The sequence below is a fragment of the Trachypithecus francoisi genome, unplaced genomic scaffold, assembly GCF_009764315.1.
Source record: "Trachypithecus francoisi isolate TF-2019V2 unplaced genomic scaffold, Tfra_2.0 Lachesis_group9, whole genome shotgun sequence".
Taxonomy (NCBI): Eukaryota; Metazoa; Chordata; class Mammalia; order Primates; family Cercopithecidae; genus Trachypithecus; species Trachypithecus francoisi.
In genome coordinates, this window is record NW_022681474.1 from 24647835 (window position 1) to 24792013 (window position 144179).

The following is a 144179-nucleotide window of genomic DNA, read 5'->3' on the forward strand; positions in this document are numbered from 1 at the left end:
TGTGGTTGCATACACCTGTAATCCCAGCTACTTGAGAGGCTGAGGCATGAGAATTGCTTGAACCCAGGAGACAAAGGTTGTGTGAGCTGAGATTATGCCATTGCACTCTAGCCGGGGCAATAGAGTAAGACTCTGTCTCAAAAAAAAAAAAAAAAAGAAAAGAAAAAATTTCAGAAAATGTTGTGAGATCTTATATAATAAACTCAATTTCTTAGTAGCATGATAATTTGACCTTTTAAAATTTAGATTTAAAATTTTTAATTTTCCTTATATTTTGAAGTTTTATGTTTTATATTTCCCAGATACAACTTACGAAAATGAAATATTTAAAATGGTACCGGCCGGACGCTGTGGCTCACGCCTGTAATCCCAGCACTTCGGGAGGCAGAGGCGGCCAGATCACCTGAGGTCAGGAGTTTGAGAGCAGCCTGGCCAATATGGCAAAACCCTGTCTCTACTAAAATAAATAAAAAATAAATAAATAAAATAAAATGGTACTAAATGATGACAATATTAAATAGAAATTGTACTATTTACTACTTAATATAAATGTATTCAAAAAAGTTTTAGGGGAAAAATAAAAAACACTTGTGCAAAACCATAAGCATACATACGTTAGCTAACTGTTTTAGAGAACATTGTATCATTAATTTTAATCCCTGTGGTTCCAGTTTATTTAATGTAATTAGTATTTCATTTCCCTCACACATTTTAAAATCCACATATGCAAATTAAGCTATACAATGTGAGAAAAGGTTATATTTGTCCCTATAAATTATTGCAGCAATGACCGTTTAGAAATAATTAGGGATTGGATTACATGTTTAAATTGAAAATAAAAGCTTTGCTGTCCCCTCTGAATACTCAATTTGGTGTTTGACAGTGTGATATAAAATGCAATTTGAGACCACTCAACTCTGTGATCATGAATGTGCAAAAACTTGACCATTCAAATTCCAAGTCACAATCTGTGCCTTGCCAAGTTATTTAATAAAAGAATGTAGATAGGTTTTATAAACTTCACTGAAACAGTTTTTGACTTATACTCTCAAGTGTCATATATAACTCAGTTAAGTACTCCTTCCAACTGTCCATTTGTGGTTAAAATAGCTTTAAAACAGTAAAGCCTATATCATTAACAAATATCTCAAAGTTAAAGTAACCATCAAGCACTGGTGTTAGGGAAAACAGAGAGAATGGTTTCTTATTTATATGTAGTTTTAAAAGCGTTTTAAACTTTCTTCTCTGTAGCATATGAGCAGGCTACAGAGAATAAAACAGATAAAACAGATCTCCACTAGAATATACAATAAATATATAAGCCAGTTAAAACTAGTCTGTGTCTCAATGGCACTTAAACTTATTAAAATTTTTTTTCTCCCCATGGAGTTCCATGAACTCTTCAATCTAAAGGAGTACCTTCCTTCAGCGTTCTCTGCACAAGAGCAAAAAAGTACTTATACAATCTAAAAAAGAAAATATTTAAATTCATAACACTAACAAATGCAGCAATGAGGCCTGTGGGAAAAGGTGACCACATAGATCCTGCAAAAGCCCTAGCCTATTTAATTGTAATCACAATAAAGGGGCCAATATTAAGTTTGTTTCTAAAAAAATTAACCAGTTCAAAGGATACAATGTACTTGAAACTTTAAAACATTGTTTAAAAGGGTCACTTGTAGTTCTTAAAATGGTTTCTAGATTCTCAAAAAGAAAAATAAATTTATCAGCATTGTCTACCTAATATTTGCAGTTTAGAAGGCAAGATATATTGTTCATGTGAAGATGGCTACATCTGTATTTTGTTATTTTCAGTTGCACATAATTGTTCTTTTAAAGAACTTTTTGGGGCCAAATTTAGTTTACTGGCTTTGAGCCTGCAGTTTAGTCAAAGTTCCAATGCTGTTTTCAGTGAGTAAAGCAAAATTTTAAACAGTATTTTTCATATTTTCAGAATATATTCATATGTAGTTTTTCTAATATAAAACGCATTGATTTTTATGGCTGCAACCAAGAGAGTCTACATCTGGGTAGTCATGCCTTTTGATAATCATACTTCCATGTATTTCAATGGCTTGTCAAAGACACACATGTTTGAAACACTCAATCCTGTGCCTCCTTCAAAGGAAGTTTAAATAAATATAACTGTAGTAGGAAAATTCAGTTTTTCTAGCATTAGAACACACTATGGTGAAAATTTTTGTGTGAGCTTAAAATGTGCCCATCACTTAGGCCTAACACATGAATATACTTAGGCCTAAGAGGACAAAACATCCTAAGAGAAAGTACTCATACATGGGCAACAGAATAACATGACAGCTATTATGGAAACAATCCTTGTGAATTTCCTAACTTTTATGCCCACAAATTCACAACCACTTGTACTTATTTTTCTCTTTTAAAATAATATTTTAAAATCCATCCCCATGATTAATACTTTTTTTGACACTAAATTGAGTATTAGAGTTATCAACTCAAATTCTTTAGAGTATTAATAATCAATGTTATACTAGGTCATAAAATACATGTGTAATAACTGTAATAAGCTTGGATGTTGTTAATATTTTTGTTGAACATTTACACAACTCTGTCCTATTTATTCTCTATGTAATCAGATATCATGAAGTTTTTCAACTGACATTTTACTACTGATGAGAAACAAATTAGGAAGAAGATGAGTGATGGGAAGAAAAGATGAACATGATTAATAGGTGTTTGTTTCATAAAGACTCTAGGGAGACTTTTAAATCCTTCACTGCTACTATATTCTCACCGAGTGAACAGCCACTGCACGTGCCTTTTAAAGCTTTCAAAGGAGGGCTGAGTAGAGTTACTCAATTTGTTACTGATGCTGTTACTCCATTTGCATCCTGTTGTGAAATGAGGTACTCTTTACGTATTGGTGCCAAGATAAATGGCGACTGTATCCATCAAAAATTTTTTAAATAGACATCTAAGTTAGAAAAATAAAAGAATGTTTCACTTTGGGTCTAATGTAGCAAATAATCGCTCCTGAAGACTAAAACATCTTTGTTGTTCTGCATCCCTTCCCTCCACCCTTCAAGAACTTGTATTTTTTAACTTTTCAAGTTATTTTGATTAAAAATGCCTAATCTACTTTGCTTCACGGGTTTTTTAAAGAATCATTCTTGTTCTCTAAACCAACTTCGTAGAAATAGAGAGGAAGTTAAACTTTATACAGTATTCGAATCTTTAAAGGTATGAGCATCCTAAACAAGTAATTCACTTCTAATAAAGATCTTGCCATTCCTAACTGTACTTTACTAAGGTAGCTGTTTAATAAAAACATATTTATGCAGATTCTATACAGCAACTAAAACTGGACCCACAGATGTAGTGAGTAGAGTAGCACAAAATGTGTATGGCAGTTGGCATTTATTTGTAGCGGCACATAAAATTGTTAATAATCTTGTCAAATCTGTTCACAATCCGATTGCTGGAGTGCAGTGCATACAGGAACTCTGTGTATGTGTGCATGTGTACACACCCCCCATGCACGAAGGACTCTACTGCCGTATTCCAGAAATGATAAAGAAAAAGTAAAAATAAGCAAGAATCACATAATTAGATGTCTTACAGTCTCATAAAAGGGCAGTGCTGCGAGGTTAAGTTGGTGAGCTAAAAAACAAAACAAACAAAAAAACACAAAAACAAACAATATCCAGTTGCCTGAGACCGGAGCTCCCTGCAGGATTCGCGCAGAGCGAGGAGCGGGCAGGGCGCCGTTTGCGGGAGGCGGGGGCCAGGATCCCGACACCGTCCGCCGTCTCCCCGGGATCTCTCAGGGAACCGAGCTGGTGACCGTCCGAGGTAAGCGCCGAGCCAAGGAGAAAGCGCCCGGCGCGTCCACAAAGCGCCCGAGGCCGCCCTTCTAGCCAAGGCTCGGCAGATCGCGCGGCCTGCGCTGGACAAGGAAAAGCTGGACCGACACAGTGGGAGGCGGCAGGCGGCTGCTGGGGGCGCGGGACCCGCGCGCGGACGCGGAGGCGAGCGGGGACGCCCCGCAGCCCGCGCCGCCGCCAGCCGCCCCGAGCCGCGTGCGCGCGCGGCCGCATCAGCTGAGCGCGCGGCGCGTGTCACGTGGTGTGCGTGTCGAAGGTCACGGCGCGCTCACAATGGAGCTCTCCGAGTCTGTGCAGAAAGGCTTCCAGATGCTGGCGGATCCCGGCTCCTTCGACTCCAACGCCTTCACGCTTCTCCTCCGGGCGGCTTTCCAGAGCCTGCTGGACGCCCAGGCGGACGAGGCCGTGTTAGGTAAGCCGCTCGGCTCGGCTCGGAGCTGGATCCGCCGGGGTGGAGGGCCGCTCGGAGAAGAGGAGCCGGCGGAGCGAGAAGGGGAAAGCCCCGGGAAGAGGAAGTCTCCGGGCTTTGCCCTTCGCTCCGGACGGAGTGTTGGGGACGTGGCTCTGCTAGGACTCGGAGCAGACCCTGAGCATTGTTTTGGCCCCACTTGGCACCTTCATAGAGCCAGCTCCACGTTCCTGGCCCGGTTTCCCTCCCAGTCTCTTTGTTCTTTTGTAAAGCCCGTGTTCAAATCTTGTTTGTGGCCTAAACATCTAAGGTGTTTAGCCTTGTCTGAGGCTGCGGCTATTTTGACAGTTGGACTTCATCTGGGGAGCTCCCTGCAATTCAAGCTTCCAGGGCTAGGCTAGCAAAGGTTTAAAAGGGTCTGTTTCCGAAGTAATTACTAGGTCAGATAGTGTTGACATTTGCCAACTTAGAGCATACCTCAAGTTGCTGTGATCACTCCAGCGCTCTAGTTCAGCATGTTTTACTCAGGTTCTACACCTAGAACCTTAAACTATGATGCACAATACTTTGTTCCGCCCCAGTTACCAGGATGCGAGTGTCTTTTAAGCGATCTGGTCAGTGACTGCGGAGGTGCAGTGTCAGTCTGGATTGAAGACATATTTTAAGACAGATCGCTTTTAGATGATTTTCTTAAATATAAATATCCCAACAATTCAAATTTTTGGTTTTTTTTTTTTTCTGTAGTTTCATGAACTAAACACTTGTACAAAAAGTATGAAAGTGGAAGTTCTTCAAACGAAAATAGTAACCACCACCTGGGTTAATCTCAAAAAAAAAAAAAAAAGATGACTGTCAAACCCTGAAAGTACTACTATAATTTTGAAATTTGTATTTTATATTCTGAACTCATGCCTTACCTTCTACCCCCGTGATGTGTTGTTCATGGAGCCAGTTACCCTAAGCTCGTCATTTTTAGGACGGAAGTTTATTCTAAAATTGACACCATGTAAAATATTTATCTTGTTTTTCCTTTGAATTTACTCCAGTGTTAGAATGACCATTGCATTGTAATATTTTCTTTGGGGGCTATAATATTTTTTAATAGTAAAAATATTAAGGCAAAATAAGTTGATTGAAACCAGTAATAGTAGAGTTCTTGATGTGTTCTTTTTATTGTTTTTCACTTGACCTTGTTGCTCATCTCATTGACTTATAATTATGACTGTCCTTATAGTTGAAATTTTTTAAATCTTATTAAAGGGTTTTTAAACCCAAATTAAAATATTCTTTTTAGGAACATGACTATAAAGAATTTATTATCATAGGCATCACTGGAAGTTAATTTATTTTAGATCATCCAGACTTGAAACATATCGACCCAGTGGTTTTAAAACATTGTCATGCAGCAGCTGCAACTTACATACTAGAGGCAGGAAAGCACCGAGCTGACAAGTCAACTCTAAGGTACAGGATTTATTTAAATATCCATTTATTTTCAAATAGTACCTTTATGATTTCAATTTCAGTTTTAAAAATGGAGACAGAACTTTGGCTTTTTTCTTTTCTTCTAGCACTTATCTAGAAGACTGTAAATTTGACAGAGAGCGAATAGAACTGTTTTGCACGGAATATCAGGTTACTTTAAAATTTTTAATTAACAGTGACTATTTTTCTTTTACTCTATTTGTAAAGATCTGTTTTTTTTCTCTCTTTCTTTTTCCTCTCCAGAATAATAAGAATTCCCTAGAAATCCTACTGGGAAGGTAGGTACTGTGTAAGGTGTCTCAAGCTGAGGCACTTTTCACTTGCAGGTATGAATGGAGAGTGTTGGTGTGAAACAAGATCTTCGGGATCTTGACCCAAAGAAAAAGAGCCAAAGGGCACGTCAAACAATTGAAGTTAAGCTAATATTTTTAAAGATAAAGTTTATTGAGATGATTTTCAAATGCTCTTTTACCATTCAGAATTTAAAAGTAAAGTTTAACAATGGTTTAAATTCAGAATGGATTAAAATGGAGTTGGGGATGGAAAGTAGAGCCATTCTTAGTAAATATAAATAACTGAAAAGTTCTTCTGTAGAGACTATGCACAAAATTATCATTGCATCTTTCAGCATAGGTAGATCTCTCCCTCATATAACGGATGTTTCTTGGCGCTTGGAGTATCAGATAAAGGTAAAGTTTAACCAACTTCTCTAGGGCGGATTCAGGGAACTTCTTAAAACACAGAGTTAAAGGCTGTTTTGTGTTTGTTGTGTTATTTTAGACCAATCAACTTCATAAGATGCACAGACCTGCATATTTGGTGACCTTAAGTATACAGGTATTTATAGATAAGTCTTACCCAATAATGAAATGTGTAATGAAATTTATAATTTCATTGATTTAAATAAACAGCGTTTTTTGTTGCGTGTTTTTTTTCCCTGCCCTAGAACACTGATTCCCCATCCTACCCAGAGATTAGTTTTAGTTGCAGCATGGAACAATTACAGGTACAGTATTAGGATCTATAAATATGCCTGTCTTTTTATAAATGTTTACTTGAGAGTTATACTCTTGGACAGTTCAAAATAAAATTAATCTAACCATCTGTCAGCAGATAATGAAGATTAGTTAAGGATTTAATGGGAAAGGGGCATCAAAAGTAGTATTTTAACATAGGCTTCACTGTTGAAATTAATAGAGAATTGGTCTGTATTTGCTGTTCTTGCTGGTTAAAATAAACTTCTGTAGTGTTAGTGTAAATTTCTTCATGATGAGTTTGGTCCAATAAGATAAAGCAAAATTAAGACATGGCTTTGAAAATGTCTTTGCTTTCAGAAATTGAATTAAACTGTCAAAATTGGATTTTGAAACAGTGGTTTTAATGACTTTTTATAAAGGGGGAAGTATACATAACATTCTAAAACTGTTTTTATTGCCCATTTAAGACTGGGTAAATTCAAAACTACATTGATTAGTGCATATGGCAACGAATTTATTTCATAGCTTTTAAAAAATGAAGATCATTACTGGAAATTTAAGTGAAATTGAATTTTTCAAAGGCATCTTCTGCAGAGCCGTTTTAATGTAACTGTGAATCAAACTTTAAACTTTCAGAAAATGTATATACAGCATAATCTTTGTTAGATAACTTGAGAAAATTCAGATGTACCTGGGCGGTTAAGGATTCGGTTAGAAATCATGTTTCACTGTGAGGGCAAATAACCGATTTGAACATGAGATGTTTCTGAGGAAACGCTTCTTTTGACTGATAGTAGTTTGTCAAAGGTTAAAATCTTGTTGAATTTTAAGCTTGTTTGGAAGGTGTGTCCTGACTTTTTTTCTTGCATCTTTCTTGAACTTGGATACTTCTTTCCTTGTTTTATCCTAAAAACGTGGTATTGTATACACGTCTTTTAGGACTTGGTGGGGAAACTTAAAGATGCTTCGAAAAGCCTGGAAAGAGCAACTCAGTTGTAACTTGGGGAAGTTAACGATCCGCCCGAGTGCAGAGGAAAACCAGAAACGCCTTGCCTTGAGCTGAACCACCGTTTGTGCGAGCTGGATGTTCTTTTCAGTAGAAAAGAATTTTCCTTTTGAATTTATACCATTCATCAATTTTGACACTTTAAAAAACACGTGTGAAAGAGTTAAGAGGGAAAGATACTGCCCAAGTATTGAATCGTTTAGTACTAACTGTCCATTTATCCTATTTTGATCTTTTTCAAGTCTTCTGAAAGGAAGTAGACAGTATTACACCCTGAATAAATAAGGTGTTGTTTTCCACAAAGAGTGATATTTTGTTTGGGTCTGAATTAGTGTGTTAATTATTACTTTGTGTGAAGCTAGATAGGAGTAGTGTGAACTTTTAACGATAGCCTTTTCTCAGGATTAAAGTTAAGGAGGAAAGAATGCGATCCCCCCGGGTCTGTCGCAGAACCCTGCTTCGGGACTCTGGGGGCGGGGGCGGGCGCGGGCGGCTGCGCGGCCCGTTACCTGCGCCCGAGGGCTCGCCCACATCCCGACCCTCGGCCGCCGGGTCCCGGCCCGGCGCGGAGCCCCAGCCCGGAGCCAGCCGTCGCCTGCGCGCGCCCCGCCTCGGCCTCCGGCGGGCGGGGAAGAGGCCGGCGCGGCCGCGGGCGGGCGGGCAGGGGCGGGCGCTGTTGTTTCTGCGAGCCCAACTCGGGCGCAGGTTCCGCGCCGCGGCGCCTGAGCCTGGGCCGCAGCCCGCGGGGCCGGCCGGGGGACGCCCCGGGAGGAGGCGGGCGGCCGGGGAAAGAAAGAACGGGGGGCGGGGTGGACTGCGCGGCGTGCGGGGCCGGAGTGGCGGCCGCGCGGAGCAGGGCGGCGCGTGTGGCGCTGTGGAGAAATGTCTCCACCGCCGCGGCGCGGGGCGAGGGAGGGGGCCGGGCGCGCGGCGCAGAGGGGAGGGGGCGGCCACGGGCCTGACTACACCGACACTAATTCCCAGGCCGCCCTTAAGGAATGAGGGGAGCACGTGACCCGCTGGGGGGGCGGCGGGGGGAGGGGGCGGGCGGACTCCGAGCCATTTTGGAGCCGGTGTCAGTTTCCACTCTGCCTTCAGCGGTGCATTTTTTTCCACCCTCCCCTCCCCCTCCTCCCCTCCCCCCGCTCGCACGCACACACACGGCGCCCCCCGCCCGCCCGCCTCCCCCACAGCAACTATGAAATAATCGTAGTATGAGAGGCAGAGATCCGGGCGAGACAATGGGGATGTGGGCGCGGGAGCCCCGCTCCGGCTTAGCAGCACCTCCCAGCCCCGCAGAATAAAACCGATCGCGCCCCCTCCGCGCGCGCCCTCCCCCGAGTGCGGAGCGGGAGGAGGCGGCGGCGGTCGAGGAGGAGGAGGAGGAGGAGGAGGAGGCGTTGGAGGTCGAGGCGGAGGCGGAGGAGGAGGAGGCCGAGGCGCCGGAGGAGGCCGAGGCGCCGGAGCAGGAGGACGCCGGTCGGAGGCGGCATGAGGCGAGCGCGGCGGCCGCGGCTGCTCGGGGCCGCGCTGGTTGCCCATTGACAGCGGCGTCTGCAGCTCGCTTCAAGATGGCCGCTTGGCTCGCATTCATTTTCTGCTGAACGACTTTTAACTTTCATTGTCTTTTCCGCCCGCTTCGATCGCCTCGCGCCGGCTGCTCTTTCCGGGTACGTAGGAGGCGAGGCGCCCCCGGGACGGGGCTGGGGGCCGGCGGGGGCCGCGCGGGGCTCGGGGCAGCCGCGGGTGGAAGGGGAGCCCCCCCCGCGCCCCGGCCGCGCCGCCGGGAGGGCGCTGACAGCGTGGGCGCCCGGCCCCGCGCCCCGCGCAGCCCGCCCCGCGCCCGCCGGCCCCGCGCGCCGCCCGCCCCGCGCCTGCGAGCGCGCGCCCGCCGCCACCCGCCGACTCCCGCGGCGCCGGGACCGACCCGCAGCCCGCGCCGCGCCGCCGCCGCCAGCAGGGCTCGGCGCCGCTCCAGCCGCCGCCGCCCGCTCAGCCCCGGCGCGCCGCGCGCGGCCCCACGTTTTAGTTCCCCGCTACCCCGGGCGCCCCTCCGCACCCTCGCGACGCACATGGCCCCCAAGAGGAGCAGTCGTATTTCCAGCCTCGGCGGCTCTCCCGGCCGCAGCACCCTTTGTTGAGAGGTAGATTTGGATGAAACGGGGACGGGTTCCTGAAATCGGGAGCTGCTTGGGTCAAGTGGCTTCCCTCCTCTCCCGAAGAAAGGGCTCTGGAGGGGCTCCAGCCCCCAGAGAACGCCCCCATTTTATAGGGACGGGTTGCGTGGGAGGCGGCCAATCCGCCAAGGTGGGTGTTAGGCTGGAGAGAGCCCCGACAAAAATGTTATTAACTTAAGTTGGGGGGACACTTGTGTGAGATTGGATGGCTGGTAAGATGGCGGTTCCTAGTTGTTTCCAAGGTCTCCTGCATTTGTGTTTAAAATGCTAAAGTTTTCAATGTGGTGTGTGTTGGGAGTCTTGGATAAGTGCTCTAAACATCACTTGGGAGGTGCTCCCTGGGAAGTGGGCATTTCAAATTTGGAGCTTTTTGTGGAGTGAAGATGGTGACTGGACGTTAGCCTTGCTGGAGGCTTCCTTTCTCACTACTTCTTTCTCTCCTTTTTCTTTTTTCCCCTTTTGGAGACTGCAACTTTTCTCTCGACTTCCACATAGAAGGGATGCACTCAGCATCATGACTCCAGTCCACTACCTTTTATAGGTTTTGCTAAATGTCAGCATAGGTCATTTGGCAAAGGGATGCTTTAGAAAGGAGCACTAAAAAGTTGATTGCATATGTTTACGCAGCCACTTGGGCTTGACAGCGATATGGCATGATCTTTTTCCCAGAGATTTACAGTTAATAATTGGAAGTAAACAAGTAGAGAGACTTTGATCATTACCAATTGCAGTAAAAGGATTTAGTGGGCTTAGTGGTCACGGTTCAATATATGAAAGAGAAGCATGTATTAACCCCTTCCCTTAATGTGGGCAAAATTCCGAGCATATTTATCCAAATGCAAGTGTAGGTTGGTGGTGTGTACAACATTATGAGTAGTTCAACGTGTATTTTATAGGAACCTTAACTCCCATGTTCTGGAAACACATTATAAGCTCCACGAAAGAGTTGATACTTAAGGATGCAAATTATTGACAGTATATAACAAGTTATGAGACTCTATATGTTAACATTTGAGTTTTAAGTAGACTGATCAGAAATCCCGGGGGTTGATTTTGTAAACAAAATTATAATTTTTTAGATTTGAGTTAATTCCATACATCTACCCCAGAGTGTAGTCAGAAGTGCTTGAAATAACCTACTTGTGTGAGTCTTACGCCTAGTAAATGTTACAAGTCACTGTGTATGCATGTATACACTTAAAGCTTTTGTAAGAAAATTAAGCATTTAACTGTACATGATAAGTCCATTAATACTCTATCATTAATTTCTTGGATGTATGTTAAGTGTGCAGATAGGCAAATTTCTCCCCAGGAGTCAAATTAACCCCAACTTTACCCATGCTTATGTTGGGCTGTGAACCCCAACTGGGGCTATGGAGTTCATTTGCATTTCTTAGGTTGCAGTAGGCAAGTTGATGGTTAACACAAGAACTTGCTTCTGTTTTCCTTCATTTTGACATTCCTGGTATTAGGCCTCCACCTAAAAACTGACAGCCCCAACTGAGTGTGTTACAATGGCAAGTTTTAACGGTTGAGTATTTTTACCATAATATGTTTGGTGCATTTTTCCTTGCTTAACTGGCACTTTCTGGGTTGGAACCTGGAAGGTTTTCACTTCTGTGGTGGAAGAGATTGTTTCTCAAATCTTATCAAGCACGTCAAACACTTTGGAAGTCTTCCTTAGGTTGCCACTACTTTCAAATGGTATAAAAACATAAAGGACTGATTTTTATATAAGTAACAGTGATATTTATTAGCATTATAAATGGTCACAGGATTGTGGCCAAATTTTTCTGAACTGAGGTAGAGGAATTGTGTGAATTAAGACTTAAGATGAATTTGAAAGACTTTTGGTCAAGTACATGTGACTTAAATGCTCAAAGCAAACCGGTAGATAACCCTCCATTGAGGTTTGATTGTTCTCCTTGTTAATACTTGTGTTTGTGTGGCGTTGGTTTTCTGCAAGGCAGAGGAGAAATAAAGGCAGCTATTTTTATTGGAGCCCCTTCATGAACTTTGTGATCAGTGGTTTTTTAGTGCAGTATGCTTTCACAGGCAAACAGAAGTATTACCTCACTATCTTTCTAGGAAAGATCCTGTGGTTTCAAAAGGAGAATTTTCTTTAAGCACCAAGAAGGCTGTTCTTTAATTTACCAAGTACAGTTTGATTTAAATATTGCTACTCTTTAGGGACATTGCTCTACCTGCAACTCCTCTATGCCCCGCTTAGATTTATGTTAACATGTTGACAGTATTCTCCAAAACAAGTAATCCAAAGATAACTGAGGAGTCACACCAGAAGTTTTCTGGTAGAGGTCGCCAGTTGCCACTGTGGTCACTTTCATAAGAGAGGCTTTGTTTTGTTTTTTACCATTTTCTTGAGGTTAGCTCTTAATTTCAGCCATTGAGCTGTGTTGATTGGTGTTTCCCTTTACTGCATTAATACACCTTAGGAATTAAAAACGCAGGTACATCTTACTGCAAGTTTCAAAAGATCCTGGATTTCCATTCAAGGAAGATTTAAGAGTGTACTTCAGTGAGGTCTGAAAGCTTAGTCTTATATCAGGTTCTGAAATGAATGAAGGAGGGGGGTTGAAGTTTATTTTTTAAGAATACTACACGAAGTAATTGACTTCCCTGGCTGTCGGCTGGTGTATTGTTGCTGACAGGTCCCCATTGTGACTTTCCTGTAATAGAGATACCTGTTGGGAATATCATTTCATCGTATGGGGGGTTTTACATTTGTTTTTCTCTTCTGTCGCTGCTCTGGGTTGACAAGCTGTTGATTTAGCGTTGGGAATGGTCTGGTCACAAGGTTCTGTACACGTTGTCACTATCGTACTGATTAAAGTACTTTTTCTTGCCCCCAGCATAGTTTGTTCAAATAAAACACTGGGCTTTGCCCCCTCCTCTTCTTGTAAAACAGATTTCAGTTTTCAGCCTTTCCAAAACTTTGTATCGCTCATTTGATCTACAGGAGAGCGTCACATTAGAGAAAGAAGTTTTAAAGAGGTTCGGTTCAATAAACATCTCTGCAATTTGAGCCCTGACGGTTTCGGGCTAAGTGCACAGTTGGCAATTCTCAAAAAATCCCTTCGTGAAATTTCTGACCTAGTGATTGCAGACAGGACAGACCGAGGGAGTCGAGATCTGAAACCAGCTCTGCGCACCAAGTCGACGTGGAAAGAGGCTCCTGGAGTGTCCGAAATGGCCGGGAGTGCGGTTTGCATTTTCCTTTCGCGGGCGCTGCCGCAGGCTCCCGGGTCCCCGCCGCCCAGGACTTGGTCCCTAGTCCCCGCTCCCCAGCGCCCTGGCCTCGTGGGGCCGCCCCGCCCCCCCGGCGTCGCCGCACCCACCCCGCCCCCGCGCCGGCCCCGCCCCCGCGGCGCGCCGCCCCTCCCCAGCCTGCCGCCCCGCACGCCCGCCGTGGCTCGGGGCTCGGGCCGGGCTCCGCGCGGAGTTGCAGCGGTGGCCGGATGCCAAGTGTAAGTGTAAGTTGCTATGGAAACCCCGACCGAGGCGAGTTCCGAATCCGGAGCGAGACGGAGCCCCGGGCGCCGCCGGATCCGCCCCTCGCATCCCGGCCCCCGGGCGTCCGCCGCGCTCAGGCCCCGGCCCAGGCCGACTGGAGGTGCTCCTCCTGCGGCCCCGGCACCAGGCTCCGGAAATGCCAGGGATGCAGGGAGGGCAGAATTGTTTTCCCTGCGCGTCGCGTAAAAACGTGCCAGGTTCTGCTTGCTGGAACCGTCTAAAACAACCGGAACCCCGGGATTTTCGCTTGCAGATTCTTGAGGAAGTTTTATAATAATTTGGAGAGCTGGAACAAGCCCTAGTGGTTGGTAAATATCCGCGGGGATTGTGTGGCGTCTGCAGCAGCCTTGGGACTGCTGGGCTGGAGGACAAATGGAAGAAAGAGACCCTAATACGCTCAGCTCCCAGCCCCCACCCCAGACCTTTTCTTCTTCCTACAGGATTGATCTCAAAGACCAGAAGTAACGTTAGTTGGATCCTTTTTCATCAGTTTGGTAGAAGTGATTCCGATCTGATGTGTAAATTCCTTCTGTAGAAACGTTGGGACAGCCCAGCTGTGCGGTGTTAAATGGGTTTTCTGAATTCAGTGTTTCAGGGTGTGTGATTACTAGATGATCTCCATTCTTGTTCTGTGAATTATGGCTATTATTTGTGTGTCTTGCAGGATTTTTTATCAAGCAGAAATGCATCGAACAACGAGAATCAAGATCACTGAGCTAAATCCCCACCTGATGTGTGTGCTTTGTGGAGGGTACTTCATTGATGCCACAACCATAATAGAATGTCTACATTCCTGTAAGTACCGAGCTTTAGTTCTCTTTTGTATCATGTGTATTTTACAGTTCGACCTGAAATTTGAAAACTGTTAATGATTCCTGCAATCTGTGGGAATGTTGGTACAAAGTGAAGTCATTTTCTTCTTTTGCATGTAATGACTTTTTGTTAATATGTATTGTATTACAAGCATGCAGTGTATGTGTTTTCAGGGTATGAATTAGTTTATTTAGTTGGAAATGCTTTTTGGCATTTACCACCTTGTTTCTACTAGTTCTCGGTTTCTGACACCAATGCTTTATCCACTCATTTCTAAACATAAAAAAAACTTTACGTGTTCTACTTCTAGTCTGTAAAACGTGTATTGTTCGTTACCTGGAGACCAGCAAGTATTGTCCTATTTGTGATGTCCAAGTTCACAAAACCAGACCACTACTGAATATAAGGTAGGAAACTGTTTAAATTCCTTGTTTGTAGTTGTTATTGAAGTTGTATAATTTACTGAAGGCTACTCTCTTTATTTCTTCACAGAAAATTTACTCTTGAATACATACCTAATATGTGTGTGCTGTGTGGAGGGTAGCCATTTAATTTCTTGCCATGTTAATGGTGACCAAGTTTAGACAAAGTTTAGTAGTAGTTAAGTGATTTTAAGATTTTTTTTTCCTAACTGTCCTTTAAAAACTGAATTAGTTAACCTTTTTTGCATTGCTTTATGGACTTCATGACAGGCAAGAATAAATATTTAAAAGGGCTTCCAGTCTTTCCTCTTCATTCTCTATTCATATTAGCTTAATTTAGTAACTTGGAAGGCACGCTTCTCTTGATTTAGCAAATGTGAAGAATTTATTAGTGAATATAAAATATTTTTCTACTGATTTAAAAAGTGCTATATACAGAGAACTTTTATTCTCTCAGTTAATTTTTACCTTATCAATGTAGTTATAGACAGCATCACAATAAAGTAAAATACTATAGCATGAAAAAAGACTGCAGAAACATATGAACATTTTTAGTTCTTGCCATCTTAATTCATAGTTTTCTATTTTAATTCTTTTTCAGGTCAGATAAAACTCTTCAAGATATTGTATACAAATTAGTTCCAGGGCTTTTCAAAAGTGAGTAACTTGCTTAGAAAATGAATTTAAAGAGATTATTCATTAGTTCTTTGTGTTATGCCAAAGGTTTACATCTTTTTTTCCCCATTCAGATGAAATGAAGAGAAGAAGGGATTTTTATGCAGCTCATCCTTCTGCTGATGGTAAACCTTTTAGGGGAGGGAAGACATTTTATTTGGGGGGAGAGCTTATCTAGGAATTAAAATGTATTGAAATAGACTTAACCACTTCCATCCTCTTATATATAAAATATATTAGGTATCTAATTTTTAAAAATTACATTTCACTATATCATTATAGCTGCCAATGGCTCTAATGAAGATAGAGGAGAGGTTGCAGATGAAGATAAAAGAATTATAACTGATGATGAGATAATAAGCTTATCCATTGAATTCTTTGACCAGAACAGGTAAAATCTTTAGGCAATCTATTTTATGGTAATGTTTTATTAGATTATTTCACTAATAAATTTTCTGTTTCTTAGATTGGATCGGAAAGTAAACAAAGACAAAGAGAAATCTAAGGAGGAGGTATGTTTCATGTTACAAAAACATAGAAGAAACATTGTTTGGATTCCAGATTTTATCAGGGATTGTGTTGCCCTTTAGAATATTCGGCTGTTAAATAGAAGAAAATGGTCATGTTTAATGTTTAAGAAAAGTCAGCCGGGCGCGGTGCCTCAAGCCTGTAATCCCAGCACTTTGGGAGGCCGAGATGGGCGGATCACGAGGTCAGGAGAGATCGAGACCATCCTGGCTAACACGGTGAAACCCTGTCTCTACTGAAAATACAAAAAAACAGGCCGGGCACGGTGGCTCAAGCCTGTAATCCCAGCACTTTGGGAGGCCGAGACGGGCGAATCACGAGGTCAGGAGATCGAGACCATCCTGGCTAACATGGTGAAACCCCGTCTCTACTAAAAAATACAAAAAACTAGCCGGACGAGGTGGCGGGCGCCTATAGTCCCAGCTACTCAGGAGGCTGAGGCAGGAGAATGGCGTAAACCCGGGAGGCGGAGCTTGCAGTGAGCTGAGATCTGGCCACTGCACTCCAGCCTGGGCGACAGAGCGAGACTCCATCTCAAAAAGCGAGGTGGCGGGTGCCTGTAGTCTCAGCTACTCTGGAGGCTGAGCCTGGAGAATGGCGTAAACCCGGGAGGCAGAGCTTGCAGTGAGCTGAGATCCGGGCCATTGCACTCCAGCCCGGGCGACAGAGCAAGACTCCGTCTCAAAAAAAAAAAAGAAAAGTCTACATGTGGTATTTAATAATTAGAATTTATTTTATGTATGATTGTTAGTCTCACAAAATAAATAGTTCACAGTTAATACTTTGGTATATTTGAAGTTTGCTTATTATATTAGGAATCTGTTCATTTAGTATTTATAATGATAGTAAACTCAAAGTAATTAGTTGAGAGGTTGGTCACCTCCAATTTTGTTTGATACTAGTATCTTTTATCATATTAAAGCAATCAAATTGAAACTTCATATCTGAAAGTAACTGAAAAAAGTTACTTTTCTAAATGTACTTTTAGGTGAATGATAAAAGATATTTACGATGCCCAGCAGCAATGACTGTGATGCACTTAAGAAAGTTTCTCAGAAGTAAAATGGACATACCTAATACTTTCCAGGTACCTACTTTTATATTCTTCTTGCATTTTATATAGATTTTACAGTTTTAATTACATTTTTCACTTTGAATTTTGAACCCAAAAAAGCAATAGGAAAAAAATGTTTAGTGCTAAAGTTGAAATTTATCTTAAAACATTTGGTATGTGTTCTCTTTTATGCTATGAAAACAAATCCCTTAACACTCTCTAGCAATATATTTTTCCTCATTTGAAGTTTCAGAAGGAGTCTTTCTTTGTTAAAATGTTTGGAGAATATGCTTTTTAAAGCACTTTTGGATTATATTTAAATGACAAAAAATGTAGATTTACCTTTGTTCTTTTGTTACTTAATAAAAATATTTTTCACTAGATTGATGTCATGTATGAGGAGGAACCTTTAAAAGATTATTATACACTAATGGATATTGCCTACATTTATACCTGGAGAAGGGTAAGTAGCATGTCTGTTGTTAGATTATGATGGTAAACTATATTTAAATAATTAAGAGTAATTTTTTTCCTTTTAACTTTGTAGAATGGTCCACTTCCTTTGAAATACAGAGTTCGACCTACTTGTAAAAGAATGAAGATCAGTCATCAGAGAGATGGACTGACAAATGCTGGAGAACTGGAAAGTGACTCTGGGAGTGACAAGGCCAACAGCCCAGCAGGAGGTATTCCCTCCACCTCTTCTTGTTTGCCTAGCCCCAGTACTCCAGTGCAGTCTCCTCATCCACAGTTTCCTCACATTTCCAGTACTATGAATGGAACCAGCAACAGCCCCAGCGGTAACCACCAATCTTCTTTTGCCAATAGACCTCGAAAATCATCAGTAAATGGGTCATCAGCAACTTCTTCTGGTTGATACCTGAGACTGTTAAGGAAAAAAATTTTAAACCCCTGATTTATATAGATATCTTCATGCCATTACAGCTTTATAGATGCTAATACATGTGACTATCGTCCAATTTGCTTTCTTTTGTAGTGACATTAAATTTGGCTATAAAAGATGGACTACATGTGATACTCCTATGGACGTTAATTGAAAAGAAAGATTGTTGTTACAAAGAATTGGTTTCTTGGAAAGCAGGCAAGACTTTTTCTCTGTGTTAGGAAAGATGGGAAATGGTTTCTGTAACCATTGTTTGGATTTGGAAATACTCTTCAGTGGACATAAGCATTGGGCCATAGTTTGTTAATCTCAACTAACGCTTACATTACATTCTCCTTGATTGTTCTTGTTATTATGCTGTTTTGTGAACCTGTAGAAAACAAGTGCTTTTTATCTTGAAATTCAACCAACGGAAAGAATATGCATAGAATAATGCATTCTATGTAGCCATGTCACTGTGAATAACGATTTCTTGCATATTTAGCCATTTTGATTCCTGTTTGATTTATACTTCTCTGTTGCTACGCAAAACCGATCAAAGAAAAGTAAACTTCAGTTTTACAATCTGTATGCCTAAAAGCGGGTACTACCGTTTATTTTACTGACTTGTTTAAATGATTCGCTTTTGTAAGAATCAGATGGCATTATGCTTGTTGTACAATGCCATATTGGTATATGACATAACAGGAAACAGTATTGTATGATATATTTATAAATGCTATAAAGAAATATTGTGTTTCATGCATTCAGAAATGATTAAAATTCTCCCAACTGGTTCGACCTTTGCAGATACCCATAACCTATGTTTAGCCTTGCTTACCAGCAAAGAATATTTTTAATGTGGATATCTAATTCTAAAGTCTGTTCCATTAGAAGCAATTGGCACATCTTTCTATACTTTCTATACTTTTCTTTATATACTTTTCTCCAATAATACATGTTTACTTTAAAAATTGCAGTAAAGAAAAACCTTTAACTTTAGCGTGTTAATTTTCCATTGGCTATGATGGAATTAATATTGTATTTTAAAAATGCATATTGATCACTGTAATTCTAAAACAATTTTTTAAATAAATCAGCAAGTTGCTGAAAGAAGGCTTTTTATCTTAAAGTTATTTTAATATGTGGTATAGCAGTAATTTCAAATTTAAGAGTTGCTTTTACAGTTAACAATGGAATATGCCTTCTCTGCTATGTCTGGAAATAGAAGCTATTTATTATAAGCTTCTACAGGTATTTTTAAATAGAGCAAGCATGTTGAATTTAAAATATGAATAACCCCACCCAACAATTTTCAATTTGTTTTTTGCTTTGGTCGAACTTGGTGTGTGTTCATCACCCATCAGTTATTTGTGAGGGTGTTTATTCTATATGAATATTGTTTCATGTTTGTATGGGAAAATTGTAGCTAAACATTTCATTGTCCCCAGTCTGCAAAAGAAGCACAATTCTATTGCTTTGTCTTGCTTATAGTCATTAAATCATTACTTTTACATATATTACTGTTACTTCTGCTTTCTTTAAAGATATAGTAAAGGATGTTTTATGAAGTCACAAAATACATATATTTTTATTTTGACCTAAATTTGTACAGTCCCATTGTAAGTGTTGTTTCTAATTATAGATGTAAAATGAAATTTCATTTGTAATTGGAAAAAATCCAATAAAAAGGATATTCATTTAGAAAATAGCTAAGATCTTTAATAAAAATTTGATATGAAAAGCACAATGTGCAGAAGTTTTCAAAACCCTATAGAGGATTACAACAGGTAAACGTTAAAGAGAATACATTGCTGTCTTATAGTGATGTTGCTAAGAAGTACGTGCTTTGTTGTAAAACTGCTTGAAAGCCCATTGAAAGATGTATCTGTTTATTTACAATCTTTGAAGTAAAAGTTACCAATGTTTGCCAATTTTGGTGAATTTAACTCATTTTCTAGGCTTTAAGTTTTTCATGATGTTTAAGACAAAAGTTAATGGAAGTGTCAAGTGATATTTTTACTTTGGATGATCATTTGTATAAAGAATGAAAAAATATTTTTAAAAGGCTAAAAACTTTAAATGCTAGTGGACTGTCATTTGATTTACATAAAACCAAGTTATAAGATCAACATGGAATTCAAACTTTACATCTCAATCGCTTTATGATGGATTTATTTTTGAAATTGCTTATTAATCAGATACTGCAGTTATGGCTTACTTAGCACTATTTAACCATATGTGAAAATGTTATTTAGTTGAAAAGATTTTTTTCTCCTACTCAATTAGAAAATGGCATAAGCTTAAAAGTACATTTCAGCCAAAATTTTTTCTATGAATGGAAGATGTTTTGTATTCTTAAATAAGCAGCTATTACAGTTTGACAATTAAGATGAAAAACGTTTGCTAGGTTACCATGTTAGAAAATTTCAACCTTATGAAAACCCATATCAAAAGCTGCTAACTTTGTAACTTTTAGTAGCCAAAGCAGGGTACAGGAAAAGTCAGCTTTAAGTTTGACTTTTGCTTCTGAAAATATTCTAGAACACAAAGTTAGTGCTAACAAAATATTTCAGAGAAAATGCCTAGATTGATTTTACAGATTTTTAGCTTAAATGCAAAGAGAAAAATGAGGCTGGTTGCTGTTGTGTAAATAGTGATCTATCTTGCTTTACACATGCATACCACTTTACAAGTACTTTTTGCTTTTAAAATTGCCGGCCGTTAATTGCACTGCATTGAAAAAACAACTGCCCTTCAGTTGTCTTAACCTGCCAACCATATTGCTATTTCCATATCCATACCTGATACTATTTGGACCTCTGGAGGGAAAATGCAACTGGCAGAATAAGCTGCTAGGGACTTTCCTTCATACTTTCCTCTTTTCTGAATATTTTGAAGGTACAGTTAATTTGTGAAATCTTGTTGTATGGGCCTATTAAGGTTTTGTTATGAAAACAATAGGAACTTAAATACCCATGTGAAATGCGCCTTGCATTGACCAACACGAAAGGAGGACGTTTGGTATTTTAAAATAGTTTATTTTATGGTATCTTTTGAGGGGATAGGATTTACTTTTAGAAACAATCTGCACATGGAATCCAGTCTCTTAAAATCCTGGGGTGAAGCAATTGTTAATTTTTCCATTTCTCTTTGTATTTTAAAGGTTTGATAAATGTTTGAGATCTTTTTCTTCCTAATGCACGAGGAATGGTAGTTGGAAATTCTGATTTAATTTAACTTAGTTGGAATGGAGGCTCCATAAGATTTTTAAAATACTTTGGCTGTTTTCCCCACACAGTCTTCATTGCGTTTATCCAAAACAAAAGGGTCTTGATCAACTTATATGAAAAACGCCTAGACATCATTTTAGATCTGTGCTGCGTCTAACAGTATACTAATTAAACCCTTTTCAAAAACCATCTATGCCTTTAAGACACTAATGTGGTGCAAAAATCACTGAACCCAGCTCCAACTTAAAGCTCTTGAGATACAGCATTTCACTTGAGGATGTTTCTTCATGTACAAAATGAACACTAACACAGGTAATACTTTGGAAGGTTGCTCTAAAAAAAATTCTGACTCCTCAAAAAAAAAAAGCCCTTGAGGTAAATTAGCACTACAGAATTCAGAGCGAGGAGACGTCTCCAGTTCTCTACAAGGAATAGAAGGAGATACCCACACATTACAGCCTTGCAGCGAATCAGACTTGGAAATACCCACTGCGAAGACCTTGAGCCAGCCGATCTCCCTGCAAATCTCAAGATCGCCCAGTTTTGATTATGAAAGTCTCCGAAAATGTTTACACAGTTGAGTGTTTCCTGTTTCCGCAGTTAATTTTTTTTTTAACGTTTTTTCTTCTTTTGGTTCTTGAAACGGATTTCCTTTATTTGCACCAGTTTCTTTTTCTTAGTGTGCAATTTCTAGAGGTCTCACATGAAGAACTTCACTATCAACTCTGTCTTCATCAAGTCGACGACATCAGAAGTCATGTCATATTTATCACTGGAAAGGCTCCTCTGTAGGACTCTTGTGAGAAGTGTTCTGGAGAAGTTCAAGTGGAAAACTCATTCGGAAGTCGCTTTAGCCCTCCAAATAAATATAAGAGCTTCATAAAAACTTTCAACAAAGGAGTTAAAACTACTCTCATTTTTCAGCCCCTAGCCTTTAACAATGTCCCTTCCGAGACAATTGGAAGTTACTTTCAAAAGTAGCAGGTGTTGTTCCCTACCCTTCAGTAAAATGCTACTTCTTGCTCTAAGTGTCGGGTCATCATGGAATGCAAACTTCACCGTGGACGTGATTTCAACGTTGGTGCGAATTTGGAGATCTCCAACTGTCTGTCCTAAATTATCCAGAACTCAAGTTGAGAGAAGAGGCTGCAGACCCGGGTGATAAGGAAGCGCGTCGGAAAGTGGAATGCCAGGAATGGGATGGTGGCCGAGACGGACACAGAGGTTAGTGCAGGTGGAGAAGTCGGTCCAGGAGCCCAAGTCACAGGTCCGAAGTCCTTAGGAGTGGAAGATCTTTCAACTAAGCCAGAGAGAGGGGCGCACCGCACGGCGTGGACCATAAAGCCCGGGCGAGGGTGATTAGGGTGGGAAACCCCCACGGCATTCCAAAAAAACAGATTTCTTAGGTTCTAGTGCCCGGTGGAAAGGGCACAGTACACTGGCCTGGAGGAAATCACCTGACTTCTTCTCACAGCGCTGCCTCCCTGGTAAGGGGGACCTTTATCAAAAAGACACCTTAAAGAAGCAACTGCCCCTCTCTTTTTCCTTATTTTCTAATTAGCATCTCACGGAGTAGGGGAAAGAGCTACAACCCAGTCCCCTGCTCGGAACTGCGCCACCCCCGTTCAGCCCTGCTGGGCGCGCGAGCCAAGGCCGCGGGGCACCGGGAGGCCATTTTGCGCGTGCGCTGCTCGCCTCGCGCCGCCCTCGGCTCTGCGGACTCGGATCCCGCCAAATTTGAAAGCGAGATTGTCAGGCCCTAAGGGGCTTGAGGGGCGGGGGAACGACGTCGTTCTCCAAAGTTGGACCCCGTGGCGAGCGGCGGCGACAGCCGGGTACGCGCCGCCTCCGGAGGTGCTCCCCCTTCCCGCCGAAGCCCTCCACAGCGGCGGGCCGAGGCGCAGCGACGGGTCCCTGTCCCTCGAGCTCAGCGCGGGCAGGAAAACGACCCGCACTCGGGGAGGCAGCGGCTTCGCGGACAGAGCCCACGGGAGCGCGCCCTACCAGGAGCCAGGCCCGATAATCACCTTTCTTTGCCCTCCTCCGTCTTCGAGTCCAATCAATGCCCTTTCTTCTTAAGGAACGAGGTGTCCTTGGAGTTTGGGGTTTTGTTGGATGATTTTAAATAAAATCATTAAGTTATAAAGTGGCCACCCTGAAGGTTCCCGAAAGCGACTTCATGTCTGCGACTGGAAAGGCCTAGGGGAGAGGGTCCTTCCGCTGGGCTCGTTTAATAGAACGCACTCGAATCCCCTGGGAAAGAGCCTTGACCGGGTGACAGGGCTGAGGAGGGGTGGCTGCGCGGCGGAATCTCAAGATCTGGGCAAAGGCTCTTATCTCGGGACGCGAAGGCGACGCCAAAATGGGTCCCCGGACAAGGCGACCCTGGGAGTGCCGGCTCCCCCGGCCTGGCAGAGGAGCGGGTGGGCCGAGGCTGGGACATCGCCTCCGAAAGCTGCCGGGACGCGGCGGCTTCCTGCAGAGCCAGCGCCTGCCGGATCCCCAGAGCACAGAGGCTTCTCGGATAAGAGAGCTCCCCGTGCGCCCTAAAACCGGGAGAGGAAGGGACGACTTGGGGAAAGGGATTGGGGAATCTGGGGCATCAGCGGAGAAGTGAAAGCGGCCTAAAATGGGCGACGGCGGGCGAGTCCTCTTTATCAGTGCAGCAGGCTGCCGGAGCCGCCATTTGGTGGCGGATCTCGGTAGTTCAGTAGCACGTTGTGCTGAACGTCACAACTGGCTTGTCTACGTGGCATCGTCATTTCTTAACCGCGGTTTTACGAAATGCAAATTTCCCCCTGGCCTTCCTCCTCCGCGGGCGTCGACCCCCCCTCGGCGCTCCGGGTGGACGGCTCCGGGGCGCGGGTCGTCCCTCGGGTGGTGCAGCCGCCGCGGCCCGAGACCCGGGGAGCGCCGGGGGTCCTTTCTGTGAGGCGCCCTCCCCCGGCTTCTGCCCGCGCCAAAGCCTGATGGAGTCCAGCGCAGACCTAAAGGCGCGCTTGGCACCCCGATTTTTCGAGACTGGGACGACTGTGAGCCAGCAGCTTTTCTCTCCCTCGTGGGGAGAATCTCATATCCTTGGGGTGGTGGGTGTGATAGGCATTGTCTTTTGGCCCCGCGTGTCCCTTCCCCGGTCTCCCGCCTCACCCCTCTCCGAGGTGAGGAGGGGAAACGGCAAATTCAGGCCTGGCGGGAAGGAACCGACCCGACGAGAGGCGGCTCCGCAGGGAGGGTCGGTCGGGATCCCGCCCCAGCGCCTCCTGCTCTGCCCGCTCCGCCCGGGGACGGGGAATGCCAGGCATTTCTGTTGAGTGGTAGCAGGGCCGGTGTCACCATCTCGGGTGGCCGAGGCTTCGAGGTTTTCATGAAAAGCCCCCGAAGAGTGAGGCGCCCGCCCAGTGAAGAACAAAGGGCCGAGGGGCGAAGGCGAGGCGAGGCCACGCGCGCGGCTCCCTTGGCTCGTCCTGGCTGGGAGTTGGGGGCGCGGGCAGGGCTCACTCCCGGCCTAGAGATGGCAGCCCGCCACCCCGGCCCCGCAGGCGACCGCAAGGATCCCATTCTTGGACCCCGAGCTGCCATGTTGCCTTCGCGGAGGGCGCCAGCCACTTGACGCTTACAAGACAGCGACGCCCCGAACCCGAGAGCCCTTCGTCCCTCGTTGCCGCACAGCTGCGGTCAAGGCCCGGAGGGGCTGTGGGACGCGGGCGGGAGCGAGAGCCCTGGGGTTGGGGGGGCAAGCCGGCGCGGCCGCGGCGCCGCAGCCGTTTCCCTCGTCACCTTCGTTCCAGGGGCTGCGGGGCTGCGCGCTCGGCAGAGGCTCGGTTGCCAGTAGCAACCACACGACGGCGATTTGCAGCCAGGGCCGCCGCCGCAGCCGCTGGTACCTCTGCCTCCTCCTACACCTCGGGCTCGAGCATTTGAAACCCTGGGGGTTGCCTTCGGTGACATCTCTCGCCCCCACCTCCGGTCCTCAGCCTCCAAAATCCTCAGCTCTGCTCAAAAGCCAGCGCCCCCGGCTGGGCCCTGCCCCCACCGCAGACAATAGGGGCGGCTGGGAGCGCACAGTGCGGCGCGCGCCGCGAGCAGCGGGCACCTGAGGCCCCTAAATCCGGGCGCGTCGCTGAGTCCCAGCCCCAGGTGCTCTCTTCGCGGAGTTGATCAGAAATTCTTTTTCAGTGGCCAATTAGAGAGCTTTTCTTGACATCAGAAATAAGGGTGGTGCCAAAGAAAGAAGTCAAACGCCCACTCCCTTTCTAATAACATCGACACAAAGAAGAGCTCATGGTTGCGTCTGCACTTGGTAACAGTGGCTTTCCTCTGGGTTAGAGCCACAGGCACAAGCACCCGCTGCAATCTTTCTTCTTCGTCTACCATGAATATTTTGCATGAAATCCAGAATGTAACCATTTGCGTTGGCTTAACTGTTGCATCTGGATACTAGTTATTACTAGTGGATGGAACACTTTTTTTTTTTTCCATTTCATTGGATGATCCGCATCAACCCTTGGCAGTGTGGACTGCGTGGTTTGAAACATAAAGAAAACGACTGGCATTAACTCTTGAGGGATCTACTTTTTCTGTGGCTCTAGGACACCAATTTAACATTTTATAACAAGAGAACTCTTGTTAATGTTTTAAGCAGGTTTTATTGAAGAAAAGTCCTTAAAGTATCTAGCTAAGTCTTTTATTTAGCTACTAGGATAACTTGGGAAATATGTGCATTGCCAAGTTTCTTCGCTCTTAATAATTGTCCCGGCTTTGAACAGCCGTTGTTAGCTGAGTGGTCTTAATGGGTTAACATTTCTTGTAAATCACAAATGTGCTGAAATTTCCAAGTTTAAAGCTCCCTGAGGATAAGCACCTGCCTTATTCATCTTTGTAAGCTTCAGAGTCCTTTGAACATAACAAATATTTGTTGGACTTCCAGGGAATTTCAGAAGTCTCAACAACTCTTATTAGGAAAAAAACCCCAGCTTACTGATAACTAGCACAAAGCTTGGATATCTTTAATGAACTCAATGAAAAGCTAAACAATTTCCAAGCTGGTGGCATTATCAGATACTCTCATTAATGAGTATTTTACTTCATTATATTTCAAATACCATATACTGTATGTTAAAATATCTGACAGATGTTTCCAGGATTCTAAGGAGAATGATAAATTGTACATAAGAACTTGAAACTGCTAATTTCTCATCTAGTGTCTGAAAATTTGGTTGAATACCCACAAGTAAGGTGCAATTTTAAAGTGCTTTCATACTTTCTTATAGCACAGACATGGCATTAACTGTCTTTACAGCTGGACAGGAATGCTTAAGGATCTAGCTTTGGATATTGCAAATCTACTAAGACCTTGAAATATCCTCTTTAATTTAAATAAGCTTTAAAGCATACTGAAAATAGTATGTCTCAATCACAAGTGATGGTAAACTCAAATTATTGCCTCCTGAAATGACTCTTATATATATTATTAAAAGAGGTTCACCTTTAAGCTTCAGGAAATATCAAGTTCATTAAATAAGACAGTTTACCTAAAAGAAGAAAGCACTGCTTGGTTCCTAGAGGGAGCATAACGACCTGTAGCTTGCCAAACCACCCCCATCACCATCTTAAAAATAGGAAAGCAAGGCTTTAGTGAAAAGTTCCTTTCTACGGTCTTTCAAGAAAGAAAAGCTCCAACAACTTGCTTTGGACCAAGTTAAAGAGATTATCTCCCTTTTTCATTACGACTGTCTTTCAATGAATTGAAGGATAAGATCAAAGTGCATTCATATTCATGTGAATTATCGCTATTGACTTGAATAATGATGGATTTCATTGTTTTATTTAAACTGAAACCAGGAACGCTGCTGCTTTTGAGGCTACACCCCTAAGGCTGTAGAATTTCTTCTCTGAGGACTCAAAAGCCAAGCAATTAGGTCTGACAACCACGTCATTTCCATAATGTACTTCCGTACAGAGGACTTTTTATTGGAATCGGTTACATTTCTATAGAATCTTATTACCACTCAATTTTTGACTTCTTTCCAGCCTTCTCAACAAAACTCCTAAGTTCGGCAAGTACATTTCCAAAAAACTTATGAGTAAATTGTACTGAGAAGATACAGTGATATTTCAGAAGCTTTTATTAATAGCTGTTCATGAATCAGACAAATTAGTGTTATCAGTAATTACCTCAGGAGAGTGTTTTTGTTTTGAACATGATACATTGCAGTTTTTCTAGAGTAACTGAAGAACTCAGTTACAGTAAGCTTGGGAAAATGTGTTTACCAGCTGTTTCTTTCTAAATATGCCTCATGACAATTTTCTTAAGACATTTTCATTTGGGTTTTCCTCAAACTGTCCCATCATTTTCTAAGGAGATGGAAGTTACTAGATTCAGTGGAACTCCCCTCACTTTCACCAAGTGATCATTCTGCTCAAATAATTCTTATTGAAATGCTTATCAGTTTGGATAACACTTTTTAGGAAATTCATGACAATAAAGTAAGCTTGTCATTCAGTTCTGCAAGCAACCTTTAAAATAGACTTAGGAAACTGCATTTTCCTGAACTTTAATATACACAATTTATATAGCCTCTCTAAACCTAAAAAGAGACTCTAGTGCAACAAAAGTCTATTATCATGGTCTGTAGTGGGTTCTGGGAATATCCTTTCCCAGGAAGAGAACTGATTCAGTTACTTGGTTTCTTTCTTAAACTTTTGCCATACATTTAAGGCATTATACATAGACCACATTTTTTAAAAATTCAATGTTTTTCTATTCAATTGGGCTACAAGAGATCTCTATTTTCATTTACGCATTGTGTGTTTTTATTATTGCAAGACACTCTTTAAGCCAGGAATTTATTAGTAAATTGTTTCTCTTTGGGAAATGATCATATATATATTGAAATTACTTGCATACGTCCAGCTTTGCTTGTAAATTTCCAAGACTGTTACCCTTGACTTATAAGTAAAATAAGCAATTGCATATTATTTCACCAGGGCAAAAAAAAAAAAAAAAGCATTCCTTGAATACAAAGCATTTCTTTATAATTCAATTCCTTAAGACCAGATTTGTCTTAGTTTTGGGAAAATTATTAGTATTTTCTTCATATAGGTAGTTAATCTTTTATATTGTTCATATAGGAACTTTTATTTTTTCACTGTAAAAAAATTAGGTAATATTGGAGTAGGAGGTAAAGTAATCCAGCTTTAGCAATATTTAGATGTTTTCTCTGAAATGTCAAAAAGCAAGGGTTCAAACTGTAGTGCAAGCATCTCTGAAAGAATGAGAGATGTAGTGCCGCCGTGTTCTCGAATTTAGCCTACGTTTTAGCGGAGCTTACTCTCCGCTCAGATCATCTCTGGGGGAGAAACGGACAGATAGAGTGGTTAAACTGGAGACACTTTTTTTTTTTCAAAGGTTTCAGAAACCTTGAAAACCATCCCTCGGTACTTTTGCAGTTATTTCCAGGAGTCAGAACATACAGTCCATTATTCTTCAGAGTAACCAATGCGCAAGACATTTTGGCTTGGGACTTGATATCGCGAAATGACGTCAAAAAATTAAAAAAAAAAAAAAATCGCGGCTCGCACATGCGCAATGAGGTGCAGCTGCTTTTTATTTTTTGTCTATATCAGCTATTGGCCCCTATCCCCGCCTCTGGAATCCGGCCTCCGCCGCGGGGTCCTAGGGGACGGGCCGGTGTAAGGCGGTGCGGGGTGCCGCACCCAACTCCAGCAAGAGAGAGCCCGAAGCCCTTCCCCACCTTTCCCGGCCAGGGCGCTCTTCTAAGTCCCGGGCGCGGACAGCCGGGGCGAAGTAGGCCGACCCGTGCGGCCGCAGCGAGTTTTCTGGCAGCGTCAGCGCCGCGGGGCCTGGGTTCCTGGGTTCAGGTCTCCGCCAGCTCCGCGCTCGCTCCCGCGAGTTGGCCACACCGTTCCCCCGCCCGCGGGGCAGCCGCCCCTCCGGGAGGCTCCAGCACGGACCTCCGCCCCGGCCCCCGCGCGGCAGTGCGGCTCCAGCTGGAGGCCCGGCCCGGGAAGCAAAGCGAAAGGACAGAGGCCTCCTTCCTCGCCAGCCGCCGCCGCGCCTTTCCCAGCCCATGCCGGGAGAATCGGTGCCTGCCCCCTCTACCGCCCGCACCTCGGCCGCCGCGGCCGGGTCCGCGCCGGGAGGCCCTGCGGGAGGGAACCCCCGACCCGGTCCGCTAGGCGCTTCCGCACTGGCGCCCTGGGGCCGCGCGCCTCCGCCCCTTCCTCCCGCGACACCCACGAGGCCCCCGCCCGCGCTCTCAGCCAGCTCCCAGCGCCGCCTCCCCCGTTAGAAACTTCGCAGACACAGCGAAGCTGCTCGTTGGAGTTGGAGAAACTTGGGAAGAATGCAAAAAGCCAGGGAAGCCGGGAAGGACCACGTTTTTCCCTAGCCCTCGGCCCGACACTCCTGTCCACATTGGACGCGGCTGCCTGCCGCGCCGGGGAGCGCGGACCCGGTGGACACTCCGTTTGGGGACCCGCCGGCATCCGGCTTCGGCTTGCGGCGGGCGGCCAGCCGCGGCGCAATCCTCGCGGGACCCGCGTCTAGGGGATGCGTGGCCCGGACGCGGGCTTGGTGGGCTCTCTAGAGTCGTTTCTTATGTGGCACTTTCCGTCTTTGCTGTGTCTTTCACTGATTGAAGGGTGGAGAGGATAGTACGGACCTTCTGTGACACAAGTCCAACAACGCCAACATTTTAAAGGGGTGGGAGGTATTGAGAGGGAGGGCTGACCGGCATCTGGAGCAGGGCGCTTAGTGTTTTCCAGCTCGTGATGCAGGCTTTGTTCAGTTTTGAATTGCTTAAAACGCACGCAAGTCTAAATGGAAGATATTTATATCACACCCACATCAAGCTCCAATAATTTGTTTTTATGCATGTCACTACTGCCTTAGAAAACGGCATGCTGCATTTCGGACTTAACATTGAAAGCACCCATTTTTAATATCAATCACTTTGCACTACATGGTGCCTTTTGGGGAAGCAAAATTATTCGTGTGTGGAATCCCCCTAATCACGGGTTTCTTTGGAAGTGGAAAAGATTAGTTCCATCTCTTCATCCTCTGAATTACTGGAAAGGAAGACAGGTACAGGTATATATTTAGGAATTTGGGACCAGTTAAACCACTGCCATCTTGACATTGACCTTAACGCTAAAAAGAAAAGCTTTAAAATGCAAAGAGTTGACTTTAAAGGGTTGAAAAGCCAAGAATAGGGAGTAAGGCATCAACACAAAACATGCATAGAAATGTTAATCTTCCCTTCCCGGATGCAAGTGTACAAGTCTCTTCTGCTCTGCTGACAAACTTGATGAAATAACTGGATGGTCGGCTCAGACCTAAAATCCTGACATTATTTCCCAAAATAGGCGGGGTGCACCATTTAAGACAGTCATATTTACTTTCATCATTATAGGTAATATTTCTGTTCCACTAACTTGGTTATGGACTAAGTAATGCCTTTATTTTTAATTCCTGTATGTAACTATGGAGTTATTTAAGTTATTTTAAATTTAGTGTTTGCAAAATGATTAATGTAGTCTCATAACTTCAGTAATTACATGCAATTGCCAGTTGAATGCCTTAAATGCTAACAATGATTTTGGGGAAAATATTTTAGGGGAGGGAAATTTCATAGCTGCACAGAACTCAGCTAATTTTTATTAAAAACAAGAAGCCTTTTATTATTTAAATGATGTTTTAGGTATGCTCACTTCTTCGCCTACTTTACTATAAGTCCTTCATCTTTGCCCCCAAAACACTAATAGCAGTTAGAGCAATTACAGCCCTTAAAATAGTGGCAGACTGCAGTACATGCCCATTGAATGAATGCAGGCTGCGGTATATGCTGGTAGAATGAAGTGATGTCTATCTCCTACTAGACTTCATGTCCTGGAAGAAAGGCACATTCTTTTATTAGCAAGGTGTTTGACACACATTGATAATGAATACATGTTAGGCTTGATGAAGAATATATATAACACTTGATTCAACTCAATGACAGTTTTAAAATGCAGATGTTAATATCTAATTAGCATATATAAATGTTTAAATTTTAAAATTTAGCTAGGAACTGAAGAAAAAATACATGGATGTTAAAATTAGCGAAGCTTTTATGCATGTATAGCATATATTCCCATGATAGTGGGACTTTCTGAATTCTCAAAGGAGGTATGCAAAGAGAAACAGGATTTTAAAACTGGCTTCATTTTGTCATTTTCAGTCTCATTTTCATAAACGAAGAATTATTTGAAAAAGTGATTTTGAAGTTACATATTATGATGAGCTTTTTACAAAAGTAGCCAAAGGCTTCCAAACAAACCTATCATGGAAACACTTTTTTTGCAAGTTGTTCAGCTAATGGTTCATTCTCAATCAAATGTATATTCTTATATGCCAGTTGCATTGTATATCTCTAAAGTCAGCTGGTACTTTAAGAACAGTAATCTTCCTGTAATACTTTTTAAAATACCGAAGTATCCCTTTGAATTGTTTTCTTTTTCATTGCTTAACTGTTAGTTTAGAAGTGTGTATGTGATCATGGGACATTCATTTAACTTTAGAAAACAGAATAGTATTTTGTTTTAGAGTCAGTACATTGAAAAATAGGTCAGAGAATACAGATTGGTTTTCTTGTCAGTAAAAGTAATCTGCCATATTTTATGCTTGAATTACTGATAATTTCACTTATATGCATATTATAAACACTCTGTGTTACATACATTTCTCCATTTAGTTTTTAAGATTTTTTAAGAAGGAAACTAGAATAAAGAGCAAAGATCTAGCTTCTTTAATATGTCCAATTTCAGATATGAAGTAGGCATCCTATATTATGTTTTATCAGGAACAATACAATTTAACTTAAAGATATTGTTAATAACAGATACTCAGACTCTAAAGTAATTTACATAGCTTTTGAACGTATGTTTTCAAAGAACTTAGTAGCATCCCATACTGTGTTGTGTTTATAGGTTTAGACTTCTCCCTCTATTGAGCTCTTAACACTTTTAAAATAGAAAGCAAAGAGTAAAGCAATTGCTAAAAATGGCAGTTGGCGTAGCTTAAGAGTTTGAATTGTTTAAGGACTCAAACCAAATATAAAAATTTTAGTTTTAAGGGGATTTTTTTTCATCATTCAACAAGGAACTGAAAATTACAAGGCTTATTTGCAATCTTAATTATTTACTCAATCTGTTTCCTCCCGTGTCTCTAAATGGGAACGCACAACTTTAATTTTAAAGGACATATTCCCATAGGGAAATATAGATATCACTGTAAAACTTATGACTTTGAGTTAAGTAAAAAGATTATGGCCATCACTGGCTTGTGAGCTGCAGAAGCAGAAGACATGTACCTGCTCTTTGCGGGTATTAGGGACCCGACTAAACACACTTATTCTTCTCTCTGATTGCTGATCAATTCCCCAACTATTTGGAGCTCCACAAAATATCAGGACTTCATCAAAGAGCTCAGGTCCGGGTGAGATCTCAAAGCTTATTATAGAGGACTCATTCCAAATATAGAACCAGCTAAGTTTGCATGCTCCCTTCTGTTGAAGAAGTATCAAGGGGTTTCCTGTCTTGGCACTACTTAGCAGCATCTGCGGCTATGTATCCACTTGACATCTGGTGAAATTGTAGTTTCTGATGGAGGAACATTTAAAGTTGACAACTGTCATTGAAACAACTGGTATATAGTTTTCAGAGACAAGCTAGAAACCAGTGATAGACTAAGTACTTCAATTTTGTTAAAAGACAGTGGGTAGAGGGTTCAAGTTATGTAAGATAGCAAGTCTGGTTTTCCAGGTAAAGGTTCTCTCTCCTTTTCTATTGGAGATGTCATTCATCAACATAACGAAGCCTAAATTTAAAAGACTAAGACAAAATGTTTACAAATCACATAAAAGTGAGGAAACAGCAAAATTAGTAGTCATAAGGAGAAAGCCAGGGAAGACAGGACATTTATCACATCCTTTCCTCATCTGCTTTCTTCATTGAGTCTCTGAGTGCTCTTTAAATGCTTCTGTATTGTGTAATTAAGTGTATGAACATAGTTGTCATGCTCCTCCAGGAATCTTGAAACCAGGAATGCCAGGTATATAACAGCGGGTTACAAAGGAAAACACGGATTCTTAAATCAGTGTTTTACTGTCAGTGCAGTGTTAAGTGTCAATGCATCTTAAGTTTTGCATTGACATTCTTGTGTTGATCGGATTCTACAATGTCACATGTGAGATTTCTCGGGACCGTCGAAGCTCAGACAACTCCAGGGCTGCAGTTTTCTCGTCTGGCCGCACTCGAACCAGGCTCCCTTGGCGCGTGGGGCCCTCCTGGCGCTCGGTCCCGACCCACGCCGCAGTCAGGACACCACGCCGATCTGGGGTCGCTTTGTAAGGAGCTCCGACCTCCAGGCGGTGGAGGGACACTCGACGGCGCGCGACGTCCCAGCGGCTCCGCGAGACAGGCACGCTGCGAGTCCCTGCAGTCCCAGTCCTCGAGCTCGGGCGTCTTCGCGCTGCCGCCCCGCGCAGTGAGCACAGGCACCGCGGCCATGACGTCACGCCCGGGACTGGCCGTTGCCACAGGACGGCCGCGTTCCGGTTCCGGTAGGTTACCCGGGAGACTCTAGTACACAGAGAAGAGGCTCCCGTCGGAGGCCGAGTCGTCGCCACGATTGCCCTCTGGGCTGACTCGCAGGCCAAGCCGCTTCCCCGCAGAGCTCAAGGAGGGGAGACCGTGGCGGGGGCGTCATGAGTCAGAGGCAGGTGCTGCAAGGTAGGGCCGGGGCGGGCAGGCGCCTTGACGGGCTGGCGGCTAGGAGACCCGGTTGCGACGGGGTCCACCGACTCTCTCTCCCGCAGTGTTTGAGCAGTATCAGAAGGCCAGGACCCAGTTCGTGCAGATGGTGGCGGAGCTGGCGACCAGACCCCAAAACATCGAGACGCTGCAGAACGCGGGTGAGCCCGGGGCCCGAACCCGCGTCGCCCCCTATCACCGGCCTCGCCCCGCGCACGGAGTCCCCGACGCCTCTGCCCCGCTCCCCTGCCCGTGGAGCTCTTGGGGAGCCGCAGGGTGGGGACGGGAGTTCGCAAAAGCATCCATTCTTTTCAGCGGGTCTTTGGGGTTCAGGCCGAGAGGGTGAAGCTTCCAGATGGGTGTGGGAGGTACCCGATGTCCCTATTTCCATCTTCATTGCACACAGGCAAGTGTCAGGTTGAAAGTCGAGGCCCTAGGAATTGCCTGGAAGTCATTTTACGTGAATGGGACTCTACCCTAATGAGACCCATTATATCCAAGTGCCATTTTGCGTGTCACCCTGCCTTTGATCACCTTCGACTTCCTCACCGCAAAGCAATTCCAGTGGTTTATACGTGATTTCTCGTCTTGCTTTAGTGAAAAAGGAATGATATGCTTACATTTTTTCTAAGAAATTCAAAGTAGATAGAGACCAGACTTTGTGAAATCTTTGTGCCTAGTTCATTGTAGTCCTCAGTCCGAATTCTTGCAGATGTGAGAGGGGGAGAGAGAGGGAGAGAGATCTTCTTATCTCATAACATAAACTGATAAGAGAAAGATGGTTCTTCTTTTTCTTCATTTTTTTTTTTTTTGGATGATTCTACCATCATCTGAACTGTAAGGTAGCATTTTATCACTACTGTGTCATGAGAAATCTTCAGTTTATAGGATGTGATCTTTAAAACTAACACATAATTTGAAAAATTAAGAACATACTGGTATTAAGAATACTTAAGGTGTAATGATTACTCTGGGTTTTTTTGAGGGGAATTACTACTGCACCTATGTGATACTTCGTTTTGTCACTAGGATTTTTGACATTCCTTGTGTGTTTTTATTGGGGGGCATGTATTTACAATACAGTGTATTTTATAACCAAAAAGCATTTTAGTTTGAGATAATTGTAGATTCACAACTGTAAGGGATAATACAGAGTGATCCCGTGTACCCTTTACTCAGTTGCCCACAATGGTAACATTTTTCAAAACTGTAGTGCAATATCACAAGGAGGACATTGACACTGATAAAAATTCATTGATCTTATTTAGGTTTTCTCCTTTTAATTGTTCGTGTGTGTGTGTGTGTTTTGTCCTATAGAATTTTATTCCATATGTATCCACCACCAGCACAGTCAAGATACAGAACACTTTCATAATCACAAGGATCCTCTCTGTTGCCCTTTTATAGCCACACACACCTCCTGCTGTCCCTAACCCTGGGCAACCACTAATCTGTTCTCCATTTCTAAAATTTTGTCATTTCAGAATTGATAATCCTTTGTTCTATAGTTGTTTTATATGGGTTAATTTTCTGTATTCTGTGTGTATGTGTGTGCACTGGTACTCCTCAAGGTACCCAGAACAATACCGGGCACATAGTATTTAATATACACAGATCAACACAGACTAAGGTATTAGAACATGTTACATTTTAGAAGTGCATTTAAAAGTACATTTTAAAGTGTAAACTTTTAAAGTTTTTTCTCTCAGTCACTCTCAATGACCTTTGTGAATGGACACTTACTACTTAACAAAGATTTACTTTCTGGACAATATGAATAGGGCCAAACTAAAACTTTTAAAATAGGAAAATAATTGATATTATTTTTAAATTTTAATACTGAGATGTTAAAGTATACATTTAAGATATGGAGTATCATGTTTTAGTTAGTAGTGACAGGTTAGCTCCTCCCATAAGAGTGCAATGTAGAGTTCACAGTGGAATTTAATCCAAACTGACAGTATAAGTGGCTTAGATATAAGATTCTACACTTATGGTCTGGCTTAGGAAAGACAAATATGAAAGGAATATAACTTTATGTTTTGAAATTCTCTGCACTTCACTAATATCTGGGTAGCATGCTAAAATGTTTCTTTCCCTGAGGAACTTACTTTTAACATATTTCATGTTATCTAGATTCAATTCAAGCATTCCTTTAGCAATTTTAAACAGAGACATAATGAATATTTCAATGTATTTATTCTTTTGATTAAAAAATAACCTGTAAGCTTTGTTAAGAAAGCTTTTCTTTCTTTTTTTTTTCTTTGAGACAGAGTCTTGCTCTGTTGCCAGGCTGGAGTGCAGTGGCATGATCTTGGCTCACTACAACCTCCACCTCCCAGGTTCAAGCGATTTTCCTGCCTCAGCCTCCTGAGTAGCTGGGACTACAGGTGCGCACCGCTACACCCAGCTAATTTTTGTATTTTTAGTAGAGACAGGGTTTCACCATGTTGGCCAGGATGGTCTCGATCTCTTGACCTCGTGATCCACCCGCCTTGGTCTCCCAAAGTGCTGGGATTACAGGCGTGAGCCACCTTGCCCGGCCAGGCCAGTTTTCTTTCTTAATAGTCAATTAACCATTCAAATGATTTTGTTCTTTTAAAAAATTACAATAGGATTTAAAAGTGCTTTAGAATGAGCCTCAGTATGTATAAAGCAATTCTACATTATGATCAACCATTTTTTCAGTCAAATGCCTTCATTTTGGTAGCTTAAGATACCAATGCATTTTACTCCTGACTTTGACATACTGTCTACATATCTAGGAAGATTTTGTTTGTTTTCTCACTTTTCCCTCCAATATGCTAAGTAAATATATATCATGAATCCAGGATAATATAAAAAATATTTTCCATATAGGGATCATGATCAAACCAGTAATTCCCTCATTAAGAATATTTCAAATTATTCTATGTGAAAGGAATATTAAAGGTGAAAATTGTCAGTGGAGTATTTATTTCAAGTCTCTGATCTTTTTTATTGTGTTTTTGATATGCTAATAAGAGAATTTGCCTTATTAAATATGTCCAAAGTAATTGCCAAAGCAGATAAAGTATGTTGCAACATCTTTTCTTCAGAGTTATTTGGAAAACAGTAAGTTTGATTTCTTTCTTTTTTTGTTTTTTGTTTGTTTGTTTTTGAGACAGGGTTTCACTCTGTTGCCCAGACTGGAGTGCAGTGGCACTATCACGGCTCAGTGCAACCTCTGCCTCTGAGGCTCAAGTGATTCTCCTGCCTCAGCCCCCCCGAGTAGCTGGGATTATGGGTGTGTGCCACCACGCCTGGCTAATTTTTGTATTTTTTTTTTTTTTTTTTTTTTTAGTAGAGAAGGGGTTTCACCATGTTGGCCAGGCTGGTCTTGAACTCCTGACCTCAAATGATCCACCCGCCTCAGCCTCCCAAAGTACTGGGATTACAGGCATGAGCCACCATGCCTGGGCAGTAAGTTTGATTTCTAAGCAAAGTTACTACTAGAAAGAACTGTGTACAAAGCATCTATAACCTTGAGGTGTTTTTTTTTTTTTCTCACCGAGGTTTTATTCCTTCTAAATTAAAAGAACACCTATGAACAATTAAAAAGTTTAATGTCTGTTATAAAATTTCTTTATGTACTCTCAAATTCTATATTCGAACCATTACCTCTTGCAGCTATTTAAAAACAAATTTTGATACTTCCCGTCTGAATAATTAGTAACACATGACTGTAATAGTAGAGACAATACATTGTTGCTTCTACCAAATGTAAAATTTCAGCAATTGGAGGTGTTTTGTTAGTTATAAAATATAAAAAAACATGTTTTGTGGCTTATTGGAATACCAGGCCACTTTTAGTTCTGTTTAGGAGGTCTTTCGAAATACACTAATAAAAGCTCCAAGAAAATGACTTTTAAACTTAGCTATATAAAATAAACTTTTCCTGAACCAGCTATTTATATAAGTGGGGTAAAGTTTAAAATATTACTCAAAATTTCACATATTACAACCTATAGTAAAACATAGCAAATCAGTAGTTATGAACATTTTCAGAAGAGTAGGAATAAATAAGTTTGTATAACACTTTACATGTGCACCTGTATGAAGCTAATTTTCAGATTGAGTCAATTTAATGGGTTCAGAATTCAAGAAAATAAGTCAAATATGTTGTTGACATAAAGTAATTTTAGATTACATGTATCTGGAGCAGGATAAAAGCTCCAGATTAACTATCTAGTACCTCTTAATATGCTATGAGAAGGAAAAACCCTGAGTAAGCATTTATCATGTATTTAAGACATACCTTGATATGTACATGTGTTATGATCCTCTTACAAACCTGCTGTTTCAAAGGATATTGAAACAAAAGAAAATTAACAAAGCAACTACAAAAAATTAAACCAATCATGCTATTTAAGTTTGACTTTTTTTTTTTTTTTTTTTTTGGTATAAAAGGAGTCTTAGCAGTTGTGAATGTGAACGATAATTAACTCAAAACACTAACTTCTTTTTAAAAGATAGGGATAGAGAGGTTTGTTACATATGCTTACGTGGAAAATATGCCAGGGAACTATACACTTTCTGATTTTGTATGTACCAAACAATATGTTCTAAAAACAAAAGCTTAAGTCAGAGTTTTATTCAGTGTTCCAAACCACTGTTCCTACATGGGCATTGATCTGTTTTGTTAGCTAAGCATTGGTACATGGTAGAAAATAATAGAGTCAGGGTTAGGCTCTCATTGTTTCCTTAGGAAAAAAATGGACAATTAAAAAAAATCCAAACTGTAGATGAGCCTATAAGAAAAGTGAGGGTTACAAATAGCAAATTTCGTAGGTTAAATTTTACAGATTAAAGTTTTGATATTTTCAAAAGTTTTTGAAAAGTTATTTAGGTATGCCATAATCCTACTTTACATTTGAATGAGGTTTCAGGATCTTTGCACTTCTGCCTGGAATCTTTCCCTATACTTATTTGACTAACTAATTTCTACTCAGTCTTTATGGTTCTGTTTTGGTGCTGATTCCTCAAGGAAATCTTGCCTGAACCCTCACAGTAAATTAAATCTCTCAATTTATGCTACCCTTGCTCCCAGTATTTCTGTTTTCCCCACTAACTCCACTAACCCCATTATGCTATGCATAAATTCCATGCATAGCATAATCAAAATGATTTAGGATGAAGGAAGGAGTAACTGAATGAGGAAAAGTTTTTTGAAGTAGTAATTGTTTTCACATCCACAGGTTGGATAATTGTTCTCTTCACAAAGTGAGTTAGGACCCAAACTGGAACTAGAACTCATTTTTAATACTGCCTCATTCTGTGCTCTTTCTACCTTAACTTGTACGTATTAGTAAACTATTTCATGTGATTCTAGGAATTCCTAATAAACCTTGGTTTTAACTGTTGAAACAAGTGCTGTCTTTAGGTATTTGAGTACCAATGGCTGTCCAATAACTGGGAAATGTGGTGGCTTTGGAGGTCTCCTTGAGGACTATTGTGGGAGTTTGAGTGGAGGCCAGATGCAGAAGGCTAACTTCAATTGATAAATTCCTGCAGGTTTCAGGGAGTGGGAGTAGTATTTAGTGTTTAAGCTGGCCTCAGATCTCCAGAGGGCCTTTAGGCTTCCTTGGGCTTCTAATTAGAATCTTACCAAACCAGGAGCTCTTTTTTTTTTTTTTTTTTTGAGGCAGAGTCTCGCTCTGTCACCTGGACTGGAGTGCAGTGGCCAGATCTCAGCTCACTGCAAGCTCCGCCTCCCGGGTTTACGCCATTCTCCTGCCTCAGCCTCCTGAGTAGCTGGGACTACAGGCGCCCGCCACCTCGCCCGGCTCGTTTTTGTATTTTTAGTAGAGATGGGGTTTCACCGTGTTAGCCAGGATGGTCTCGATCTCCTGACCTCGTGATCCGCCCATCTCGGCCTCCCAAAGTGCTGGGATTACAGGCTTGAGCCACCGCGCCCGGCCATACCAGGAGCTCTTTAAATGCACCCAGAGGAAAGTTTGTAATCAACTGGAAGTTGGGAACCAAGGTAGTCCTGCAGAGACTACCTTGGACTGAGACCCTGTCTGCATGAAGTGCAGGCTAGAGGAGAATTTTTCAGAGCCCTGGGCCGTTAGCTGCCTGTGACTCACTGACTGCTCTCCTGAAATACCCAGGGGTAGAATACAGTGAAGTGGGAGGCACTTGGTGTTTGTTGATTGATTGATGTGAGTATATACTTAACATTTCTTGCTTTTTAATCATGCTTTGTGTGAAGTACTTTTTGTTCATGGGGGCAGAACTTTGGGATTTCTATTGAGTGGTTGTACTGGCCTTAGGAGAAATTCAGGGCTACATCCTCAGAAAAAATTTGGCCTTGTCTTGTAGTGGGTGGAATGGCCTGTGCGAATACAAGTCAGGCCTCCCTAATTTTCCAAGTGAAATCTTGATTTTACCATATACTCCATGCTTTCTTTCATAAGGATGGCTCAATTTAAAATTTATTGTTTATTCAGTTTGTGTTAAAATTCTTGCTGAAAACAAGTGATATTTGTGTGCGTGTGTGTGTGTGTGTCTAAATGAAATGATCTCTATTCACTTTTCTAAATATTCTGTGTTCTATACCTGTGTCAAGTTAGAATCACTATTAAAGTATATTCATAGGCTAGATTATATTAGTTTCCCATATAAATGTCTTTGTAGACTTAGTTTAATAATATATCCCCCTTTTTTTAAAAAAATTGAGGGATTATTTTAAAAAATAGATGCTTAGATTTTCCAGTAGCTGCTATAAATCTGTGAAGACATTGTCTATCTCGTTAAATTTGTAATATGAAGATATAATTGTATATTCAACAAATATTTATTTATTTATTTATGTTTTTGAAACGGAGTTTCACTCTTGTCACCCAGGCTGGAGTGCAATGGTGCGGTTTCTGCTCACTGCAACCTCCACCTCCCGGGTTCAAGTGATTCTCCTGCCTCAGCCTTCCTAGTAGCTTGGATTACAGGCATGTGCCACCAAACCCGGCTAATTTTTGTATTTTTAGTAGAGACGGGGTTTCACCAGGCTGGTCTTGAACTCCTGACCTCAGGTGATCTGCCCACCTGGGCCCCCCAAAGTGCTGGGATTACAGGTGTGAGCCACCACACCCAGCAACAAAATATTTATTAAGTATTACATGATATAGGTATAATATATAATATATAGGTGCTAGATATGAAATCTCAGGAAAAACATGTTCCTGCTTATTTTTATTTCACAAAATGTTTTCCTTTTTACTTTTGCTGTCAGGAAACAGTGCTCTGTTCAGAACTCAGTTACAGCAGCTATCTTTAACCTACATTTCTGATAAAATATCAGTTCTCCTCCCCACTACGTAGGGGAGATGGTACTGTGTACGTACCTTTGTGTACATATATTAATATTTTGGAGTAAACTATTTCAAATATTTTAGAGTAGTGAAGTGTGAATAAAATAAAACATTAATTCTATCTAAAGATAGATTTTTCAAACTGATTGCCTTCCATACATTTTCTCTTGACATGTTACCCATGAAAACTCTTGGAGCAGATAATCCTGTTAGTACTGTCCTGTTTATTCTCTGTGCTGCCCCATTCCTGATTTCAGTCTTCTGCAAACAGATGGATGTAATTAGTATTTACTGTAAAAGAGAAAACACATTAGTAAAAGAAGACAGGACTAATTCAACATTGGCAGCTTTCTAAAAAGACTTTCAAATTAAAATAGAGTTTTGTCTACACAGTATGGGGTGATTTTAGATGAGGAAACAGTTTGAATGACCCATTTGAGTTCCTTAAAGCTTTATGAATTTATGTTAATAGTGCTATGCACGTACCTGACTTCTTGTACCTAAAAAGAAAATAACTGTGAACACAATATTACTGATTTTGCTTTTATTTTAACTAAAATTTACCGGAAAAGAGATAAAATTGCACATTAATTTTCACAGCTGGTTTATTCATTATTCAATTAACATTTATTGAGTGTCCAAGTGCCAGGTGGATGTTTAGATGCTGACCCTGCAAAAATAGGAGGCATATTCCCTGTGCTGAAGTGGCTTATTTGCTAATGGAGAGACATATAAATAAATTATTGTTTATTCGAAGGGCACCTTACTCAAGATTTGGGAATGAGGGATATCGTTCAAGGGAGACATCTAGGAGGAGGTATATAATCACACAGATACTGTGCTGAATTTCCTGGGAGTTAGCCAGATGAAATGGCATTCAGGTAGAGGGAACATTATGTGTAAAGGCACGAAGACAAGAGAAAAGCTTGTGCTGATGGAAAAGGCCAATGTTTAGTATGACTGGAGCTCAGGATAATAGGGCAAGAAGAGGAGAGTCAGTCATGGTTGGAGAAGAAACAAGCCTAATTATGAAGGGCCTCATATGAAGTTTAGATTTCTCCTGAAATTGATGGAAAGCCATTGAAGTGTTTTAATTGGGAGAATCATGGGATCCACTTTGTGTTTTAGAAAGGCAATTTTAGCAGTGTTTTGGAGAGTAGATAGGAGGGGGTTAAATCAGGATCAGGAGAGTGGGTGGTCATTTTTGCTATAGCAGTCATGTTGGATAAGAAATATTAAAGAGGTAACATCTGCAGGACTCGGTGACTTAGGAGTAGGGGTTGGGGCAGGTAAGGTGAGAGATTACTTCAAGATGACTCCTGGACTTCTGATTGCTTGGACACATTAGCACCATTCATCTGTAGAGAAAGAATGCAAAGAGCAGAGAGAAATGGTGATTTTACTCTTCAGTGGTTGAAGCGTGTCTGGGATATCCATGCATCAGTGACTATGGTGATGTACAGTGCTAGGGCTCAGGAGAGAGATAGCTGGAAAGAAAGATTTGGATATGTGGAACTAACATGTTCATTTTAAAAGTATATTAAAAGCCCATTTTATATTTCCTCATGTAATTGTAAATATGTTAAGTTCTAGTCATTTTATCTAGAGTATAATGCAAATCCAACTTTGCATAGCTTTCATGTTCTAAATCTTACTCAGTTGAGAATCTCACAGACAGACAGTGATGGCTGGGACCTAATCAAGAGACAGCTGGCCACTCATGCCTGTAATCCCAGCATTTTGGGAGTCCAAGGTGAGTGGATCACCTGAGGTTAGGAGTTCGAGACCAGCCTGGCCAACATGGTAAAACCCCATCTCTACTAAAAATACAAAAATTAGCCAGGTGTGGTTGGCGCCTGTAATCCCAGCTACTCGGGAGGCTGAGGCACCTGGGAGGCGGAGGTTGCAGTGAGTTGAGATCGCGCCACTGCACTCCAGCCTGGGTGACAGAGTAAGACTCCACCTCAAAAAAAAAAAAGAAAAGAGTCAGACAGTTGCACTGAAAAAATGAATTAAATTTTGGTTTCATATAGTACCAATGGAAGATAGTTATGATTAATGCTAATGGTAGAAATAATATGAATTCAACAGACTATACCCTTTGGTATACATTCCAACCCGGCTCATAGGCCAGTTTTTCTTGGCAAATGGGCTGTGATAGACAGCGGGGAGGAGAAACGGGAGAGCATAGACTCGAGCCATGAAGAGCATCTACCTCACTGGATTGTAATGAGGGTTACATGGGTTACTATTTGTAAATTTCTTAGAGAGGTACCTGGCACATGGGAAATGCTATATAAGTGTTTGCTAAATAAGTGAATGAATTTATGATGTGCTGGTCCCCATCCCATCTTCCTCTCAGCCCTTCCCACTCAAAAATGTTATATCAGGTATGGTAGTCCTTTACTCACAAACAACTGAATCAACACTGCATCACCAAACAAAACTTGGAAGATACTATAGCTAATGAGAATAAATTTCAAAGGAGAAAATAGATTATTCTTGCTCATAATAGTTTCTTGAATTATTTACTATTACAATTGAATTCTATGTAAAAAGGCCATACTTTTTGTGATTCATTCTGACACTTTAAATAAATTACAGGACTTTTTGTGTGTTATAAGGGATAACGCCCTAAATCACAATTGACTTTATGTCTGAAGAAGTATTTCAAGAAAACAAGGCAAATAGATATGTGATACTAAAATCTGTGATTTCTTAATCAAATGCAGGAACAATAGCCAGAGGTATATAATCAATAAAGGCTGGAAGAAACCAAATCAACCAATTCAAGAATTCCCCAGGGGCCATTGAACTTTTAATAGTTCTTCATTACAATGGATGGTATTAATTAATGAGTCATTCACTAATAATAAAATTATGTTGATGAAAATATAGTAAATTTAGGGAACTGATTTCTTTAGCATTTTTATTTATCAAGCACTTGATGGTGTTTATTTTGTTCTAATCTTCCTAGCACCTTAGAAACTTTATCTAATTCTCACAATAACTGTGTGAGTAGTCCTAGAATTTGAGGGAACTGAGGCACAGAGATGTTAAGTAGTCTTGCCAAGGTCCCTCAGCTAAGAAGTGGCAGAGTCCAGATTTGAACCTAATTAGTTTTCCTCTAGATTAATGCTTTTAACCACCTTACTCTGTTGTCTGTCAAGATGGGCAGTCATGTAAGCTTCCTTCTGTTTGTAAAGCATGAAGTTTCTATTATATTCTTTCTTATTGGACCCCAGAAAGAATGCCTGAGTCAGATGGTAATATTGACAGTGAAAGGTGAATCCTTTACTGTGTAATTGGTTAATTTTGTGCAAAAATCACTTGTAAAACTTGAATGAACTGTAGTAGCAGTTTCATAGTAAGTGGTTGCATAGAATGTAGCTTTAGATTAAAATGAAGCATATTGTTGGAATTTGAATTTTTAAAGCTTTGTAAAATTTATAGTAACAAATATCTAACATATCTTATAACTTTATGATTGATTTTTTTTGAGATGGAGTCTCATTCACTCTGTCACCCAGGTTGGAGTGCAGTGGCACTGTCTCTGCCCACTGCAACCTCCACCTCCCCGGTCCAAGTGATTCTCCTGCCTCAGCCTCCCAAAGTGCTGGGATTAAAGGTATGAGCCACAGCACACAGCTGGGTATGGAGTTTCTGTTAGGGATAATGAAAAAGTTCTGGACATCGATAGTGGTGGTGGTTGTACAACACTGTAAATGTACTCAATGCCACTTAATTGTACACTTAAAATGGTTTAATTGATAAATTTTGTTATGTATATTTTGCCATGATAAAAAAAATTAACAAAGCAGGTTAGAGGTAACCAGGGCAACAAGATAACTTTACTATGACATAAGTGGACTGAAGGCCCAGTTTGCAGATACTGTTTGTTTTATTTTTCATTTAACTTTTATTTTGAGTTCAGGGGTACATGTGCAGGTTTGTTACATAGGTAAACTTGTTGGGGGCGATACTTGTTTTTAAAGGAACAAAGTTGCAATGTTAAATGTCTTTGTAAAATAGCAGACTGAGGTAATATGTATATAAATTATATGCTTGAAATATAAGAATGAATGAGGTGTTTTTTGTCATTGGAAAAACTTGACATTTTCTTCCTGATGATTTCTATATGTCACTGGCATGCAAAATAAAATAATTTGGCCTACATTGTGTTATAACAAATTAAATGAAAAAGTTGTGATTGTTTTGAGGGTATTTTATAATCTCCTTCACTAGACTATTAGTTTCTTGACAGCAGATGTCAAGAAACCTTAAGTCATATATTATTCCTATTGCTTGCTGCATGGTTAGCCCTGATATCTTTTTTGAATGAATGACTGTGGACAGGATCAGTGTGGCTATTTGTTTGTTTGTTTGTTTTTGAGTGGCTTCTTGTTTTTGTTTTTTTCGTAACTGGATTGCAATGTGGGAATTAAAAGCAGTGTTTTCAGGCCAGGTATGGTGGCTCACACCTGTAATCCCAATACTTTGGGAGTCCAGGAGTTCAAGACCAGTCAGGGCAACATGGCAAAACCATGTCTCAAACAAAACAAAACAAAGCAAAACAAAACAAAAACAAAAGTAGTGTTTTCAGTATAGCACTAGAATAAGAAAAATAGATAAGAACTCAAAGCTATAAATTATGTATATAGGAGCATTGTAAAGATTTATCTTTAAGTTAAATTTCAAAAATATTTTCACATAATTTCATCAGTTTTCATAGAGCAGACAATTGTTTTTATAGATAATTGAGTTTAATATGTGAATTGTTATTTTTAGTATTGAATATAATATTACATAGTATATGTTGAGTCCTTCAGCTGAACCCCAGTGATGTCATTTGCTCCTTACTAAAGGCCTTGTTTATCAGATATTGTGGCAACTATTCAGACTACTTTAATTTGTGAACTGTAAATTTCCATGCATTCACTCACCATGGATTTCTGGCTACCTAATGGACAGGAAGGTAAGAAAAATTTCTTTTTATATTCCTTCCTTCCTTCCTTCCTTCCTTCCTTCCTTCCTTGCTTCCTTCCTTCCTTCTTCCTTCCTCCCTCCTTCTTTCCTTCCTTCCTTCCTTCCTTCCATTGTCACCATTTTTTTTGCAGTTTCCTTGAATATTTATCTGTATTTTTAAGAGGAACTTGTAGTTAGAATAACAAAGTCTCCATGTTTAATATATGTAAGAGGTAAAAACATGTCTCTTTAGAGGAAGAGAAGCACATGGGGACTGATAATTATGAAACACTAAGAGGCAATTTAAGGACTAGAAATTTGGGGTACTATTTTTGAGAATTTATTTTCTTCTCCAGTAAAAATGACCTTATGGAAGGTCATTTATTGAATAAGGTTATTCCAACAGATATTTCAAATGGACACTTTAGCTTTTATTTATATAAATTTGTAGATTTAAAAATTTTTCAGAATTCTCACTGTGCTACTGTCTAAACTAAACAATATAGGAAAATTATAATAGAGCAGAAACATTTCACATATAAGCCTAACTTTGACATTGGATATAGAAATAGAAGGAAGAGAATTATGAGTCATTTTATTGGCCTTATATTAATATTTAATGAGCCAGATGCAATATAAACATGGAGAAAATATATAAAAAAGATAATTCCAGCCAGGTGTGGGGACTCAGGCCTGTAATCCCAGCACTTTGGGAGGCCAAGGTGGGTATATCACTTGAGCTCAGGAGTTTTGAGACCAGCTTGACCAACATGGGGAAGCCCCGTCTCTACTAAAAATACAAAAATTGGCTGGGCATGGTGGTGCATGCCTGTAATCTCAGCTACTTAAAAGGCTGAGGCAGAAGAATCACTGGAACCTGGGAGGCAGAGATTGCAGTGGGCCAAGATGGTACCAGCCTGGGTGACAGAGTAAGTGAGACTCCATCTCAAAAGAAAAAACAAATACTCCCTTGGGTATATGGAATAGTTAATACCTTTTTGAGCGGGCAAAATATTTTACTTCTAAATTATAAACTAAAATTTTTTAAAATTGGGAGATTTGTGGTAGATTAAATACTATAACAAACACTTATAATTAAATATTAGAATGCCAGGTAAATTAATTCATTCTTTTTTTTTTTTTTTTTTTTTTTTTTTGAGACGGAGTCTTGCTCTGCCACCCAGGCTGGAGTGCAGTGGCCAGATCTCAGCTCACTGCAAGCTCCACCTCCCGGGTTTACACCATTCTCCTGCCTCAGCCTCCCTAGTAGCTGGGACTACAGGTGCCCGCCTCGTCGCCCGGCTAGTTTTTTGTATTTTTAAGTAGAGACAGGGTTTCACCGTATTAGCCAGGATGGTCTTGATCTCCTGACCTTGTGATCCGCCCGTCTTGGCCTCCCAAAGTGCTGGGATTACAGGCTTGAGCCACCGCGCCCGGCCTAATTCATTCTTAAATCCTTAATATGTGTTCACAGTTCTTTAGATTTAATTCAAAATATAATTCAATATGAAAAATTTCAAAAGATGATAAACCACTGCCTTTACATAAAAATATCAAGTGAGCAAATATATATCCCCCAAAACAAAATAAAAAGCCCAGAATAATCAGGAAAAAATAACATGAAACTTAATTGTGATTCTTTAAAGCTATTCTAAGCATACTTTTTTTTTTACCTCATTCATGCATTTATTATGAAACTTTAAATATATGTTAACAAATTTAGATTTTCTTCTTTAGAGTATTGATTTATTTTAATTATAATAGTGCGTATTTGTTATAAAAAATATAAAGTAAGGCCAGGCACAGTGGCTCATGCCTGTAATTCCAGCACTGTGGGAGGCCAAGATGGGAGGTTCTCTTGAGCCCAGGAGTTTGAGACCAACCTGGGCAACATAGTAAGACCTCCATCTCTACAAAAAATAAAAAAAATTAGCCAGGTACAGTGCACTCAGTTATTTGTAAGGCTGAGTGGGAGGACTGCTTGAACCTGAGAGGTTGAGGCTGCAGTGAGCCATGATTGCACCACTGCACTACAGCCTAGGCAACAGAGCAAAGCTATGATTCAAAAAAAAAACAACAAAAAACCAAAAAACAAAAAATGAAAACATGTAATGCTCGATGATAATGACAACACAATGTCAGGCCAAACCCTGTGCCCAATTCAAAAATGGTCACAGGGCTTGGCCTGACATTTCTTCAAAGAAGATGTACAAATGGCCAATGAGCAGATAAGATGCTCAACATTATCAGTGCTATGGAAATGCAAATCAAAATCACAGTGAGACACTACCTCATCCACATTCAGATGGCTGTTATTTATTTATTTATTTTTTTGAGATGGAGCCTAGCTCTATCACCCAGGCTGGAGTGCAGTGGCACGATCTCAGCTTACTGCAAGCTCCACCTCCCGGGTTCACGCCATTCTCCTGCCTCAGCCTCTCGAGTAGCTGGGACTGCAGGTGCCCACCACCATGCCCGGCTAATTATTTTTGTATTTTTGGTAGAGACGGGGTTTCACTGTGTTAGCCAGGATGGTCTCGATCTCCTGACCTCGTGATCCGCCCGCCTCGGCCTCCCAAAGTGCTGGGATTACAGGCTTGACCCACCGCACCCGGCCTGCTGTTATTTTTTTTTAAATGGAAAATTACAAGTGCTGGTAAGGATGTAGAGAAATTGGAACCTTGGTACTTTACTGATGGGAATGTAAAGTGGCTGAGCTGCTGGGGAAAACAGTTTGGCAGTTAGTGGTGATGGTCACACATTGTGGATGTACTTAACTCCACTGAACTGTAAACTTAAAAATGGTTAAAATGGTAATTTTTGTTTTATTTGTATTTTACCCAGTAAAAAACCAACAACAATGAATGAAGTAATAAAGCAAACTACAAAGAGATGGACAATTGTTTTAAATCCACCTTTCCTGAAATAACCCATGTTACCATTGAGTAGTCATGCTAATACCTTTTTCTGTGCTTTAAACTTTTGTTGTGAGATATTTCAGAAATTATCTCTAGCAAACAGTATAGATAATAATATATAAGCAACACCCATGAACACTGGATGTGTTGAACATGAGCTATGACCCAAGTGTGGGCAGGGGCCTCTATGTGTCTGCAGTGCTAACCAGCCTTCGTGGTATTCACACCTGCAAAGGTGATAGAAGATGATCTAACCTAGTCAACTTAGGCACAAAACTAATGACTAAGTAAAACCGGAAACTAGGAAAATCCATAGGTCACATCATTAAATGTGTCTGTGATAAGCATCACTGCTCTCTGCTTACGTTATTTGCTAGTACTCTTTTATTTTAGTCTAATCCTAAGTATTACTATAATGGCTTCTCGGCCTTTGGCTAAGATCAAGTGTTTAGATGTTACTGTAAATGTTTTCTTTTTGTTCTATTTCAAATGTTTCTGCATATAATACTATAAAAGAATACTGGTAATATTTGCTTTTGTGTATAACTGGGATACGTTTTTAAAGAAAAGATTTAATGATATCTAATTGACTAGACTGGTGTAAATTAAAGTGTAGAAAGTCAAGGGGTACTTTGTTATAGTTTGAATTCTGTCATTACCTTTCTTGTAATCTTAGACTAAAACAGCATCATTAAAACAGAAATGGCAGTTGACTCTTTTGCAGATTTTACAGTAAGGCAAAGTTAATAGAAAGAGCTGGAATATCCGGTATAATGACCACAATACGAATACTATTGGTATCTCTCTTCCCACCTCCTCAGTTTTCAATATGTGTTATTTAACAATTATCAATGAAAAATGTATGAAGTATATAACCTTGCTTCACCATTCGTTAGTTGTGTGACAACCTTTCTCAGCCTCAATTTTCTCATCTGTAAAATAGACATAATAGTAGGGCCTGCTTCATAGTTTTGTTATAAAAGTTAAATGAATTATTATGGAAAAAAGTCCTTAGAACAGTGCTTATATATAATAAGTCCTTGATAAATATAAGCTACTTTTACTTTGTTGCTGTTGTGGTGATGATGATGATATACCTACTATGCATTCAACCCTTGGATGAATATGATGAGCACTAGTAATACGCTTCCTTATCTCCAAGACATTTATTTGGAGATAATATGCAGGTGAGGCCTTGAAATAAGCCTTGAAAGATAAGATTTGCAAAGTCTGGGGGGAGCCCTATCCTTTTTGTGCTAGACATCATAGCATAGTCTACAACCTTTCTCTGCATGCCTCATGATAACCCTATCAGGTAATATAGACAGGACTTGCTGAATCAGGGATTGTTACCTAAATCCAAAGCCTTTCTTATTTCCATGCTGTACTGCATGTTTAATAATTATAGCTTGTGGCCGGGCGCGGTGGCTCAAGCCTGTAATCCCAGCACTTTGGGAGGCCGAGACGGGTGGATCACGAGGTCAGGAGATCGAGACCATCCTGGTCTACACGGTGAAACCCCGTCTCTACTAAAAAAAATACAAAAAAAAACTAGCCGGGCGAGATGGCGGGTGCCTGTAGTCCCAGCTACTCGGGAGGCTGAGGCAGGAGAATGGCGTAAACCCGGGAGGCGGAGCTTGCAGTGAGCTGAGATCTGGCCACTGCACTCCAGCCTGGGCTACAGAGCAAGACTCCGTCTCAAAAAATAAAAAATAAAAAATAAATAAATTATAGCTTGTATTATTCTGTGTCTTGGCCAGTTAGGTACTTCTAAATTTCCATTAGTTTTTAGTGAATAGTTTTGTTTTTACTGATTTTTTCCCTTTATTTTTACTGTCTGCATATATGCCAAATTGTATTTTTGCTTTTTAATTTTAATTTTTCTGACTTCTATTCTTTCGTAATTTAACTCAGGTGTAATGTCTTTGCTGAGAACTCTTCTTCTGGATGTGGTCCCAACAATTCAACAGACTGCTGCTTTGGCTCTTGGGAGACTGGCCAATTATAATGATGACCTAGCAGAAGCTGTTGTGAAGTGTGACATTCTTCCACAGCTTGTTTATTCATTGGCAGAACAGAATGTAAGAATTTTAAAAAACTAGTTATATGTTTTTTGTTTTAGATCTTTAAAAATGTGACAGTTTGGATACAGTTGCAAGCCTGTAGGCATCAGAATTATTAGGGGGTTAACACAATCTCCAATTCTCTGAGCTGCATGTAATCGTATTTTTAGGGTATTTTGCTTTGGTGCCGATAACCACCATTTATCTATTATTGATAATATAAGGAGAAAACATTTTTTAGGGGATAATTATACATAAAGCAGTATTTCTATATATGGGAGTTTTAAACAATGCTATCGGATCTGTCTTAGGGAAGTATGTAGACCCTAGGCAAATAGTTGATCTCAGCAATCCTTATATGCTGGTGAAACCAAGTTAAAGGAAATAGTGAGAGACAGCCTTGAGGCAAGGGCTAGAGAAGCAACCAAAAAGAGGAAGAGAATAAGTATGTGTAATGGAAGGTTTGAGAAATCTTTTATTACCAAGTTATAGGCATGTCAACTCTGTTAAGCACTACCTAAAAGTGCCCCATTTTTTCCCCTCCTATCTGGTACCACTTTCTATTTCTATACAGTGCCAGCTATTTGGTTTTCACAGTAGTTAAGGACCACCTGTAGGTAGGTTTTGGACTGTTCACTCTATTCTGTTAGTTTATCGTAACCTAGGGATAGAGTTTTCTTGACATATCTTTGGGATTAAATTCCTATTTGTGTAACAAAAAGACAAGCCAATTGAAAAATGGGCAAAGGAATTAAATAGACATTTCTCCAAAGAATATGTACAAACTAATGCTCCACAGCATTAGTCATTAAGAAATGCAAATCAAAACCACAATGAGGTATCACTTCATACCTTCTAGGGTGGCCATAATAAAAAATAAAAAGAAAATAACAAGTGTTGGTGAAGACATGGAGAAATTGGAACTTTCATACATTGCTGGTAGGAATGTAAAATGGGGGCAACCACTGTGAAAACACTTTGGCAGGTCCGCAGTCAGTGAAACATTTGTTACCACGTGGCTCAGCAATTCTATTCCTAGTTATATATCCAAAAGAATTGAAAACAGATGCTTCAGCAAAGCCTGCACACAAATGTTCATAGCAGCAGCATCCACAATAGCCAAAAGGTGAAAGCAACCTAAATCGATCAACAGATGAATGGGTAAACGAAATGTTGTGTATCCATATGATGGATTATTAGTCACAAAAGGAATAAAGTACTGATAAATGCTACACCACAGATGACCCATAAAAACATTATGCTAAGTGCAAGAAGCCAGACACAAAAGGCCACAGATTGTATGGTTCCATTTATATGAACTATCCAGAATATGCAAATCCATAGAGACAGAAGCAGATTAGTGGTTGCCAGGGGCTGGAAGGAGAAGGGAATGGGAAGTGACTGCTTTATTTGTAAGAAGTTTCTTGTTGGGGTGATGATAATAGTCTAGAACTAGACAGTGGTGATGGTTGCACAACATTGTGAATGCACTAAATGGCACTAAATTGTATACTTTAAAATGGTAAATTTTATGTTGTACGTATTTTGCCAGAATAAAAATAAATCCTAATGGTGCAGAAATTTGCCTTATGTTTATAGATCAGAGAGTCACTTACTAATGCCTGTTACAGCTCTACAAGGAGTCACAGAACTTTTATTTTTCTTGTGGATATTCCTTCTATCATCAAATACTGTTAGACTTTCTTCCTCTTGGACTCTTAGCTCTTTCTTTTGAGAGCAGAGTCTGTATTCTGGTATCCCACGTAGAAGATTTTCAGTAGAAGTTTTCTAAGTTGAATGAATGTTAATTAGTTGTAGAGAGACAAAACACTAGAGCAGAAAAGTGAGGAGGCAGTGAAAACACGAAGCCTTTGCACCAGCTTCTGTCTCCCTCACCTTCCAGCCTTTAAGTCATTTCTCACAGGAGATTTAATCTCCTCTTTATGAGGTACAAAGTCCTGTGGTTTTGCTGTTTTTTTGTTTTTTGTTTTTGTTTTTTTTTTTTGGCCTTTCTTTTGATGAGGAATGGAAGAGAAGAGTGTTAGGAATTTTGGAGAAGTGAAAATTAGGAGAAAGAGGGAATGAGATCAGAAAGTGTGAGTTATAGGCACTGTAATTAATAGTGACTCTTGATACCCATAAATGATCTGTAAATTTGATAATTCTGCACTATAAAAAGTCAGATTAGCTAAGGTAATGAAAATAAATGTATCACCATTTTTTCCCCACATTTGTAAGAAAATAATCTATGGGAATCTACTTCAAAGCTCTACAGTAATATTTAGAGTAAATTAGTAGAAATTTGGTTGCTTATATAATTTAAGAAACTAAAGAAAATATGTCAAATCAAAAACATCAGTACTAACATAGCATGTTTCTTATATTAGCAACATATACTGATTTTTAAGGTATACTATGTTTAAGATATACTCGATGTGTTTTTTTCTCCTGTAATTTTCATTGTATCAATATTATAGTCTAAGTGAATAGAATGCTTTCAAAACAGGTGCTGTAGTCAACTAGTGACTTTTTAGTAGTCACTGTGAAGAAATAGAAACTTAGAATGTAAAATAGGAGATTAAGTGGGTTTTATTAATAACAGAAAGAGGAGACCATCATTGTGTCATTATGCTAAACATAAAACCATAGTGAGTGTCACAGCCACATATTTCCTATATATTTAATTTTTTTAGCAATGTGAAGAGAAACATGTTAGTCTTGTGTTTTAGTTTCATTTACTCATTCCTTAGTCAGACACAATGTATCTATAGGAAATATAAATATGAAGCAGTATTTAAAATTTACAAAATGGTAAGTAATTTGCTTTTATCTTTAAAAAAGCATTTCTAGAGAAAATAGCTTATATCCCATTGTTTGGTTGATTTATTTGACAGGAAAAGTTTTAAAATATGTCATGAATGTTTTGCCTTTATGTTTATTTGATGATTGTAAGCACATTTTGGAACATGGTTGTTACTTCAGAATAACTGGGGACACCAGAAAGATTAGTTGAGGTCATGAAAGGCCTACCATGCTTAAAGACTGAGGGCAAGTAAAGGAAATGAATTGGTCAGTTGACAGTGAGCTTAGTTGCACATGCTAACGATCTAAGAGTTCCCAAGGGTCAAACAATACATTTTGGTATTGTATTGTATAGATACATAAAATCTCATTATTTTATGAATTTGTGGAAAGTATGTTTATAATTTTATACAATTTCCAAATGCACACTTCAGGATAAAACATTTGAAATACAATGTAAAACCTACCTTGTTTTCAGTTTAGTTACTGAACAGAAGCAATGAGGGCACATCAAATAATCAAAATTATTTTGCAGGATGTTTTTCATCTTTTATATTCAAAAGCTGTTGAGCTTTATTTACATTAATGTTATTTTTATGTTAGTTTTGGTCTATGTTAGATTTTGGTTTTTCTAAGTACTCAATTCATTTTGAGTTTTGTCTATTTGACCCTTGTAGCGCTTCTACAAGAAAGCAGCTGCCTTTGTGTTGCGAGCGGTCGGTAAACATTCTCCCCAGCTAGCTCAGGCAATAGTTGATTGTGGAGCACTGGATACACTGGTCATATGCTTGGAAGATTTTGACCCTGGAGTCAAGGAGGCTGCAGCCTGGGCACTTAGATATATTGCAAGACATAATGCAGGTAATTTAAAATATGCACGAGCGTATTTTAAAATAGGATTATTACAATTCAGATTTATTAGGTAAATCCAGTTTTGCTTAGTAAACCATAGATGGGGTTTTAATGATGTTACTGTATGTGATGAGAAGTACATTTTGAATGATGGCCAAGTTGTTTGGATCATATATTCACAAACAAACAGAAAAACCTTATATATTTCAGTCTTTATCTTACAGAAGGGAAATTTGAAGAGGTGGAGAAAAGGAGAGAGGGGTGGCAGGGGATGGGAGAGTGGGCTTGAGTCTCAAAGGCCTTGGTAAATTGGTTCAGTTATTAGGTTGGTGCAAAAGTAATTGGGGTTTTTGCCATTAATGGCAAAACCACTTTTGCACCAACCTAATAAAAAATTGTTTTAGTTAGTCACCCTCTTGGGGTCATTTGGTCTTCCTGCCCATTCATGATAGGGAGTTCCAAACCAACCAGGAGACGTATCATGAGTGAGTGATGTTGAGGAGATATAGACATAACTTTCTGGAAAATATTGGTATTCAACTCATACTGGGCAGGAAGAAGAGAAGGAGCATGTTCTCCTATAAACTGACAGCTCAGTGGGGTCATCAAGAAGGGACCTGGGCCTCTTGTGAGAGGATTGTGTCGATGCACCCTATTGGTAAAAAGTACATGAGGAACATAATTTTCCCCATCACTTTACAGAAGTTGCTTATGAACAAATAACATAAGACGAAAATACAGTTTTAAAATAAACATATGTAAAAATGATCAACTTTGCTAGTAATCAACAAATTGTATATGAAAACATCAATGAAGATCTTTTTAACCTGTTATATGAGTGGAGGGTGGTGGCAGAAGAGTAAAGCAGCAATATAGCCAGGTGATTAAGAGCACCGTGGCATTAGACAGGGTCTGAGTTTAGTTTAGATACTACCATTTAGTTGCTGTGTGACCTTGGACATGGCTTATAAACTTTCTGAGCCTTAGCTTCCTCATCTGCGGAAGAGGATGACTAATAGTGGTTACACTGGAGATTTGTTGTGAGGATGATGATGTGATACATGTAAAGCACTTAGATCAGTGCTTGGCTTATGGAAATACTCAGTAAATGTAACATATTAGTATTAATACTGAAGGTTAGAGTGGACAATATGACATGTGTGCACACTGGTGGAGGAACTACAAATTGTATAAACTGGTGGAGAGCAGTTTGACAAAACTATTAAAGTTGTGAAATAGATCATGGCTACCCTAAAGAAGCCTGCTTTGAGAATTCATCCTAAGGAAAGAATTCCACAGGGTGGAAAAGCTATAGATTCATGAAAATGTTATTATAGCATGATTTGTAAACACCTCAAATATTTGACAGAAATTTAGTGGATAAATTATGGAACTTAATGAAATCTCAGGCAATAAATTTAAAAGGTAATTATGAACCTGCGTGGTAACATGGAAAAGTGATTATAATGTTAAAAAAGATATAAAATTGTGTATTACAATTATAATAATGTAAAATTAAGTTTTTATGTGGATATAATTACAAAAAAGTCGTGTTTGTTTTCCTAAGGTGGTAAAATTAAGGAATTTTTTCTTCATGTTCCAGATTTTCAGTGTGTGTCTATGTCTAAAATATTAGCTGCTATGTATTGAGTAATTAGTATATGCCTGGCTCTGTGCTGTGTGCTTCAGACTCATTATCTCATTTTGATTGCAGTTACCCTTGGGTAGGTATTACTCTCGCTGTTAAATGGAGAAATAAAGTGGACTTTAGAAGGGATATCCAAAATTGTATTAATGGTAGAACTGGAATTTGAGTCTGTCTGACTCCAAAGCCTATGTTAACTACTATACCATACAGCTTCACTAAATACTTCCTGAAACAGTATTGAAGAAAAACTTCAAAACAGAAACAGGAAGAGGCTCTCCTATGGTTATATTTAATTTGGTTCTTAAAATGGTGACATTATTACAGACAAAATAGAAATAAAACAGTATAAAGGCAAGTTGAAAAAGACAACTGTTGTCATGCTTAGAATTATTAAAAATTAAATTACAAATTATTAAATTATTTTCTTAAATCTAGATTTTGATTTTCCAAATATGTTTACCTTGAGACTATTGTTTAGTACATGTTGATGGAGAAAACTACAGCAGGGTTTTAAAGCAAAAGCTGGTTATCATGGGAAACTACAAGAGTGTATTTAGTAAGTTTTTTTTATGCCAGAGGGACACATTACAGATTGTAACATGAGCTTTGGAAAAGAGCTTTGAGGGACAACTGTATAGATACTCTCTGAAGCAGGTGCCCCATAGATAACATTTCCACCCCTTCATTTTGTTGAGTCTGGGGCAAAATGATTATAGTTCATAAACAGGATCTATCTTAGGGGTCCCATTCCAAATTCTGCTATATTCTGGCTCCCACATGGAATTTCCACTGTAATTTCAATATTTCACAGTAGTTAGGGGCCTGAGACCCAGAAGCTCCCAGAAGACTTTATTGCATAGATTTCTCAGAAGGAAAGGGAATTGTTACCTAGTAAACAATAAAAGTCATCACTCACATCCATATCAATGAAAATGGAGGATTTACCTCCAAATAACCTGATTTTTTTTTTTTTTTTTTGAGACAGTGTCTTGCTCTGTCACCCAGGCTGGAGTGCAGTGGTGCGATCTCGGCTTACTGCAACCTCCGTCTCCCAGGTGCAAGGGATTCTCCTGTTTCAGCTTCCTGAGTAGCTGGGATTACAGGGTCGCCCCACCATGCCCAGCTAATTTTTGTATTTTTAGTAGAGACGGGGTTTCACCATGTTGGTCAGGCGGGTCTCGAACTCCTGACCTCATAATCCACCTGCCTCGGCCTCCTAAAGTGCTGGATTACAGGCGTGAGCCACCACATCCGGCTTTTGTTTTGTTTGTTTTTTGAAAATAACCTAATTTCTTTATGATTTCCTAAAAGCAAAATATATTGAGATTAATGAATATTAGTGGAAAACTGTTTGTTAGACAGTTTAAGAAATATAAACCTTAAATTGAGATGCAAAAGAAATAATGTGTACCTTTAAGGGCAATAGAAGGAAAAAGTTCTGTGTATAGGAAACACAATTAAAATAATTATAGAGAGAAGCCAATGGGCATTACCTGACTTTTCCTTATTTGAAAAATACAACTTCTAAAACTTATTTCTATGTATAGATTTTGAAGCATTTTACAGACAAACAAAAGGAACTTTGGGCTGACAACCAGAATGGTGGGGTTTTTTTTTTTCCAACTGTGTACAAATCATATCATTACATTTTATGATTGAATCACCAGTTATTGAATACACATGGCAATGTTTACCTCTGACTTTGCAGATAAATAAGTGATTTCTTTCTAGTTTTTCCTGCTCCTTACTGACAGCTGAGGTAAAATTCTTCTCAGATTGGCTTTCTCTTTTCTTACTTTTTGTAACCCTTTCCCACTCTGCAGAATTCTTCTTTTGTTTCCTCATTCACACAACTTTTTTTAGTCTATTGTTATAATTGTTCTCTTTTATTATTAGCTATTGTTGTTAATCTCTTACCATGCCCACTTTATAAATTAAACTTTAAAAAGTTTGTATAAATGTAAGGGGTACAAGTGCAGTTTTGTACATAGATATATTGTATAGTTATTCTATTAACATATTTATTTATTCAACCAATATGAAATCTGTCACTGTTTCCAAGGAATAGTCTTGTTTTGGAAAGGGTGCCTCAAGAGCCTGTGCCAGCTGGAAGCGTGATGGGCAAGGAAGGAGGGATGGTGGGATTCCCCAGCCACTGGGCTTTCTCAGCTGGTGGCTCAGCTGCCTCAGGTGGGTGAGGGAGTCTGCTGCAGGAGGTCCCAGGCCTTCCTCCCCTGGTCCCCAGCAGCCTCCCTCAGGCCTTGTGACTGAAGTCCTGCGGCTCTGTGGAGAGTGCTTCCAATGAATGGCCTTCTGTGGAGACGGGCCACAATGACAGCACTTGGGACTGAGGTGAGAGCAGCAGCCTGGCTGCAAGTGTGCGGAAGTGTTTTGTGTGAATGGTCTTCCACATTTGGGCTCAAAAATGATTTTTAAGTGTTTATTTTGGGAGCTTTAGCTAAAAAAAAAAAAAAAAAGGTGTTTCTTTGCGGTAAACTTTGGCTTATCTCAAGCCTGGCAAAGAGGAATACATTTGATTAGACATTCTACAACTTTTAAATTATTGATATGATTGTCATGTAGATGATGAGACTGAAGTAGAGAGGTTAAAGGATTTATTCTGGTCACACAGCAGTTTATGCTGGAACTGCTTGGCAACTGCTCAGCACTTTCAGAGATTCTTGCATTTTACACTGTGACGGAGGAAAGTGTACAAGATCTCATCATTCTTTTTTAGCTCCTTGTAATATATGAAAGTCTTGCCAGATACCTCTGTTTCTAATCTCTGTTGGCTGCTTTCTACCTGGTTGACTCTTCCTTCTCTTGTGGACCTGATTTCTGTCCAGCTCTGTGGCAGTTGGGAGATGAACTTGCTGTGCCAGAGATGAGCAGTGCTTGCAGGGGCTGGCTGATGTGGACATGACGGAAACATTGAGTCGATTGTATCCTCTTTACTAGATAGATAATGTAAGCAAGGTCTCAAGATGAGCTGGCAGCCCGATTGTTTTCTATCTTAAATGATTAAATGATAAAATGAAAAGTTTAAAATTCAGAATTTTTGTGAATATTCTTCTTATGCCACCCATGTACAAATATCAATAGCTTAAATGTGCGGAACAGGCTTAGGAATCAGTAATTAATTAAAAAATCTCACCTACTTATTTATGGTGAGAACACAAAATCTAGTCTTAGCAATTTTCAAAGTAATTAACTTTTAAAAACCCAAATATTCGTGACAAATATCAGAGATAACAGCTAAGGACTTTGGTTTTTCTTAGAGGGAGAATGGATGGGGAGAAGGGACTAGAGCCTGGTAATTAAAAATTGTTTTAAAGGCCTGCAGACAGCCGTCTTTACTGACGCCTTTAGATTTCGGTTGGTTCCAGTAACATATTTTGCTTCTTTATCTTTCTTTTTATATCTTTTTTTTTCTATTGTGGGGGTTGAGGAACACAAACATAGAGGCAAATGAGGTATGTGGGATAACATATATTATATATTTCATTTATTTTGATCCTAACACTTATTTTTACAAATATATTTGTATTTTTTTAGGTGCTAGTGAAAAAGGTATAAAGTGAAAATAAATATCCCTGTATGTTCTTTGGGTATAGAGACCAAATGTGCTAAACAAAAGAACATTTTAATTAATTATAACCTTGTTTTACTTGGTAGTTACTAATTGGTTGGTTATTTTTAGGGTTCAGTTTGTGTGCTGGTAAAAAAGTTGTGATTCTTTTGTATTTTTGTTTCTTGTAATTTTTTTATTTTTTTTGAGATGGAGTCTTGCTCTGTCGTCCAGGCTGGAGTGCAGTGGCATGATCTCGGCTCACTGTAAGCTCCACCTCCTGGGTTCACACCATTCTCCTGCCTCAGCCTCCCGAGTAGCTGGGACTACAGGTGTCCGCCACCACATCCGGCTAATTTTTTGTATTTTCAGTAGAGATGGGGTTTCACCGTTAGCCAGGATGGTCTTGATCTCCTGACCTCGTGATCCGCCCGCCTCGGCCTCCCGAAGTGCTGGGATTACAGGCTTGAGCCACTGTGCCTGGCCCCTCTTGTAATATTTTTAGTTGGGAACTCTTGGCTAATAAAATCTTCTAATTTTTTTTTAACTTAGAATCTGGAGCAACAAAACGTAATATATAAGCTCAGATTCCTAAGTTACTCATGCCTCTAACTTTTTATATGAGGCTAGCAATCAATTTATTTAACAATGTCATCATCATGGTAATCATCAAAATGTACTTGAGGCGTTTATGTCTGTGTTCCCATATCTTTCCAACTGTATAAAGTAAAATAAATTGACTTAGACCTCATGTGTGGGACTTTATAATCTAAGGCAGAAAAATTAATACAGATGAGCATGAAGGTCGTGTAGACAAACATTGACACAATGTACAATACTATATTAAAAAGCATATATAATGCATTGGGTGACTATACATTAGAGTAAATGAAAGATGAATTATAACTGGGCACAGTGGCACGTGCCTGTAATCCTAGTACTTTGGGAGGCTGAGGTGGGAAGATCACTTGAGCCCAGGAATTCAAGACCGGTCTGTGAAACATAGTGAAACCCTGTCTGTAAAAGTAAAATAAAATTTAAAAAATTCGCCAGATGTTGTGGTGTGCACCTGTGGTCTCAACTATGTGGGAGGCTGAAGTGGGAGGATCACTTTAGCCCAGGATGTTGAGGCTGCAGTGAGCTATGATTGTGCCACTGAACTCCAACCTGGGCAACAGAGCAAGACCCTGTCTCAAAAAAAGAAAAAGATGAATTACGAGTTACATTTTTTGTACAATGGCAAAAAGAGGAATCTTTACTTTCTCAAGAACTTTGTTACATTCAGGTAACAACTGAACAGTCCTTGGCTTAGAAATACAGGAGGAAGTGATACATGCAGTAGTAAGAGGAAGGAAAGTGCTTTGTCCTACAAAACACCTCCTCTACCTGATAACACCTACAATTCTTGTAGTTTAAATCTTTGTTTTTGGCTTTATGCAAATACCTGTGGGAGAAATGTCAAGTGTGTGTGTGCTGAGTGGATAAAGAGAAGGATATTTTGTATGCTGGTGGTTTGGAAATAAACCAAGTTTGAACAATGCACCATGACATGTTTCTCTATTGTTTCTTGAACTTAGTTTGTTTTCCAGTCACTGGCCTGTAAATCTGCCTAATACATTTTTGATATTGGGGGGAGGAACCCACTTTTATTTACATTTGAATTTCTAGAAATACATGAAGCAAAATGTATTTGATTGAAATTTGAGAGTACTCCAATTGAGCATTTTACAAATATCTACAAGAGAGTTTGCTATTAGAAGCTCAGGACTTGGTTAGCGTAAGAATTGTACCTTGAGATAAGACATGTTCATCATCTTATTTTCCCATAGATTTTTAAATCCACAGTCTACAGGAAAATAGGGGGTGTATTTTCATCATGTTAGCTGACTGATTTTGCACAGTTAATTTTTGGAGCTTGGTTTGCTCTTATCAGGGTTTTAGATGAATGAACCAGTTTGCTCTAAAAGTGTGGAATAAGTTAATTGCCTCAAAGGATTTTCTTTTTTCTTTTCTTTTTTTTTTTTTTTGAGACGGAGTTTTGCTCTTGTTGCCCAGGCTGGAGTGCAATGGCGCCATCTCAGCAACTTCCGCCCCCCGGGTTCAAGCGATTCTCCTGCCTCAGCCTCCCGAGTAGCTGGGATTACAGGTGCCCACCACTACGCCTGGCTAATTTTTGCATTTTTAGTAGAGACGGGTTTTCACTATGTTTTCCAGGCTCGTCTTGAACTCCTGACATTGTGATCTACCCTCCGCGGCCTCCCAAAGTCCTGGGATTATAGGTGTGAGCCACCATGCCCCGCCACCTCAAAGGATTTTCAAAGATAGGACCTCTAGCGTTTATGGTGTCACTGTGCTATAACTAGCCATAGATCATTTCTCTAGATCCCCTTTGATCTCACACTACAGTGTTAGCAGTATGGTAACCTCTATTCACCTGGGACTTTTGCACACTTGAACTGAGGCTAGTGCACTTTGAGGAGCTACATTTTTGATTTTATTGCCATTTAATTAATGTAAAATTAAAAAATTATACTCAACTTATTTAAAAATTTGTAGGTATAATGGGAGCAACTTGGATATGTGAATCTACCTTTTCAACTGTAAACTTTTTGAAATCTAAATACTTACTGAGCATTTCTGATGAAAATGTAGTGGCTGAATTGAGAAATGCTATAAGTGCAACATACACCCTAGATTCCAAGGCTTAGTGTGAAAAAATGTAAAATATCTCACTAAAGGTTTAAAACATTGATTGCATGTTGAAATTATATTTCAGATATATTGTGTTAAAGTATATTAAAATTATTTTCACTTATTTCTTTTTACCTTTAAAGTGTGGCTAATTTCGAGTTTTAAATCACGTTATGTGGATCACATTTCTGTTGGATAGCACATGAAATTACTGTGTCTATGCTTTGTAGATATTTGTTAAAAGGCAATGTGCTGGTAATCCTGTGGTCTTAAAAAGACGTGTTATATTTGTTTATACATACGTGTATACAAACATACATGTATACAAGTCTGCATGCATACATGTGTGTATACTTGTGGACATGTGTGTATGTGTGTGTATGACTGTAGTAGCCAGCCTCCCAGATCATGTGTCCTGATTTTCAGACCCTTGTTTAGACTTCTCCTGCATTATACCAGGGCTGGTCTGTGTGACCAGCAGAAGTCATGGTATGTCACTTCCTGAGAGCAGGTTATAAAAGATAAGAGGCCAGGCACAGTGGCTTATGCCTATAGTCCCAGTACTTTGAGAGGCCAAGGTGGGAGGATTGCCTAAGGCTGGGAGTTTGAGACCAGCCTGGGCAACATAGCGAGATCTCATCTCTAAAAAAAGCAAAAAAACAAAAAACACAAAAATTAACTGAGTATAGTGGTGTGCAGCTACTTGGGAGGATGAGGAGGGTCACTTGAGCCCAGGAGTTTCCGGCTGCAGTGAGCTATGATGGTGCCACTGCACTCTGTTCTGAGTGAGATCCTGCCTCTGTATAAAAAAAGAAAAAAAAAAAAATCAGTGCTTCTGTCTTGGGCACTATATCTTTCTTGGGCCACTTGCTCTAGGGGAAGCTGGCTACCATGTTACGTGGACACTTAGGTAGCCTATGGAAAGGTCCACATGGTGAAGAACTGAGGTTTCCAGCAGCCAGCAAGGAACGGAGGCTTCCCAGCAATGATGGGATTGAGCTGGAAGCAGATCCTCCCCAAGGTGGGCCTTCAGGTGACTGCCCCAGCTGACAATTGGACAGCAGCTTTGTGATTCTGAGCCACAACCACCTAGCTAAGCTGCTCCTGAGTTCCTGACCCACAGAAACTCTGAAATAATAAGTGATGTTGTTTTAAGCTGCTCAGTTTGGGGTTGTGTGTTACATGACAATAGATAACTAATATGTAATCTGAATGCAAAACAGGTTCATTATACTATATAATAGCAAACAACAAAACCAAACCAAAAATTAATTAAATGTCCTCAAGTGGGAAACTGGTTAAGTAAATGATGGCATATTTGCTCAGTGGGATATTAGGCAACTGTTAAAAATGTTGGGTTAGCTGAATCCTCAGGAATAAAAGTAGCCAGTGGAAACCCATGAGGGTGTGAGAACCACTCAGGGGAGTCACATCAAGCACTGCTGATCAGGGACCACATTTATAAAAACATGACATCAACATATTACCCTCCCAATGTTTTATTTTTATTTCCTCTTTCTGTTTTCTCTCTCCTTTACCTGTTTTAGAGAATCCCATCAGAGTACCTGTGGCCTTTTGCTGTCTAGCCTTCTTTATCAGATTGTGCTCCTTGAAGACAGGGACTTCTTACCTAGCACTGGGCTGGAGCAAAGAGTGAATACCATTGAAGTTGAATAATAACATATGCATTTTCCATGGTTTTTAAACTGTTTTTCTATTATTTATTTTTAAAATTATTTTTGTATATTAATTAAAAGTTGTTATATATTTACAGGGTACAAGTACAGATCTTTGTTTTTTTTAATTTTTTTTTGAGACAGAGTCTGACTGTCGCCCAGGCTGGAGTGCAGTAGTGCAATCTCAGCTCACTGCAACCTCCGCCTCCTGGGTTCAAGCGATTCACCCACCTCAGCCTCTTGAGTAGCTGACATTGCAGGTGCATGCCACCACGCCTGGCTAATTTTTGTATTTTTAGTAGAGATGGGGTTTCACCATGTTGCCCAAGTTAGTCTTGAACTCCTGACCTCAGGTGATCTGCCCACTTCGGCCTCCCTAAGTTCTGGGATTACAGGCATGAGCCAGTGCGCCTGGTCATGAGTAGATTTCTTACATGCATACATTGCATAGTGATGAAGTCTGGGCAGGTTTTTTTTTTTTTTTTTTGAGCAAAATGCAAAATTACAGGTAGAGTGAAACCACAACTATGGTTGCAAATGCTATATAAAGCAGGTGGAAAACAAATAAAATAACTTCTAGATTCAAAAAGCATTACTTTGTAAAGATGTAATTCCAATTATTTTAGTTATTTTCTACTTTACCGGGACACTCCAGACCCTCTCTGTAGTTTTGAGTTACTCTATTCAGCTTGGTCTCAGCTGTTAAAAGTCTAATGCTAAATTAGTGGTGCGGGTGGGAGCTAAAATGACTTCAAATTTCCTCAGCCTATTGTTGTTCAAGGCTATAACCAAGTCTTTTTTTTTTTTTTTTTCCTCACTTTCCTTTTGTCTGGTCTCCACTTCTTGACTTTTTTCTTACCATGTTTTGAAGCTGCTTTTTACTTGAGTCCTTTGAGAGCCGCCTTCCCTCCCAGCTGATTGTAATTTCTTACTAAAGCCCTGTTAACTCCAGATCAATGACTTGTTTGACTCACTTGACTTTTTAAAGGAGCCAGAATTATTTCGCCTTCAAAGCAAATGTATGTATTTATGTTCACCCTTAAGCGCTCAAACACTCAACCCATGTGTTAGGGTTAAACTAATTGCTCCGACGACTGGGTGGAGGGAAGCGAGATAGAAATGGTGAGAGTAGGAAAAATGACATTTGTGTGTGTGTGTGAAAATAAAAATCACTCGAGACTTTTACATAGTAATATGCAAATTCTCCCTTTATGCTTTTCTCACTTCCACCTGCAATTGGAGATGTCAATCTCTCAGCTGAGAATGATAGCTCTAGTGAGTCACTGTTGCCTATGGAGGGATGTTGTCTCGCAGATGTGTCGGTGTAGAACAAAGCTTTTTGTGGTAGTGGCCTCCATGATGCCTGCCTCCTGTTATTCACATCCTTGTGTAGTCCCCTCCCCCATTGCACCAATGCACTATAGTAGAGGCAATGCTATGCCACGTCCAGGCTTAGATTATAAAAGACGTTTCAGTCTTCTCTTTTGAATCACTCACCTTGGGGGAAGCCTCATCAAGAGCAGCCTATGTAGAGGCCCATAGGGTGCGGAACTAAAGATTCCCTTTAACCCTCCCACGAGTGTGCCTGGACACACATCCTCAATTGACTGCGGCCCCAGTTGACTTCTTGATTGTAGCCTAGTGATAGGTCTTGAGCCTGAACCCGGCAGCTAAGCCACTCCTAGATTCTTGACCTACAGAAACTATGAGATAATAAATGTTTGCTGTTTTAAGCTGCTAAATTTGGTGTGATGTTACATAGCAGTAGATAACTAAACCAGTTGTAAACAGCTGGGTTAGACCAAAACCTAAAGAGATTTTTCTTTTCTTTTTTTTGAGATAGGGTCTTGCTCTGTTGCGTAGCTGAGTACAGTGGCATGATCACACCTCACTGCAGCCTCGACCTCCTGGGCTCAAGCAATCCTCCCACTTCAGCCTCCCGAGTAGCTGAGACTACAGGCATATGCCACCATGTCCAGCTAATTTTTGTTTTTTTTTTTTTAAGACAGGGTCTCTATATGTTTCCCATGCTGGTCTTGAACCTCTGGATGCAAGCAGTCCTCCCACCTTGGCCTCCCAAAGTGCTGGGACTACAGGAGTGAGGCACTATGCCTGGCCAACAGATTTCTTTTACTTTGGAAGTGCTATTGCCAGAATCATACTGGAGTTACCAGTAAGTAACCAGCTGTGGTAACTGCAGCAACATATTTGTTATTATAATTTCACCCAATCATGAAAAATTTGGTTGAATGGGATGAAGAATTATTATTAACATAACATTAATATCATATAAGTGGCAGCCAATTTTAAATGTAGGGTTTTTTTTTGTTGTTTTTTTCGAGACAGGGTCTTGCTCTTTTGCCCAGGCTGAAGTGAAGTGATATGATCTTGGCTCACAGAGACTTCTGCCTCCTGGATTCAAGCCTCCCAAATAGCTGGAACTACAGGTGCTTGCTACCATGCCTGGCTAATTTTTGTATTTTTTGTAGAGATGGGGTTTTGCTGTTGCCCAACCTGGTTTTGAACTCCTGGCTTCAAGCAATCTGCCTGCCTCAGGTTCCCAAAGTGATAGGATCCCAAAGTGGCGTGAGTCACTGTACCCAGGCAAAATGTAGTTTTTTTTTTTAACCTGCTTTATTTCAAAAAGCTTTTGAAGTGATATAGCTGTATATTTTTATGGCAAAACCCAGCCCATCTTCAAGCTGATGAATAGGGCCACCTAACTGCAAATAAATGATTAATTTATAACTTTCTTGTATTTTTTAATGAAACAAAATATAACTTTTATAGGGCTTAGAAACAGTTAAAAGCAGTGTTTGAAAAAAATTAAAAAGCAATAAAGTTTAAAGAGATTAGAGTTCCAGAGGAGTTTTTTAATTAGTGTGCTGGATACTTATTTTTTTCTTTTTTCTTTTTGGAGAACCTCTTCATTTTGAATTCTTTTTATGAGTCCTCATGATCACTTGTTTGCTCAAATTCTGTCTCACATCTCCATTATGAGCTGAAAAATTATTCGAGTATCATGTTTAGAGTAATCCTTTCTTATGAGTCAATTTTTAGGTTTTTATTAATTTCTCAGAATTCTCTGAATTTTCGTATGTAACCACAATAGTGGTTTTTCCTCTGTGACCCCAAACATGACTTCAAAAATTAGAAGTAGAAAGAGCATCACCTTTCCATGCCCAGAAAGCCCCACACAGGCTATTTTAGAGGGTGTAAGATTTAAGCCTGTCGTTGTAAAATGGGGTGGTTCAGGCTGCAGCAGGCCCACAGAGGGATGTGTTTTATGTGGCCAGCACTATGTTGTCTCACACAGTGTTCTAAAAACAAAACAAAACAAAAAGGCCTGACAACAGTAGGCCTATATCTATATTCCTACATGGCAACACTGGGCTGAAACTCAGAAACTGCTGTCCCTTGTAGATGGTACCTAGACTTTTGCACTTCACTACTGCTCTGCTGCTCCCTGACCTTATTTTTGTTTTTATTTCTAAGCATCCTCTGGCTTCATTCATTATAGTTACTTTCCCGGGCCCTGTGGGCATTTGCATTGACCACTTCTGATCTAAACAGACAACTAGCCATGACATAATTGAGAGAGGTTGAAGGCACTGGGGCACTGTTAAAACAAGATTACTTTTGTCTGATTTACCTAGTAACAACCATACTTATGCTATGCTAAGGGACATTCCTGTCTGCTCTCTTCCCTTCCAGTCAACATGGAGTCATTTCTAATGTTCCACTCACGCAGCTTTAGATTGTACTAATCTTATGAATGTTGTTGATCTTAAAAGTCCTCCTTTTAATTTACGTTCTCTTTTTGTTTTAAACTTAAACCTAAAGTCATACTGAGGTTTTTGATTATTCTAAGTTGAAGATTTTGATCCACTTAAATTGTAACACTTCTCATGCCTGTTACTGACAGATCACTGCAAGCTTAGCTCTTAAGAAAACAAACAAACCAAAAACCCAGATTCCAAGAACAGCACAGAATGAAATTCTTAAGAAAATGCAACTGTGTGAGAAGCAAAGTCTTGTCACCCCAAGTTTTTATATGTTATTACTGATCAAAAAATTGTATGCACATAACCCTCATAAATGTTATTGGAAATAATTATGGAAAAACAGAGAGGCAGAGAAGTGTGCAAAGATGACACTTCCCCCTCCCTTGTCACAGTACCACAGAGGAGGCTGCCTCAGTTTCTTCACTCAAAATGAGCTATTCCTCAGCCAAATAAAACTAGTTATTCCTTTATTAAAAACAACTGATCATCAAGTTGGCGACTGTACATTTTTGTCTACATATATGCAATAAACAACTTTAATTATTATTTGTGAATAATGAAGGTGCTATTGGATAGTTTCCTCTGACAGTTTGCAGTAAAAAAAAAAGAAAGGTTTAGTTCAACCATTGTGGAAAACAGTGTGGTGATTCCTCAAGGATCTAGAACTAGAAATACCATTTGACCCAGCCATCGCATTACTGGGGATATATCCAAAGGATTATAAGGCATGCTATAAAACATATGCACACGTATGTTTATTGCGACACTATTCACAGTAGCAAAGACTTGGAATCAACCCAAATGTCCATCAGTGACAGACTGGATTAAGTAAATGTGACATATACACCGTGGACTACTATGCAGCCATAAAAATGGATGAGTTCATGTCCTTTGTAGGGACATGGATACAGCTGGAAACCATCATTCTCAGCAAACTATCGCAAGAACAGAAAACCAAATACCACATGTTCTCACTCATAGGTGGGAATTGAACAATGAGAACACTTGGACACAGGAAGGGGAACATCACACACTGGGTCCTATTGTGGGGAGGGGGGAGGGGGGAGGGATAGCATTAGGAGATATACCTAATGTAAATGACCAGTTAATGGGTGCAGCACACCAACATGGCACGTGTATACATATGTAACAAGCCTGCATGTTGTGCACATGTACCCTAGAAAGTAATGTATAAAAAATAAAAAAGGTTGGCCGGGCGCGGTGGCTCAAGCCTGTAATCCCAGCACTTTGGGAGGCCGAGACGGGCGGATCACGAGGTCAGGAGATCGAGACCATCCTGGCTAACACGGTGAAACCCCGTCTCTACTAAAAATACAAAAACGCCCCGGGCGAGGTGGCGGGCGCCTGTAGTCCCAGCTACTCAGGAGGCTGAGGCGGAAGAATGGCGTAAACCCGGGAGGCGGAGCTTGCAGTGAGCTGAGATCTGGCCACTGCACTCCAGTCCGGGCGACAGAGCGAGACTCCGCCTCAAAAAAAAAAAAAATAGTAAAAAAAATAAAATAAAATAAAAAAATAAAAAAGGTTAAAAGTAAATAACCCCTAATGTTTAAAAAATGTAATATTTTAACTTTAATAAGGGTATGAATTAAGGCAGCAGGGTAAGGGTGAAAAAGTAAATGAATATTATTTCTAGTATATACTGTTAATTCTTTCAAGAAGAAGAATTATACACTCTTTTCATATAATTTATTTAAAAAATAGTGATAGAGACAGGATGAACTAGCCTGTTGGATGTGTAATATGTATGATGTGTGTTATTTAGGTGTGCCTTATTAAAGAGGACATACATTCTACCATCTTTTAAAATAAGAAACTTTCAACTATATTAAAAAATAAGCTAAACATTTTATATTTGTTTTTTCTTTGTAATAATAATGCTAGTATAGTTAGGCCCAGCAGTAGCTATATGTATGGGTGAGAAACATGCTTATATTTATTTTTTAAAAAATCACATTGAAGAAAATTTGGCAAACAGAGAAAAAATATACCACCCATAGTACCATCAACCCAGTATAAATGCTGTTAGCATGTTGGTATAACATGTAGCCTTTTCTCTTTGCATTTTTAGACATAGTTATAACCACTTTTTTTTTTTTTTTTTTTTTTTGAGACGGAGTCTCGCTCTGTCGCCCAGGCTAGAGCGCAGTGGCCGGATCTCAGCTCACTGCAAGCTCCGCCTCCCGGGTTTACGCCATTCTCCTGCCTCAGCCTCCCGAGTAGCTGGGACTACAGGCGCCCGCCACTTCGCCCGGCTAGTTTTTTGTATTTTTTAAATAGAGATGGGGTTTCACTGTGTTAGCCAGGATGGTCTTGATCTCCTGACCTCGTGATCCACCCGTCTCGGCCTCCCAAAGTGCTGGGATTACAGGCTTGAGCCACCGCGCCCGGCCTATAACCACTTTTTAATCTTGTTTGTTATGTAACGGTATAGGATATGTCACATGTTATTGTATAATGGAAGATATATTATAAAATTTTTTTGAAGATTTACCTAAAATTTGAAATGAGGCAATGATATTTTCAGGGACTGAAGATAAATTTCTTGGCTCACTGCCTTTTTTGGTCAACGTTTTATGAGCATCTAAGTCAGTACATATCAATCTTTGATTTCATAAGTGTGATAATTGAACATCTAAAAACTCATTTCCATGTTTGAGTTTAAAATGAACTACATGAGGTTTCTCCCATGGGAAGTGATTTTTAGGTGTGTGAAGTTTTGTATGTGTTTTGGTTGCTGCTGGTTTTTTTCGAGTAGAAAATACAGAAAAAACTGGGCACAGTGGCTCACGCCTGTAATCCCAGCACTTTAGGAAACCGAGGTGGGTGGATCACAAGGTCAGGAGTTCAAGACCAGCCTGGCCAAGATGGCAAAACCCTGTCTCCACTAAAAATACAAAAAATTAGCTGGGCATGGCGGCAGGTGCCTGTAATCCCAGCTACTCGAGAGGCTGAGGCAGAGAATTGCCTGAACCCAGGAGGTGGAGGTTGCAGTGAGCCAAGATCGCACCACTGCATTCCAGCCTGGGCAACAGAGCAAGACTCCGGCTCAAGAAAGAAAGAAAGAAAATACAGAAAAAAAGAAAAGAGGAGAAGGAAGAAAGGTTGGAAGCACTTCCTGAAATGATACTTTTGTATACATTTTCCCTGAACACTTCACAGACCTGATTCCTGGCTGTGTTCTATACTTGTAGTGGCCTGTTCATGTATTCACTCTGAGCAGGGTTTTCTAGAACAGAACAATGTTTTTATTCCCCTTCCCCAAGATCTAGCCAAGTGTGCAGCACATAGTAAGCACTTAACGAGCACTCAGTAAGTGAAAGAGGAGAGAAAACCGTGTACAGATACCAAGCATAAGAGAGGAAGGAATTATATCAGGATGTTTTTAGCTGTAAGTTGTAGAATGTAAACTACAAGTGGCTTAAGCAACAAGGACATTTTTAAAATTCACATGACACAAAGTTCAGAGTAAGGGCAATTCCAAAGATGGTTTTGGGGCTGAACAGTGTCATGGAGTTCCTGGATGTTTTTCATTTTTGTAGTCAGCCATCCTCAGCATATTGGTGATTTCTTCCATTATAGTTGCAAGATGGATGTAGGAGTTGCACATGTTATTTGCAGACATGACCATATCCAACAAAGAAGAGAGGGTATTTTCTGCTGTGTACCTCAGTTTTTACAGAGCTTTCACAGTTGCTTCCAGCTGACTTCTGCTTAGGTCTAGGATTTGCTCACAAGCCTATGCCCTAGCTGACGATGGCTATTGGGTAGACGCCAACAGTGGCTGGCATAGAAACACCAGAGGAAACAATAATGGGAAAAAGAGTAGTGACAGAGGCAGAGTGAAATAGCCTGTTGGATGTGTAATATGTAGAGTCTACATCATTTAGGCCTATTGTATTCTTACTTGTATATACATTCACTGTCTGATATTTAATATTAACATATGTTTGAAGCTAGGAGAACAATTCTTCTAAGTAAAAAGTGTGGTACTCAAGAGCAGTAGAACCATATACATTTGGGGATGTAAACTATATGAAATTGCAAGTACAAAATTGCTAGGCCCACTTTAGGTCCTTGGAAACTTCATTACCTTCATGGCAAATCTTTTTCCACTGCCATCCTCAGCCATCCCCACATTTAACATTGCTACTCTGGAGAGAATAGAAAACTTGTGTAACAAGTTAGAAGAACAGAATTTGCTTTTTTATTAACATGTTATTCTAAGGAAGGAAGATATTGCGCTCAAGAATTACTCAAGGAGCAAGTCAAATGAATGGGAATTATAAAGGTAGATAATAGATGCTTTTTAAAAAGCATATTGAGTTTTTAATAGTACTTTTAAACAGTTGTAGTTTGCTACATATTCTGTAGTCCTAGAAACTGTGTATAAAAGTGAAAATACATCAAAACAAAATATTCAGCCCATTATATATATATTCCAGGTGTTCTTAAATAGGAACATATAAATTATTACTACATGACACCTGTATAATTTGGATTGAGTTGAATTCTTAAGCAGAATGTTAATTATCAGAAAATGAGTATTTTATTTAGAAATTATATGTAATATAACATTTTATATTTTTTCCTCATTTCCTTTGGATGGGTGTGGCGGTGTGGTGTGGGAAGAGAAATAGTGATCACCTATGTCACCTGCTGTCTTCATGGTCTTCAGTCTATTGCAGTAGCATCCCAGAGGCTGTTTCTGAGGAACCTGTTATATTGCTAGATTGATACTGCAGTCTGTTGGCTATTGTCTTCTTTTTTAAAAACAAAGCAAAACAAAACATATTCCTCTCATCTACCTCTCGTTCTTGAGATTACTTAAGAACTTCCCATAGTATACTAGCTTTTACACCAAATTTTAAAAATTGAAACATACCTTTGTCAATGAATGTAGTGTTAATTTGCAGAAGTGTGTCATTGGCGCCGAGTTGAATGAGCCTGTCACTTAATAGCCTTCCATTAATACTTGTTTAATGAAAGAATGAAGGAACTGTTTATACAATATTGGGACTTCTAAGATAATTATGATAATTTAAGGGAAGCAAATATTGGACACTAACCTGTATTTGCTAACATTTTATTTTAGAAGATGTGATATTACCAATACTTTGAAAAATCAAACACTGTATTATCTTCAAATTAAATACTTTAAGTGATATGCTAAATAGAGCTCTTAGCTTGACAGTTAAGACATTTATATATAACTAAAGCACTACACATCTGGGAAAATAAGAACATATTTTTAAAGGAAGAGATTCCAGAAATGGGTATCTGTGATTCAGTAAGAGGGGCCGTGAATACAATGTGAGTAGTATCTGTAACTGCATGTGGTGCTTTATGCTTCTCAAAAGGCAGTTTTTCCATGATATTATATGGGTCTGCTTGCCTGTCTCCCATTATCTGTAATTTAAAATGTGCTATTTTTGTAAGCTATTATTCTTGGACATACAAGTAAGTCAACATGTATATTCAAAAGATATGTACTTGATTTCTGACAAGAGTAAGATAAATTTATTCTTGTATCTAAACATTAACATTTATATACAAAAGTTTATTGATTAGTAGTAGGTCTCATTTTTGAAAGTATTTTTACATGTACAATGAAAAGGCAGCTTTCTATTTTGTATGAAAGTTTTTAAAAATCTTTTAAAAGTACTACAAGATAAAAGGAATCTAAAAATTGACATTATTGGCACAAGATTTGTGTTAATGTTTACTCACGTAAATAGCACAAAATATTGCCTAATTAGTGTGGTTGGTAAATTTTTGGTACTTAAATTTTCTCTGTTATTGTAAACCATGCATAAAATGCTTGTCTATTGAGAAGTGCAGAATTGTCAGAGCTTAAACAGCTGACATCTGCTTACTCTCTTAAAAAAAAAAAAAAAAAAGAATAACAAGCCATTTCAGCCTAATCTACCTCAAATGTGTTCATGTAAATGGAGGTCCATCTATTGACCTGTATTCTTTTCAGCTCAGGATTGGTCCACATGGTTTATGAAACCAGGAAGCCTGATTTGAAATGCAGATGTCGAGAGAGTGAAGTACACCCTCCCCTTTTTTCTTTGCTGTATCTGTCAGGGTGAAAAATGGCTTGCACAAGGGTCAGTCACCCATACTCACTTAATTACTTTTCTTGGACCCACAGAACTGTCACAAGCTGTGGTGGATGCGGGAGCTGTTCCTCTTTTAGTATTCTGTATCCAGGAACCAGAAATTGCTTTGAAAAGGATTGCTGCTTCAGCCCTCAGTGATATTGCAAAGCATTCTCCAGAGTTAGCACAGACAGTAGTGGATGCAGGAGCTGTTGCTTACTTAGCCCAGATGCTCCTGAACCCTGATGCTAAATTGAAGGTATTTCAAAATAAGGTTGAAAAACACATCAGCCTTTTTATAATGTAAGAAAATGGAAATGTGTACACGTGAATATTTTGCATCTAAAAATAATTAGTAAATTATCATTGAAAACAGATATGAATATATTATGTATTTGGTCTCTTAATATGTGAAAATAATACCATAAAGATTAGATAACAAAAATGTGATTGGGGAAACTATGTACAAGATCAGAAGTAACAACAGTGTTAACATTAATAATTAAAATACAGAATCACATAATGATTAAATCTTTGGTTTGGAAAAGACCTAAAGATTTTTTAACCCTCCACCATAATATTGTTTCTTATGGAAATTGCCATATTTATCTTAGCCTTTTTTATAGCTTTCTAAAATCTGATTTTTAGTTAACAGTCACCAATTATACTTTTATATTCTAATAGTTACATCCTATAATGTTTTAAAATTGTTAATGTTAACTAAGCAATGGAACATTCTTTGAAATGGTATCAGCATCATGTCAAAGATATTGTTCTGCTTGATGATTTTTGTACTAAATGATCACATTTCTCATAAATTAGCAATTTCAGTATTGCATAATTAAGAAATGGTATTCATCTAGAGGTCATGTTATTTAATCATCTGTAATAGACTTTCAAAATATTGAGAACTAATTTGGAAATTAGGAATTTTTAAAACTTGGATATAAGACTAGAATGTGAATGTCTCAAGACTAAGAAATCTTAGGTTGTTTAGGCATGTACATTTTTTTCCTTTTATAAAAGAATTTGAATATATATAAAACTGTTTAAATCTGAACTCTGTAGTGGATGCTATATAGTGTTTTGTTTTGTTTTGTTTTGTTTTGTTTTTGCTTCACAGCATCAGATCCTTTCAGCTCTCAGTCAGATTTCGAAACATTCCGTGGATCTGGCAGAAATGGTTGTTGAAGCAGAGATTTTTCCAGTTGTACTTACCTGTCTGAAGGACAAGGATGAATACGTGAAGAAAAATGCTTCTACTTTAATTAGAGAGATTGCAAAACATACACCCGAGGTGAAAAGAAACTTCAAGACACAATAATATGTAATAGTTTTAGTTTTTAAATAAAACATCAATTTGTTTATAGGGCCTAGGGGTTGTGGCACATGATCTAGATGGGTTGGGATTTCTCGTCTTCTGCACTGCTGATGTTTTGGACTGGGTAGTTCCTTGTTGTGGGGGGCTGGTCCTGCACATTGTAGGACGGATGTTTAGCAGGATCCCTGGCCTCTGCCCACTAGATGCCAAAAGTACCCTTCCCCCACAAGTGGTGACAATAAAAAATGTCTCCATACTTTGCCATATGTTCCTCAGGGAGCAAAATTGCCACCAGTTGAGAACATTGGGTTATATTAGCTGAGTTTGAGCTTGAAATCTGTTTTTAGTCATTTCAAACTTTCCATTTCTAGATTGTGAGGACCATGGAACTTTGCCATCCTTACCATTTTATGTCAGCTGGGAGTAGTGAGAACACTATTATAGCTCCAGGTTGGGAGAAATCACAAAGGTCCCCTGGCCTACTGTTACCACTCCAGTAGCTGCTCTTACATGGTGATTTCCTGCTCTGAGTTCTAGATGGGAAAGAAAGCGAGAAAGCAAGCCTGTATTGATTGTGAAGTATCTTTTTTCTGTGTATATTTTGACTAACCAATTTTTATTTCATTAAACTTTAAGTCCTCATTCTTTATTTCATCTAACATCTTTATTTGATTGAGATTTTTCAAAATTAAAGTGCACTCAGCTAGTAATCATTACTAGCAAGGGGGAAATAATTAGGTTAGAATATTTCAAGTCTGACATTGTCTTTTAGCATTCAGTGATTAATCTGCTTCATACTCACCCATTGTGATTGGGGGTTTCAGTAGTTAGTTATGAAGTAGCCCTAGGCTTAAAGTCTAGGTGAGGAATTTTGACATCCATTATAATTGGGATAAAAGTTGTACCATTGATGCATGAAAAATTGAACCACAGAATAAAGCTCCTCACAGTGAGTGTATGTGTGCATTTGAACTAGCAGGATTAGTGTATATTTCTTTAATAAATATAATAATTTCACTAAAGGATAATTCAATTTCACCAGTTGTTTTTAGGTTCTAAATAGAGTGTGGCAATATTAAACTGTATTTAAAGACCATTGTAGGGTCCTGGTGATCTAACTCTTGTTCCCATCTCTTAGCTTTCACAGCTGGTAGTTAACACAGGAGGGGTTGCTGCCGTGATTGACTGCATTGGGTCCTGCAAAGGGAACACACGGCTGCCTGGCATCATGATGCTTGGTTACGTAGCAGCTCATTCTGAGAACCTAGCAATGGCGGTCATCATTTCTAAGGTTTGTTCTTGCTTCATTTTTCTCTAGTTGCAGTAAGAAATTCTAAGACAGAACCACAGATTAATGTTCTCCCACAGAATATAAGATATAACTGACTGGAGCAAAAAAATTACCTGAAAAAAATTTTGATTGTTTCATTGCTTATTAGCAAGTTTTATTAGCAAGGTTATGGGAAGTTTAAAGTTTTACTCAGTGTTTCTGAGTAAACAGAATATCAACTTTTTTGAGCATTAATATTTAAATATTATCTATATTTAAATATTATTTGTGTCTTGAAGGATTAATTGTACATATCTACAAACATGTAAATCTTACCTTGGTTAGAAACATCTATTTGTAAATGCCATGCCCAATAGTCATTTTCAGTATTCTGGGAGGTCTATATACCCCTCCATTTCCTGCCACCTGAGTGAGAGATGACAATGGCTTGGACATCCCTTTTTATCCACTTTCTCTTCTTCAGCTTTTATGAACTATTTCTCTTCTTAGATTTAGGCAATTCAGAGCACGTGTCAGATAGCAGTGTTTTTGTTTCCTTGCTCTAGGGATTTTGCTTTATCTCAATTCACAACTTTGTAAGAGCCCCTCATCTAGTGCAGCCCTGGCACATAGTAGGTGCTTATGAGATGTGTGCTAATGAATAAATATTGATCTCTGGACAAATGCTTCAAAGCCTGTGTGCTTACAGTGTGTGTGGTGACCCTCTGGGGCGTGGGTTTCTTATCAGCATAGAAAACCTGCTGCTGTATGTTAAACAGAAATGTGGATTTTTTTTTATCCCTTACTAATCCTCAGAATAAAAAGGAACCTCAGATCTTTATTTTCTACCTATTTCATGATAATTCTTTGTTTTACTCCCTTTTATCCTGCTCTTTTCCTTTTGTTCTTCTATTACCACAGACTGTGATAGTGACTAGAGCAATGGTGGTGCTTTCTGAAGGGTCACGGTAAGGATGTTACCAGGATTTTGATCTTGGTTCTTTTGTGGATAGTCATGAAGCTTATGCATGGGAAGAATGATGAAAGAAGAAGCAATTGCCATTGCTTCCCATTTGTCTTCCTGAAACTAACCAGGAAGCTCTTCCCTTCTTTGGTTTAAGGTTACTGCTGGCCTTTCCCACCTGGTTTGTTTTTCAGATAGAGATCAAGGTGTTGCTTGCTGAAACTCCAGCAGTTTCAGGCAAGCCACATAGTATGGTAGCACTCTCTCCTTTTCCTGTGTGATACTATAAAGACTAGCAATAATACCTTACATTTAAATAGTAATTTTAAAGCAAATTTTCATTCCTTATCTTATTTGTTATTCATTACAACTGAGGCCAAAAAGTCAGAGCTTTGGGGATGGAGTAGAGGCACTGTCTCATTTTCCTCCTGCTTCTTCAGTCTTGTTACATCCTGGACATGTGGACTTTCTGGAAAGTTGCTTCATTCTGGAGACAGGTCTGACCTTTAATATTGGCAGACATACATTTTTAGTTGTAGGAAAGAAGCCAATGAAGAAATATAGCTGATCTCTTCAGGAAATTGGTCTTAATAACCAAATTAAAAAGCGAAGAATAAAAGTATATATGATGATTCTGGCCTTTGCTATGGTAGCACAACCATGTGATCATTTTTTGTGGTACTAAATTTAAGGTGATTACCATAATCTCAAATTAGTCAGCAAATCACACCTATATAGAATTTGGAATTAGAATTTGATTTTTTAAAATTGTTCCTTGGGTATACAAAATGTAATGTATTTGAGGCTCTTTAGTTAATTCTGTTTTTATTATTTAGATACAATTGAAGCCTAAGATGCAAAATGTAAGCATGTGCTGTGTAACAAAAGTAATCATTGTTGTTTTGACATTCAATCATGTTAAAGTGGAAAGAACTATAATTTAAAAGTTGACCATAATTGATGGAAAATTATTTATGTACTGTTTCAGGAAAGGTGTTAGTGAATATATTCCGTTGACAAGATACTTAGATAGGATTCTTACTGATTTATTTTATTCTCAGGTTTATTATATCAGGTTTATTATATTTGGTGAAAAGAATTTCTTTGAAGATTCTAAATTAAATTTTTAACAAAGGAAAATAAAAGATTTTAAAATTCTAAACATTTTTAGTTTGCCACAGTAAAATCTGGCTTTGCGTATTTCCTAGTCTGTGATATCTGTTGTTTGGTTAAATACCTCTCTATTTGGGGGATAAAAGCTAGTAGAGAAATTCTTGGTTTAGTTGAATTGTTACAGATAATTAAGGTAATTTAGTTCTAGTCATTTTATTGACTTAAGAAATGACAGCCCCTGTGATGTGCTCATTTATTGAACCGTTTAAGAAAAAAAGGATCAAGGCCGAAATGATTTCTTCTCATGTTTGAGAGACATGGAAGACTCTTTAATCCTGCTCTAGATTCATAACACTTGCTCTTTTGATCCACGCTGCAGGGTGTACCCCAGTTGTCAGTCTGCTTGTCAGAAGAACCAGAAGATCATATTAAGGCTGCAGCTGCTTGGGCCTTAGGACAGATTGGAAGACACACTCCTGAACACGCACGGGCTGTTGCAGTCACAAATATTTTGCCAGTTCTGCTTTCTTTGTACATGTCAACAGAAAGTTCTGAGGATCTCCAAGTAAAAGTAAGTGCTTAATTCTGTTTTATGAAGATTTTGGCTCATTTAAAAAGTATGTCATTTAAAATCTCTTTGTTTTCATCATGGACAATATTGTTTTATGAGTCAAGAAATACAAATTTATCAGAATCGACTTCACTCTTCTTTGAAAATGAGTTACCCTGTCTCTAAAAATCAGTGATATATTTTAGAGAAAGTTCTCTATGGGTGCAAAGTTGTTTGTAAAATGAATGGTTATTGCATTCTACATTCCTTTTGACTTATGAAGTAGAAATTGAAGAATAGTAGAATTTTTTAGTTTGAATTTGCAAGAGAGACCTCTAGTTCATTTTACTTTTAAAAGTGGAATCCAAAAGAATTTAAGGTACCTTTCAAATGTATCATATAACTAGTCAGCAGGTATCTTTGAACCCGTAATTTGCCTCTTTAATTCCAAGGCCACCTGACCTTTTAATTATATGTCTTGTATTTGTTTCTTTAAAAAATTGTCTGTAAGACTCACTAAATTAAATATTTTTAAATCATGCATTTTAAAAGGCAGATTTTCTGAAATATTACTAACTACTAAAATGATTCACAAAACATGAATATGAAGAAGGATGGATTGTTTAATGATTTTAGAATTAAAAAAAAAGAAATAAAATGTTTTCCAGCATAGTTCCTATCAGGAAAACATGTACGTTTTTGAAAGCAGCTTGTAAAATTGACTTGGATTGAGGGGAGTTCACAGAAAAGACAATAATTTAACAGTAAATTAAATTACATTTACATTTTAATTAAAACAGTAAACTAACAAATAGGAAAACAATTTGGTGAAACTTTAGATGGCATAATGAGATGGGAAGTTTACTTGAACTATACACTTAAGGGACTCTGAAAGTTATGTATAGCAAATTATCTATTTGACTTGTAAATTTTATAAAAGCAAATTTATGTATATTTGGTCATGTTTGCATATTATTTCTCTACTAATTCCTTGAGGGAAATTGGTTTCTAAGATTTAACATTTTTTTCTCAGTTTTTTATAAGGCTTTCTAGACCAACAATAATTTAATAGATTTAGAACTTCCCTCCTATGTCTCTCACATGTGTATTCTTTGGCAATGCTTGGTAAAGAGAGAAAGATTGACAATATAAAGTCTTTTCTAGTTTAGCAGGTCTCTTTAACTTTCTGGTGAGAAACCAAAACTCTATTCCCAGCTTTGAGTTGTCCAAGCACAGCTGATATACATGTATATGTGTATATAATGTTAGCCTACGTATATAGTCCTCTTTTGGCTTCGTATTTCTTTAACCCATTATCATTGTTGTTTTTCTCCTCTTCCTCTCCTTCTCCTCTTCTGTCCTCTCCTGCCACTCTCCTGCGTTTCCTCTTAAGTTTTGGAAATAAAGTAAAGGGATATATGAGCTAGAGCATTAATCATTAATAGTGGACTCAATAGTAATTTCAGCTTGAGAAGCCCTTGCAAATAGTCCCTTAGGTGAGAGTATGTACTTTTTATATACTACTACCTTATATAGCTTGCTTTTTAATAAATTATTATGATACTATGTTGTATGCATATCACTGGAGAAAAATAAATTTGAAAACTTCACTTTTTGAAGTAAGATAAATATCATTTTGTTTAACAAGTGGTATTTTTAGGTTAATTAATAGAAATTAACTTCCTTCTGCCTATATTTAGTACAGTATTACTTTCAGGAAATACACTTAGTAGTAAGTTAAAAAGTTACCAATCATTATTCCATCAATAATCTTTTAAAGGCTTCAGGCCCATCCAAATATTTTATTGTAGAGATTTGATCATTCTTTTTTCTTTCCCCACGGTCTCTTGAATTCTATCAGCTGTTATTTTAAAGGGTGTAGAATAAACATCCATTCAAGCCTGTTCGATTTGACACCATCTCAGTAGGGAAAAGTGTATCCAAGAATGTCAAGAACTCTCTAATGGTATTTCTCATTTGTTACTCTATGGCAGCTTTCAAATTATAAGCCCATGTTGAAGTTCATTTTGTCCCAAAGGCATGTCAGCTTCTGTAAGCATTCTCTAATTGGTTTCCATGCAGGAGAACCAATGAGCAGTCTTTTGGAATTTCTCTTATGTTTTCTTTGGAGAAATAACTATTCAGACTCTTTGCTCATTTTAAATTGGGTTACTTATCTTTTTATTATTGAATTGTAAGAGTTCTTTGTATATTCTGGGTACAAGTTCTTATAAAATGTATGATTTCTCACATTCTATAGATTTTCTTACTATTTGCTCCCATGTTATTCCAAATCTCTTAATAAAAATGGAGAAGAATTTTTTTTCTAATAAGCTTATCTACATGTTTTGAAAATTTTGATTCAAATATATCTTTTTTTTTTTTTTTTTTTGAGACGGAGTCTGGCTCTGTCACCCAGGCTGGAGTGCAGTGGCGCGATTTCGGCTCACTGCAAGCTCCGCCTCCCGGGTTTACGCAATTCTCCTGGCTCAGCCTCCGGAGTAGCTGGGACTACAGGCGCCGCCACCACGCCCGGCTAATTTTTTGTATTTTTTTAGTAGAGACGGGGTTTCACCATGTTAGCCAGGATGGTCTCGATCTCCTGACCTCGTGATCCGCCCGTCTCGGCCTCCCAAAGTGCTGGGATTACAGGCTTGAGCCACCGCGCCCGGCCTCAAATATATCTTTATTTGTTTGGATTTAGAGGCATCATATTGAAATTTGGCATTGAATCAGCTCTTTCTAGTTATAAAACTATGTTTAAGATAATTATTTAATTATTCTGTTCCTATGGTAATAGTTGTTCCTCCTTCATTTTTTAGCAGCTTAATTGAGCTATAGTTCACATGCCATACCTTTATCCATTTAAAGTGTACCATTTAATGGTTTTGGGTATATTTACAGAATTGTGAAACCATCACCACTATCTAACTTTAGAATATTTTTATTCCCCACAAAAGAAATGCTACACATTAGCTGTGATTCTGTATCCCCTCTGCCTAGCCCTAGGCAACCATTAATTTACTGTCTCTATGAATTTTCCTCTTTTGGACATGTCATTTAATGGAGTTATACAACATATATAACCTTTTTAGAGATAGGGTTTCTTTCTGTTGCAGACTGGAGTGCAGTGGCATAATCATAACTCATTGCAGCCTTGAACTCCTGGGCCCAAGTGATCCTCCTGCCTTAGGCCCCCAACTAGCTAAGACTACAAGTGTGTACTGCCACATCTGGCTAATTAATTTTTTCTTTTTTGGAGAGACAGGGTCTCACTGTGTTGCCCAGGCTGGTCTTAAACTCCTGGCCTCAAGCAGTCCCTCCCTTGGCCTCCCAAAGCACTGGGATAAGAGGTGTGAGCCACCACACCTAGCCATGTGCCTGGCTTCTTTACTACTTAGTTGAAGTTTCACAGTTCATCCATGTTGTGGCATATATCAGTATTTTGTTCCTTTCCATTGCCAATACAATATTCTATTGTATTAATATGTCACATTTTGTTTATCCATTTACCAGCTGATGGATGCTGGATTATTTCTACTCTTGACTATTATGAATAACACTGTTATGAACATTATTGTAACAAGTTTTCATGTGGATGTGTGTTTTCATTTCTCTTGGGTATTTACCCAGGGATGAAATTGCTGGGTCAATGGATAACTCTGTTTAACATCTGGAGAAACTGCCCAACTGTTTTCCAGTGTACTACCAGCAAGGTAGTACATCTTTGCCAGCTCTTGTTATTATCTTTATTTTTGATTGTAGCCATCCTAGTGGGTTTGAATTGGTATCTCATTGTGGTTTTGACTTGCATTTGTCGAATGGCTAATGATGTTGAAAATCTTTTCATATACTTATTGGCTGTTCATACATCTTCTTTAGAGAGATGTCTATTCAGACCCTTTGCTCATTTTAAACTGGGTTATTTATCTTTTTATTATTGAGTTATAAGAGTTCTTTGTATATTCTGGATGCAAGATTTTATCAGATGTATGATTTACAAGTATTTTCTCACATACTATGGGTTGTCATATTTTCTTGATGATATTGTCTGCAGCACAAAAGTTTTAAATTTTAATTAAATTCAATTGATCGATTTTTGTTGTCGTTGCATGTGCCTTTTGTGTTGTATCTAAGAAGGCTTTGTCTAACCAAAGGTCATAAAGATTTACTCCTATGTTCCTCTTCATTTTAATAGCTGTTACTCTTTGGACCACAATGCTTTCAGAATAAAAATAACTTTCTGAAAAGATTTTTAAAAAAATTTTAAGCAGTTTTTCAAGATAATTGTATTAGCCTGTTCTCACACTGCTGTAAATAACTACTTGAGACTGTGTAATTGATGAAGAAAAGAAGTTTAATTGACTCACAGTTCTGTATATTGTAGAGGAAGCATGGCTGGGAGGCTTCATGAAACTTACAATCATGGAAGAAGGCTAAGGGGAAATAAGAATGTCTTCACATCACGGAGCAGGAGAGAGGGAGTGAAGGTGGAGGTGCTACACACTCTTAAACAAGCAGATCTCATGAAAACTCTGATATGGTTTGGCTCTGTGTCCCCACCCAAATCTCATTTTGAATTGTACTCCCATAATTCCCATGTGTTGTGGGAGGGACCCGGTGGGAGATAATTTGAATCATGGGGATGGTTTCCCCCATACTGTTCTTGTGGTAGGGATTAAATCTCATGATATCTGATGGTTTTATCAGGGGTTTCCACCGTTGCATCTTTCTCATTTTCTCTTGCCGCTGCCATGTAAGAAGTGCCTTTTGTCTCCTGCCATGATTCTGAGGCCTCCCCAGCCATGTGGAACTGTAACTCCAGTTAAACCTCTTTTTCTTCCCCATGTCGTGTATGTCTTTATCAGCTGCATGATAAAAGACTAATACAAACTCTACCATGAGACAGCACTAGGGGGAGGGTGCTAAAGCATCAGAAGCCACCCCCATGATCCAATCACCACCCACCAGGCCCCACCACTGATAGCAGGCCACACCATTGATAAGGTTTACTCTCTAACACTGGGAGCAAGCCACACCAATAATCCATTAAGGAAAGCAACAATGAGTAATTTTTGGTATTCTTCCACTTTTCAGTGAAAAGCAGTTGAAATTGTGTTGGTTTCCCATAGTATTGTCAATTTTATTTTGTTAATTGCTATTTTTATGCGTAGTGTTAAGAGGTAAAAAATAGTGTTGTTATTTACTGTGGTTTTTCCAATAGCCCGAATCAGGGAGGATACAGTCAGTTTTTAGAAATGACAGAAAAATGAATGAATTTGGAACTGTAGATGCTATGCTAGTTAATAAGGAAACCAGGCTCAAACCCTCAGAATGCCCTCAATAGATAGCTCAGGATTCCTTCTCTGACATCATCATATATTGTGTCTAAGGATAAACATTAACTACTAAATGCAGTGACAATTAGCAAAATTTATAATCTGTTATTCATTAGCCCAAGGTAAGATATTACTTGATTTACTGAGTTAGGTAAATAGGAGAGGTTTTTGTTGTTGTTGTTGTTTTTGTTTTTGAGACAGAGTCTCCCTCTGTCACCCAGGCTGGAGTGCGGTGGTGCAATCTCGGCTCACTGAAACCTCTGCCTCCTGGGTTCACACCATTCTTCTGCCTCAGCCTCCTGAGTAGCTGGGACTACAGGTGCCTGCCACCATGCCCGGCTAATTTTTTGTGTTTTTAGTAGAGACAGGGTTTCACCATGTCAGCCAGGATGGTCTCCATCTCCTGACCTCGTGATCCACCCGCCTCGGCCTCCCAAAGTGCTGGGAATAGACGTGAGGCACCGCGCCTGGCTGGGAGAGTTTTTTTGGCCCCATAAAATTTCTGTACAATTCATAGTATGGAGTTGTAAGAGCTATTTTATTTTGCTCACAGCCATAAACAACCAATCATAATGCATATCTTCTAGAAGGTAACGAATCTTAAAACCAACATGTGACATGATCTTGTATGTAGAAAATCCTAAGGAATTCACACACATGGACACACACACACACGCATGCACACACACACACACACACACACAAATCATAGAACTAATAAGAGTTCAACAAAGTCATGGGATACAAGATCAATATACAAAAATCAATTGTATTTTCTTTTTTGAGACAGGGTCTCACTCTGTTGCCCAGGCTGGAGTGCACTGGTGCAATCTCAGCTTACTACAACCTTCACCTCCCAGGTTCAAGTGATTCTTGTGCCTCAGCCTCCTGAGTAGCTGGGACTATAGGCACCCACCACCATACCGGGCTAATTTTTGTATTTTTAGTAGAGACAGGGTTTCACCATGTTGGCCAGGCTGGTCTCGAACTCCTGACCTCAGGTGATCCACCTCCCTTGGCCTCCCAAATTGCTGAGATTCCAGGCCTGAGCCACTGTGCCCGGCTGAGTTTAAGTCTTTTTAACAACTTTATTGAGATATAATTTACATACCATACATTCACTCATTTTAGGTACACAATTAAATGATTTTTAGTAAATTTACAGAATTGTGCAACCATCTTCACAATCAAATTTCAAAATATTTTCATCATCCCAGAAGGAAGCCTTATGCCCATTTGTAGTCACTCCCTCTTCCTCCTCTCAATTATACCTGCCAGCTCCAGACAACTATAATCTACTTTCTGTCTTTCTAAATTTGACTTTTCTGGACAATCCATATAAATGAAATTATACAGTATGTGAACTTTTGTGCCTGGTATCTTTCACTAAGGGTACCATTTGTGAGGTTCGTTCCTGTTGTTGCATGCGTCAGTACTTCTTTCCTTTTCATTGTCAAATAGACATGTAAACAAAGTCTTAAATAACTAGGATTTCTATTATGCTGGATAATACAGCTGATTATGAATTATGATATACATTTCTATCTAGAAGAATGTAATCATAAGCTGATTATATTTCTTCCACATGAAAGATAGTAAAGCTCAGTGAATTTCTAGTGTCATTGGACTCTTTTCTACAGTTCTTGATTAATAACAACACATCAACTTAGAACTACTAGAATAAGGGTGTCTTTATTGTACAGTGTATGTGATTTCTGCTACACTGTTCAAGGACATTTTCACTGATAACAGTGAAGTTAAATTTGTTAGCTTGCTAAGATTACCATGATTTAAGATAGTTCCCAAGTATATTGGGAATTGAGAGTTTAATTCCAACTTACATTATACTACTTGTGGGAAAAAGCTGAGCTGCATATTTTACATTCCTTGTTTTATTTAATCTAATTTGTAAAACAGTGTTTGAGGATAAATGTGTCAAGCAATAAGAGGCTGTGCAAGACTGCTTAGCCTGGGTCTCCAGGAAACCTTAAATTCAAGAGATTCTTTACTAATAACAAACCTGTGATAAAGTTTTGCTGAATCGATTCATCCATTATAAAGTTCATGATGTGAAAATCACAATGCTCCTTGACATTTCAAGAGCATTGCAAAATAATAGCAAAACAATATGGTGATCTCAGAAGATCAGGTTGGGTAAGGCCTCAGAGAAAGAATAGGTGAAGAGAAAAGCCATAAGGGAGCACTGAAGCACAAAACCTCAGTCAAGCAGATGTGGAATTCTAGTGGAAAGTAGCTGGAGACAAACCCAATTGTGAAGCTTTCCAACTGAAGGGGACAGCCTTTAAGACAAAGAAAATGAACCACAACTAGCCATGGCCTGAGGGCTGGCTGCCATGATGTGCTGCAGCCCCATCAGGGCCCTTCTCCACTTGTGGCAAGGGTCAGCACCACATGATGTCACCTTGAAATATGGAGTGCAGGGGGGGTAGAAATGGTATATATGGTACATATTCTTCTGCTTGTGGGTGATACACTCCCTACTGTTGAGATCTTTTCTCTGCAGTTGAGTAGATCCTATCTGTTTTGCTTCTGTGAAGGGGGAAATGTCTACCCAGGAGCTATAGCAGCACCTCTGCAAATGCTCATTGAATAATGCACCCTGTAGCCATTTTGACTGCCTATGTGTAAGCCATGAAATCATGGAGAATATAGAAAGCCTGATAATGACATTCTTCATAAAACTAAATTATTTTCTTGTATTTGTTGATAAGTAGAAATGGGATGTATTAGTTATCTCAGTTTCCTGTATACAAATTTTTACTCTAATATAGTATATATTAATTTATAGTCTGTAACTTTGTGCTTTATAATTTTAATTTTCTTCTAGGTATTTTAAGAGCTCAGTAATACACTTTACATTTTAAGGCTGAACACAAAGACAACTTGTAGGATATTCTATGATAAAACCAATCAAAGCAGGAGTTTTTTTTTTTTCTTGACAATAATTTTAAAAAATGAAACAACTGCAGCTTAGACCAGGAAATTGATTTTATTTTCAAATTCCTGTAATGTGAGATTTGAATTCTTGCCGAGGTTTCATTGATTACTTACTTATATATACATCTGCTTTGTATTTCAAGAGTAAAAAAGCCATAAAGAGTATCCTGCAAAAATGCACTTACTTACCAGCCCTTGAACCATTTCTATATGATGCTCCTCCCAATATTCTGAAGCATGTGGTTGGACAGTTCAGTAAGGTAAGAAATGGCAGCCTCTAAGGGGAGGAAGAAAATCAAAATGATTTGTTAAGTTATTTTTATTTTTTTCTGTTGGGTCAGTAGCTTTTTCTGTAAGACAGGGTCATGGTTTTACTGCTTAACTCTCACCAAGCTGTATGGACAGGGAAGTTACCTTAACAAAATTCACATGTAAATAAAACACTTTCTTCATCCTCACATTTTCCTCAAAGCCTCTACTGTCTTTTTAACTGTTCCCAGAAAATAAAAATCTCATAATATAGATAATTTATATTGATAAGTGACTTTTAGTAATCTTTCTAGTGTCTTTCATCTCACTCACCTGGGAATACTGCAAAGATCATAAAGAGAAAAGGAAAAAGGTTTCTGAGCCACTGAAACATCTTTCACAAAGTTCATGTGCTTTACTGGAGATGTTCTCAGACAGTCATTTGGAGCACATTGACTTATTTTATGAACAATTTTAACAAATATAGCTGTCATATTTCTTAGATTAGATTGTTGCAGATTAAATGATAGTAAATGGTAGTAAGGTAGAAAGGTCAAGCTGCTAGAAGTGGGCACAGCCAGCAGAGCTGATTACCAATAGCAAAGGATAAAAGAAAATGACTCTATTACCACAGACACTGATAGTCAGGATGGTGACCCTAAGCTGTCAAGAGCTGGCTAAATTATGCTCAGTGAATTTGGCTTAGGAAAATGGGGTCTGTGCAAGTAGTAGCCCATGGTGGTTATGAGCTCAGGTTCTGAACTGGAGTACCTGGAGTTCCCACTTACCAGCTCTATAATTCTTTAACAAAATATTGACCTCTCTAAACCTTAGTTTGGTTACCCATAAAATGTAAATAATTAGAGTACTTATTTCATAGGGTCATTGTAAAGAGTAAATGAGATATTATTGTTATGTTAAGCATTTAGCTCAATCCCAGGCACATATTAAACACTCAAAAGAACAAAAACAACCAAAGAGTTGTATTTAAGAAATAAAACGTGCAAGTGGGTCAGGCTAATTTAAAAGATTTTTTTAAAAAATGAATGGGGGGTGGCAAATTCATTTGAATAGTCAGTTATAATGTTATATAAATGAGAAATTACTATTCATATACTATGTTTCTACAAATAATGAACAAAAACTATGTATTGTTATAACTTTTAAAGTAGTCCCTACAAATAAGTTTGTCTAGTTTTAGGTCTCCATCTGAAAGATAGAATCTGCTAACAGCCTTCAGTTCTCTCAACTCTGTTCATGACCTCCAACAGTGTAACCGGCCCTTAAGTGCCAGAGCCACAGGAAAGTAGAAGTTTCACATTGCTGAAGCCACTCACCCAGGCAGGATACAGTTCTGTGTATCAAACACCTATGTCCTTTCTTCCTCCTTCCAAGAAAATGACCTCCCCCTCTTAGTTATATGGGATGTGGGAGATATAATGGCATGCCCTCTTGACAAACCAACTAAATAACCAAATAATGCAGAGAAAAGACTAAATTACCGCAAGGGAAATTGGTCAATTTCTTTCTTTCTTTCTTTTTTTTTTTTTTTTGTACTTTTGGGTGCTAAGAAAGTGACCAGCTAATTTGGTCATCTAAGAGTGATAAGAGATCAGGACTGAGTAGATCATCAACAGACAGAGTCATCTGTTCTTGAACTGGGTAATTGACATTATTTCTGAAAGTTTCATTTTGTAGTTTAATCTTTTAGGCTAGTGAGTGAGATATTCTGGTTTTATTGAAGTAGCTATGAAAGTAAACACTAACCTACATTAAGAGTTCAAAATACGTAAAACCAGTGGGATGTGTGGAAGTTAGCCCCAAGATAAAATAAATACAGTACCTGTATCATATACACTTATAAATGTGCCTTCAGGAATATTTTCTTAATCGAAAGATACCAAAGTACTAAAAAGAGATGATAAAGCAAGGTAGAAGGTGAAAAGGTACTGAAGTAGCTAGGGACAGAGATAGAAAGTAATGAAAATTCTCCAGGCCAAACGAAATATGTAAAACCAATATATTTATGGATTATTACGTTTTTTACAAATACATACTAGTGCAATCTTTTATTGTCTGTTGATTTATATTATTGTTCTATTAACAAGATCCTTTTGTGGTTTTAATTATTTATTAAATGCCTACATGTACTCAGCTCTCTGTTGAGCACTGGGGAACAGACAAAAAAGATTAAGTTGTTCTTCAGGGAACTTTATAATGTAGCTGAGGAGAGCAGACAAAATAATTAGAAAACATTTCAATGTACTAGAGTTGGAGATAAACTTTTTTAAAAGAAGGAATGAGTGAATGTAGTCTGAAATGTTCAGATAGGGCTTCAATGGAGGAAGGACAAGTAAAAGGAGCTGGTCTCCTTGCAGAAGGAACAAGATGGGAAAAAAGGGTATTTCTGTCAGAGGGATAGTAGCAGTGACCAAGGAAGAGCGCACCACATTGTGAGTCCACCCCTTCCCTAGGACCTTCCTAGTCTGGTCAGTCTTTGTTTTTTTTTTTGTCTCTCATAATAAATTTCTTCATTTCCACTGGCTTTTTCCTGTCAACATGCAAACGTGCTCAAGTCTCCTTGATCCCAAGATCAAAACCTGCAACATCTTTAGCCTTTAGTTCTATCCTACCTCGGTCTACTGATTACCTCTGTTTTTCTGAAACTTTAAAGTTTGTCTTGACTTCCTTACTTGGGACACTTTCCTCAGCTGCTGATAACCTGGCTTCCTCAACTTCCCCTCCACAGACAGCTGCCTTTACTCAAGTCTTCAGCACCTTTCTGCACTGTCAGATCCAGTGATGACTTGTTTTTTAGTTTTCATTGGTTGCTTTAAGAAACTTTCTCTTGGATTTATTGATTCCTTACATTTCTGGTCTTCTGTCTCTCTAACATTTCAGTCTCCTTTCTCTGCCTACACTTTAGTATATTTATTCATTTGTTAAACATTTGTCAAACCTCTGTTAGGTACCAGGCTAGAGGGAAATGAATGAATGAAGTCAAGTATAGTTTCTGCCTTCAGTGACATTGTGACAGACATATAATGCATAATTAAAAATTAAAATTAAAATATTGTGTGGTATTTAGGTATTATGTTGTAAGCACACGGATGGTGGTTTGACAGAATGCTGACAGAAGAGAAGGACTCAACTCATCCTGGGATAAAGGGATAGGGGCTTCCAGAGAAGGATTCTTAAAGGAGGTGACATGAGCTAAATCTTAAAAGATGACTAAGAGCTAACCAAGCATAACGGGAGAGGTTTGTGGAGTGTGGAAAGCCATTTTAGGAAGAGGTAACAGCATGGGCAAAGGCAAGAGATGGCACAGCATGCATGCTGTGATGTTACTGAAACAATATTTAGGATGGAGAGTAGTGGTGGCTGGAGAGGTATTTAGGAGCTGGGTCCCAGAGGACCCTTTGTGCCTTGTTAAGGAGCTTGCCTTTAAATTCTCAGGGAGCAGAGAGACCTTGAATGGTGTAAGCTTTGTATTTTACATCTGTGAGTGGATCTCCGTTGCCTTTGCCCATGTTCATTGCCTTTATTTCATTTCTTTAGCCTAAAAATTAACACATTCTAAAAAGAGCACATTTCACTTCAAATCAGCAGCAGATTTGGCTCATGATGTTATAGGTGTATTGGGTATAAATTCTCCTTTACATTTTCTTACATACATTATTGCTTCTCAATAGTAATAATCTAACTTGGAAAAGCTGACATTTTATGTGCTTCACTTTGCAAGGTGCTGCCGCATGATAGCAAAGCTCGACGACTTTTCGTAACAAGTGGTGGCCTTAAAAAAATTCAAGAGATAAAAGCAGAATCTGGTTCTCTCCTTCAAGAATACATCAACAGTATTAACAATTGTTACCCAGAGGAAATAGTGAGGTAGGGAAAATGGACTTTGAAACGTTCAATATTAGAATATAGTTTTTCTGTCTTCAAATCTAGGTTTTATATCCATTGTGTCAAAATGTGGACTTTGAAATACGATGTGAGGCCAATATGTACCTTTATTCCTCTCTTGATCTCTTCCCCCTGCCAAATTAATTAATGATCTGACAGACACACACATTTCCAATTCAAACTGGAATGTCATCAAAGACATTTTTGTGCTAATTTAACACATGCTTTACTAAAGAGTACCCAAATATAGAGTTCAAAGTAACCAGTTTTTAAATTGTGAATACCTGATTATAAAAGGCCTATAGATTCTGATTTTCATAGTTCCCTGCATATTAAACAGATGTTGAGTAACAAAAAAAAGTTACTATCTAAATGCAAAAAAACCCCAAAATAATGTTTATGATGTGCAGGTACTTCAGAGTAAGATAGCAAGATGCTATTTTCAAGATTAATAAAAAGATTCATTTTTAAATGAAGTTGATTTGCAGAGCATTCAGCCTAAGCCTCAGTCCTTGTAAACCTAAAGGAGAACTATTCTACTAAACTCAAAATAAATAAAAGCAAAGCTACCAAAAAAAGATAGAATGATTTAAGCAACTGACTCTTTAAAAATGCCCCCAAGGCATGCAGGATAAAGACATATTTATGTTTTCTAATCCTACATTTATTTCTTATTTTCTTTGATTAATGTTGGAAAATATAAATTCTAATTTTTAAAACTTACATGCTGTAACATATACTTACATAAGTTGCAACATGTCTGTTGATTCTTCCTATTTAATATCAATAGTGTTTAATACATATGGTAACATTAATTTTAAAAGCACAAAAGCAATTTTAAGATTAACATTTGTTTTCTATCCACATATTTTTACCCAGTAAATTCTTCCCAGAGTTGCAAGTTTGTGCACTTTTAGGAAGTTTATGAGAACTCCTTGACCAAAAGAGTTCCAATAAGTCAGTTTTGAAATATTAATATATATGATACATTAAAGCAGTGATATATCATAACATGTATAATTTGTCTACATATACAAATTTATTTATATTTATTTTTTTGAGAGGGAGTTTCGCTCTGTCTCCAAACCGGAGTGCAGTAGCACGATCTTGGCTCACTGAGATCTCTGCCTCCTGGGTTCAAGCTATTCTCCTGCCTCAGCCTCCCAAGTAGCTGGGACTACAGGTGTGCGCCACCACTCCCAGCTAATTTTTTGTAGTTTTAGTAGAGACAGGGTTTCCCTATGTTGGCCAGGATGGTCTAGCTCTTTTGACCTTGTGATCCACCCACCTTGGTCTCCCAAAGTGCTGGGATTATAGGCGTGAGCCACTATACCATACCTGGCCACAAATGTGTATTTTAAAAGTTTGTGTAACATAAAATGTGTAAAACCGTTAAATGAAGGAAATATTAAAATCTTTTATGAAGAAAATAAAATTAATTTTTATACATGGAATATATGTCCCTTCAGGAAGAATGGTATTTTATATAAGTTTAAGGTAACTTTCAATGCAATTTTGTCGCGAACAAAGTTATAGAAAGATGCGGAAAAAAAAAAAACAAAAAAAACTAAAGTGTCCCCAGAAGGAATGACCTATTAGAATCAACCAATGGTAAGGTGCTTTGTTGAAGAGAAGTCTTTTTCCCACATTTTTGAAGGCATATTTTAATTGAGCACCAGGAAAAACAGCCAACTCCCATCACATTAGAAATTCATCTAGTGCCTTGTCAGAATACTATTGTAAATTTTTAACTGCTCCAATTCTGTGGGCTGAGATTTTATTTTTAAAATTGGCTAATTATCATAAAGAATTTTGGTTACCTAACTAATATTTTCAAATTTCTGATATATATATATTTTACCCACACAGGGCAAGTAGGAAAACCTCAGTTATGTCTTAAAACATTAGGTTCTATAAAATGGTATTTTATAGACATCTTGGAAATGTCCTTCTATGAAAATAGACAAATATAATCTCAAAATAGTTTTATTTTTACAATTACGTAATTCTCAAGAATCACTTGGTGACAACTATTTTAGAATTAATTATCCTTTGTAAGACAGTTTATACATCTTACACTGGTACATTCATCTGTTACTAACCTAGACATTTGTTTCATATTGCCTTCTGATTTAGTAATCTTTAATTTTTTTAATAAAGAAAGGTAGGTAAATGAGAGGAAAGGGGTCTGGACTAGACATTAGAAGACCTAAGTTCTGGGCCTGGCTCACTCCACAGCCATAAGGTGTTTTTGAACTCATTTTTCTTCAAAATTTCTGCCTCAGCTGGGGTGGGGAAGCAGCTTTGGGGCAACATCTAATTTGAGGGGGCGGAGATATGGACACAGTCTGCCATTCAGCATATTTCTGGTATCATAACAGTATAATAATAGCCCCAATTCTCTGTGGGTCTAGGATAAGGTCAATTCGCTTACATTCTTAAAGGCCATTTAGAGGTAAGTTGGGATAGCCGTGTTTGCTGGCCAGAGGGAAGGAATTTCCTGGTCTTATCTAGAGGCTCATTTTCTTTCCAAAGGAGTAAGCTAAGAGCTCAGGCTTAGGTGTCAAACAGACCTTAATTCCTTTCTCAGTTATAACTACTTACTATAACTAACTATTACCTTGAAGATAATAGTTAACCCTTTTAGCCACAGTTTCTGCATCTGTACAAGGTGATTAAAGATAATTACCTATTTCATATAGTTAGAATTAAATGAGAAAATGCTTAGCCAAAGGGCTACATGTGGCTACTGAGGACTAGAAAAATGGCTATTATGTCTATTAAACTGAATTTTTAATACTGAATTTAAAATTTAAAAACCGACACTTGATTCAGTTATTGGAAAACTTTTAGATATGTTGGGAACAACTTGTGAGTCTATTTTTTCAACTGCAAATTTTATATAATCCAAATACAGACATACTAGCCTTTTTTAAAAAAATTAATTTATATTTTTGAGATGGAGTTTCACTCTTGTTGCCCAGGCTAGAGTGCAATGGCATGATCTCGGCTCACTGCAACTGCCACCTCCAGGGTTCAAGCGATTCTCCTGCCTCAGCTTCCCGAGTAGCTGGGATTACAGGCATGCACCACCATTCCCAGCTAATTTTGTATTTTTAGCACAGACAGGGTTTCGCCATGTTGGTCAGGCTGGTCTCGAACTCCTGACCTCAGGTGTTCCACCCTCCTCAGCCTCCCAAAGTGCTGGGACTACAGGTGTGAGCCACTGCGCCCGGCCCATACTAGCCATTTTTCTAGTCCTCAGTAGCTGGTGGCTCCCATTCAGTCTACATGTAGTTGGTGGCTCCCATATTTAACATGGTAATAACAATTATTATTAATCTAATATCAATGATAACATCATTATATCAATACTAAGAATACTATATTATGAAATATGTAAAATATTAATGTAGTATGGTAAATTAAATATTTATCACATTAAAATATAAAATTTATTAATATTTAAATTAAAATGTTAAAATTTTAAAGATATTTAAAAATCTACCTCTCGAATTCATATTATCTGGTGTCTGATACATTTGAAGGCCTAGGAAGGTAAAGTCTGCTTTAAAAGTTTTGACTAACTCAGAGAAGAAACAGTTGTGAATTTCTCAGTGTAAGAATACTTCGAAGAAACCCACTGTAGAAAGACAATTTTTTCAAGAGTAAGAGACTGTTAGAGGAGAAACATTCTTTCAGGTAGCTTTTTGGGTGTGTACATAAGTATCTGTTTATGTATGCCTATAAGCACACTACTAAGAAAATACAGCTATATTTTTTTTTGGTCCACCTTAACTTGATAAATTGTGGAAGGAATTTTAGTGTAATATAAATTATGAGTTTTTAGGTCAAGCATCTGGGCATAGATAAAGATAACTAACAAAAGGCAAAGCAAGTCTCTAATATTAGGTTTTATCTGGAGAAAATGCCTTCAGAAGCTTAATCATTTTGAGTAATTTGAGAATTTTTGAATTATACTTTATAAATTTTTAAAAATTATTCTAGAATGCCTGCTAAATTTTATTTGACATTCATTTATCTGCATGTAAATTATTTCCATGACATATTAAGCATCTCACAATTGATTGATCCACATATTTAATACTTTATACTAAATCTTGTATAAAATGTTCAATTTATGAACGTAAATGTATAGTACTATAGATGCCCAAGAACTATTAATAGTAAAAATGATTAATTTCATAGGTTTGTGTAATACAAGTATTTGTAAATAGTTTTTTGAAATTATATTTTATTAAATAGTTTTTCAATATGAATTATACTCCCAGAAATTTTTGTTTTCCTAGGTGACCAGATCTGATTAAAACCCATGCTGAGAATGACCTCTAAGGCAGTTAGAATGCAGAAGTTGATTAGTAACAATAGACTGTGTAGTCTAACTTATGAAAAAAATCTATTAGCTATGATCCTTAAAGCAACATTAGCCACTTGATATGATTAAAATGAAGTCTCTGTAATAAAATATTGTCACTGGATTGAAGATTCTTGTTTGGAAAATGTTCCCATTTGCCATTACATTTATATCCCTTAAATGTTTTGCTACTTCTCTAGCACAGTTTTATGAATTTGTATTCTCTTCCTGGATAGCCTCTAACTTTATGCACAAAGCGTTACTGGAGCATAATTATTCAGAGTGTATTTGAGATTTCACTCACAGGATTATTTCAGATCAATCCCCTATACTGCATCTTATGTGCCTGCTGTGTTGATCATTTCACAAGCGTTTAATGGAGTATTTTCTTTTTCAGGTATTATTCCCCTGGATATTCAGATACACTTCTGCAGAGGGTGGACAGCTATCAACCACTGAATAACTAAGCAAAGTTATATTTTGATACTCAAATTCACAGCAGAGTAGTTATGAGTAACAGTAATTTAATCTTTCTAAATATTTGAACTAAGTATATTCTAGATTTATTTAATGGGAAATACCTTTAGATAATATTTTCTAAATTTATGTAATACTTTAAACATTAGTAGCTTGAATATATGAAGAACTATTCATGGTCATTCGCATGCATAGGACTTGCTCTAAAAGTAGATTTTAAAAACACATTAAAGGGTTTTAAGGCATTTATTGCATGCAGACACCGCCAATGAGATATAGATAAGCGATGGCATTCAAAAACCCTAGATTATTCTAGCTAATTCGTCATAGACATAGGCAAGGAAAGCTGGCTTGCTAACTATATAGTAGGATACAGAAGAGAAATCTTTGAAAGAGAAAACTGATGACATATACAGGGCACTTGAAGGAGACTCTGATGCTAGTTACATAAGTGCATTAACTTAAGACACAGACTGTGTGGGTAACCTGTTAGGTTTTGCCAAGTTTAGGAAGAATTTACTCCTCTTTATCACAAGTTTTCCAAAATCCCTTCCCCACCCTATCTAAAGTGTTCCTTACCTTTCATGGGGCCAGTGAGGGTAGAATTCAGAATAAAGAGTTATACTCCTGCATACATGCTCTCCTTCTCATTGAAAGGTTTCTTAGTCTAGCTCTGCTCATGAATAAACAAAGAAGCAGGCATGTAAAATGGATCCTTGTCCTAGTTTCACTTTTCCAAGTTTCAAAAATCGTATTTTCAGGTATTTAAGGAATAATTTGAAGATAATACCATCAGGCTCAGACTTCAACATGCATTTTCACTTAGGAAGCGGTAAACGGGTGAAAGAGGGTTTCAATAAAATTTTAAATAAAAACAGCATTACAATTGTCCTTTTCATTTTTCCTATCCAGTGTGTTACTGACCTTGGGGAATATGTGATTGGATTTATGGGTCTTGATTAGTTGCTGTGTGTGTGTCTTTTGCTTTAAAGGGATATTACTTCTGCTGCTGTCTCCTGGAGGAGGTGAGTGGTAACCCCCACAGCCCTTAGGCCACGGTGTTTCCAGTCTGACTCTGTTTTCAGGTTACCTTCTTGGACTCTCTCTCTCTCTTTTTTTTTTTTTTTTTTTTTTTTCATGCAAAAGGAGCTACCCATTTGTTTTTTGTGTTTTCTGGATTCATCTCTGTCATCATTATTTCCTAACAGTGCATAACTTTGTTGCATCTTTTAAAACTTCATAATACCCAAGATTACCCCATTTCGTTTTGCCTTATATCCAGCTAAGATTGTTGGTGATTTCATTTTTTTAAATACTTCCTTGGGCCTATTTTGTTTCCTTGCAGCACTTTCTTTGACCTGTTGAATAGGAAAATGTAATTTGTATTCCCAGTTTTATAGCTTTCCTTTCTTTCCTTCATGCCTACACAGTCTGTCTTATTAATCTTTTAATTGGAGAAAATAAAAGTAGTTTTTATCTTTCTTCATTAGGGCTATTCTTAAATGTGTTGGTAATGACAAATTAGTTTATCTGGGTAAAAACCACCTCAGATATTGTTGGAATGTCAAATTTCCTAGTTGAAGTTTTTCACTTCATAGATAATTTCATACTTATCAAATAGTACTAAACAAATAAGTAATAAAATACTTAATAGTGTTCAGATGGGTGTTATAATCTGACCATATGCATTGTGGAAAATTTATGCTATGAAATGTTTCTTGACATAAAACAGTAAACAGAATGAAACTTTACTTTTTGAAAAGTGTGTTGTGAGATTTAAAAAAATATATAAAAACAAAATCTTTTTCATTTGTCATAGGGCAAAAATAATGCCTGTTATTAATGATATCCACTGCTATTTTTCACCCCCATGTGAATTTTGTCAATTTCAATTCCCTGTGCAAACAAACCCCTGTCCCATTGCTCCCTACCCACCCCCAACCCCAGGAGTTTATTTAAAATTTCCCTGTTCTTAGGAATTCTCAACTTATATGAACTAGGACTTCAGTTCAGCAATAGAATTACTTGGACCTTATTATTATAGATTCAGTCCTTTCATGTGTTGTGGAAATAGGTGAAATCAGTGGTACCTGAAAAGAGATGTTGAAAACATAGGTTCTAGTCTCTCTCTGTTAAGTATTATAGTAAGGGTGATAATAGTTGCTCAGCTTACTCATAAGAAGCTTTTGAAAATAACCTGCAGTGGTGAACATAACAATGTTATAAACAAATCCATTTTATACAAACTCGACATGTGATTAATGGAAAACCTGATAGTCAGTGGCAGATTACATATTTTAGCTAGCAATTGTGCAGTATTCCCCAGGTCCCACACAATCTTACATAAGTGTAGTTCAAGCCAGATGATTTGTGATTTTAAAAAAAACCCTACATTTCCTGCCCTCATGGAGTTTTCCAATATCAACACATTTGCCCAGACAGAGGCAGTGGAATAGGCACAAGACACTGAACACAAAACAGGCATATTTAATGTAGTATGGAAAAACAAATGACAACCCCATATTTGCAGGATATTGACCTGTTTTTCTAACCCCTTCCTCTCAAAGAAAACCCTATTCCTTAAAGGAAGGATGAAAGGTTTGCTTGTTTCTAAACTTGATTTGAGGTCCTGCTTAACATAAACCCTGACCTTAAATTCCTGGGTGAGGCCCATCTCCCATCCCAGATGTCAAGTTTAGAAACTAACCTTGAAAGAATGAAGAATTTTTCTGTTGTGTTTTCAAATAGCCAATTCTTTGATTAAGATAGGTGCTACCAAATGTTGAGGTTTACGTACACCGTGGCTTATTCTGCCACAGAATTCACTGTTTAAAAAATGATTTGTAGCTCTTCTGCTTCTTTTAGGAGATTAAAAGGATCAAATGGCTGTCCTATAATTATTACGTTTACCAGTTGTTTAAGATACTTTTGACTTTTAAAATTAGATTTGTTCATGCTCTTATATTTCTAGTAACATAAATACTCATGTTGTTTTATTTTTACAAGGCCTTGGTAGGCCATATAATTAGATGCATATTCAGTGATATTACTTTAAAGAATGGTGGGTTTTATTGTTTTGTAGATATCAATAAGTTAATATGTTTTAAAAAATTAGGCAGTATATGAATGGATAAAGAAGCAAAAATATGACTCCACATCTCACAACCCAAAACAGAATTGTCATTAACAAGGTAAGATAATTCCAAATAGCTCTCCAAACCTTTGTACGGCTAGAAAAATTCTGGAAAAATGTATTCATGCTACACATGTTATTTTTAAATTAAAACCAAAAGTTACCACAGTTTGCTTATTTCATGGAAGATAAGAGTTTTCACTGTGTTTTTAATTTTAGTGGGTTTAGGAAAAAAATATTTCCTTGGAGATTAAGTTAGAGTTTAATACAAAATATTTATAAATGGGCTTCTTTTATTCATGATTGCTACATTTTATAAAGTAGATTTAAACCGAATGCTGGATAAAGAACATTATACCAATATATATCATTATTGCAAAGTGATTTGGTATAGATATTTATACATTAAATAAAGCCTCTAAATTTCCTCACATATATAGAATTTGTGGTAATACAGTCTTGCTATTTTTGTTTTTTTTTTTTGTTTTTTGAGGTGGAAGTCTCGCTCTGTTACCCAGGCTGGAATGCAGTGGTGTGATCTCGGCTCACTGCAAGCTCCGCCTCCCCGGTTCACGCCATTCTCCTGCCTCAGCCTCATGAGTAGCTGGGACTACAGGCGCCCACCACTACACCTGGCTAATTTGTTGTATTTTTAGTAGAGACAGGGTTTCACCGTGTTAGCCAGGATGGTCTCGATCTCCTGACCTCGTGATCCGCCCGCCTCGGCCTCCCAAAGTGCTGGGATTACAGGCGTGAGTCACCGTGCCCGGCCCACTCCTGCTAAAATTTATGCATTACTGATAGTAAATGTTTACCCAAAGTATTTTTGGATATAAAGAAGTCCAACTCTATGAACTCTTGTAACCGATATTGAGTGTTCTGTTTTTTATATTTGTTTGCATGTGTAGTTTAAGTCATACAAACAATACAAGTGAGTAAAGTGCCAAAGGGAATGTCAACGTTTTCCCGTATTTTTCTTCACTAACTGAAGATGACCTTTTACTTAGATGAGTGAAATGTGCCCTGTTCTCAGTCCCCAGTGTCATCCAGCACTGTGATGAGCACACAGGAGAACTAGCAGCAGGTTGGACTGAGAGTAAGGGCCTCTAGGCTCCTGGTTGACCTTAGATCACACTCGCTCTGACCACAGCAAGTCTCCCCAAGTCTCTAGGCCTTAGTAGACCCGTATAAGAATCTCAAAACTACTACCCCAGTCAGTGGCCTTGGCAATTTGCTAATAGCACCCACTTCATCAGATTCTGAGGATTAAGTGAGGATGAGCGAGCAGAAGGCGTGGCATGTAGTAAATGCTGCCACTATTACTTTATATATCTTTGTACAAATATAAAAGGTGCCCAGTCCTCAAGATAGTTTATTTCCATCTGGCAGAAATTATTGTAATAGTCTTATTTTGTTAGAGCAACACACTTTACTGCCATCTGCTGGAAAATTCTCTATAAATATGCAAATCCATGATGTCTAATATGTGAACTGTGCCCCCTTAGAAGTTCTGGTGCCCTTGTGAAGTACACAACCTGTGTGACCGTGCACAGAAGTGCTTGATAAATCATATTTGCTACTCTTCTTTTCACTTTTGTAATGGATTTTGAAGAGAGTTTCAGATAAACAATGCTACTGGATGAAGAAATTTATTTTAAAAAATCAAAGAGTCAAAGTTAATATCAATAAAAAGAATCAGCATTTTGTTGCAAAACCTGGAAACATTTGTGCCCACTGCTTCCCTCACTTCCCCCTTCCCCCACAGAAAAGTGTGGTCTACAATAAAACCTGCAATCTAAGTTAGCAGAGATGCTAAGTAAGCCATTATTCTTGCATTTATAAACACTGTATGCGAGACCAAATTTGGAGCCACATTGTATATATGCAAAACCAATGCACATTTTGGAATAACCCATATGGCCTTTTCATCTTGACTTTAAAAATTGAATAAAAAATATTATATTAATAATGTATCATCACTGCAAGATGGCAGATCTCCAGAAAGCAACACTTCTGGGCTTCATTTTCTTCATCTCAGAACCTGGGCTGGGATGTAACAGGTGTCCCTTTCTTCTAGCCAGACGGTCCTTAATGAAGGGATGTTATAGTACCATTTTGCACACAAAAGGAAATATTTGGCTCATTTTCATAGATAGCTATACAGTCGTGGAGAAGACTGATCAAAGTTGGATAAAAGAGAGTTTATTGATAATGGGAGCAGTCTCCCAGGACACAGGATTTATCACACTGGCAAGGGTGATAAGATAACTTTTGGAAGCTCAGAGAAAGCAACAGCCCATGGTAAGTGAAGTGGAAATGCCATAATTGCCAGGGCCAACTGGAAGAGGTGTCAAGTGACTCAGAGAGGTGGGCATGCTGGAGTGCATAGCCTATGTGGGGATGGAAAACCCACCAGCTGACTGAGTTCTTAAGTGAAGGCAGGGAGGACATACCATTTACCAAAGTGATAAGAAATGCATTGTTAAGAGGGTTACTGAGAATCTTAGTGGAGGCACTCTTCTGTATGCCAGGGTTGACTGGAGGAGACACTGCTACAGAACTGGGCTCCTTAATAGAAATAAGGATGATAGGATCCTGAAATAACAGAGGCCAAGTAGCAAGACTTAACTGTCAGAAGCAAGCTGTGCACAGTTTTTGCAATGAGTGGCAAGACTGATGTGGCACCCAGGGCCCAATCTACAGAGAGCTGTGAAAATGCTTAATAGAATTTCCTAGAAACAAGATAAATGGGCAGACAACAAGCATCAATTTATAAAATAAAAATAAATATGAGGCTGAGGGCAGCTGTCAAGGTAAAAAGTCAGTCACTAGCTCAGTTTCCAAACCTGAGTCAGATCTCAGATCTGGGACCCATTCTCTGAAGGAGAGGATGATCCTTATGCCAACAGAACCTAAAGCACCTGAGCAAGTATGTTTAGTAATTATTTCCCCAGCACTTCAGAATATTGTTCCAACCCTTTTACCAGATGATAGAGCTCTGTGGCAGGTCTAGACAGCAGTACAAGAAGCCCTGCTATATCCCTCAACAGACCCCGTATTAGAGGAATCTGTGGTAGGAAAGAATGCTCGAGATAGTTGCTGGTAATCAATCTCAATAAGAGAATCACAGCATAGACCCCCTAGGATGCTGGAGAAGGCCATATTATCTGTAGTAAACAACAATATACGATTCTAAAGTTCTTGGCTGGCTGTGGTGGCTCACACCTGTAATCCCAGCACTTTGGGAGGCTGAAGCAGGAGAATCGCTTGAGCCCAGGAGTTCAAGACCAGCTTGAGCAACATAGAGAGACTTCATCTCTACAAAAAATACAAAAATAGTTGAGTGTAGTGGTGTGTGTCTGTAGTCCTAGCTACTTGGGAGGCTGAGGTGGGAGGATCACTTGGGCCCTGGAGGCCAAGGATGCAGTGAGCCATGATCACCCCACTGCATTCTAGTCTGGACATCAGCGAGATACCCTATCTCAAAAAAATAAATAAAGGAAATTCTTGCAGACCCCTGAGCCCTGATTGAAATGAAGCACCTGACCATGAGACATCAAGTAACTATGCAGCCTGAGATATTCATCATGAGCTGGCTCTGTCAGACCCACCAAGTTATAAAGTTGGGTGGGCCTGGCAGCAATATATCACAAAATGGAAGTGGTAGATACAGGATTGGGCATGAGCTGGGTCAGAGGACACAAGTAAGTTGTACCAGTTGATGGCCCAGACCTACATGTCATCCACTCCTATTGCACTGGTGTTTATAACTACGGTGTTCACGACTATCTCAGCTCACAACTATGGCTGCATGGAGGTGTCCCTTGTGGCCAGCTGATGGAGGAGGAAAAGGGCCGACCTTCATTCATAGCTGGCTGGCTCTGCATAAGAGTGCAAGCCAAAAATGGATGCTGCTGCACTACAACCCTACTTAGGGTGATCTTGAAAGAGGGTGGTGAGGGAGAAATCCTTCCAATGGGCAAAGTTCCACTGGATGCACTTGGTGATGCATCCACTTTATGTGAAAAGAAGAGTGGTTCAAGGTAAAGAATATGTGCACGCTCATGGACAGTGGGGGATGGGGTGGTTGTTTGGTCAGGGGCTTAGAAGCAGAAGGATTGATATGGATATAAGTTGTGAAGAACTTTGTGTCATACGTTAATGCACATCAAAGCAGTCACTACCAAAAGGCACTAAACAGCATTCGTATCTCAGCCATGTGTGCAGCAGCCTCTCTCGTTGGCTACTGTAGTGCTGGCACAATGGGCACATAAATGGAGTGAGTAGCCATGGTGGCAGGGATGGTGGCTATGAATAGATCCAACAGTATGGACTTCCATTCACCAAACCTGATCCAGCTACTGCCACTGCTGCTGCCAAATGTCTAACCTGTCAATAACAGAAACCCCAACGTAGTATCCCTCAGAGACCAACCAAACATTTGGAGATAAGTTGACTTCAACTTCTTCCACCCTGGAAAGGGCAGGAATTCATCTTGATTGGGATTATTGTATATTCTGGCATGAATTTGCCTTTCCTATCCATAGGACCTCAGTCAGTACCACTACCCAACGACTTAAGAATGCTTGATCCACTGGTATTAGATTCCATATGATACTGCCTTGGATCAGAGTCTACTGGTACTATCACACATATTGCATTATTCCTGAGCCACTGCTTTGGCAGAATAGTGGACTGTCCTCTTAAAGACACAACTGAGGCTCCAGCTTGGAGAAGATACCCCCATAAGGTTGAGATACCACCCTAAATCAATGCCATTATATGGTGCTATGTCCCCAATAGGTAGAATACTTGGTCTAGAAACTATAGGAAGAAGGAGGAAGTAGGCATGCTCTGCTTACTGTCATTCCTAGTGGTACATTTGGGGAATTTGTGCTTCCTGTCCCCAAAACTTTAGATTCTGTGGGTCAAGTGGTCTTGGCTTTCACTGGGGTAATACTTTACCAGTGGACACAAAGTCCCATTGTACTTCACACTACAGCTGCCACTCAGTAACTTTAGTCTCCTTATGTCAAGAGACCAGTGAAGAAAGAGTCACTAAACTAGCAAGACCATTGACCCTGATCATCAGGAGGAGGTAGAACTTTGTCACAGAACACAGAGAAGGAAGAATGTTTGGCACACAGGTGATATGATGGGATGTTTCCTGATGCTCTCATGCCTAGTTTTAACAGTAAACAGACAAGAACAGAACTATGGCTGGGATAGACATGGGGACCAGGGACTCAGAATCTTGGAGACAAGGGTCTGGGTCACCCCATCAGACAATCTGCCTAGACCATCATGGCTGCTGGCAATGGCTGAGGCAATTCTAGAATGAGGACAGGGTAGAGAAGAGGGTGAAATGTCAGTTAACCTCAGGCTTGAGATCTATTGCAGCTGCAGTGACTATAATTTGCTGATTAACCTTATAAGTTTCCCAGTAATAAAGGCCAATGAGAATCCTGGAATTGCCGAGTACTGGGTGGATGAACTTACCCCAAGCGGCAGGTGGATCTGAGCAGCACAAAGGGTGGCCCACAATACTCTAGCACTCTACCCACGTCTCGTTTTTAGGACCAAGGGCCAACAAACCCGTCCTCCAACTGCTGTGATTTTTGGTCACATGTTTTATATCCTTACCCACAAATATGAACTGAATTAAATCCTCAACCCACAACCAGAATGGTCTTAATAATTTGCTAAATCTTAAAATTGACACCTTAATTTGAGCACCCGCACCCCAGATTTGAGAACACATAGGCAACTGGTTCAAACTGGAATCCAACCAAACCAGAACATCAAATTTTCTCAGATGCGAATCCAAACCAGAAGTTCAGACACTTAGTATATACAGCCCGGGTAGACTCTCTACGGCCTTAGCAGTCCTTGCTAATTAGAAGCTCCTGTATTACCTCTGGGAGCTTAGCTAGCAAGCATCTTTCCAACTGCGCTCCCAAATGAAGGTAAGGTAAATGGCTAGAATTTTTAAAAATTAACTTATGCTCAGTTATCTATTTGGTTCAGAGGAGAAAGAAACATCAGTGATGTTTCAAAAGGTAATTCCGTATCCACCACCATCATACCCTCCAAGTCACATGGTAAAAATAAATGATGCCTGGCTGTGGTTAATTGTGAAGCCATCTCAGTTCTCATCTGATGTAGCCTAATGAAGGCTCTGAATACCAAGAGTGAAATCTTAACCTTAACAAATGACCTTGCCTCACAGTTCAGGCACAACTTTTAGGTTTCTCATCCAAGGAGAGGGGGATTTAAAAATCAGTATTCATATGAAAAATTATTACTGGAAGCCCTTGAGTGTTGCTCACACAAGAGATGCAGGTCTATGTTTATGCACCATGAGGATGGGAACGATGCTTGATTCATCTTTGTATCCAGCACAACACTTAGCATAGTTGCCTAGTGTGCAGCAGGAGATCAAAAAATAATTATTGAATAAATGAATGAGGCTTCAAAGTTCCACAAGCCATCCTAGTTACTGGCAACCCTTGAGGGGAATTTCGCCAAGACACTTTAAAAGTGTAGCTTGCCCAAGTAAGAAAAGGCTGTTTTCAAGATCTACTTAGGACCGCTGCCACTTTGTTTTCATTGGGCGTGGGAATCTGGCTCTACCATCCTCCACACCCGCTCAACTCAGGTTAATGGTGTCTGCAGTAGCTCTTCTTAGAACTTTAAAATGGTAGCAAAAAGACCAGTTTAGAAGGAATGAACCACGTTGTAGGATGATTTTCTGAGTTTATTTAAGAGCTTGTGCGTGTGTGTGTGTGTGTGTGTGTGTGCAAGTGTATATGTGCCAATCAGATTCTCCCAGGAACTTTAGATTTGCAGAGAGACAGTGGTTGGGAGTTGGTAGCTACATCATTAATGGCAGCCAACCCTTTGGAGGAACTTGCAGATTTCAGCCTCTGAGGTCCTGGGAACTGCCCTGGGCCACTTCTCCCTGAGGGAGGTTAAGTTGTTCAATTCTTCCTTGTAAGACTCTTCCTTCCTGTAAATTTACACTTTTACCTATATTCTTTCCAACTGTTTTTTGTTATCTGCAAATGGAGGAAAGGCATTTTGGAGGAAACCAGTGAATCTGAGCTGGGCTCTGTAAGAATGGTGGGGTGGAGGAAGAAGAGCTGAGTGGAGAGGTCAGGGGAAGGCTCTTAAGGCAGTCAATCACCTTTCTGCCCTGAGTCAGCTATGGACAAGAGGCTGCCAAGCAGAGAGTTGACTCAGCAGAAGACTGCAAGGGGCCACCCTGAGTGAGGCTGGTTTTTAAATATTCATTTCAAAAGCAATTGAATGCTCTCTTTCCCCTCTCCTGTGCTTAGGTATGACTTCTACAGTTCTTGTTCCAACCACTCAAACTGTTTTGTGTCTCCTGCCTCTGCTATCTTCCAAGGCACCAACTAATGTCCAACGAGGCCACAGGGTCTTCTCTTTGATTCCAGGATATTTCTGTGAATTATTAGCCTTTTTAATGAACCTAAGGAAGGAATTCAAATGGTGATTTAATTCATGCCTTTCTGCCCTCCTGCCCCTACCCAAGTATCCCATTGTGGGAATTTTGGAGACAAACCCTGCCTCTGATTCAAGCCATGCATGTAAATGAATTTATTGGATGCCACTGAGAAGGCTACATTAGGAAAGGGAAGAGACTTGTGAATTTAAGAAAAACTACAACAAATCTATGTGGGAGGAGGGAAGGAGAAAAGGAGGAATTTGGACCATTCATTTGCAGCATGTCTTACTGACAGTTAAATACAGTGGTTTGTTCTGTTTTCTGCCACTCGAGGGTTATTTAATTAAATTCATGACCTAGGATGCTAACCAGCCCCACATCTAAAATAATTGCTTCTCTGTTGGTGAGATGTAAAGCCGGGATTGATTTTCCCCTGGCCGATAGCTCTCCTTTCTGACTCATGAATGTCATCTCCACTCCCTGCCCCACGTAATTTGATCTCTGTATTTGATCCCTATTTAGTAGTACACTTCGCCAAACAGATGTCTGAGTAATTAAAATCCCACATGGGCACGCTCGTCAGTGAGTTACATCTATTTAATAGTCAGCTTAGAAACTTTTCACCCTTCGGCTTTTCTGCCATCCTGGTGTCATATGTCAGTAGCCTTTAGCAGGATTTAACTATTAGAGTTCAAACCTGTCTGAACTCTAAAATGTAGTTTTAGCGTTGCAGTTTGTTTTCCTGCATTCATAGAGACTCTCTTTTCGTTTTCTGACTGCATTTTCTTCACAAGTCCCTGATCTCGTTCTCCTTCAACTCACCTGAATTTTCTCTATGGTTTTACACCAGCATTCAAATTCTCATTGGATGAGTCATCCTATATTTCATTCATGCCAACACTGGCAATTAAAAAAAAAAATTAGAACAATGTTGTTATAACCATGGATTAAGAGTGCCTTTTACTTTTTATCCTGGAGGCATAGCCAAAATATTTCAGTCTGAACAATCCTCCGATTTTTAAAAAAAACTCTTTGAGATCAAATACTGAAAACCTGTTTGGTTGCTACAGGTCACTGAAGGATTTTGACGGAACGGAATTATAGAAGGAAAGAATATGTACAAGGAAGGTCAAGAAGGGCTGATTACAGGGAATTTGTTCACTTTTGAGAAAGGATTTATATAGACACTTATTTAGAAAACGTTGAATTGAATATGAATACTACAAAAACAATGTTCTTATGATAAATCCTATGCTACTAAGTAACATTTCATAAAACTTGAGGAGAATGCTATAACTTACTGTAGATAAAATAATTTCCCTTACAGTTGATGATGCATATTGATTTTAAATTCCAAAGAACTAAACATTGTGAACTAAGTATAGAATATATATGCATCTGTTCTGATACCCATCAAACTCGACTTAAACAAAATCAGATAAATGAGTAGGTAATAAGTCATAGCAAAAGGATTCTTTATTTTCCTACTTTTAAACAGATGGAGTGCTAATGCATTTAGCATGAATCATTTTATAAAAGTAAGTTTCTCAGAACATGCATGTTTCTTGTGAAGTTCCTTTGTACTCACAGTATTTCAGAATAAAAAAATAATGTGATCGAAAAAACAAGCAACAAGTTCAGAGGTTAACGGATGTTGTTTTAGTTCTATGTGAACAAATTTTAAAAGTATTTGTACAAACTTTATTACCATGATTGTATTTAAAAGCTAGGTGAAAATCCTGTTGTTCAGTGGGAACTTCATCTTAGTGGTTTGTACACAACTTCCGGTCTTGTTATCTAAACTAACAAAGGTTATGTAAATAAACAGACATAAATTAACAGCATGATTCTTAGATAAACAGTGACATGGACTAGGAGTTAGTATTTCAGGAGGTAGATAGCTTCTAAATAATGGAAATGCTATGGGTGTGATTTCTCTCAATGTTTATTATCTAGTATCATTATACCCCTTGCTAGCTCATGAACTGGTATGCTTTTCATTCTTGCTGTGCTCAAGATAACCTTCCCCTGCCTGTTCCCCAGCTCCCTTCCCTTTCATGCAGCTTGTGTTTAATCTATATAAAGTTTAAGGCACTTTTTTTTTCTGCAATTCAAGCTTTTTAAGCCTTGTTTTCTGTCCAGTCATTCCCTATCCCACGTCTATCCATGCCCTGCTGTCTGTCTCTTTCAGACATTTTTTTAAAAAGGTGATTAATTCCAATAACCCATTTCTAGCTTCCCGTTGTCTTAGTGTAAATTGGGGAGAATATTTCCTGACCTCAACATGAAGAAGTTGTGAAAGTCAAATGAGCTCTTGTGTATGAAAGGGCTTTGTACATAGCTACTGGCTTCACGTAGCCAAGGAGCTTCCACTCCAGCCCCAGTTACCTGCCTGTTTCAAATACAGCTTGTACCATTTGCTAGCCGTGTGAACTTCAGCAAGCTATGTAACTTTTCTGTGGAACTTCAGTTTTGTAAAGTGGAAAATGGGGATCATAAATGTACTTAAATCCTGGGGTTGTTTGGTGATGGTTACATGAGATGATTCATACATATTATGAGGTCAGAACATGATTAGAACAGTTTCAGTTTTAAGTCCCCAGTAAGTGCTAGTACAAGTGCAGGGATCAGACAGTGTTTCCCTCTTGATACCGGTGTACTTCTTCACAGGCTCATCTCTCTCTAGCCCGAGGCGAAAGCTAGGCTATATCCCTTGGGCGTGGTCTGTCACAACTAAGGATAAGGGCGGGTGTAGGGATCCTGGCTGAGCACATGTCTTTTGAGGATTACCAGGTGCTTTTAACAGCTGTCTCTCTTTCTCTAAATAGTGTTCACTTAGCTTGGATTATCCTTTAATGACTTTATTTCGAATGACTTGTTTATGTCAATTTTTTCAATTTGCCACCTATTTATGCTTAAAGCCACAAAAATACATGCTTCTTAATCTGGAAAATGGGAATAGTAAGAGTATCTACCCCTGGGTTTATCATGAGATCAATTGAACCTCTTCCAAAGGATATAAGGAAGTATAATATTCTAGGAAGCTTTTGAAAAATAAACTGGAGAAAATAGCATTTCCAAATGTTACCTTGAACACAGGAAATGAGGTGAGAAGAAACAAAACATACAATAAAAACCTAATATTCTAAAACTTCAGTAAGTTAGTGATTCTTCCAAATGAACTCTCCTCTCAGAGTGGTTCTCTGAATTTAAGCTCAATGATGCTGTTGTTGCCCAAAATGTTTTGGGATTTCTTCTTTCAGAAGGGTTGTTAAGGACCTGGATGTAAATACTAACTCCTCCACTTTACGATAGTCATGACAAATATCTTCCTACTTCACAACTTCTTATTTGATATTGTTATAATTTTTGGTATACAGATGCTTTAAATAATTATTTCAGATAAATCTGTGAGTTCTTCCATTGTTTTGTGGTTCTTTTCCATCCAAAAATCAATTAGCTGTCCATTTAGATTTTTTTTTTTTTAGTTCTTTTATAGTTCAGTTTTTCACATTTATCTCTTTATCTGGAATGTATTTCAGGAGACTGCATGAAGTGAACATTTAATCTGATTTTTTTTCCCCAAATGGTTGGCCAGTTTTCCTAGTGCCAGTTATGGAATAATCCATGTCTTCCCCATTAGTGACGCTTCATTTATTGGAATATTGAGTTTTCTTTCAGGGCTATCTGTTCTGAAATATTTATTTGTCAATCTTTCTTCAGTAGTTCAATATTATTGTAATTACTATGGCTTTATAATACGTATTAACATGTGGCAGAGTAAATCTCATGTTATTATTCTTCCTTTTTGAAGTATTCTGGCTACTGTTTTTTCCTCCAGATGGAAATACATTTTTTCAACTTCTAAAAATGTCCCGTTGGAATTTTAGTTACAATTGCAAATTAAGGGATAGATATCTTTGTCTAGGAGCATAACATATTTTTCAATCTATTCAAATCTTTTTGATTTCATTTTTTCTCTTTTTCTTTGTATAAATATATGTGAATAGAATCTTTTTAAGAAATATATTTGTTCCCAGGTTTCAACATCCCAAAAAAGTTATATTTCCCAATAGGTTATTGCTAGATCAGTAGAAAGTTATTGATTTTAATAATTATTTTATAAGAGATTTTCAATCAAGTTTCTTAAGTTTTCTAGGCAAAAAGTATCTGCAAATAAAGGCAATCTGTCTACTGCTTTGCAATATTTTACTTAGTGTTTCTGTTTGTCTTATTACAGAATGACTTCACATAATTTTAAATAATAGTGGTGAAAGCAGGCATATTTATACCTGCTTTTAATGAAAATGCCTGTCTGTCATTGAGTATGGAAATTTAAAAATACACACAAAAGTAAATGAAAGTCTAATGTGCCTCTCACCTAGCCTCAACAATTATCAACATTTTTGCACATACTTTTAGTGGTATTATAAATTAATCCAGTCTTTCGAATATTAATTTGGAAGTATCTATCCAAATATTGATCTGCAAATCCATTGCTAGGCATTAATCCAACAAGTACACCTGCATCGATAGGCAAAGACATTCAAGGATGCACTAACTGTATGTAATTGCAAAAAAAGGAGAAAATAGTCTAAATGGTCCCTAATAGGTGAGTGAAAAACATGGTTCATTCATATAACTGTACTCAACCACTATGAAAAATTTTGGTAGGTCTGTATGTGCTGATGTAGGAAGATGTACAAGGTACTTTATGAAATTAAAAAATAAAAAGCAGGCCAGCTGCGGTGGCTCACTGTAATCCCAGCATTTTGGGAGGCCAAGGCAGGTGGATCACCTGAGGTCAGGAGTTCAAGACCAGCCTGGCCAACATGGCGAAACCCCGTCTCTATTAAAAATACAAAAATTAGCTGGGCATGGTGGCGTGCACCTGTAAGCCCAGCTACTCAGGAGGCCTTTGGAGAGAAGGTGTAAACTTAATTTGACTGTCTTACCAGTAGCATTATTATTTTTATAAAATTTTATTAAAAGATATGATGTTGGCTATCAGTTTAACATTTACTAAAAGTTTTTTAAAAATACAGTTGTAATTGGGAATAGGTGCTAGATTTTTATCACTTATCGAGACAATAAGGTTTTTATTCTTATATAACCTAAATGTATTTTTATATAAACTATTTTCCTAGTTTTTTTTTTTTTTTTTTTTTTGAGGCGGAGTCTCGCTCTGTCGCCCAGACTGGAGTGCAGTGGCGCAATCTCGGCTCACTGCAAGCTCCGCCTCCCAGGTTCACGCCATTCTCCTGCCTCAGCCTCCCGAGTAGCTGGGACTACAGGGGCCCGCCACCTCGCCCGGCTAGTTTTTTTTTTTTGTATTTTTAGTAGAGACGGGGTTTCACCATGCTAGCCAGGATGGTCTCGATCTCCTGACCTCGTGATCCGCCCGTCTCGGCCTCCCAAAGTGCTGGGATTACAGGCTTGAGCCACCGCGCCCGGCCTATTTTCCTAGTATTGAAATATCCTGGTATTTCTAGGATAAGATCTACCTGATTGTTTAAAATGACTGACTTTACTGAATATAATTTGCTAGGTTTTTTTTTTTGGTATTTTGGGGTGAATTCTGGCATCGAGTTTCTTACGTGAACTTTAATTTTTTGAGTGTCCTTTCTTTATCTTCTTTTTTTTTGAGATAGGGTCTTGCTCTGTTACCTAGGCTGGAGTGCAGTGATGAGATCACGGCTCACTGCAGTCTTGGCCGGTCGAGCTCAAATGATCCTCCTACTTCATCTTTCCTAGTAGCTGGGACTGCAGGAGCCTACTACCAGGCCCAGATACTTTTTTACTTTTTGTATAGATGGGGTCTCTTGGAACTCCTGGCCTCAAGCCATCTTCCCCACTTAGTTTCCCAAAGTACTGGGATTACAGGTGTGAGCCGTCATGTTTGGCATATACCATTTTTGATAGGTTTTATAATAAAAAAGGGTTTCACTCACAAAAAAAATTAAATTTTAGTGTCTTTACTCATTTAGAAAGGGGATTTTATGTCTTTCAAAATTTGCACGAATTTGCCTAAAGCCTCTCTCAGTCTTTAGGCCTTTTAAAATTTATCCCCTAGCTTTGATCCACTTACTTTTTCTACTCCTAGATTCAATTTGAGTGATTTGTGGTTTTCCAGAAAAAAATATTTAGCACATAGCTAATTTCATATAGTAGTCTCATATAATTTATAAAAAGTCTCTTTGGCGGATCAGGAGGTCAGGAGATCGGGACCATCCTGGCTAACACGGTTGAACCCCGTCTCTACTAAAAAATACAAAAAATTAGCCGGGCGTGGTGGCGGGCACCTGTAGTCCCAGCTACTTGGGAGGCTGAGGCAGGAGAATGGCGTGAACCCGGGAGGCAGAGCTTGTAGTGAACAGAGATCATGCCACTGCACTCCAGCCTGGGTGACAGAGCGAGACTGCACTCCAGCCTGGGTGACAGAGTGAGACTCCATCTCAAAAAAAAAAAAAAAAAGTCTCTATATCTATCTCCTTTTTCCTTTATATTTTCTTTCTTTTCTTTTTTTTAAAATAGATGCATCAGTGATTTCTCCATTTCCTTGATCTTTTTCCAAAGAATTAACTTTGGAATTGATCAAAAACATTGTTTGTTTTCTAATCATTAATTTCTGCTCCAAACTTTCCCCTAATCCTCCATTTCTTGGAGTTTAATTTTTTAAAAAGCATTAATCAGTTCACTTATTTTTGCTCTTTCTAGTTCAATTTTTCCCTGCCAAATGATGTTACTAAACTCAGTGTGGTTTCAAATGACTTGGGTATGTTTTCTAAAAATCTGCTCTCAGAGGAGGAAGATTTGCTATCACTGATGATGTCATTTAAAAGAATGTGACTCAGACTCTTGTGGCAGATTTCTAAAGAATTCTAAAAATGTTTGAGTAATGGGAACGCAATTGTAGCAAGCTTATGACCTACTCTGAAGGAGCCAATTTGTAAAACCTGCACGTTTGCTGAACATTATCTGCCCTTATATATTTGGAAATAATCAAGTGCTAGGATTTAAAGAGGAGCTTTCACTTTTGTTTATTGGGATGCCTTCTGATACTGCATGTCTGTAAACCAAGATATTCTTAATATTTTTCTTTTTGTGAAAATGTATTTAAACACATCATATATACAGCCTGGCTTCATTTTTGCTCCCAATAGAAATTAACCTCAGATGAAACATTTTTCAAACAAATATTAAAAATTGTTCACATGCTAGAATGACCAGGTTTTCCTTGCAAAAACCAATTCAGTAGCTTGATGATGTGGATGAAGGCAGAATGTGTTATTAAAAATAATTAAGTGCTCTGATAGGCCACAATTATAAGCAATAAAAATAATCTCTAATAAAACGTATTGTGCCAACAGAAACGTAGATTTCAGGTGTGACCTTTGCCAAGGTATGCAGCAGAACTTATTAGAGCCATGTATTTGTAGATTATGTAACAGTTTTTAAGTGGTCAGGAAGGGGAGGATTTTGTGGTCAGAAAAGTAGAACTGTCCTATTTAACATATGACCCTAGCCAGTCCCATCTCAAATTACTGTTGATCAAGTTACAGATGGCTGGGAAGCCCAGGTGGAAGGGAAGCCTAGAATAAGCCCTGACAAAATTGCAATAAACAGTAGGCCACAAAGCCAGTGGCCGTTATCATTAAACACTTACTGATTGGGAGGCCGAGACGGGCGGATCACGAGGTCAGGAGATCGAGACCATCCTGGCCAACACTGTGAAACCCCGTCTCTACTAAAAAATACAAAAAACTAGCCGGGCGAGGTGGTGGGCGTCTGTAGTCCCAGCTACTCGGGAGGCTGAGGCAGGAGAATGGCGTGAACCCGGGAGGCGGAGCTTGCAGTGAGCTGAGATCCGGCCACTGCACTCCAGCCCCGGCGACAGAGCAAGACTCCGTCTCAAAAAAAAAAAAAAACACTTACTGAAGTATTTAATATAGAAAATAATGCAAAGAAAAATTGTTTCACAAAGCACTATGAACCAGAAATCACTTAAAAAGGCTTTAACATATCCTCCCCTGATGTCTTTAGGAAAGCTAGAACATGACTAAAAACATAAGTAGACCCCCAGACTAACAACTTCATGATCATGATTTGAAAGCATTTTGTTTTGCACTTGCATGCATCCCAGGTTTAAATTTCCAAATTTTTAAAGCATTTAAGTGCCTAATGATCTAGGAATTTACTCTTGAGAATAAACACCACTGAGAACCAATAAATGGAAGCCCAAACTTTTATTATTTCTAGCAACTTCAAATAGGGGCACACGTATAAAAATTTATATATTCAGCATTGGTCTCAATTGGTTGCCTTTTACCGAAGCACTTTAATGGGACAGTAAACCAGACCCCAAACAGAGAAAAAAAAAAATCCCAATTTTGTGTTATTGTGGTTGCAAAATTTTCAGAAAAGCACAGATCTAAAGCCCAAAGCCTGCTAAATGATTCACATGAAGGCAGAGCCTGAGGCCAAGTTTAAGTGCTAAGATTTTACTAGGAGGTACAATTCCAGGGGGTTTTAAAGGTGAAAGGAAAGGCAAAGGCAGGCAAATACAAGGTGGTACATTATTGAGCTGAAAACAACTTCACATGCAAGGACAGCTTCCAGACAAATCATGTAGAACCAGCATGCCTTGGGACTGTGTGGATGGCAGGGAGAGGAGTTTCTATGCTGGCTACTTCATCCTTTCTGCGCCCTTTGGGGAAAGTATGCCTCACGGGGCTCTAACTCTCCCAGTCTTCTGAGGGCAGCACCTGACCCCTCCAGGTAACTGCTAGGGAAGAGCATTCTTTTCCTTCAAATTTCTCACCAGAGTCTGACAGCATCCTATCATCAGAGCCTCTGTGTCAGGGAGGCAGTGCTGAAGCATGACCCTCATCTGAGGGAGGCTGTCGGGAGATGGCACTGGAGGCCAGGCCTCTACCCTAAGCAAGTTGCAGGCCGGCGTGGAGGTGGACGGTGGGACCGAGTAAATCCGGGGAGGCACATCAACCGGGTCCGGTAGAGCATAGCCTTCTTGGACCTAAGCAATTCCTGCTGCTGGTGTTCACTGCTTCTCAATTCAGAAACAGCACGGATTTAGCTCTCAGATTTTGTAAACTGTGATTTTCTCCCTTATTCCTCAACGATCACCTAGCCACGACCTTCTTTAACTCTTCCCCTCACCCTCCAACTTTTGAGGACATGACTTTTCTTATAATTTGAATGTTAATAAACCGTACCCATTTAGAAACTACAGTTTGATGATCTTGGGCAACTGTATACGTCATGTTGACGCCACTCCTATCAAGATATGAAATTGTCCCACCACAGCCCCAAAGTTCCCCCGCTCCTGTGCATTCCATTCTGTCCAGTTCCACTCCTTTACCAGGCAACTGCTTTGCATCGCTACCGTTGCTTCTTCTAGAATGTCCTATAAATGGAATCAGGCCGACCATAGCTTTTTTGGGTTCTTCCCCCCTCCCCCCACAGCATCGTGTTTTTCAGCTCCACCCACGTGGTTCTGGGTATTAATCCTACGCTAGGACTAGCTAGACGCTGGAGAACTCATGCGCCGTTAGGTAATTTTAACCCGCATCATCTCATTTCTATTGTCACAATAGAAGAAACTGAGCCGCGCCCGGCGTGTGGGCGTGGGAGGGAGCACCCGGGCGGAGTCAGTCGTCCTGGACCTGCTAGCACCCGCTGTCAAGCCTGAGGGGACAGACGCGACCTGGCGTCAACGCGAGGCACCGGCTCAGGCAGACGCACAGCCCAGGAAGCAGGCGCGTCGAAAGCTCCACGCCCAAGCCCGGGCGGAGGGTTCGGCTGGCGCGAGGCTGAGGGCCCAAGAGGCCGGGGCCGCTACCCTCTCGCCACCGGGACGGCCTCCAGGTCTCCTTGCCCCACCAGAGAGGCCCGCGGCGGCTACTCCAAGGCGCAGGGGCAAGGCCGCAGCGGGCAGCGAGGGACCAATTGCCGGGAACACGCGACGCGGACCGACGGGAGCCACCGCGGCGTCTCTGGAGGCGCAGTTCTATAAAGGCGCACTGAGCCGCATCACGCTGCGCGTTTCCTTCCGCGCGGGGCCGGCGCTACTTCCCTCCCGACCAGGCCGCCGGGCCCGGAGTTGCTGAGACGTCGGCAAGGCAGCAACGGGCCGCCGCTGCTTTTCGCCTGCTTCCTCCGCTCGCTCTAGAGGGCACAGCGAGGCGCGGGGCTCAGCATGCCGCTTCCCCGCGACGGAGGTGGCCGCCGCGCTCCTGCCTGCTGTAAAGGACCGAGCAGGAAGAGCAGTCTCTGGTTTCTGTGGCATCTGGAGACTTAGTTTCCCGGCGCGAGGGAAACAAAGATGCTGGCGTGGAGCGGCCTGCCCGCCGCTATTGTCTGGCTGCCTGTCAGGGAGCAGCCGCTTTCGCTTTCTTCTGCCCAACGGAACGTGGTGACTCGGGGGCCGCGGAGCGCCTTCGAGGCAGCTTTGTCTGCGGAAAGGGAGCGCGGCGGGCGGCCTGTCGGAATGGTCACCGCCCGCTTTCCGCGGGAGGCGCGCCAGGGACCGCGGGGCGATTTCTCCGCCTTAGCGAAAGAAAGGAGAAGCCGGGATTTGTGGCCGCTCCGTCTTGGTTGCGATTTGAGCCTTGGCGTCGGCGGGAGGGGACCAGTGCTGTCCGCGCGCATCCCCTCCGTCGCCGTCAGGGTGGTGCTCCTTAGGTTTCCTGCGGTTTTTTGCTGCTTTGAGACAGTGTCTGGGACCAAGTTCTCACAACATCGTCTTCTCCTCTCGCAAATAATCGTTTTATGATGTTTGTTCTGCTGAATCCACCGGGCGCCTCAGACACGGGCCCTGACGGCACCACCGGCCTTAGGGAGGCGTGGAGAGAGGGGAGGAAGGCGGGAGGGCTGTGGGGCTGCAAACTGGTTTGGGGATCCCATAATCTTAGAATTTTATTGCAGAGCCAGTGGAAGCGCCTGGTCACAGAAGCGGGAGGCAACTGAGCCTAAGAAAGGGGCTTGGAGTCAGCAGTGAAGCTCTATTGTTTATTTTAGTTTTATTTTCATAGATTCAGGAGGTAGAAGTGCAGCTTTGTTACTTCCAGGTATTGCAGAGCGGTGAAGTCTGGGCTTTCAGTGCTGCCCCCACCCAAATAGTGTCCTTTGGACCCATTAGGTCATTTCTCATCCCTCAGAGTGACTGCTATTTAAAAGGCATCTATTGTTAGAGCAGGCAAGCTGCGAGGGCAAAAAACGAAACAAAAAACAAAACAGGGTTGGGGGGAAGCATAGAGTTGTTTTTTGTTTTTTGTTTTTTGTTTTTTTGACAGCGGCGTAGTAAAGTTTGGATTTAGAGCTTTTTGTTACTGCCCATCTCCCATACTGTTTTATTTCTCTTTGTAGCATTTATAACCTCCTGGTATGATAACGCATTTTACACGTTTATTGGCTTCTCTGCCCACTTGATTTTTATCTCCTTTTGGAGAGCAGGAAATTTTTTGTTCCCTGGAGCCTAGCACGGTACCTAGCAGTGTACTGGGGGCTTTGTAAATATTTGCTGAATCAGTGGATAAAAAAGAAACAGGGCACATTATCTAAGGTTATTGTGAGACAAGCATAAAACCAAAAGGCAAATGATGCAAGGTGAAGTTATCTCTTTGAACCTGCTCTTTGTATTTTGGAGTAGTAATACAAGCAGTAATAGCTAAGAAGGAGTCACGCCAGCATTCCATTTTCCAAATAAGAAAGTGAAACAAGTGAGCTCTCACTTCTGGGATGCTTTCCACTTCATTAGAGGGATTGGTTCTTTGAGGTCAACCCATCAAAAATTTATGAATAAAATGGAAGCCATTTATTACTGTTCCTCTGTTACCCTCAGACATATTCTCATTTCCAGCAGCAGGGAGTTATGGTGGCATGCCTCGTGAGCAAAACATGGGGCTTGGGGACATTCAGAACACCTACAAGATGGTGGTGTACACAGTGCTTGGAGACATATCTGGGGAGTGTTTCAGATGAAAATTGGCCACATCCTCCTATTACCTGTTTCAAAAATGGCCCCACAGGTTGCATATTTATAAGTGGTGGATTTGTTTTGAGGGAAGTGAGAGGGAGGAGTACACTTTGCTTTGGAGTGAAGAGGATCAGAGTAGCCAGCTCCTCTGAGAAACTACCCCAGTCTCAATCTCTATTCCTTTGGAACTTTTCGTTAGGAAAAGGCCGCATCTTGGCTGGGAAAATTTATAACACCTGTCACGGTACAGTTGGAAAGCTCTAAATAAAAAACAAGTTAAAAATTTCGTGTATTCCTCAATCACCCAGTAATTACAGCATCCTGGTACACAAAACTGGAGGTATCCTTGGAGGTCATTTAATTTATTCAACAAGTACACTGTATTTATTGAGCATTTTTCATGTGCTAGGCATTGTTCTAGATGCTGTAGATACAGCAGTGAACAAAACACAAAAATCCCCTCTTTCATATTCCACTCCCAGGGCCCTTTCATCCTTTCAATATTTTTTTTTCTTATTTTAACATTTGCCACAACCACCTTCTTTGCTAGTTGGTTCCCTTTCTTCACCAATTTTTTAAAAACTCATTTCTTCAGTCCCTCAACTCATCTGAGATACGAACATATCAAAAATATATGATGAAATACAATTTAAAAGTCAGATCCTTTTTTAAAAAAACTTAACCAGAACGAATCCACTTCTAACATTTTCTTTTTTATGCCTGTAATATTTAAAAAGCCTAAAAATGATCTTGCTGGTTTTCTTCAGTTGACTGTTGTGTAAGTGAAAATTACTTCCCAAATTCTACTACTAGCTATTATAATCAAATCAGCTTTCACTCTTCTATGAGAATATTTCCTTCACAAGACTTTGGTTGACCATAACCAATTTTACAGTAATATACAACAAAAAATGTGGAGAATAGCAAAATTAAACACATTTTTTTGAAAAATAGAGGTGTTCTTTTCCAGGATTTTTTTAAAAGAGTAAATAATGTTAGCTTGGAGGCTTAGAATGTAAATGTATGATGGGATTCTAGTGCACAGCACAGCCCCATAAGGAATATTCAAGCCTAATTTATCTTAGTTGTATTATCTCTGACTCTCTTCCACTGGTTTTCTCTAAACTTATTTCCTGTCATTCAGTCTAAAATGCTCACTGCCTCAAATGTTCCCTGAAGACTATGGCTTAACTGTAATTCTTCCCCTTCCACATTTCACATTTAAATGTGTTTTATTTCAGACTTGCTTAAACATTCTTGTGAACTATCCCTACTTCCCTGCTTATCCTCTTCAGCCTAAACCGAGGAAGCATGCTGAGCTCCTCACTTCTCTCCCCCAGGTTGCTCAAGGCTAGGAATCAGAGCCAGATTACCTAAAATGCTAGTGATTCTCAATGGTGGTGGACATACTAGAATCACTTAGGAGACTTTAAAAATACTGGTTTCCTGGCCTACGCCTGACCAAATAAATTAGCATCTATGGCATTGGAGTCCTAACACTGATATTTTTATAAAGCTTCCCAGGATATTCTAATGAACAGCCAGTTTGACAAACTGCAGCAGGCAGCCGAAGTATCTCCTCGGCAGTGATTCTCAAACTTCCAGTGTTTCAGCATCGCCTGAAAGGCTTGTTAAAACACAGATTGCTAGACCCTGCCCGCTGAGTTATTGATTCAGTAGATTTAGGGTAGAGCCCCCAAATTAGCATTTCAAACAAGTTCACAGGTGATGCTGATGCTGCTGGTTCAGGGATCATTTTTTGAGATCCGTCTGTTCTCAGACCAACAGAAACAAAGACATGCAAGAAAAAAATGAGAGAAAAAAAATTGGAAAGATTTTATTTGATATTTCAAACAAAGCTTTGAAGCAGTTATAAAGGTGCAAATTAGAAATGAGCTTCTTTACCTTTATTTTATGGTTTAGTGTGATTTTTAAATTTAAAATTGTATTTGGGAAAAGAGGACTACCATAATTCTTTTATGTTAGGGGTAGTTTCTAGAAGTCTTAGGCCCTGTGCATTTTTTTTTTTTTTTTCATATAAACCTCACCTTTCACCCTTCCATGAGAATGTTTCACCCAGATTTTGCCTGACCATAAAGAGTCTTACAGTAGCCCACAACAAAACATTTGCGGAGAAGAGCAACATAAAACACACACACACACACACACACACACACACACACACACACACACGAGTGAGAGTGGAAGAGAGAGATCTCACTTCCAGCAAAAACGCATAAGGCAGAAATAGTGTTTATCTTGTTTTCCTGGTGATAGGCAAACCTTATCTTGCATGTTCAAGCCTGTGACAGAGAACTTGACACATGAAGGGCATGCAAATATCATTGCAGAAAACTTGTCCGAGTTATGGAAATAAAGAGTACTTTGCTTTTGACTAATTTTCCCATCTGTTTTTGCAGTTCATGCTCTCTCTACCAGCTCATGAGATTTCATGAAGAAAGTCAGGTGCAGGAAGCTTTCAAACTTGCCTAGAACCTTACAGCTCATTAGGTATAAAATGAGAGTTCTTGGCTCCCAAACTCTTTATTCTTTTCTCTAGAACATGCTGTAATTCAAATGCCAGAACACTGGATCTGAAGGGAAGAGAGAAAAGATTTTATACTCTTCAACCCTGTAAAGTGAAATGGAAGAAAAACACGCTGCAGTTTTCAAGTTCATGAAACAGTTACAAGAATTTAGATGCAATTTATGACACCTGAGGGAGGAACAATAGGAAAAGGAAAGAAAGAGAAGTAGAAAAGATTTCAGGGAAAACACCTGTATAGTTAGCTAATCGTCCTAGGGCCAGAAAGAGAGTCTGATGGACCTTAAGGAAAACAGGGCAGAAGACTCATCATTTTAGTTTTGGTTCTTACGAGCCACCCAAAAATTTAGTGGCTTAAAACAAGAGCATTTTATTTGCTGACAATTCTTTGGGTTAGGAATTCAGGCGAGGGTCAGGGAGGATGGCTTTTTTTCTGTTCCATGTGGTCTTCATTAGGGGTATCTCAAGGGGCTGGAGGATCTAAGTTTGGCCTAATCCACAAGTCTGGACCTTGGTTCTCCATGTGCCTCCCTGTCACTCCACATGGTCTTGAGTAATTCAGTAGTCTAGCTCAGGCATTTTTAACATGGCAATGGTTTACCAAGGGGTAGAAGGAATCACACAGCATTACTTTCCTTGTATTCTGTTGGTCAGAGCAAGTCAGAGGGCCATTCTGGATTCAAAGAACTGGAAACTAGATTCTACTCTTGATGGGTGGATGGTACAGGCACATTACAAAAGGAATGTGGTTAGGCTGAGTAAAAGAAGCCAGACACAAAAGAGCACATATATTATGCTATTTATATGAAATTCTAGATAAGGCAAACTATAGTGACAGAAAGCAGATCACTGGTGGCCTGAGGCTAGAGGATGGGGATTGCCAGCAAAAGGGTATGAGGGAGCTTTTTGGCATGATAGAAGTGTTTTGTACCTTGATTGTGGCAGTATATATACAAGTGTATACATTTGTCAAAATGTATGCATTTTATTGTAGTTATTTAGGTAAAATATACCTTTTAAAAAAAGGTACGAAATAGGAGGTAGGAAGGATTGTCATGACCACCATCAGAAATGATCTACTACACATAAAAAGTTAGATCTGAAGGGACCTTAAATGATCCTGTGGTCCAATGTCTTCATTATACAGATAAGGAAAGTGAGGCTCAGAAAGCGGACCTTGGCAAAGGATACTCTGCTAGTTTGTGATAAAAGCGGGATTGGAATCCAGACTCCTGACCACAGTCTTCCTGTCACTCCTTCCACAGCCTCAACAGGATCAGGGAAAAGGATGCCCTGGCCTGTGTCCCACTGAAACACACAGAATTTCCAGGGGTCAGTACAAACAGTCAAGAACAGAGATTTCTGTGCTCTGTTCGTAGTTCTAAGAGACTATGGACACATTCCTGTAACTATTCCATGAGTCAGTGTCTACAATAAAGGTGAATGGAACAATGTTTAGAAATAGAATAGAAAACCATGGGAAAAAAAGAGCACCTATGCCACACATCTGTGGCCGGCAGTGCCATCTTGGATGTCCTAGGAGAGTATTGATGGGAAAAGACAAGGAGGGCTCTGAAACAATTGAAATGTTATTATTTACTTAGATTTTATTAAATTAATAAACCCACCTTTCAGGCTTGTAAGGTGAGAATTATTGCTAGCTTTTGTAATGTGCTCTATAGAGTATGATAGAGTTGAAATAATAAATAGTATAGCAACCCATAGTAAAATACAAATGTTAGTATTTAGGGAATTTGAAAAAGTGAATACAGTTTACTCTCTTTTTAGTGTACTTTCTTCACTCCGAAAAAATGACTTTGAACCTTGTCCAAAGTCTCAGACATTTATCAGATGTATTTAATTCCTTTGGATGCCAAAGATGCTTTTTAAAAAATGTCTACAACAGATGTTAAAATGCTGTCAGCTGAATGATTTGCTGCTGGGACATCAGAGAGTAATACCCTGCTGATCTGTGGCAATTACCTAGAGAACAATGGACCTGAACTTTGGATGGAATCTGAACTTTTTTCTAACACAAAGTCATATTTGAAAAATGAATGATTCAGCAGGGAAAGTTTTTTCAAGAGAACGTTGCTCTGATACATTTCTGAAGATTGGGTTTTTCTTCATTTTCGTTTTGGTTGTTGTTACTTCCTCATTTTTCTAATACCTGTATCTTAAAAATGATTATATAATAAGCGTTTTATTAAATGAGGGCTGGGACACTAATTTGCATCTTAGAGTTGTGGCTTTTGTCTCATAGTTGCAGGCTGGGAGGAGTCTGCTCCTTCACAAAGATGAAATGCAGTTGCAGAATAATAAGTCTACTACCAAGTGGAAAGTGGTGCAGTTATGGAAATAATTCAAGCCTAGAATATCTACTCTTGTTTGGATAACCCCAGCTGGCTACCTTTAGCTTTGGTACCAAACGGATTCCCCTTGCTGTAAGTTGGGTTAAAGAGGGAAAAACAATGTGGAATGTAAAGAAATCAGTTTAGGGCTCTCTTAGAGTTTAACCTCAGCCATCCTACAAAATTTAGCTTAGTCTGGGCCCAAATATTTCAATTAAAGACCTTTAAAAAAGCGATATTTCCACTCTCGGGGCTGCCATTTTTTGAAATATCTGGACTACCCAACATATGATATTATTCATTACCCATGCAGACTTTTTACTTAGGTAAATGCACATTTTGCCAGTTTTTTTTTTTTTCAATCAACATTGGCAATCACGCACAGGTCACCAGTACTACTTTAGGGCCTCAGGAGCCCAGCATGAAATGAGACTCACGACAGAGACGAACCAAAATTTCTAGGTCTCCTACATCCCTGCCGGGCTGGCTCCCACTTCCCACCATCACTGCTGTTCCTGTGGGACTAACGGTTTTAGTCACCTCCTATTCACCACATTGGTGAGGAAGGGATTCTCACCCTAAGGTTATGCTGTTGGCCAGACACACAGCACCTGACACTGGACACTTGGGATTGACAGCAACTTATTAGTCACATATACTCATAGCCAGGGGGAGAGGGATATGGCACACAAGAGCAAATGAAGGTTGTCTTCGGGAACTGAATGAATAAGCAGGGGCTTGGGAGGCAGGCTTTATGGTAACAAGAGGGTGGGATGCCCCCTGCTTCCTATAGGATGATGTGATTGGCTTGTTTCAATTCCATGGGCTGGCAGGGAACTGAAACCCAACGCTCAGGGATAAGCAGGAACAGCACTTGATGAGGAGGGTAGATTGGCTAGGGGACCTTATCTGCAGAAACAGAGAGGGAAGAAGGCTTTCAATTAGGCCATTTGAGGCCGGCCGTCTTGGTTTTCCCCAGATGACAAGTAATACTGCTCCTTACTTTTAGGTCTGACACCACAATAGCAAAGTCAGGACATTATTTCTAGACCACCATCTACTATGCCCTCTTATAACTGGGAGGAAAAAAAAGAGATGGAGTGTGGCAAAGGATGCGGGCCAAACGCTTTTAGTAAATACTTTCAATTTGTCAAAAAAACAAATGTTTACAGAATATCTTGATGTGCCATCACTAGAGTAGGCACAGGGACTTAGAGAGGAGTGGACCACAATCTTATTTGGAAGGAGTCACATGGAGGAGATGGGGAGGGCACAAGTAGATGATTATAATACAGAGTGATGGATGTGGGAACTGGGATTTGCACATGTGCAGTGAGAGCGCAGTGATGGGAGCATTTATCCAGCAAGGCGAAAGGTCACAGGGATAAGGGACAGTGGGCCCTGAGCTGGCCTCAAAGGATGAGTAGGAGTTTGCCAACTGGAGAAGGAAAGAAATGGGAGCATCATCTCAGGAAGCAACCAGTAGTTGGGAGCATTGTTCCAGAAGGGCTGTTCCAGGAGCTTTCTACTCCTCTCACTGCCCCCTCCCCTACCACCCTGCATTTCCCTTTGGTCCTTCTGTTTCCCCCAGGCATCTTCTCATATTTGCAGAATCAGATTCTTTCCTCATATTGTTCAGGGTCATTGCTGTTGGGGATGGAGGTGATGGGAGCAGGAGCAGGGAAAATGAGAGAAGTGTGCCGAGGGGGCTGAGGAAATAACAAGAATGAACTTTACTCACCTGACCATCTTACCAAAGGCTGCCTTTGAGTGCATGTGTAAAACTTGCCAATCACTGGATATACCAAAGACCCCAGTTCTGGAACAGGCCAGCTGGGCTCTGTCTGAAGCTCTGTTATGGAGTGCTCAGATTCCCTGACCACTCATCTGCTATCATTCTCTGCTGCTCTTGGAATCCTCTCCATACACTGCTCCTCCTCCCCTTGGACGAGAGGATCAGCTCTTTCTAAAAGACTTAAACTTCTCTAGAGACTGAGGAGGCAGGAACCAAAGAGTTTAAGCTCTTTTCATCCAGTTCAGGGGCACTGCCATCAATGTTTCTACTTAGATCAGTGAGCTGTATTTATTTTCTTACATGATTTTCTGCCTTCACATGTGCTGATCCCTTGGACTGGAAATTGCCTGCACTTCTTCTCTTCCTCTCTCCCTATGTTCTCATCTGGAAAACTCCTACCCATTATTTTTCAAAGCCTAATTCAAAATCACTTCTTCAGTGAAGGCTCCCTTAACTCCCTCAGGCAAGCTAGTTGCTACCTCTCAGGGCTCTTTTAGCAGCTATTTTAAACTTCAAACACATTGATTATAATTCTGTTTGCATGCATTTCCTTCACTCATCTAAGCTTCTGAGGCATTTTTGTTTTTATAGCAATGCACAGTAACAGACACATAGTAGGTATTCAGTAAAAGTTGAATGAATGAAAGGAGATAAAAGCCAAAGAAAAACCCTTTAAAAATCTTACATATATATAAAACTTCCAACTATCAGTTTGCAGAAAATAGACTGCAGATAAAGATGTTAAACACCACCCCAAAATGCAATCAGCAAAACCCGACGAGGGGAAATTCTTTAGGACAAACAACCCAGTTTTCTGAAAAATAAATTACAAAGAGGGAAAAAAGAGAGATGGAAGATGGCCTCTAATTAAAAAGAGACTTAGAAGACATAACAATCAATTGCAAAGCATGTGCTTTATTTGGATCTGATATTTAAGAAATTAAATTATGACATTATGAGACAATGAGAAATTTAAACATTGACTGGATATTTGATAACATGAAGGACTATTCGTTATTTTAAGCATGATGATGATGTTATACTTATTTTGACAGGAGAGTAGCCATTGTATTTCAGTGTTAAGTAGTGAAATGTTTACAGGTGAAATGATATGATATCTAGAATTTGCTTCAAAATAATAAGGGAGGGAGGAAATGGACAACGGTGTGAATGAGGCAAGGTTGGCCTTGGGATTGGTGGTGGTTGCAGCTGAAGTGATGGGCATACAAAGAGTTACTATATAAATATTGTTATGTGTGCTTGAAATTTTTCTTGTGTTGTTTAAAAACAAAAAATAATCATTTTCTGATAGTATTTTAATAACAGAGTTAAAATGATTACTGCTCACCTCAATGTGAAAAAGTTTTTAAGTTTAACGTATGGTTATCTGCAATTTTTAAAATGTATTTATATATGTGCTAAAATATTCCCCAAAGGGACATCATTTAGAAAAAACCGAGTAAATCCAATTAGGAACATCTGTTTTTCAAAGTGATATCTATATAATAAGGTATCAATTAGCAAGCTACTTAATTTTATTATTATTACTGATTGCAGGCAGTTCTTAGGTGCAAAGCAAATTTGGAAAAATGGTTTCTAAGCACCATCACCAACAATGTCAGCAATAAGTAGATTTTGAAGTTTGTTCACTTCCACAAAGTCCAAAGTTCTGTAAGTTAAACAGTGAGTTTCCAAGGGTGCTTATCTGTGTGGTTAAACACGGTATGGTGATACTGACATGGGCAGTGCTTTTGGGGAAAAAAAAAGCTTCGTTAAATCACTTTACACAACATGGTTACTTAGAAAGAATATTAAATGTTTTATCATTTGTATCTTCAATTTAACATTACTTTTTTTTATGATAAATATTTTCCCAAACCTAAAGATTGTGTGTCAAAACTGGTTTTTCTTTTTTAGACTTGCCCAGTAGAGTCTGAGGATGTGGGCTCAGTACCCTGCCTCCCCTGCCGCCAAGAGTATGGATGTTCTGAGTCCCTTGGTCCTTGTAACTGATGGTTGTCATTAAATGTGTGTTTAGTTGAAATAGTAATGTCATATGTAAATGTTTTAAGTTTCTAGATTAATTAAAAATATTTCTTAGTTCTAAATATATCTGAGTTTTTCAGGTGTATGTCTACGTGTGTGTCGGTGTATAACTGGGAAGCAGGGGTAGAAGATTAAGACCCAACCTTTATTGAATGGCTACTCTGTCAGCTAATGTGCTAAGTGCTTTTCAGGTGTTGCTTCATTTAACCCTCCTGACACACAGTCACGAAGAATTTTACTATTTCCAATTTGTATGAAATATTAAAGAAGGGCTCAGAGAAAATAAGACACTTGTCCAAGGTCACACAGCTTGTAAGCAGGGGGAGCAGGGAGTTGGATGCCTATTACCCTGGTTTATACCGTTTCCCCCCTTGTACTCTGATTAATCATTATCTCCTCAAGACTGTGAACACCTCACTCCTCCCCCCCTTTTTTTTTAATTAAAAAAAAGAGATGGGGCCTTGCTTTGTTATTCAGGCTGGAGTGCAGTGGCACTAGCACAGCTCTCTGCTGCCTCAAATTCCTAGGCTCAAGCAATCCTCCCACCTCAGCCTCCCAAGTAGCTGGTACTACAGGTGTGTGCCACCACACCCAGCTAATTTTAAAAATTTTTTTGTTCAGGCGTGGTGGCTCACGCCTGTAATCCTAGCCCTTTGGGAGGCTGAGGCGGTCGGATCACAAGGTCAGGAGATCAAGATCATCCTGGCTAACACGGTGAAACCCCGTCTGTACTAAAAATAGAAAAATTAGCTGGGTGTGATGGCGGGCGCCTGTAGTCCTAGCTACTTGGGAGGCTGAGTCAGGAGAATGGCGTGAACTCGGGAGGCGGAGCTTGCAGTGGGCCGAGATTGCGCCACTGCACTCCAGCCTGGATGACAGAGCGAGACGCCGTCTCAAAAAAAAAAAAAAAATTTTTTTTGTAGAGAGATTGGGTTTTGCCATCTAGTCCAGGCTGGTCTTGAACTCCTGGGCTCAAGAGATGTTTCTGCCTCTCAGCCTTCCCAAGTGCTGTGATCACAGATGCGAGCCTGTGTGAACCCTTAAAGAGCAGCCTTCCATTAATCTTTGGGGATTTCACAACTCCTTAACTAAAGTGGATATTTAATAAATATCTGTTAGAAAATCTCAGCAAATCATTCAAGTGTAAGCTCAGGACAGGAGTTGAAAGTTCTTTGCCAGCATATTTTAAACTCACCTTTGGGACTGACCATATGTGATTATTGAATAACCATTTAAGAAAAATGTTTGAGAACACATTTGCAGGCTTCAAACTACATAAAGAAACGGGAGAAAAGGAATGATGCCAAACACTGGGGTCAAGGTTAAAAAAATGAGATTTAAATTTGGAAAATGATAAATTAACCAGAAAAGTTTATGTATTCGGGGTTTTACTATGTGGTCTTGCTGCAGAACAAGTGGAGAAACTAACAACGCATGGAAGAAAATTCGTATAATACTGGGATCAAGTCAAAACACCTGATGGTTTTAGAGGACAGAATTTTCAGAGAGAAAAACACAACCAGATGACTCTCTGCACCCCTTTCCCAGGCCGTGGGTGCCTGCCTGATTCCTATAGTAATGAAGGAACGTTTCCCTGATGTGACCATATTCATGGTGTCAGTGCAATCTCAGCAGAGATGACGCTCCCCACTCAAGCTGCCATGTGACTTGACAGGTGAGACGTTAAGTAATAGCTAATAATATTATCTGCCATTTGTTGCATGGCCAATATATGCCAGGGGCACTAATAAGTATTTTACATAAGTTATCTAATCCTTCCAGAACCAAATGAAGAAACTGAGGCTTAGAGAAGTTGGGATTTTGCAGCTAAAAGATCTTTCTCTTGGACTCTAAAGCCCAGGCATGTTCTGGCAGGGATTATGGTAGCTGAGGGTGACTAGTAGTGTTAGGAAGGTGAATTTTTGTTTAACAATCCCCAATGACAAAAGTTTGTAAGCATTTAGACTGTTTCTGAGGAGCCATGCTCTAGAAATATCTAGAGACAACTAAGAAGGTGACAGGCCAAGGAGTTGGAGGATTGCTGGCCCAAGACCCCCAAGGACCTCTTTAGCAGAAACTCAGCATTTAGAAGCCAGGGTAAAAAGTCAAAGGTAAACTAACTTTAAGATGTCTGATTTTCAATAAAGGAAACACTTCCAGGGAGGTATTGAGTAGGTGAGATCATTGGGAATTTGGCCTGTTGTTTCTGGCACCTGCTTCTGTGCGTCTGGACTTTGTAGCACCTCCTGCCCTCAGTTCCTCCCTATTCTAGTTTGACATGCCCAGCCTGGCTTCCAGAGTCACCCCTCCAAAGCATTGAGGTTATTGTAAGCTCTTTAAGGGCAGAGGCTTGGTTACTGACAAGATTCCAGTATGGGAGCTGCTCGGTAAATATCTATGAACTGTTCCAGGGGTCACCAAGTTCCTGTTGTCAAGAGAGAACCCTGGGCGAGAACCAGGGCCATGTTCCTTCCTGGTATTCTTTTCCCCACTGCCTAAGGAGCTCAGCCATGAAACGTGGACAAGCTATGGAGACAGTAACTCTGTGGTCATGCCAGTCAGGTCCTTTTCTCACTTTTACTGCAGACTGAAAGACTGTCCTGTCCTGAGGACAGGCTTAGCATTTTCCAGTATCATGATATGTAATGTCTATTTTTTATTTTCTTAAAATGTTCGGTGGGAGAGTGTCTACAGTGAAAAAGGTATATACTATCAAAGGTTGGTGAGGATGTGGAGCAACTGGAATGACTACACTCAGCTGATAGGAGGGAAAAGTAGTACAACCACTTTGGAAAACTGGGAGAATCTGCTAAAGCTGAACATATATATACCCCAAGGCCCAGCAATTCCACTCCCAGGTGTATAGCCAATGGAGAGATGTACACATGTACTAGAATGTTCATAGCAACACTATTCATATTAACCTCAAACTGGAAACAATAAGTTCATCTATAGTAGAATGAATAAATTGTCGCATATTTATACGTGGGATACTACACAGTAATGACATGAAAAAACTACAACTACATGCAATAATATACATGGATCTTACAATGCTGTGCAAAGAATCCAGACACAATAGAGTTCATAGTGTATGATTCTACTGACATAAAATCAAGATGTTTATATTAAAGTATAAAAAACAATTTTTGAAGGTAAACTCATCTATGGTGTTAGAAATCAGGATCATAATTATGTGGGAGCAGTGACTAGGCATTATAGGATTCTGGGGTGCTGGTAATGCTCTGCTTTTTGATAAAGTTATTCATTACATGGATTTGTCACTTTGTGAAAATTCATCAAGCTGTGTACTTATGATTGGTTCACTTTTCTATATGTGTGTTATACTTCAATACAATTTACAAAAAATATACAGTGAGGTCTTTGGAACCTATCTGTTAAAAGAGGTCTTTAAAATCATGAGTTGCAGGCCAGACACAGTGGCTCATGCCTGTAATCCCAGTACTTTGGGAGGCCAAGGCAGGCAGATCACTTGAGCCCAGGAATTCAAGACCAGCCTGGGCAACATGGTGAATCTCCATCTCTATGAAAAAACACAAAAATTTGGCCAGGCATGGTAGCACATACCTGTAGTCCCAGCTACTCAGGAGGCTGAGGTGAGAGAATCATCTGAGCCCAGGAGGTTGAGGCTGCAGTGAGGCACGTTCGCATGACTGTACTCCAGCCTGGGCAACAGAGTAAGACCCTGTGTCAAAAATAAAAAATAAAAATAAATAAAAATAAAAATCACGAGTTGACTTCTACATCATTTCTTTACCAGTAGAAATAAAGTAAATTCTGAAATCTTATAGCATACAAACATGCCTTATGTGTTATTAAATACAACTAGTCTCAACATTTTTTTTGTAAGATGATAGTTGTCTATTTAGAAAGAAGCCCATTTGCTAGCATCTTTATAGTAAGTGTTTTGTGAGAAGTATGTGAGTTTGTTTCATTTAGCCTGAAACTAATTGTATAGTGTGTCTGCTTCCTTAGAACAAAATTGGTTGCCACTTTGTTAAGCAATAGTAAATAGGTCAATTTCTGAAGGCCAGTAACGGATCATTTATAATTCATCAGATTGCTAATAAAATAAAATTGGGGGTCTCAGTTGGGCTGCAGTAACAGAATACCATAGACTGGGTGACTTACAAACAGTAGAAATGGACTTCTCACAGTTCTGGAGGCTGGACATGCACGATCAGGGTGCCAGCATGGTTGGGTTCTGGTGAAAGCCTCTTCCAGGTTGCAGGTGGCCATTTTCTTATCATATTTTTACATGGTACAGAGCAGAGAGCGCTCTCCTGTCCCTTTTATGAGGGCACTAATCCCATTCATAAGGACTCTACCCTCATGACCTAATTTCTCCTAAGAGTCCCACCACCTAATATCATCACCTTGGGGGTTAGGATTTCAACATATGAATGTGGGGTTGGGGACATAGGCATTTAGTTCATAACAATGGGGAATCAAAAAATTTCTGGCATCACAGTGAAGTTATAATACAAAAGTCCTTAAAACCACGAGTAAACTGATATCAAAAGTGTTCCCCACCATAGAGGGCCTAGGAATCTACATTCATCCCAATGTAAGGTGTGTCACAGAGGCTCAAAGGGGGCTGTGCTATAATGCAAAGGGGGGATCGACAATGCTTTAAATTCAGACTCTGTTGGTAGTGGTTGCATGCTTATAATCAATAAGGATGTAAGTATTAAGTGAACAATAGCCAAATGCTATGGTAATTTAAAAGACACAGATATCCAGTTGGGCCTGGTGGCTACTACTTATAATCCCAGCACTTTGGCAGGCCAAGGTGGGAGGCTCACTTTAGCCTATGGGTTTGAGGCCAGCCTGGGCAATATGGCAAGACCCCATCTTTACAAAAAATAAAAACAAAAATAATAAAGTATGTTTAAAAAATACAGATATCACTCAAATATAACCCACTAAAATACTCCTCCTTCCCCACCAAGTTGAAGGGTAAATCTGTTTTCAGGAGCTGATTTATTTCTTTCCACCTCTCCTAGGATATTTTGTTGAGTGGAGAAGTCAACTTAAAACTCAAGGCCCCACGCCAACTTTCCAGAAATGATTCCCCATTTAGCCCAGTGTCTCAACAAGAACCCTCAGCATGTTCCTTCTTCCACAGGGTCCTCATGTAATAGTCCTGGCAGTAGTAGTGGTACTAATTATAACAACAAAATTTGTATAACACCTTCTATGGATTAGGAACTGTTTTAGTGTTTTCTATATATATACAAAACCATTTAATCCTCCCAACAACCCAATAAGGCAAATATTAAACTACCATCCGCATTATCCCATTTTATAGAGAAAACTGAGGCCCAGAGAGGTGAGGGGATTTGTCCGAGGCTATACAGCTGGTAGGGGAAGGAGTCAGCCTTTAGGGTAATGATTCTTGACTTGGCTTGCACTTTGGTATTTTTGTTTGTTTGTTTTTGAGACAGGGTCTCCCTTTGTCACCCAGACTGGAGTGCAGTGGTGCAATCATGGCTCACAGCAGCTTCAACCTCCTGGGTTCAAGTGATCCTCCTATCTTAACCTCCCAAGTAGCTGGGACCACAGGCACACACCACCATGCCTGGCTACTTTAAAAAATTTTTTTGTGGCCAGGCGTGGTGGCTCACGCCTGTAATCCCAGCACTTTGGGAGGCCGAGGTGGGTGGCTCACGAGGTCAGGAGATCGAGACCATCCTGGCTCACATGGTGAAACCCCGTCTCTACTAAAAATACAAAAAATTAGCCAGCTGTGGTGGCGGGCATCTGTAGTCCCAGCTACTCGGGAGGCTGGAGCCGAAGAATGGCGTGAACCCAAGAGGCAGAGCTTGCAGTGAGCCAAGATCGCGCCACTGCACTCCAGCCTGGGCGACAGAGTGAGACTCTGTCTCAAAAAAAGAGAAAAAAAATTTTTTGTGTGTAAAGACAGGGTCTTGTTATGTTGCCCAGGTTGGTCTCAAACTCCTGGGCTCAAGCAATCCTCCCACCTTGGCCTCCCAAAGTGTTGGGATTACAGGGGTGAGCCACCGTGCCCAGCAGATTGCACTTTGAATGCCTGCGTCTCACCCACTAATCACCCAACCCCCATTCCAGATTCTAATTTAATTGACCAGGGATTTTTAAATGCTCCTTGGGTCATTCTAGTAAGCTGCCAGAGTGGGGGCCACTGGTCTGGGGCCTGGCTTTGTAGCATCCTACTATGCAGCCAGCCCATGAGAAGCGATTGAACAGAAGCTACACCTGGGTTCTTATGACTTTTCCCTCATTGGGAACAACTGGTTAAAGGAACAGTCAATGGCAGGAGAGGTTTTGTGGATAAAATAATGACAGCTGGATAGATATTTAGCCACATGGTCTTAGGCCAGTGACTCAGTTTCTTCATCTGCAAAACAAAGGATTTGAAATAAGAAATGACCTCTTGGTTCCTTCCAGTTCTATAAGTCTATGAAATCAATATAAGAAACCCTGGATTATCCAGGAGTGGATGATCCAAGGAAATTGTCTAATCTGAGGACCAGTGTCCTTCAGCCAACCTTCTCATTCATTGGTGTGTGCTCAAAGAATGCACATCAGTTTTATTTTTGGCCTAAGCAGAACATAAATAGGAAGGAAGAAATCATGTGTGTACATGTGAAAATCATTCAAAAGATAAATTAAATGATTTGGAGGGATTATCTGCGGTTTGGGATTACCCACATCACTGCCCCCTCCAATAGCATTGATAATTGAAAGATGCCTGTAGGCTGATTGCTGACAGCTGAAGGATCCATGTTGCCAAGGAACCTATGGCTGAGTGCCAAGGAATTACCTGATTAATTATCCTTTTCTTTGTGCCATCCTGGCTCTTCATACCCTTCCCTCACTAGAGTGGTGTCCAGTTTTAGGAGCACGGAAGAAAACAGTTAAGTCCCCAAAAGTGAACAGTCCCTATTTCTTGAGGCAGAAAATACACTGGAGACCTTTTCATCCCCTCTCAGGTCCTGTGCTGGCTGCTCTGCTTGGTGACTAAACCTCAGACTATAATGAAATCAAAGATAGTCTGTCTAGTCACACTGGCTTTCCACGTGGAGGGTTTTGGCAAAATGTTCTCTCTTCTTCAATCGGATGCATATGGAGGTTGTAATGTGCAAGACTCCAGCATGAGAAGCACAGGCTACTACAGTCAAGAGGCTAAACCTTATTCCCAGTGGCTTTATACTGACTGGGCTTAAACTAGTCATTATCCTCAGCACTTCACTTTGACTATGGAGTGTCATATAGAATTCTTTTTTTTTTTTTTTTTTTAATCATGAACCAGCATGCTAGGTGAGAAGTATCTTTATTTCAGAGGAATTTGGGAAAAACTTTGCACAGATTCTATGCACTGGTTACATAGCTAAAACCAGGTTACATAACTGTTTAAATTTGATATAAGCCATCTATCTGTACATCCTTAAGCAGTGTAGACAAGCTGGCCCCAGGGCCTAGCCCCAGAAGTTTCAAGCTTTAAACAGCACATTGCAAATTCCAAATTAGCACTCCCATCCTTATCTTGACCAATAGTCTGTACTCGACTTATAGATAAGCATAAAGCTTTCTCAGTTCAGCTGTAAGATAATCTTGTCTTATACATACTATAACACAAAATATGAAGGAATGATTCTTCCTTCCTGAATTCATTGTCTAATTCACAGTTTATTTCACAGCCATGTAGAATTCTGAGTCTTTTCTAAAACTAGTTTTTAAATTATTGGCTTTTACAGGGGTATTCAATAGCTATTGAACTGATGGCACTAGACTGCTTATTTTTATCATTTTTTAAAAAAATTTTTAGAGACAGGGTGTTGTTCTGTCACCCAGGCTGGAGTGCAGTGGTACAATCATAGATTACTGCAGCCTTGAACTCCTGGGCTCAAGGAATCCACCTGCTTCAGCCTCCTGTGTAGCTAGAACTACAGGTATGCACCACCGTCCTCAGCCCTGGTGTTTTACTGAATGTGCCGGCCAGGGGCCAGCTCTACAGTCTTCTGCTGGGGCTTCCCAATGCTGGCCCTTCATGGGTGGCTTCTGGAAACAACCCCCAGAAAGAAGGATGGTTCTACTCATACCAGAACCTTTTTTGTCATCTTTGCGTCTTATAGAGGCAGGCAGACCTCAGGTGTCTGCTCCATCAGAGGCCTGACCTCGCCTCAGTGGCTGTGATTATTGCCCAGAGAACCAGCCAGATTTTACGTAAATTGCAAACAAATCTTTTAAGATTAGGGTCCTATCCTGGAGGCAGCTGGAGGGAGAAAAAAATCCCTCTTAGAACTTGGCCTTTGAAGTGAATTCCTTCAGCAATCTTGCTCTGAGCTTTTCCTGAATACAGTTGTAAATTGATTTGGGGTTTGTCCTAATGGGCTAAAAAACATAGCTTTCCTGTGTTGAGTGGCTCAGTGAAGCCACTATTTTAAAACCACCCAGAGTTCCTTGAAAAGCCACCCTCCATGAGATCATTACAGATACATCCTGAGCTCAATAAAAAAGAAGTTGAGCCTGTGTTTCTATTGGTAGACTAGGTAGGTTTGCGGATACTTGGACACCAGTTTGGGCATAGATTTGTGCTTAAGTCGTATAAACAGATTAGTCTGGTATCTAAGCCATATAGATACTAGATTTCACCCTCTATCCATGTCTATAGGTATACTTTATTAGCTTGTTAATGCCTTTCTTTCAAAGAAAAATTTATTTAGCCTTTAGAGAACACAGTGATTTAAAAAAATGTAGCTTTATTAAAGAACTTTAGCCTAATCTAAAATGGTTTCACTGGTCTGCACATGCCACAGGTTTACTGGGGTGTAAAATACCAAATTCTTTTTATGTGTTTACTAAACTACTTTATCTTTTGCCCTAATAATACTTGTCGCAAAATATGGAGACCTACTCAATTTTACTAGTCATTGAAGGAATATAAACTGAAACTAGAAGATAATGATTTTTTCACCCATCAAATAGTCAAGGAAATGAATATTGTCACTTCTGGCTGGTGTGACACCTAGGAACATATCTTGACACAGAATTATTCTTATATAGGAAGAAAGGTATTATGTACGAAGTCACTTGCATTACTCTATAATAACCAAAATTATTCAACAAAGTCTAAATATCTGATTATAAGGGAATGGCGGAATGACTTACCATTTTGTAACTAACAGTGGCTCTCACGAACACATTGAAAAGGTTTCTGATATACAGCTAGGAGAAGAGCAGGACATGACACAGGGTATAGACTACAACAGCAACTATAGCGGTTTTTTAAATGTGCGTATAAAATATGTTTCTGGTGACAGCCCCACTCCCTCCTTCAGTGGCTGCTCAGTGCCTTAAGACGTCTGAGGTAACTCCCGGCTGGGACCCCTCCATGTCTGCACTGCTCTGCGTCTATCAGGCCACCCTGCTCTCCAGTGCATCCTGCCTCTGGTCTTTGAACTGCTGGTTTCCTGCCCTGATGATGCTTCTCTCCTCCTCATCCTCCTCATCTCAGGTTTTTTTATTTTTTGAAGAGAGGGTCTGGCTCTGTCACCCAGGCTGGAGTGCAGTGGCACAATCACAGCTCACTGCAACCTTGAACTCCTGGGATCAAACGATACACCCCCACCACAGCCTCCTGAATAGCTGGGACTAAGGAGCATGCCACCATGCCCAGCAATTTTTTTGGTTTTCGTAGAGACAGGGCCTTGCTATGTTACCCAGGCCGATCTCAAAATCCTGGGCTCAAGCTATCCTCCTGCCTCAGCCTCCTAAAGTGCTGGGATTATAGGTGTGAGCCACCACGCCCAGAAAACAACAAATTTCATTGTATCTTTATTTTTTTTTCTATGATTACTCTGAAAACACTGTTTGATGAGCCTTAGAAATTGATACCACTTTAAAACTACAGAAGAGTGGGTAGTCTGGAGAGACTATTTCACAACTGGGCCAAGGTGATGACTATTTTCAATTTTGTGATCTTAGATCTCATTAGTCTCATTCTGAGGATGCTTTATTCTTCCCTGAATTGATTGTATTAATAAATAAAGCATGTGGAGGGAGGAATCTCTCCTAAAAGAGGAGCTCACTCATCCTTGAAAGTATATAGGATTCTTTTTTTTAAGTGTCTGCCTGGGGAAAATGCTGTGGCAGTATTAATAGACAACAGCATTTTAATTATGAATCTAATATATTTGTATCACAAAACCTGGCAATTTCAACGATAAAGTACTGTGATTACACAAAGCATTTTTAGAAATAATCAACCTCTGCTGAATATGCTTACAGGCTGCATTAAGATTCCATTTCAGCTCTCCTTAGTAATATCAAATCATATGGGTAGGTTGGCTGTTTTAAAATGTATTAAATGTAAATTGATTTTGTATTGTCAGAAATAATATTTAGAGACATTCTGCAGTCTCTGTCACGACCCTTCCCTGATTCCTGCTTCATGTGTTTCTAATACTAGAAGATTTAGACAGCTTTTAAATTTTCACTATGTGTTCTCCTGCCTGCCTGGTAGACACTTGCTGTACTTCGCTTGCCACCAATCTTGGACTTGTTAATGGGAGCCAGGATCCAGTCTGGGGACAAACACTGAGCACCAAGTTTGGGGAAAGCTTTGGCGAGGGGAATGATCCCAAATGTAGGCTCGGGAGGCAGCTGCATCCCTTCCAAGTTTTTCTCACAAGGTTGCTGGCTCTGCTAATACCAGGGCCACCAAACTCTCATCTAAGCCACAAACATAACGTTAGTGTGCCATGCAATGTGAGTTAAGATTTGTCAAATACACCTTTATTTCATATTTGGCTGGATCATAATGGCTGGAACTCATTGCAGAGTTCCCTGGGGCCTGCAGCAAGGGACCTGAGTTGCTGTAACTCTGGTTTGTTCATGAAGTACATTAGTGAGCATAATAAAGTAATTACATGCCTCCTTCGGGTTTTTGTCTTGTAGAGTATGTGAAATCTGCCCCAGATAAATATATATATTTTAAAATGAAAGCACATGAAATGTTAGAGGAGAATGCAAGACCTTAAATGATCAACTATGTGGCACAGAAAACACTTGTAAAGAAGGATGGGGGAGGCCAGGCACAGTGGCTCATGCCTATAATCCCAGCACTTTGGGAGGCTGAGGTGGGAGAATCACTTGAGTCAGGAGTTCGAGACCAGACTGGGCAACATACTGAGACCCTGTCTCTACAAAAAGTTTTAAAAATTAGCTGAGTATGGTGGTGCATGCCTATAGTTCCAGCTACTCAGGAGGCTGAGGTGAGAGGATTGCTTGAGCCCAGGCATTGGAGGCTACAGTGAGCTGTCATTGCACCACTATATTTCAGCTGGGCGACAGAGCAAGATCCTGTCTGAAAAAAAGAAAAAAAAAGTTTTTTTTTTTTTTTTTTTTTTAGGTTTCAGTATGAACAGACTAACCCTGTTTAAAGAGGGATGAGGAATGAGGATCTTCATCTGCCACCCGCAGGGCTGCGGGGAAGGACAGGATTCCAATGCATTTGTTGTAACTGGCTGGGCACAGGAAAGCTGGACTTACAGGCAACAGTACCGCAGGGTGGTCCTGTGTAGGAAGGGCTGGGGAAAGAGCCAGGGAATATTCCTCCTTGTGTCTCTGCCCTCTACAAACTAGGTGGTCAAAAATCTCAAAAGCTTTGGGTGATGCTGCTCTTGGAAAGCAACAGCATATTTTACCCGTGAAAACAAGTGCTCACCCCAGTGCCTGCAGCCTAAAAGAGACCAGACTTTTGGGCTTCAGGAATATCAGGCATTCAACCCTAAAGGTGAAACTGTGCCCAAAGGGTTAAAGAAGTTGGTAACAGGAATTCTTGAGCTTGTCTTACAGGATGGCACATAAGGAAGTAGCTTGTAACAGTCCCCTCCACTTACAACAAAACTGGCCAACTGGGGCAGTTGCAGTGGCTCAGGCCTTTAATCCCAGCACTTTGGGAAGCCAAGGCAGGAGGATTGCTTGAGCCCAGAAGTTTGAGACCAGCCTGGGCAACATAGCAAAACCTCGTCTCTACAAAAACAAACATGAAAAGCCAGGCATGGTGGCACATGCTTGTAGTCCCAGCTATTTGGGAGACTGATGTGGGAAGATTACTTGAGCCCAGAAATTCAAGACTGCAGTGAGCAGTGATCTCACCACGGCACTCCAGACTCTAGCTTGGGTGACAGAACAAGAACTTGTCTCAAACAAAGAAGCCCAACAATAAAAAACAAAACCAAAAAAACGGGCCAAACTGGCTGAAACTAATTGCAACCAATATGGCTGGCTATGGTCTATGCAGAATGGTCTTACTTTGCCAGATGGGTGACCTTTTTGATATCACAGTCTGAATTCATACCATATGGTTCATACCAATTTCCCCCAAATTTGCACATACAGCCACAAAGAAGCACGAAGAGACAACCGCACTCACTTAAGGGACTTTGCAAACTTCCCTTCCCCTTCCTCCAATCATTCACCAACCCCAAAACCCCTCCCCCAGAATTTCTTCTTTCCATGTACTACTTTGAGACCAGTACAAGGAGATGGATTTGAGCCCATCTCCTGTCTCCTTGCACAGCCACCTTGCAATAAACCTTTCTCTCTACAAAAATCTGGTGCTTCGGTGTTTGGCTTTTCCTTGTGCGTGGGCAAATGGACTCAGTGCAATTAGGTTACAAGGGCTCATAATATCCTCATATTCCTGTGTATCCTGTTTTGCTACCTTTGGTTTGATTTTCATGAAAATTCGTACTGGTAAAATGGAATTGACTAGAGCAGAGGCATCCAGCCTTTTGCCACCAAGAACTCTTTATTATTCCTAATCCCCATAAAGAGAAAAAGGAAGTTATGACTAATTGGTTTACCACTTTTGTTAGACACTCAGCGCATCTAACCAGCAGGACCAACAAGTGCTGCCCCAAAAAGCTGATGTACTTCTAGCCACACGCCAAGGCTCATGGCATTTTAATAAGACATGGCAACCTTTACAGCAGGCCCAGCTCTGATTGTTGTTAGACTTTCTGAAATACTTAAAATCATCTGAGGGTTCCTTTCACTGTCAATGAAGACTCTTGGCCAGCCAGGCACGTGTGCTGTTGGGCAGAACAGAATCTGGGAGGAAGAACGGCTGGAGCTGGCTGATGTTGAGGCGGTGGGTCAGACAGCAGCGTTGGGCCCAGGACTTTATACACTTCCTATAAGAAGCACTAGAGCTGGAGAATGGGAACTCCTGCAGTGCTGAGCCGATCTGTTTCCAGGAGTCGGGAGAGTTGTTGAAGAGATGGAATGGGAACCGTTAACCTAGCTAGGAGCTCCAGGGACACAAAGGTCAAAATAAAACAAAACATAATACAACCCTTCCCCCAAACCACAATGATGTATCTCTTAAAAGCTATCCCAAAAGCTTAAAGCACACACACACACACACATACACACACACACACGGGGAGAAAATATAATCAAGTGTTGCCTTCAGACCGTGGGTGACAGATACATATTTATTTAAAGAGGGGAAAGACTGTTTCAACAGGGGAAGTCAGCCCTACTGAGAAGGTGTTATGTGCCAGGCATTGTGTAGGTGCTTTATAGGGTTGAAGGTTCTTTTAAAAGTGTGGTGCTTGTCACTCACGATATTCTCTTGCCTTGTCCCAGTGGACTCATAGCTAAATCCCAACATGAAGGGGACAGTGGTAGGAACAGCAGTAACATAACATTGACTACAACAAAGACAACAATAACAGTGTTTACCGAGTGCTTTACAAAGATCAGGCGCTGTGGCAAGCGTTTTACACAGATCAATTAGTTAAGTCCTGGGGATATCCCTAGTCCTGAGGTACTATTATGATCATCCCCATTTTATAGCTGGAAAAACTGAGGCTCAATGACTGGCCCTAGGTCACACAGCTGAAGAAAAGAGTATCTAAAATCTAAATCCCAAGTCTGTCTGACTTCAGATCGCTTGCTTATAATAGAGTAGACTGTCTTCCATTAAATAGGAGGGAATAAAAACTAAGAGCTACTTCCTTAACATTTCCATGTAACACAGGAGTCAAAAACAGCACTCTTGGTGGCCATGAAGACAGAGGCATTATTATTATTTTTTTTTTAGAGACAGGGTCTCACTCTGTCACCCAGGCTGGAGCGCGGTAGTGCAATCATATCTCACTGTAGCCTCCAACTCCTGGGCTCAAGTGATCCTCCTGCCTCAACCTCCACGGTACTTGGGACTACAGGCACACGTCACCATTCCAAACTAATTATTATTATTATTATTATTATTATTTTTGAGATGGAGTCTCGCTCTGTGGCCCAGGCTGGAGTGCAGTGGCTCAATCTCGGCTCACTGCAACCTCTGCCTCCTGGGTTCAAGCAATTCTACTCTTCAGCCTCAGAGTAGCTGGAACGACATGCACTTGCCATTATGCCCAACTGATTTTTGTATTTTTCGTATAGACAGGGTTTTGCCATAATGGCCAGGTTGCTCTCAAACACCTGACCTCAAGTGATTCGCCCACCTCAGCCTCCCAAAGTGTGGGGATTACAGGCGTGAGCCACCATTCCCAGTTGAGACATCCTATATACAGAGCCTTAGTAAACCCTGAGTGACTGAGGCAGGCCCTGCAGCTCCTTGCTCCCCCTAATCCATGGCCACACATGACACCTTGCTGTGAGATGGGCAGAAAAGAAGGAAAATTACACAATGGCATGAGACCAAGAGAGACAACTTCCACTCTTCACATCAGCCAAACACTGCCCCTGAAGTCCTGGAAGTGTTTGGGAGGAATCTGGGAATCTGAAAAAGAAAGGTTTGGGAGCTACTGCCAGTGAGTCGTCATACTGTGTACTGAGAAATATGAAATCGTGATTATTGATGGGATGCTACTTCTACTCCCAAATGAGTGGGTTACATTTACAGTGAATGAATAGTTATCCGTTTGGCTGAGGGGTCTTGTATCTCTTCCACATTACCGTAGGTATTTTCTGAGTTGGAGTTCAAGGTTCTTTTCTGCAAAGACTTCGCTTGCTTCTTCGTAAAGAATTTTGCAAAGTGTTGCATGAATGCCAACTTTTTATCTGTTTTTTATGATGATGGCAAATATTACTAAGGGATAGGATCTTCTTCTTAAAGCTTTTTAATTCCGGAGGCCTCTTTCCTTAACAAATCCTTGGTATCTGTACTTTTCGTAGAAATGAGAAAGATGCTCCTCTGTATTTTTCTTTTTTCTTTGAGACAGGGTCTTGCTTTATCCCCCAGTTTGGAGTGCAGTGGCACAATCACAGCTCACTGCAGCCTTCAATTCCTAGGCTCAAGTGATCCTCCTGCCTCAATCTCCAGAGTACCTGGAACTAGAACTACAGGTGCATGCCACCACACCAGGCTAATTTTTTATTTTTTGTAGAGATTGGGGTCTTGCTCTGTTGCCCAGGCTGGTCTTGAACTCCTGTCCTCAAGTTATGCTCCCCACTTCGCCTCCCAAAGTCCTGGGATTACAGGCATGAGCCACTGCACCTGTCCTCCGCTGCCATTTTAAAAGTTCATTGATTATGTTCACAGTCTGTTAGTTCCTTTGTCTAATACTGAGACGTCTTAGTTTTAGTGGGTTTGAGCCTCATCTAGGCCATTTGGCTGCTCTGCCATGAGGTAGATTGCTTTATGACCTGAAGTGATTGTTATAGACTACCAAAGTGATCAGAAGGAGGCCACAAGACAGATGGGGTTTCAAAGGCTCTCACTGCATCACCCTGTTCTAGACCTTACAGTGGCTCCCCATGGCTCTGGATCCACCTGAGATTCCATTCCACACTCTCACTCCTCTTCCCATCACCGCCCCACAGGCTCCTTGCTGTGTGCTGCAATTCGTGCCTCAGCCCCATCTGCTCTGGGGCCTCCACCCTGTGGGAGCTCAAGAGGAGAAATGTGCTTCACTTCCCAGAGACAGCATCCTATGGAAACTAAACGAAGACATGCTCCAGCACTTGACAACTAACACACTGTTTATGGCCTGAGCAGCATCAAGCATTCCGAA

General features: G+C 39.8%; 3 protein-coding genes across 9 annotated transcripts; all 3 read left to right on the forward strand.

The window, feature by feature from the left end:
• Positions 1-4057: 4057 nt before the first annotated feature.
• On the forward strand, positions 4058-8043 carry COMMD3 (COMM domain containing 3). Its single transcript, XM_033209840.1, has 8 exons — positions 4058-4275; positions 5625-5736; positions 5844-5907; positions 6001-6035; positions 6386-6446; positions 6538-6594; positions 6704-6763; positions 7674-8043. The coding sequence occupies exons 1-8, from the start codon at positions 4137-4139 to the stop codon at positions 7731-7733; spliced, it is 588 nt and encodes a 195-aa protein (XP_033065731.1). The 5' UTR covers positions 4058-4136; the 3' UTR covers positions 7734-8043.
• A 758-nt stretch (positions 8044-8801) lies between these two features.
• Positions 8802-19754, forward strand: BMI1 (BMI1 proto-oncogene, polycomb ring finger). Of its 5 annotated transcripts, none has more exons than XM_033209836.1 (10): positions 8802-9410; positions 14113-14243; positions 14572-14668; positions 15285-15340; positions 15433-15483; positions 15641-15749; positions 15825-15870; positions 16875-16973; positions 17323-17403; positions 17488-19343. In XM_033209836.1, exons 2-10 carry the CDS (start codon positions 14132-14134, stop codon positions 17815-17817), a joined length of 981 nt encoding a protein of 326 aa, XP_033065727.1. In that variant the 5' UTR covers positions 8802-9410; positions 14113-14131; the 3' UTR covers positions 17818-19343. The 5 variants fall into 5 exon arrangements, with proteins under 5 accessions (XP_033065727.1, XP_033065730.1, XP_033065726.1 ...); XM_033209839.1 differs by lacking the exon at positions 8802-9410 and adding an exon at positions 9731-9884 and having other exon boundaries at positions 17488-18055; XM_033209835.1 differs by lacking the exon at positions 8802-9410 and adding an exon at positions 9916-13402 and having other exon boundaries at positions 17488-19754.
• A 13878-nt stretch (positions 19755-33632) lies between these two features.
• On the forward strand, positions 33633-97689 carry SPAG6 (sperm associated antigen 6). Of its 3 annotated transcripts, none has more exons than XM_033209841.1 (11): positions 33633-33848; positions 33935-34030; positions 50995-51161; positions 54623-54806; positions 74341-74546; positions 75411-75584; positions 76747-76899; positions 79335-79526; positions 87946-88062; positions 91794-91939; positions 96730-97689. In XM_033209841.1, exons 1-11 carry the CDS (start codon positions 33824-33826, stop codon positions 96797-96799), a joined length of 1530 nt encoding a protein of 509 aa, XP_033065732.1. In that variant the 5' UTR covers positions 33633-33823; the 3' UTR covers positions 96800-97689. The 3 variants fall into 3 exon arrangements, with proteins under 3 accessions (XP_033065732.1, XP_033065735.1, XP_033065733.1); XM_033209842.1 differs by having other exon boundaries at positions 33684-33838; XM_033209844.1 differs by lacking the exon at positions 91794-91939.
• Positions 97690-144179: the final 46490 nt, after the last annotated feature.

Excerpts from the sequence above, each read along its gene's own strand:
- SPAG6 (XM_033209841.1), top strand. The coding sequence starts at position 33,824 with ATGAGTCAGAGGCAGGTGCTGCAAG. Across the intron at positions 33,849-33,934 it reads TCAGAGGCAGGTGCTGCAAG|TGTTTGAGCAGTATCAGAAG; the intron begins GTAGGGCCGGGG and ends TCTCTCCCGCAG. Across the intron at positions 54,807-74,340 it reads TATTGCAAGACATAATGCAG|AACTGTCACAAGCTGTGGTG; the intron begins GTAATTTAAAAT and ends TTGGACCCACAG.
- BMI1 (XM_033209835.1), top strand. The coding sequence starts at position 13,125 with ATGGCCGGGAGTGCGGTTTGCATTTTCCTTTCGCGGGCGCTGCCGCAG. Across the intron at positions 14,669-15,284 it reads AGACCACTACTGAATATAAG|GTCAGATAAAACTCTTCAAG; the intron begins GTAGGAAACTGT and ends ATTCTTTTTCAG. Across the intron at positions 16,974-17,322 it reads ACATACCTAATACTTTCCAG|ATTGATGTCATGTATGAGGA; the intron begins GTACCTACTTTT and ends ATTTTTCACTAG.
- COMMD3 (XM_033209840.1), top strand. The coding sequence starts at position 4,137 with ATGGAGCTCTCCGAGTCTGTGCAGAAAGGCTTCCAGATGCTGGCGGAT. Across the intron at positions 5,737-5,843 it reads GCTGACAAGTCAACTCTAAG|CACTTATCTAGAAGACTGTA; the intron begins GTACAGGATTTA and ends CTTTTCTTCTAG. Across the intron at positions 6,764-7,673 it reads GCAGCATGGAACAATTACAG|GACTTGGTGGGGAAACTTAA; the intron begins GTACAGTATTAG and ends CACGTCTTTTAG.